Below are 136,986 nucleotides of genomic sequence, written 5' to 3'. Positions count from 1 at the left end.
GGGCCCCAGGGACCCATTCCTAGCCTGTCTGGTTGTCACCGGCACCTGGAGTGGGCCCCGGGGACTCGTTCCCGGCCTGTTTGGTTGTCACCGGCTGGCCCCACGGCTGCGTTTCCACAGCAGGGACGCGGCCCTGAGTTCCTCGAGGGGAGCCGTCTCTGGGCGGCCCTGCCCGCCAGGAGAGTTTAAACACAGGGAACCAGCTAACCCCTGACCCCGTGGCATTGCTGGCGGGGCGCTGGGCTTGGAGTGAGGATGGGAAGAGGAGGGAGAAGCATTTTAGGGCCGTTTGCCCTTTTTATAAACATTTCATTCTATCCTTGTGACGGTCCTAAGACTGCCGAACAACTTCTCCAGGGTTACCCGGCCAGGAAGTAGCTGAGTCTGGCTTTGGGCTCATCAGCCACTTTGATTGGGGGACCTGGCTTCAAATCTTACCTCGATGTGATCTCCCCATAGCAACAGCATCCACTCCCTGGGGTTGTGACAACAGAGGTATCCCAGATTCTCAGAAATGGCCCCATAGTCCTCCTTGTCTCCGGGCTCAGTGGAAGGTCTCATAAAAGGGAACTAGCCCTCACCTTCTATTGTCCAGTGACAGGCCCAGAGTCGCACAGCTGGCCAGTGTCTGAGGCTGCATTTAAATTCGGGTCCTTCTGACCCCAGGGTGGGGGCTCCAGCTGAGCCATCTCACTGCCTCAAATCTTGGCTTTCAGGTAGCTAAGTATTTTTTAATTGTGAGGCAATTGGGGTTAGGTGACTTGCCCAGGGACACAAACTAGGAAGTGTTAAGTGTCTGAGACCAGATTTGAACTCGGGTCCTCCTGACTCCAGGGCAGGTGTACTCTCCACTGAGCCACTCAGCTGTGCCCCCAGTACTCAGGAATAGACTCCTGGGGTGCTTACCATGAGCTTTTAAAGGCGGTGCCCCTAAGCCTCAGGCCTTGAGCCTGTTGGGCTCATTCAGAGAGGGATTCTCTTCCTGGCTTAGCATGTTACCTGGATTTAGTGTAAACCATCTTGTCATTTCTCCAAATCGGTGGTGAAGATTTGGACCAAGCAGAAAGTCGGAGAACACTCCGGGAGGGTCCTCCTAGTGCTGTGCTGATAGGGATGGGTACTAGAGCAGTCATTTCTTCGCTGTAAGAAACTCCTTCTGTTCTGCGGGGTGGCAACCCTCCCTCCCTCGTGGAGAGTTTCTTAGGGTCTTAGGGTCTTAAGAGATTAAATCAACAGTCACCAAACATTTATTAAGCACCTACTGTATATATACCAGGCTCTGCCCTCTAGGAGTGGGGGAGAACACAAATTAGTAGATTGCAGTAAACAAATTGTAGGCAGGATAACTTGGAGATAATTACCCGAGGGAAGAGGCTCTCTCTCAGTGGGGTCAGGTTAAGAGATATTCCCCCCAACATAGACTGGGTTTTCCTAGCTTGGTGGCCACTGGGTCTTAATGCCCCTCCAGTAAGGGGTCCCTTCCTTAGAGCAGAAAAAGACTTCCTATAGCCCTGAGCGCTGAGGGGAGGAGACCATCCCACGGCCTTGGGGAGGGCCTTCGCTTAACGGCTCAGTCACCGGCCACAAAGGGAAGTGAGTCGGACCTGGCAGGACCTGCTCCCCTTGAAGCCAAGACTGCGGGAGCCATGGCCGCTTCCTCTTTGGGTTGGCTTTTTCTTGCAAGTTCTAGGAATCCTCCTTCTCTGAATTCCCCGAGGCCTGGAGCCCCCAGGGCCAAACCCAGCAGAAGCACCTGGGAGAAAGCCAGGCTGGCGTTTCCTCCGTAATGCTGTCAGAAAGTTCGGGGCCTGCTCTTAGTTCATACTGGGGCTTCTCGGTTTCCTCTGAAATTGTCAGCTCCTCCCTTTCCCGTTGGGGAAGGGAAACAAGCATTTATTAATCACCTGCTGTCTGCAAAAACTCTTTACATATATTAATTCATCGAATGCAACAACCCTGTAAAATCCCCATTTTATGGTTTAACGCTGGGGAAAACCGAGGTGAAGTTACCTCCCCAGGATCACACTGCCGGTAAACGGCCCAGGCAGGATTTGAGCGGCTCCTGCCGACTGCCGGCCCACTGCACCCCCTAGCTGCCGGCTCTGGCATGACTTATGTCACTTGGTTCAGCCGCAGCCCCTCGGGTTCCTGTTTTTTGGCCGCTGTGAGAAGAGGGGTCACAGGCGCTTTTGTGTCTCCTGCCTTTAGCCCTGCCACGGGGGGCCCAGCCTTGCGGCAGCTGTGAGAAGTTGTATTTTGCATGCATGATGTTGCCTCTTCCCTTAGGACGGTGCAAGTCCTGGGGGACGCCGGGTGGTGTGCCTCTCCCCCCCCCCCCGCCTGGGAGGCTTGCTAACCGGGTTCCACCCTGAGATTTTGGGGGTGGCGAGGGGTGAGAAACAGGCTTTTATCAAGTGCCTTCTGGGTACGGGGGCGGCAGGCCGGGGATTGCAGACCGGAGGCCTTTTGGGGGACCTGGTCCAGCGCCCCTCGTGCCCAGAGAGGGCGGGAGGAGGGCCGCGGGGGCCCCGCTCCGTGGTCAGACTCCTTCCCGCTCCTTTTCCCGGCCGGCCGGGCCCAACCTCCCCTGGAGGTGGGATTGTGGGTCAGGGCGGTGGCTGCCTGACGCCTCTGTCTCTTCTCCTCCCAGACCAGGCCCCGCAGATCCCCACGCCGGTTCCAGTGATCCGCCTCCCCCGGGGCCCGGACGGCACCAGCCGCGGTTTCAGCGCCGCCCGGGGCCGCGACAGGACCGGGTCCGCCGTGGAAGTGGCCGAGCAGGAGGCCCGGGCGGCGCTGCGCGAACGCTACCTGCGCAGCGTGCTGGCCATGGTGGGGCGGCCCGTGCACTTCACCCTGCACGAGCGCGTCCACGTGGACGCCCACTTCGGGGCCACCGACCTGGACGTGGCCAACTTCCACGTGTCCCAGCTGCAGACGCCCCTCGGGGTGCAGGGCGAGGCCCTGCTGCGCTGCGCCGACATCATCTCCTACTCCTTCCAGCTGTGAGCCCCTCCTTCGGCAGGCCCCCTCGGAGGACGCGCGCAGACCGGGGAGACGGGCGACCCAGGCTGAGGTGCGGGAGGGCAGCGGGGCTGGGGAGGACTGGGGGGAGGGGGATGGGAGGGGGCCGGGCCCAGGTGCGGGGAGGGCAGTGGGGCTGGGGGGAGGGGGATAGGAGGGGGCCGGGCCCAGGTGCGAGGAAAGAGGGGACTGGGGGAGGGGGATGGGCCCAGGTGCAGGGAGGGCAGCGGGGCTGGGGGGGAGGGGGATGGGCCCAGGTGCGGGAGGCAGGGCTGGGGGAGGGGGATAGGAGGGGCCGGCCCAGGTGCGAGGAAAGAGGGACTGGGGGAGGGGATGGGCCCAGGTGCGGGAGGGCAGTGGGGCTGGGGGAGGGGGATGGGCCCAGGTGCGGGGAGGGCAGCGGGGCTAAGGGGGAGGGGGAAGGAGGCGGGGGATAGAAGGCCGGGCCCAGGTGCCAGGAGCGGGGGCTGGGGGAGTGGGCGGGGCTGAGGTGCGGGGTGGGGGGAGGGGGTCCGGGCTCAGGGGCGGGGAGGGCAGCATCCCGGAGGCTGAGAAGGGCCAGGGCTCTTTGTCTCCCCAGCTGGTGCGAGAAGGAGACCTCGACCCGACTGAGCCTTACGCAGAATGAGCTGGGAGCCACCTCCTTTTTCGGCCACAACTCCCCGGAGTCCTGGGCCCCGCTGAGGGTCATTTGGGGAGGGGTGCGTCAATAAAACTTTCCCTAGCCACTGGTGGACATTGCCTAATTCTTGCAGGTCACCACGGATCTCGGATTCCCGGGACTACTCTCTCCCCAGAATGGGAAGGCAGCAGCCGCATTCGTTCAATAAACATTTATTAAGCGCCTACTATGTGCCAAGCACTGTGCCGGTGCTAGAAGGGAAGAAATCGGGGCGGCCTTCCTGGAGGAAGGGGTGGGAGGACAATGACAGCCGCTGAGTCTGGGGAGGCCACCCCCCGGGAGAGGGCACCCCCTAGGGGAGGCGGAGGGGGGCGGGGAGAGGGCGAGCGAGCTACGGCTGTCCGGAAGCAGAGCTAGGAATGCCCGTCGGCAGTCGCACATTCCTCCCGGCTTCCCTGCTTCCTTCTCCCAAGTGCTCGCGGCGGCCTCGGTTCCAGGAGCTAAGAACGGCTGCCCTCGGGACTCAAGATACTTTGCAAGTCTTTTATCTTGAGTTGGGCGGGGCGTCCCCGGCGAAAGTGCTGCAGCGAAAGCGGTGTCAGCCGTGGGGCCCGGAAGCTCCCCCGTGACCGACCCGTTCGCTTCCCGGCCTTTTGCCCAATTGCACGGCTCCCCTTCTCTCCATTGTTCCCCTATCGTTCCCGTCCAGCACAAAGGTCCCTAGCCCCTCCCGTCCCGCGGCGTTTTCCATCGCGGTCGGCCGCCCGCTCCACGATCGCAACGAAAGGCCGCCCCGACGGCGACGCTTGCTCAGGGCCGGGGAGAGGGTCGCTGCTTCGGCCAACCCCCTCCCCCCGCTCCGGCCGCCAGCTCTCCCGATGTCGCACATTCGATTCGAATTTCCCTTTTCCCTTCCAAGCCCCTTTCACTCCTGCATCTAACGCTCCCAAGCTTCTTTCTTCTCCGTGAATTTTTTTTTTTTTAAAGGCAATGGCTAACTTGTTCCTTCGGTTTACGGGAACGAAAGTGCGAATGCGGAGAAAAGGGGCTGGAGGCGTGGGAGGAGTCTGGCAGCGGCCGTCTCTCTGCCTGTTGGGTTTCGCACATTCGTAGTTTAATTTTTTCCATTTCCTACATTTCATTTCATTCGATTCGCGAAAAATGAGGCATTCGCAGCCTTCTGCCTCTTTAAGACTTTGTTTTGAAGGTCCCTTTTGCTTTAATCTTAAAGCAGCACCCAAGCTACTCAACGACAAATGGCTCTCATACGCGTCAGCGACAGGGGCGTGGGTTGGATTGGCTACGTCGTTTCGGCAAGCCCTCCTCTCCTTGGCCGTCTTCTTGTCTGCATGTGCACATTCGCTGCAGAGCCTATTTTTCTCCCTATTTATATTTTATCTTTATATTCCTTGAGTTTTAATCACTCCGATTTTTTTGGGGGGGGGAAGGGATGTTTATCGCGAAAGTGCGCCAGCTGATGCGGCGCTCACGCAAGAGCGAGAGAACAAGCCAAGTGCGTGGGTGGGGCTAGAATGAGACGGGGGTGTGTCTGCTGTGCCGGAGGCGTGTCTTCGTGGCGCCGGAGCTGGCGCTCTTCGCTTTCTTGTCCTACTCGACACATTCGCCACAGCCACCTCTTCTGTCCCTCTCCAGGCTTCACGCTGCATACTTTTCCCTTTTTGTCCATTCTTCCTGTTTCCCCCACCGCCTTGCGTTTCTCTCTAGCGTCCGCTGCTTTCCGTTTAGCGGAGCGTCCGTGACGAAAGTGCGTCTTCGGATGGCCTCCGCAGGTCTGGCGACAACGTGCGCCGGGGCGGGGACGCGCGCTCGGACTCCCGGGCGACGACGTCGACGTCAACGTCAAACGAGGAGGAGGCGGCGGCGACGGGGGCGGCGGCGGGAGGCGGCGGAGGCGACGGAGACGACGTCGTGGTGGCCGCTCGCGCTCGGGCTCCGCGTCGGGCTCGCCGTTGGACTCGGGGAGGCCGGGGACCGCGTCGGGCGCTCGGGACGCGTGAGGCGCCGGGGCCGGGGCCATGGGCCGGCGGGGGCTGGGCCCGGGGCCCCGCTGAGCGCGAGCCGAGCCCGTGCTGGCCATGGCGGGCGTGCCCCCGGCTGCTGAGGCCGCCGGCGCCGCGCTGGGCCCGGCCCAGCAGGAGGCGCCGGCCCCGGCTCCGGAGCAGGCCCCGGCCGGCGCTGGGGACGCCGCCGCCGCCGGGCTCAAGGCCGCCGCCAAACGCGTCACCTTCCCCTCGGACGAGGACATCGTGTCCGGAGCCGTGGAGCCCAAGGACCCCTGGAGACACGGTACTTGCGGCCGGGGCCCAGCCCGGGGGCGCGGAGAGGGGCGCGGAGAGGGGCGCGGAGAGGGGCGCGGTGGGCAAGCCGGAGCAGGGGCTTTGCTGTAGTGGAGGCTCGTTCTGGGGACGCCTTGGAGGAGGCCCTGGCGGAGCTTCTGGTAAAAGCGGTCGGGGGAGCGTTTTGGGGAGGAGAAGGTTGGTCCTGGAAGGCCCCCGGGGGCGGGAGAAGGTGGGACTGCGTTTCACAGCCCCGAGGGGCTGGAAGCTGCGAAAGGTGATCTTGTGGGGAGGGAGGGGATCCTTGGGAACAGCTGGGAGAGAAAGTGGGGCTTTGTTCCTGGAGCTCTGGGGGGCGGGGGGCTGGGAAGCCCCCAAGCACCGCCTTCTGGAACCCTGGGAGGCTGGGGAAGGAGAATGGCCTGGGGGGGATCTTAAGGGAAAGGATTATGGGGGCGGGGCCGGGTCATCGGTGCAGATGGGTCCTCCCCCTGCCGGTGAGCCTCTGGGACTGGCCTTGGGTCAGGCCACAGGTGACTCCCCTCTCCGCCCCCAGAGGGAAAGGGGGGGGGGCGCTTGGAACGGCCCCAGGAAGGGAACAGCAAACTTTCATCCAGAAGTTGGGTGGGGGTGGGGGAGCGCGGAGAATAAATACAGTTCCGGACAGAGCTGGGCGCTGGGGCTGACCGGGCTGTAAGGGGCAGGCAGGAGGGGCTCCTGCAAGCGTAGCAGCCTGAGGTGGTTTGGCTGAAGGTGTGTCACCTGAGCCGGGCTGATGGAGGCCCCGGTCGGAGAGGGGGTTCAGGCAGCCAGGGGCTGTGCTAAGTGCCCAGGACCCCGAGAAAGGCTCCCCCGCCCCCCCGGAGCTCACATTCTGGCCAGAGAGCAGCGGACAGCTGGCTAGTCGGAGATGCTTAGGAAATCCTGAGCGGAGGAAGGCTGTCTGTGGAAGTCGGGGAGGTCACCCCATGGGCGGCCAACGGGGGTCCTCACTTTGGCTGACACCCCGAGGAAGCCCCTAAAGGTCCGTAGCTGCAAGAGGAGGTGCTTGGCTGGCATTTGATAGACACATGTTGACTGGCTGTAGATCCTAAGAGTGTTTTTTTTACTTGCAAGGTGCTAGAAACAAAGGAGGGGAGGCCAGACTCCAGCAAACTCCAGGAAAGAATGAGCAAGAGGGGAGGACCATGTGATCACAGCACATGACCCCATGGGGCTGAGACACAGAGGATTTCCCCCCCCCCCCCCCTTGGTCTTGCCAGGGTCCTCCAGGGCAAGGAGGGATCCCAGAGATGAGCTTGGAAACTGGGGGGAGGGCGGGGGTCCGATTGTGCCTGCTGAGGAAGTTCTCATGTCCAGACTCTGGTGGGGGTGCCCCAGAGGCCAGCCAGCTGAGCGGTGAGGGGGTAGGGGGGGCTTCTTGAAGCAGTTGTTTTGATGGAAACCAGCGCCATGGTTTGTCCAAAAAAAAAAAAAAAAAATACACAATCTGAGAACAAATCAGCGTGGCTGAGCTGGGCAGGCCATGGGCTTTCTCTGCAGGCTCTCCCCATCCCCCCTCCACCACCGTGCACTAGAGGCAGAGATTCCCTGAGGGCTCTCCCAGGGCTGGGGGTGGGAGCCCTAGGCCTCTCCTGCTGTGCCCCTTGCATCCAGGACCCTTTTCCCATGGGGGGGCTTTTCCTGATTCCCTCCTCCCTTTCAAACCACCTTGGATTTAGCGGGTGTGCATAGGAGGATGTATAACACACACATACATGTGAATCTGAGAATGTTTTGACCCAGGATCCCAAGGGATCATTCCTGTATTTTGGCTTTGTATCCCTGCGCCGGGAGCTTCGTAAGGCTGGTTGTTTGACCCCTGCACAAGGGCCAGCCTGGGATCTCTTCCTCTTGGCCCCAGGTGTCTGGCCGCGCAGCCTTTCAGACTCCTCTCCCTTGTGTGCTGACGGCCTTGTCTGGCTCTGTGCCTGGACGACTGGGTTGCTAAGCCCCCTCATGTGACTGCTCACATCCTTCTCCTTTTGGTCTGAAGACACATGAGTCATGTTTGACAGTCTGTTCCCCTTCAGGGAACCTCCTGCCCCCTCAGCAACACATGCTTTTCTTGACCTGAGGGAAAAATAGACTGTCCCTTCATGGGAACACGCAGGGGTTATGGCAGGAGAGGCACTGGCAGGATCTGAATTCCACTTGGCTCCCTGGGTGCTGACCTCAGGCTAGCTCCCTGCCCTGGGGTATTGGGGCCCAGGCCTACTTTCCTGTGTGGTTCCCTGGGACAGGGTGCTTCTAGAATCACGGAACCTTAAAGTTGAAAGGAGTCAGTAAGTCACAGACTGTTGGGCCGACAAGATCCTTGGAACGCGGCCGGTGCTGCATGTGCCCCCTCAGTCCGCCTTTCACTCTGTGGGCAGGAAGCTGAGACAGAGAGGAACTGACTGACCAAGGTCTTTTGGCGTTTAACAGTAGAATCAAGATTGGCACCTGGCCCTCAAGATGGAGTGTTGTGGAGGCTAAGGGAACCAATGTCTCTGTGGAACAGGTGTTGTCTGAAGGTGAAGGAGCGGGAGCATGAGTTGGTGGTAACCTGACTCTCTCTCTGGGCCAGCCTTTGGCTCTTTCCCCGCCAAGAAGTTTAATGGGGCGATAGTCCCACTGGTTAAGGACTGAGGCTGGGTCTGCAGCCCTGAGGCCCCTTTCCCACCTAGGACATTCATTCAACAAGCTTTTTAGAAGGGGCCCCAAGCTTCTGTCTTAGGGCTTGGGGCAAGTCAGGGCTGAAATACAGTCTGAACTCTGCCCTCAGAGGGGATTTGCAGGATATGGTGGGGGGGAGTAGACTCCTAAAATAAATGAAGTTTTGGGGAGTTAGGATGTCAGAAGTCTATAATGAAGCCCAAAGTGGGAGACAAGGAATGGCTTGGGAAGGATGCAAACTTTATCAAATATTTTGAAAATTCAGTCTAATACACATCCTGTTTGAAACAACTAGAAAAGCAGGGGTCTTGCTGAATTCTCCTGCAGTAGACAGACTGTAGACCAGTATTCCTCATATAGGTTGATTTTAATTTTAACTATTTTTGCTTTTAAATTTTAACTATTAACCAGAAGCCTCCAGCAATACATCACAAAGATCATGTGTTGTGCCATACCAGACTTGGGCCAGGAATACAAGTCTGATCAGTACAATTGACCACATCAACAGCAAGAAGTATACAAAAAAGTCATGGGTGCCCTTAGTGGCTGCTAGATGGTACAGTGGGTCATGCGGGGCCAGGAGTCAGGAAGCCCCAAGTTCAAATCCAGCCACAGACACTTTGGGCAAAGACTTAACCATTTTTACTTCAGTTTCCTCAACTGTAAAATAAGAATAATCAACAGTATCTACCTCTCAGGATTGTTGTGAGTTAATGCTCCTCCCCCACTTTGCCCCTTTATCCCTTTTACTATTCAGTGTTGTGTTAGAAATGCTACCCCAAAGCAATAAGACAAGAAAAAAGGAAATTAGCAAAGGTAAAGAAGAGATCAAATTATCACCTTTTGCAGATGACACAACAGTTTACTTAGAGAACCAATTAAATTAATTAAAATTAAATTAAAATTTAATTAAATTAAAAGAATTAATTAAAAAACCTAATTAGAAGAATTAACTATTTGAGCAAAATTGCAAGATATAAAATAAATCTACCCAAATCACCAGCATTTCCTCATATCACGAACAAAAGCCAGAATGAAGAGACTTCCATTTTAAATAACTTCAGACAGTATGAAGTGCTTGGAAATCTAACATAAAATTAGTCTTATCCAAATGAAAACAGATCTAAACAGTGGAGAAATACTAATTGCTCATGTATAGGCTAAGGCATATAATAAGAATGACAATTGTTGTTAAGTCATTTCAGTTGTGCCCAACTTCCTGACCTCATCTGGGGTTTTCTTGGCAAAGATACTGGAGTGGTTGGCCATTTCTCTCCAGCTTATTTTACCAAGGAGAAACTGAATTAAGGGAGTTAAGCGATTGCCCAAGGTCGCTTAACTACTAAGTGTCTGAAGCAGAATTTGAACTCGGGAAGAATCTTCCTAATGCAGGCTGGGTACTCATACCACCTGGCTGCCCAAAGTGACATGCTACCTAAATTAATGTAGTTATTCAGTGCCATAGCAAAATATGTGCATATACAAAAAAACTGTAGTTTTGTAGAGATATATAAATATATGTGTTTGTGTATACATATGTAAACCACATAGAAATATATCAAACTATAGAGTTATTTTACTTCATAAAAAAAGGAGAAACAAAAGTGAGAGGCAAAGGCCTGGCAGTCAGCACCAGATCTCAAACTTTACTAAACTACTACAGAGTCGGAGTCATCGAAATCCTTTGGTAGATGGTGAGAAATGGAGAGGTTGGACATTGGAACGGATTAGATACACAACCTGCAGAAGCAGCGAGCTCCCTAACTATTTAAGAAATGCAAATAGATAGGAGGTTTGTCATTGTTAGACAAAATGACAAAGAGATTTGTCATTGTTTGACAAAAACTGCTGGGAAAACTGGAAACTAGTCTGGCAGAAAGTAGGTATAGACCAGCATCTTACACTGTATCCCGAGAGAAGCCCCACATAGGGACGCTTCCTGTTGCCACAGCGACTGGAGCAGCTCACATTTTGCCACTAGTGCTTTCATGTACCTGGATATAACCTAGACATAAAGACTGATGTCATGAGCAAATTAGTGGAGCATGAAAGAAATTACCTCTACCGTCAAGGGGGTGGGAGGTGCTAAGAGTTCATGGCCAAACGAGATAGAGATTTTCAAGAGGTAAAAATAGATCATGAAATTAAAAGGTTTTTGCACAAAGTCCAAGAAGTTGAATTAGAAGAAGGAAACTTAAGATGTGGTGGTGGGAGAATCTTTGCAGCATTATTTTCTGTTAAAAGTGGCATTTCTATGCTACTTAAGCTGATTCCAACTTGTCAGAATAAGAAATTCCCAATTGTGAAACGCCAAGGGATATAGTTTTCAGAGGAAGATGGAGGGAAAGGAAGGGAATAGTAATTTACAGAGCACCTTACAACAACTCTGGGAAGGAGCTGCTTTTATTGTTCTCAGTTTGCAGCTGAGGAAACAGATGCAAACAGAAGTTAGATTAAGTGACTTACCCAACATCACACAACTAGGAAGTGCGGGGCTAGACTTGAACTCAGGTCTTCCTGGCTCTGGGCCAAGTATTCTATCTACTGTAGCATCTCTTAGACAGAAATCCAAGTTATTAATAGGCAGATGGGGGGCTCTAAATCATTAATTATTAGAGAAATGCAAACTAAAAGAACTCTGAGATTGATTGGCAGTGGACAGAGGGTATTGGAAGAGATGTGGACAAGGGGGTACATCAGTGCCCTCTTGGAAGAGCTGGGACTTAATCCAGCTGTTGTGGAAAAAGCAGTTTGGAGCTGGGCCCCAGGAGCTATTCAACTGCATGCTCCTTGACCCAGCAGTGCTGCTGCTAAGTCTATACCCCCAAAGAGAGGAAAGAAATAGGGAAGAGACCGGTATGTGTAAGAGTATTTGGGGCATCACCTTTCATAGTGGCAGAGAGTTAGAAACTTAGGAAGAAGGGATGTCCGTCAGTCGGGTAGTGGCTGCACAAATTGGGCTGTGTGCAAGGGATGGAATAATACTGTTGTAAGGAATGATGAGGGGGGCAGTTTTATAGAGACGTGTGTGAACGATGCATAGAGAAGTAAGGAGAGCAATTTATAGAATTGCAGCAGTGCCGTAAAGACAAACAACTTGGAAAGATTTAGTACTGAGCCACATGGGGAGCCTCCACAATTTCAGAGGACTCGTTGAAGTGCACTGACTGCCCCCTCCTGCAGTACTAACTGAGCCATGCCCCCCCCCCCTTTTTTTTTTTTAACGTGGCTAATGTTAGGAATTTGTTTTGTTTGATTAAACATTTTTGATGGGTTTTGCTTTTTCTTGCCTTCTCGGTGGGTGGGAAAGGGAGGATAGAAGAATAGAATTTAGACCCAAAAATGAAATTGAATTTAAAAGCTAACTTAAAGAAATAAAACGAGAAGACTAGATCAGATGACTTAAGGACCCTTTCAACTTTAAATCCTGTGATTGAGCTGTGAGTCTAAGAAGGCGTATCAAGGATGGTTTCTGGGAGGAGATGGCAGAATCAGAACAGTCCCCTGGAGGACAGGCAAAATGGCAGCATGTCAAGGTCCAGAGAATGTATTAGAAATGGAGGGAAAGAGCAGAGACAAGGGCAAATAGAGACGCCTGGGCCAGTGAGCATTTGTTCATCACCTACTGGGTACTAAGAAGTACAGAGAGGCCAGAGTCAGGCCCTGCCTTGGGGGAGCTCCTGGTGTAATGGGGGAGGCAACAGGCAAATAACCATGTCTAAACAAGCTCTAGATGAGATGAATTGGGGGGAGGCCCTGGAATCAAGGGGGACTGGCTAGAATTCCTCTGGCAGGGCTGGTTTTGGTTGTTACCAGAAGGAAGCCAGGAGCACAGAGGAGGGGGAGGCAGGGCAGGGAGGCTGATAGTGGGAAGAAGGCTGGACTCAGTCCTCAGCCTGTGAGGGTCCTTAAAATGGGTTAGGCAGCCCATGCTTCAGAGGTGAACCTGTCAGCAGGGAGATAATGCTGGTCCTTACAGCTGCTTTTTTGACCTCCTGACTGTTCTGCCTTCCTGAATTGTCACTGGCACCTTCTCAGTCCCGGCAGGACCCTTTATGGAGCATCTCTTTGCTCTGGGCTCCTGAATCAGCTGACTCCAGCCCGTGTCACTACTCCTAGAACCTTAGAGTTGGGAGAGTGCCTAAAGAATACAGAAGGTGCTGCCCCAGCTGGAAGTGCCTTCCGAGACGGAGCCCATGTTTGGTAGAGTAGGAAGCCGCGGTTCTGGGAACAGACCTGCTTGGGGCCTCTACAACCATGGTTTCCCCTGCACTCTGCCTCTGGCCAGCCCACCTGCCCAACAACAAGCAGGTGCTGCTGAGCGCCCTTTGCCCGTCTGATTGTGGTGAGGACCGGGCTGGGTCTGTGATGGTCAGAGTTCTGAGACGGGCTGCTGGAGGCCCCTAGGAGGGCCTACTTCCTTGGCAACCTGGCACAGCGCCACTGGAGCTGAAGGGCAGGGGAGGCTTCTGGCTGCAGTCCAACAAACCCTGGTTTTAAAGAGGTGGGGAGAGCCCTCCCCAGGACCCCCAAGGCAGGGCTAGTATGGAGCTCTCCCAGGTGACACAGCTGTGCAGTGTTTTGTTAGAACCTGTTGGGGATTGGGGGGCCAGGCCCTGCCTGGGATAGAAAGAGAAAACAGCATGTACTTAGGCAGAAGACAAGGAGGATTAAGATGAGCCAGCCGCTGTGCAGATGGGGGAAGGCCCCCCTCTCACACGCACACCCTCCCCAACTTCTCCAGACAGGTCTTGGAAAGTAGCCGAGTTTCCTGAAAAGTAGGAATGAGGAGGACGGCCCCAGCCTAGGGAGCAGCTCCCCAAGTGCAGGGAGGAGCGAGATGGAGCCTGGAGTCAAGGAATGGTCAATGAGCAGGAAATAACGACTGAAAGTAGAGATTCAAACCGTCTTGGGAAGGGCTTTAAATGGTGGGAAGAAAAGTATTTATGAAGTGCCTACTGTGTTCTAGGCCTTGGGCTCTAGGTACTTGAGCCCACAACTCTGTGAGATGTGTCACAGTTTTGCAGTTGAGGAAACTGAGGCAGACAGAAGTTAAGCCACTCAGGTTTGCAGAGAAGGCTGACTCCAGGCCCCCTACCATGAGCGGCCTTGTGCTGCCATTGAAGGGCCGCTGCTGGACACTTGCCCCCAGCTCTGACATGAAGCCATCCCTTCCTGGCTGTCTTCCACTGTGTCTGTGATCTAAGTCCTCATGGACCTTAGGCCTGTCTCCGCTGCCCATTCCCACTCGTGTGGCCCCAGAAGAGTCACATATTCAAGTTTGCACGAGTTTAAGCTTTTGAACATCCAGGCCCTTGCCCCCCATTGCCCTCTGCTAGTGCCCAGGGTAGATGGCGCTCTCTCCCCTTTTCATCAAGGTCCCTCTGGCAGAGCGCTGGGTCCCGTGCCTGTGTTCTGGGCCCCCCATGACTGCAGAGCTGGGGTGCCAGGAGCCTGCTCTACCCAGAGGGCTTCGGAACTGAGAGCAGTGTGTGACTAGCACCTGTCTGCCATTGAGGGAGGATGGCGGGGGTTGGACAAAACCTGAGGGGAAGTGACTTGGGAAGAGGTGAGATGGAGAGAGAATGGGGGGATAAGAGCCAAGCGGAAGACCCGTTGGGGAGGGCAGCCCCTCGTCCCTGGTGTTCCAGGAGTTGTGGGGCTTCTTTGGAGCCTTCTCTGTTGATCGTGTGACCTTGTCCTCCCCGGCACCAAACACAAACTCCTCGGGGTGGTGCTCAAAGCCCTGGCTCTCCCTGGTGTCTGAGCCCACCCAGCACATGGGATCAAGTGACTCTGGGGGTCTTTGGGCCCAGAGTGCCCCCCTCCTCCCAGCCCACCTTCCACAACTACACCCCCTGAGTTCTCCTCGCCCGGGGCCTTCCCTTCTCTGGTGATATCTTCCCCCCTCTATCTCTGGGGGCCAGGGCAGTTTTCACAGGTGCTTAACAAGACGGGTCGCCTGCCTGACTCCTCGGCCTCATCAGGGTCCTCCCAGTCCTGCCATTCTTACGTCTTTATTCTCGAGTCCGTAAGGAGTGGACGTTGTGGGGACTGAGCCACAGTCTCCAGGGGTCCCATTGCTGTGGGCAGACAGTTTCCTGACTGGGCCCAGTTTTTTCTAGCTGCCAACCTGGCACAGCTGCTGCTAGGTGCCAGCTGGGCCTGGGCTGCTGTTTCCGGGGACTTGGGTAAACAAATGCACGCCCTGTGGTGGCTGCTTTGTCCAACTCCTTCCTTAGACTGACTCTGGTTGGCTTTCTCGGCCGCTCGGGGTTTCTGGGTGGAATGGCCGGAGTCGGTCCTGAAGGTCTGAGCTGGAAGAGGTATGAGCCGCAGAGAGCCCAGAGCCAGCTAGCACCGAGACCAGGGCTCCTGGCTCTGTTCAGAGCCCTGGCTTTGGGGGCTGGGACCTAGGATGGAGTTTCACTCCTAAATATGGAAGATCTTGGCTGTCTTTCTCCCATTCAGTTTTCTCACTTGAGTAAAACAAAAGCCACACCCCAGATTCTCATGGCTTTTTAGGCCTTGAAGGGGTGGTCCATGGGGGGGGCAGGAGGCCCCTGCCCCGAACTCTCTCCCCCTCCTCTCCCACTCTCCCAGGGCTCCTCACTTCTCTGGGAGCTGGAGGCGTGGCTGCACATGTACAGATTCCCTAGCAGTTGGCAATATGCTGTATTTTTGGGTCAAATGTTGGGTTCAGACCCCAGCCATGCTGCTTCCCACCTGGGTGACCTTTGGTTTCTGAAGATAAGACTTGGTTCTTGTTGGTCTTGGTCTCTTCCACTCCCCCTCCTCCCCAGGGGTTTGAGTCCTGGCACTCGGCTCCTTCTGACCTGCCTGCGCTCTTCAGCAGGTTCCCGGGTGGGCGAGTGCTGCCCAAGGAGCCTTTGGCCAAATTCTGGCGCGTCCACCCTGTGACTTTGAGCTTTGGCTTCTGGGCCTCTTGGCCTCGTCTGCACAAAACATTGACTCCCTGCGCTTGGGAGGATTGTGAGAAGCAAATGCTTCATTGTGGGCAGAGGGCCTCGTGGCAGCTCAGGGGAGGCCAGACTTGGGCTTGAGGGGAGCCTGCCCGGCCCTTTGTGAGTCTGAGCTTCCTGTTTGAAGGCGGCCCTCTCAGCTCTCAATGGATGGTCCTACAAGCTGAACGAGGGCCCTGGTTATCGTTATTGTCAGGAACGTTGTTAGCAACCCCACTGTAGCTGGCTCAGGAGAATTATGGCCGTTGTGTGTCCTTCCTTCTCCAAGAGGGCCGTGAGCTCAGGGAGCTGATGCCAGGACGTGCAGATGAGTTGGATTGTGCCAGGTCACCGGCCTCCCTTTCCCCTCCAGAGCCATCCGGGTCAAGGGATCAGAGAGAGACCAGGATGCTGGGGTCTGGAGTAGAGAGAGACCTGGGCCTACTGAAGCTCAGGGCCACAAGTCTCAGTTTGACAGAAGCAGCCCCATTCAGTGCTTAAAGCCAGGGAGGAAATGAGGCAGGGGAAAAAAAATCAGCCTGGGAGGGCAACAGTCTAGATTTTTGGCCTGGGACCTATCGCGGGCCCATCCATCAGAGCCAGAGGCCTGGGTGAGTCTCCAAAGATAAAGTGGGGGGGAATCCCTTTTGTGACAGGGAAGGAGAGAGCAGGGTTGTCTGGCGGCCGGCTCTAGTGGGTGACCAGTGGGGCGCCTCCTCCTGCTGCTCACCCAGATGGTGGTTTGTCCTTTCTCTAAGAAGACCCTGACGGCAGGGGGCTTAAGTGCTGAGGGGCTTGGCGCAGTCAGCTTAGAAAGGCCCAGGGTCCCCTCTGCATCGGGGGCATCTGGATCTGGCCTCTGGACCCAGATGGCCCTGTGGGGAGGGACCTGGCACAGCCCTGCCTCCCTCCAACTCACCAGCATATCCAGGCGGCACCTCCTGTTGTCATGGTCTTCTCTAGTAACGAAGGACAAACAACCAGCTCGGTGAGTAGGACGAGGAGCTGCCCCCCCCCGGCAACCCAGCTGGAAAAGGCCACTTGGGGAGCCCAGCTTCCCCTCCCCTCCCTTCCCATTGTTCCATAAGGTATCATGAAGGTGTGATACCCTTACCAGCAGATGCTCTGGCCACTAATTGAGTGTTGCCTCAGTCAAACTGAGACTGGCTCCAGAGCCCATCTGGAGCCATCTCCAGTCGTCCTGATCCATATCTCGCCGCTTGACCCAGATGGCTCCAGAGCAGAGAGCCAGGCTAGTGCCTGCACAGGCTCGCCCCCTTAGGTCCAGTTCGCTTGCATGCTCTTGGAAGAGCGCTAGCCCTGTGGGCAAAAGGCCTGGATCTGCAGGCTCAAATCCAGGCAAATAAATCTGGGCATATCAGCTGAAATCATCTGTGTAACGCCTCTCTGACTTGTTAAGGACTAAAGAAATCCTAGGCAGGTCTTCTGTGCAGTAGGAAGGGCGGGCTCAGGCCTCTGCTTTCTCCCAGGTTGGGATGTCTGAGCAAGGACCTCCCACCTGTGGATGCCCTCCGTGACTGGCTCGCTCAGGGAGCGGCCGCCTGCCTGGAGCTGTCTGCTCATGGGCACTGTGTGGCCTATCTGCCCCCTTCATATCTTCTCATCAGCCCTGCTTAAGGGACCTGCTGGCCTAGAGAAATGGCAGGCAGCCTTTCTGCATCTAGAGGGGCTCGCCTCCAGTACCAGCATTTGTTTTCCAGCCCTGGACCAGGCACCCGGGAAACAACAGTGCACAAAATAATAGCCCTGCCTGCCAGTCCCTTAGATGTAAGTCATTTTAAAGTCAACACAAAAGAAATAGTGGGGCAACTGGGATGAGCAACTGGGAGACTGGGTGGGGGTTTGTCAGGTCTGGGATTTTGTTGTTGTAAGCAAAAGCTCATTGGAAATAGACGCTGTGTTTCTTGGGACTACACCCACCCTTGGGAGAAGAAAGGACATCCAAGAAAGGGTCTGACTTTTGCTGACTGGGGGGAGATGGGAGAAGGCCGAGCAGCTGTTCTCAGGCTGTCCATGTTTGCTCCACAAGAGGAGGGACCTTTATAGATGGGAATGAGAAACCCACAGAGAGTAGGCACCTGGGGACCGAGGGGGCCAGTCCTGGGAGTGAGGAGATGGTCACGGACAGTGGAGGAGGCACCGGGAGCTGGAAGATGGGCAGGTGGCCCACAGACTCCAAGCCAGCGAGCAGGACTTCCGTTGTTGGGAAAGTTCTAGATCTCTCAGCTTGGCACACGTCTGGAATGGGAAACGGGAGCACAAAGAGCCAACGTGGCCGCTTCTAGAACCGGTCGGGCAAGGCTGATTTCTCTTCCTTCTCTGACTGTCACACTAAGCCGGGAGATAGCTTCGGAATGGTTTTCCCCAAGCTTTTGGTTAAATACCTCATGTGAATTGGGTGTGGAAAGACAGGGATTCCCCCAGTCTGGGTGGCTTTTTCCAAGAGCAGTTGTGTTAGTAGGGCATTGGGTCCCGTGGAGGGCCCCAGGGATCTGCTTTTTAATTCTCATCAGAGGGTTGGCTAACATGGCGCATTTATTAATTTGGAGATGATGCCACACGGGGAGGGATAGCTGACATGCTGGCTGACAGAGCCGGGATCCAGAAGGACCCCGACCGGCTCTCAAGGATTGGGCAAATGCTTATGAGGTAATACCAGGGATGATTAAAGTCCTGCTCTTCAGGACACAGTATAGGGTAGGGGAGGAGATGGGCCTTATTTGTTCTCAAGATCTGGGGGGCTTAGTGGGATGTGGAGCTGCATGTAAGATAGCAGGCAGTGTGCAAGAAGGCACCGCCCTCTGCCCTGTGCCCTGGCCATCTAACCCTGTGCAGTGCTGTGCCCAGTCTGGCCTCCAGGGTTCAAGAAAGTTGAGGGTGTGCTGGTGAGGCGTCAGCCCTCTAGGGAGTCGGGTATCAGAAGGGCTGAGAGCCTTCTGAGAATTTCAGCATCTCAACGTAGGATGGGATGTTGCACTGAATAAAGCGGGGGGGCACAAGGGTCACATTTACCCTGCTTTCTTTGCAAAGTATTGGGTCTAGCTCTTGGGGAACAGCTGATTAGATGGTATAGCAGATGGTGATGACTCTTCTTAAATGTCATCTCCACTGATAAGATCATCAAGGTTTGGTGTGAATCATCTCAGCCCCAGGAATACAAAGATAAAAGCTGAGCCAGCCTTCATGGAGTCATCCCTTCCCCCGTCTAATAGGGCAGACAACCTGTGAGTGACCAAGTGCCTCCTGGAAACGCTCAGACCAGTTGAAGGAAGTCTCAGGAGAGGCAACATGTCATCATCTTAAATACCGAGGATAGGTCAGATTTCTACCAGCAATGCTGAGTGTTTGCGACATGAGGATAACTATAAGCAGGAGTATTTAATAACAAGAACAACAAAAATCACATTTTGTCAATAGACAGAAAAATTTTGACCAGATATAATACTCATTCCAGTTTAAAAATACTGGAAGCCATAGGAATAAATGGATCTTTCTTCAGTATGATAAGTTGTATCCAAGTAAAGCCAAGACCCAGGCTTATCTGTGATGGAATAAGGTAGAGGCTTTTCCCCCAAGATCAGGAATAAAGCAAGAATGTCCATTATCACCATTCAGTAAAGTACTACAAGTGCTAATGGTAGCAGTGAAACAAGAAAAAGAAGTTGAGGGAGTCAACATAGACCAAGAGGAAATGAAATAATTGATCTAATGGTTTGCTTAGGGAAATGATCTAAAAATAACTGAAACCATTAACATCAACAAAATTGCAGCACATATAAAATAAACCCACATAAAGCCCAGTATTTCTTAAAATTATAAAACCCGGCAGGTAGCCATAAAAGGATAAATTCCATTTAAAATCAAAATATTAAATATTTGGGAGTTTGCTTGCCACAACACACTTGAGAGCAATGTAAATATAACTAAAAATACCTTGCCCAAATAAAGACTGGTCTCAGTACTTGGAAAAACATTAATTGCTCACAGGTAGCTTAGGTCAATATGATAGAAATTACATTACTGCCTAAACCAGTACCATTCTAATCTAACCATCAAAAAATTACTTCATAGAGCTAGAGGGAAAAAAATCATCCAGAGGATTAAGTGGTCACAAATATGAAGGGAAATAAAAATAATAAAAATAATCCATTAGTAAACATTGAGCACTTAAGCAGGTACAAGCAATAGTCCTCAAAGTGATTTGGTTAAGAAATAGGCTCCTCAGCGCACCAGATTAGGTATATGTGTGTAGAAGTGAACAAGCTTAGCAGCCTCATGTTTGGGGAACCCAAAGATCCTAGTTATTGGGGTACAAAGTCACTAGTATTTAACAAAAACTGGGAAAACTGGATTTTGTCCTGGCAGAAACTAAGCAACATCTCATGCTATACCAAGATAAGCTCCAAATGGAGACTTATAGACATAGGGTAGCATCATGAATTAAAGAATATCGTACTTCCTCAGTTGACAAATGGTCAAAGAATATAAATAGTCCATTTCCAGAGGAAGACATGGCCACATTTGGAAATACGCTCCCAAATCACAAATGAGAAGAATGCAAGCTAAAATGACACTTCACACTCAGGATTGGCTAAATGGACAAAAATTGAAAATAAATGCTTGAGGGGCTGTGAAGAGACCTGGCTAGCGCAGAAAGCCATTTGGAACTGTGCTCCCAAAGTCATTAAATTGTATAGCCTTTGATCCAATTGTACCATTGCTAGGTCTATAGCCTTAATAATAATAGTAACTAGCATTTAATTATTTACCTCCTTATAAATAGGTCAGTTGATTCTCAACAACCTTGTTTTATCCCCATGTTACAGGTGAGGAAACTATGGTAAGCAGAGGTGAGAGACTTTGTCCAAGATCACAAGAGTAGTATCTGAAGTTAGATCAGAATTCGGGCCTTCCTGCCTTTGGGCCCAGGACCACTTTACTGTCCAAGGCGAAAGAAGCTATATTTATAATAATATGTATATTAGTCTTGTGTTGGCAAGGATTTAAACTGAGGGAGTTGCTCATCATTTAGTGAATTGCTTAAAAAACAGAAGAAAATAATTTTGAAATATTTTGATTGACACATTCCTAAGGATTCATGATGAAAATTACATGTACCTCCTGAGTCAGGTGGGTGGTACAGATTGACACTCAAAAAAATGACTTGAGCAACAATTTGTTTTGCTTGATTATACATGTTTGAAAGAGAGGTTTTGTTTTCCTTTCTCAAGAGACAAGAATGGTGACTAGAGAGAGGTCATTTTTATTGCTTAAAATTTTTTAAATTAAAAAAGGAGGAATTTGGAAGAGGTCACAGGAAAAATAAGAACTTCTGTTTTTGACATGTTGATTTTGAAATGCTGAAGGGATGTGTGGTTCAAGAAGTCCAAAAGACATTGGATGACTGAAAACTAGCTCTGGAGAAAATGAGACTGGAATGGAGAAGTCATCAGCCTGTAGAGGATTGTCTGAGGGGAGCTGAGATCAGTAAACAATATAAAAAAAAAGTGGGTCCATTACAGAGCCTGGGTAGGGGGAGACCTCTGGCTAGTGAAGATGACATACCCAAAGAATAGCCAAGGAACCTGAGAAAGAACCAGAAAAAACTAATCCACATTGTCAGATGCTTCAGAGGCTGGGAAAGCTCAGGTTGGAGGAAAGGCCGGTCAGTTGGACAGAGAAATGGTTTCAGCTGAGCTGTGATGTCAGCACTTGATTGCAGTGGGTTTGAATTCAGTGAGAGCTACAGCAGCCAGGTACTCAACATAACCATCTTACACGGGCATGTTGGTAGGTAGATGGAAAGGCACTGAATCTATGCCAAAGGGTCCCGGTGTTAGGGAGGAGGATTGAAGGATCGGGTCAATCTCCTGGAGCGGCAAGGAGGCAGATCAAGATGGCTGTCTAAATCAGAACTGGGTGGTATATTTAGAGTGTGAGTCCCAAATAAGGGGAGATCTCTGAATGAAAGCCTAATGGGAGAGTCTAGAGGTGGCAGTGGAGAGCAGGGAGGATTCCAGCTTCCCTCGGTAGGTAGGGGTGGGAGGTATGTAAGAAGGCTGTGAAGAGAAGGAACTTCAGAGAGCCAAAATAAAAATATAAAAATGAGAGTCCCTGCCCTCTAGGGACTTCTCTTTTAGTAGTGAAAGACAATGAAATCTCATGGAGGCGTAACCTAGAAAGGAGTGTGGTTGCAGATGGTTCTCTTCATCATAGTTTATTGAAATTGGCCTGAATTACCTCATTTTTTTTTTTTTAATAATAATAACTTTTTATTGAAAAAACCCATGCCAGGGTAATTTTTTTTTTTTTTTTTACAACATTATCCCTTGCACTGATTTCTGTTCCGATTTTTCCCCTCTCTCCCTCCACCCCCTCCCCTAGATGGCAAGCAGTCCTCTATATGTTGAATATGTCTAAGTATATTCTTGATACAATATATATGTGCAGAACCAAACAGTTCTCTTGTTGCACAGGGAGAAATTGGATTCAGAAGGTAAAAATAACCCGGGAAGAGAAACAAAACTGCAAACAGTTTACATTCATTTCCCAGTGTTCTATCTTTGGGTGTAGCTGCTTCTGTCCATCATTGATCAATTGAAACTGAATTGGGTCTCTTTGTCAAAGAAATCCACTTCTATCAGAATACATCTTCATACAGTATCGTTATTGAAGTATATAATGATCTCCTGGTTCTGCTCATTTAACTCAGCATCAGTTCATGTAAGTCTCTCCAGGCCACTCTGTATTCCTCCTGCTGGTCATTTCTTACCGAACAATAATATTCCATAACATTCATATACCACAATTTACCCAACCATTTTCCAATTGATGGGCATCCATTCATTTTCCAGTTTCTAACCACTCCAAACAGGGCTGCCACAAACATTTTGGCACATACAGGTCCCTTTCCCTTCTTTGGTATCTCCTTGGGGTATAAACCCAGTAGTAGCACTGCTGGGTCAAACGTTATGCACAGTTTGATAACTTTTGAGGCATAATTCCAGATTACTCTCCAGAATGGTTGGATTCGTTCACAACTCCAACAATGCATCAGTGTCCCAGTCTTCCCGCATCCCCTCCAACATTCGTCGTTATTTTTTCCTGTCGTCTTAGCCAATCTAACAGATGAGTAGTGGTATCTCAGAGTTGTCTTAATTTGCATTTCTCTGATTAATAGTGATTTGGAACACTCTTTCATGTGAGTGGAATTACCTCATTGTTGAAAAGAGTCATGTCCATCAGGATTGATCGTTGTATAATCTTGTTGCCATGTGTAATGATCTCCTGGTTCTGCTCACTTGACTTAGCATCAATTCACATAAATCTCTCCAGGCCTTTCTTAAATCATACTAATGGTTTCTTATAGAACAATAATATTCCATAATTCATTCAGGCATTCTCCAATTGATGTGCATCCATTCAGTTCCCAGTTTCTTGCCACTTCAAAAAGGGCTGCTGCAAACATTTTTGCCCATGTGAGTCCTTTCCCCCTTTTTTATGATCTCTGGGATATGGATTTTGTGTGCATTAAAGGGTGCACACAGTTTGATAGCCTTTGGGCATGGTTCCAGATTGCTCTCTAGAATGGTTGGATCAGTTCCACCAACAATGTATTAGTGTTCCAGTTCTCCCACATCCTCTCCAACACTTTTTATCTTTTCCTGTCATCTTAGCCAATTTGAGAGGTGTGTAGTGGTACCTCAGAATTGTCTTAATTTGCATTTCTTTAAACAGTAGTAATTTAGAGTATTTTTTTCATATGACTGGAAATGACTTTAGTTTCATCTGAAAATTATTCATATCCTTTGGCCATTTATCATTTGGAGATGGCTTGAATTCTTATAAATTTGAGTTAGTTCTCTCTATATTTTAGAAATGAAACCTTTATCAGAACCCTTAGATGTAAAAAAATATTTCCCAGTTTCCTGCTTCCCTTCTAATCTTGGCCACCTGTTGGAGGAGGTACTTGGCGTTACTTTGTTGCATCAGATACCTTTTTGTTACCCATAGACAAGAAACAGTGGGATCTTGTATGCTCTGCATCTTTTCACCACACAGATGGCTGTAAGGATGTCGTCTGCTATAGAGAATTGTTGGTTTGGGAGCATTTTCATGAAAGTGAGTGTGCCCTAGACTTTTCTCATAAGGAGGTTACACTAAGGAGAACATAATATCCTATTGTCCATCAGTAATAATACTGGGGATCCTTTTTCTTTCTCTTAGTATCTTTTGTTGGAGATATCTTGGAAACCTTCCTCTTTGTCCCTTTAAAATTTTTTTGCTTCCAGAGTGACTTTTTTTTCTCTCGTTCAGGCCCAGACTATTGCCGTACTCACTACTTTGTCTTAGATGCCATTTCTCCTTTTAAAAACGGATGGGTAAAGTTACTGCCATCCATTGCTTCCAACAGAAGCCCTTGGTAGTCTGTTCCATTTTGGTTCTATTTGTTGTCCTTCCAGGATGCTCTGGCAGTGACCTGGTTTAGTTGGCATCTCAACGTGTTTTTCTGGCTCATTTTTCTCCCTTCTGCTTTCTGCTGTTTTATGAGATCATAACATTCATCTTCTGTCAGTCTCAGCTGAAGTTTTTTGCGCTTGGGTTTCTGCTCTAAATTGGGCGTTGATTTCCGTTTATGACCCACGAGTAAGTGTTGGCCGGGGGAGTGCTGCTCCTCACGCTAATGCTTGGTTCACAGCCATGAAAATTGTCCTGACAATCATAAAAAAATGGTTTTATGGTCTCTTCTCATTGTGATCTTCTAATCTGTTGCTGAGGTCAGCTTTTCCTCCCTTATATCCACTCCTCCCCTCCTATAGCTCTTCCTCCTGTTCCATCAGCTCCTTTTCCATTCCCCTTGAGGATGTTGTAAACTACAAAGGCAGCTTCTCTGTTTTGGTCTGAATTGAGGGCTGGGATTGTGAGGAGCAGGGAACGGTCCCCCACCCCCATGGAGAGAGCTCCAGGGCAGATCTAGCCAACCCTAAGCCCTTTCTCTCTCCTCTTTGGCTCACTTTGACCCTGTTGCAATTGCTGGCTGGATGAAAATGAGCTCTTGAGATCCTGGGGACTCTCCATCATTACCTGCTTAGCCTATGGGCTGGCAAAAGCCTTTTTTTTTTTTTTTTTTTTTTTTAAACCAATGGGGGCTGATTGAGTTGGCCTGATCTAAGTGAGGAACTAGGTGGCCTGATAAGTACCTCGAACAATAGACATCAAAAGCCCTGGGGGAGCTCACAGTCCCATGGGAGAACGAGACAGGCAAACCAGTGTGTACAAGCATCAAATTCCACTGAACAAGCTATAGACAGGATAAATAAAAAATAAATGAGAGAGACGGCTGCGAGACTGGGAAGATGAGGTTACGTTTTCCCTATGGTATTAGGGAAGGTAAGGGGGGGGGGGGGAGAGGGGAAAGATGATGAATTTGGTTTTAGACATGCTGGGTTTAAGATGCCTCCTGCATCTGTGTGAAAGGCATCTAGAGGTGTTGCACTGGATGTCAGCAGAGAGGCTAGGGAAGGAAAGAGAGAAGGGAAGGGAGAGCCTGTAATTAAATCCCTGGGAGCCAATGAGGTCACCAGGTGAAGAGGTAGAGAAGGAGAAGGAGAAGAAGAAGAAAAGGGGCTGGACACCCAAGGTCAGAGAGGGAGGAGATGTGGAGGATGTGGAAGAGCAGACTGAGAAAGGGGATGAGAACAAGGGGAGAGAGGATTGTCCCAAAAACTTAGAGAGAAAAAAGAACATTGAGGAGGAGAGAGGGACCAAGAGTGTCTGGGGCTGCAGAGAAATCTAGGAGTAAAGACCCGTGGGTTCGGCAGCTAAGAGATCCCTGATCCAAGGAGCCAGACTGTAAGGACTCAAGAGGCAGCAAGGAGGGCAGGTTGTGATTAGTTGATGCTTTTAGGGGGGCCCAGCTCTGGGGTGTGATGAGTCTCGGGTCTCTCCAAGTCATCCCGATTTCAGACAAAGCCACTTTTATTTTTGATTTGTTCTGTGCCAGCTATATCCAACACCTTTTCCAAATCATTTTCTGAAGTGGGAGCGAGGTGGTGCCGTGTATAGGATACTAGGTTTGGCCCCAGAAATGTGTGAGTTCAAATCCAGCTTCAGACACTAGCTGTGTTACCCCGGGTAAGTCTATGTTCACCTCAGTTTTCTCATCTGTAAAATAACCTCCCAGAGTTGTGGAAGATAAATCAGATATTGTCAAGTGCTTTGCAGACCTTCCATTCCTGTCTAAACGCTAGCTCTATTTATCTTGATGATTCCTGAGTGGTCTGTAGGAGGTTTCTATTTTCCAGCCTCTTGGAGGGCTCCTCCTTCCCCAGAGTCAACTAGGCTCAGGGCCAAAGTTGATTTGGTTGGGGAGGGTCAAAGGGCGTCTCTTGTCCCTTCCCCTCCAGCTGCTGGAACAGAGATGACAAGGGATATTCCTGTTGGTCTTTTTCCCTTGTTGCCATTATGGGCTCTGTAAGGGGGATGGTGATGTCCCATGACATGTATCCGAACACTGGCCCTGGAGGAGCCAGAGTATCTGGGTTCGGACCCGTCATCCCCTCGTGTAGGCTTCTTCCTGTCTCTAGACCTCCTGGAGCTCTTTGAGGCAATGTTCCCAAGTTCTTTCAGGGCTTATCCGTGTTCTCTAGGTTTTTGGTCCCCTCACGGTTTAGCCCAGACAGGCCGGACCTCAGCACTGGGTAGTGACAATTGTTGACCAGAACAAAGGCAGCTCCTCTGCAGTGTGGCCAGAACAAACACCTGCAGTGTTTGTAGGTGATGTTCCATTGGCCAGCAGCCAGCCCTGCCCCGTGGGGCACCGGGAGGTCTCCTGAGCCCCGTTGGCCAGGAGCTGGCGATACAGCGCCTGTCGCACAGGAGGTGTCTGTCGCACAGGAGACGCCTCTCCTGCCTCCTCCTCTCTTCCTCCTCTTGCCAGGGACACCTTTCCTTTAATCTTTTTCTTATCACCGCAGCTAGCATTTCTGATACAATATTGAATAGTAATGGTGATGGTGGGCAACCTTGTTTTACTCCTGATCTTGCTGGGAAAGGTTCCAATTTATCCCTATTACATATGATGTTTACTGATGGTTTTAAATAGATGCTCCTGACAGTTTTAAGGAAAAGTCCCTTTATTCCTGTATTTTAATAGAAATGGGTGTGGATTTTGTCACTGCTTTTTCTGCATCTATTGAGATGATCATGTGGTTTTTGTTAATTGGATTATTGATACAATCAGTCATGCTAATAGTTTGCCTAATATTGCATCAGCAGGGATACCTTTCTAAGCCCATACGGGCATTCTTTAATCTGACCCCTGCTTCTTGAAGACTCGGTGGCTTTCCCCATCCCTGCTATCCCTTCTAGTAAGATTAAACATGAGCTTAATTTGGCCTTCAAGGCTTCCACATTCGGGCATGGCCCGATTTTTCCAGGTTACTTCCCTTCCAAGCTGAATTGCTCACGTTCCTGAGCATTCAGGGATTGCTTTCTTCCCCTGCTCCTTGGTCTCTGCTGGTTCTGGGCCGCTTACCCTTCAAGGCTGCCTCTGGGACATTTGTCTCTTAGAACCTGGGGCTCCTTCCATGCTCGGTGTTTGGGTCTTGATGATACTTATTTTTGGGCAGGTCTTGATTCTCTATCCTAAGTATCCTGAGAGGAAGGACCGCGTTTCACCTCTTCCCCCTGGGTCCAAGTACAGGGTGTTGCTTATAACAGATGTCTTACCATGTTTTTGCGGGCTTAAGAGCCTTTTCCCCACTCCTCCCTCTCGTCCAACCCCGTTTTGACCAGACTTTCCCAGTGTGCAGGGCCGAGGGGGTCTTTGTGCTCCCCAGGCTGTCCCATCTGAGGCACTCTGGCTTAAGAGAAAGAATGGTGGGCCGGCGGGCAGAAGGCCAAGAGGCAGTGCCACCCTCTGGTCCTGACCACACCCCCAGAGCCTCTGTCTCTGGATTTAGGGGGGCTGGAGAGGTAAAGTCCGAAGGTCACGGATGGAGATGGAAGGGGCTTGGCGAGGACGGTGCTCACCCAGTTTGGGTGCAACATTCAGACCCAGCTCTGCTCGCAGCCAAGCTAGCATCGGTAGATCGCGCTTAGAATCGGTCCAGTCCAGCACCCTGGTGTGGTGGGTGGGGGAGCCTGAGCCCCTTCCTGATCTGTGCGTCAGTATAGACAGCAGAAGCACACACACACATACACAGGAGGTGGGTCAAGAAGAGAGGGCCTGGTCAGTGTGGGCCCGGGGCCGGAGATGGGAGCTGTCTGAGGGACAGAGCAAGCCAGGTGGGACGGCAGGGAGGAAAAGCCCCAAAGGACTTGGCAACAGTCTTGGCTTTCTGGGTAGTTCCATTGCATACTGCCCCTTCTCTTGCTCCCTCCATTGTCCTTTGCCCTTCCTGCCAAGGATCCAGATCATGGTCTTAGAACTGGGAGAGACCTTCAGGGCCATCTAGTTCTTCCTGCTCTCTTGGACAGGCCTCCTACAATGTTAGAGGCACACGAGAAATGGTGGGGTCCCCCACGTGGAAAGCTAGGAGCGACCTCGAGACTGGCATGCCTAACGCCGCTGCCTGATTGGTTGGGCCTGGGTCACCCTCACTTGCCATCCCTAGTCCAGTTCACCAGCCTTGTGCTGCTTTACCCCCCTGAGAGGGCTTGGCAGCCCATGGTCACACAGCCAGCAGGAATCAGATCTGGGGTGTGCATTCTCATCCCCTGCATCCAGTCCACCCCCTCATTTTGTCAGTGAGAAAACCAAAGCCTTCCAAACCCCATGGCTCAGGTCTGGTGACTGCCCACCCCTGCTTGTGTGCCCCACTGGTGGCTGGCAGGAGGCAGCTCTGCCATGTGAGCCTCTGTCAGGAGCCTCCCCTAACAAGGGGCCTGGAGGCTGAGCATGAAAGGAAGAATAAACTTGAGAGAGGGCCCTCCAGCAAGCCAGGGTCATGGGCAGGAGCCCTTTCCACCCTGTCTTTGTGGACTTTGTGGGACTGGGTTCTCTGTCCCCTTGCAGAGACAGAATGTGTATTTCATAAGGAATTGCAATAACCTTGTGCCCAAACTTCTAAAACGTCAGGTGCGAGCGGCCTGGAACTGGCACGGGGACAGAGTGGGGAGTGGGGGATCCTGCAGACGGCTACCGAGGAGTCTGGAGGGAGGCGGGCAGCGGAGCATCTGAGCTTCAGAGCCCTTGAGCCCTTGGAGTTAGCCGTAACTCGATGCCCCAGCTCTCGTTACCCCAGTGCAGACATTAGTCATGCAAGGGCGGTTTCAGGTGTACTTGGGAGCCCCAGTGCAGGGTCAGCTTCCCGGTATTTTGGTGTGGGGCCTTTGTGACCCCCCCCCCCCCAAGGTGAAGGGGGGAGGGGGCCTGGTTGGTACCACACACATCCCTTCCCCACCCCCCCCCCCCCCCCCCAATAATCCAGTCTCTTAGCACTCTGGGAGAGAGATAGAGTAGGGAGGACCCTTCAGGCTTAGATGGAGTTGCCCCTACCCCACCCAACCACCCACATATTCTGCCGTCCAAGAAACTTTCTTCCCTTCCCCGAGTGACCTGGGGGAGCTCCTGAGGCAGGAGCAATGCACCCTGGCTCACTCTGCCCTCCCTACTGTGCGCTCAGACTCCACTCACAGCCCAGGGACCAGCTCCAAGCAGACAATGAGGTTCTTCCCCTCGGTCCTCCAGTATGGCAGGAGGTTTAGGGACCTAGTCTCTCTTCTTATTCTGTGGTATAGAGGAAAGAATCCTGCAGGATTGGCAGGGGCCGGGCTTTGAACGCCAGCATTTCCCCTGTCACCTCTTGGCCTCATCTGGACCTTGGGGTACTCCTGCTCCCTCCTGCTGACCCCCCAGTTAGTGAGGATCAAGTAAGGTTAGAGCCTGTGGAAAGGCTGGCCCTTCTGGGGGCCTTTCCTTGGCCTGGCATCTGCCCTGAACCCCTCAGATATCTGGGCATCTCCAGGGTTCGGTGAAGGCAGCCGTGCTGTCCCTCCCCAAGCTCTGGGGCTGAGCAGACAGCCACCTCCTTCCAGCCCTGGTCTTGTGCCTGGGGCAGTGCCAGCATGGCACTACCAGGCAGCTGATTCCCAGGCCAGCTTTGTAAGAGCATGGAAAGGTCCCATTTCCTGCCCAAGTCACTGGTTTGGTGACTAACGCCCACTGTGTGCCCTGTGCTGTGTCCTTCATGGGGAGGGGAGGGGAGCGGGGAGAGATGGGGGGCCCTGACCCTGGGAAGGCAAAGCAAGCTGTGGGAGCCAGCCTTGTGGGCTAGCCTCGGAGGGCAGAGGCAGGAGCTTGGCCTCTCAGCTCAGGTCTTGTTGTGGGGGAGTTTGCACCGTATCCCTGTGTCTTCCCTGCCTCAGCTGCATTTGCATGCCCACCGCCCGATCTAGGAATCAAGAGGTTTTCATGCCTAAGAGTATTTCTTGAGTTGCAGCTGTTAACAGTCTCTGGTTGCATTTTCCACAAGAATCTAATCACTGCATGACCTTGAGCAAGTCTCTTCCCCAGTTGCTGAACTTGCGTTTCTTCCTTTATGACCGAGATAAGACCATAGAAGGCCCCTTTGGTTTTTGAGGGGCTTGGCCTCTCGGGGATCCCCTACGCCACTTCACTGAGAGCAAAGGGCAGCCTGCACCAGGGTCGGGAGGGCCCTAGAAGGAGGCGTGGGCTGTCCCCCAGGCTGGCCCCACTCACCTGCCTGGCCTTGCACTAGCTTGGAAGAGTGGAGCTGACAGCGGGAGAAGACCAAGCTGCCCCTTTTCTGCCCCTTTTCCCCCTACCGGTACCTCCCTCTCTCCTCCTGACTCGTCTGTCTCCTTTCTCAGCCCAGAACGTGACAGTGGAGGAAATCATTGGCGCTTACCAGCAAGCCTGCCACAAACTCAACTGCAAGCAGATCCCCAAGCTCGTCAAGCAGATCCAGGTACCTGGGACTGGAGGAAGTGGGGAGGGGGTCTCGCCCACGCTGGGTCTGCCTCAGTTCCCTCCTCCTCTGTTGATACTGGCTTGAAACTAGAATTTGAAAGGTTCTAAGGCAGACCCTGTTTTCCAAGGCCCCTCCTAGCTCTGACCTCCCTATTCCAAGGCCCCCCCTCCCCAGTCCTGCCCTCATGCCTTAGGGCTCCCAGGCCCAGTTATAGCCCCCTGCTCCCCACACTGCTCTCTCCGGGTCTCCAGGGGAGCCCGACGGTCAGTCTCCCAGAGCCCGTCTAGCTGAGGCCGGAGCTCCTGGATCCGGGGGCCTGTGGGGCACCGGCATCCTCAGCGCTGCCTTTACTCTTTGCAGGAATTTACTGACTTGGCACACCGGATCGACTGCCTTGATCTGAAAGGTTGGTGTCTAGAGCTTGCCTGTGTCTCCTGGGGCGGGGCGGGGAGGGAGGCGGGGGAGGGCTGGACCCCCAGCCTCGCTCTGCCCTTTGCTCCCTTGGACACCGGGTATGTCGCTGGTGGCCCGTCTGTGAAAAAGGAGGGGCCGTGCTTGGTGGTCTCAGGTTCCTGCCAGCCCCAGATACTGTTGTCATGAGTGGCGAGGGCCGTTGGAGAACCCGTGGGCCAGGACTAGGGTGGCCATCCAGAGCTCCAGAGAGGGCCAGTTAGACCACACAGTGGTTCACACCAGGGAGAGCAGCGGCCAGATGGCCAGAGCAGGAGGTCAAGGGGAAAGAGCAGAAAGCCAGAAGAAGGGAAGTCATGCCTTGGGAGGCAAGGGCTGGTCTGAGATATGGGGGCCACTGGCTGATGAGGCTTCGAGGGGCGGGGTGTCCACCTTCAGTGTCCTGCTTGTTGTAATCTCTCAGAGAGTGGGGTGGGGTCTGTGTCAGAACTAGGAAGTGAATAAGTCTCCAGCTAGAATCCCTGCCAAGTTTTTTGTTTTTTTTTTTTTTTTGGCTGATGAAATTGGAGTTCAGTGACTTGCCTAGGGTCACACAGCCAGGAAGTGTTAAGTGTCTCAGACCAGATTTAAACTCAGGTCCTCCTAACTTCAAGGCCGGTGCTCTCTCCACTGCACCCCCTAGCTGCCCCTCCTTGCCAACTTTTTGAAGATCTTATAATAGTTCCTTGAAACTGTTCTGCCTCAGGGAGGCCTGCCATGGGGAGGGCCAGAGCCCCCCAAGCCCCTTGAATAACAAAATCTGGGCACCCCAGGTGAGGCTGGGGGAGTGCAGCGATAGATAGGGCCCTGCCTCCTTATGGCTTTATTCCAGGAGAGAAGCTGGATTACAAGGCCTGTGAGGCCCTGGAAGAAATCTTCAAACGGTTGCAGTTCAAGGTGGTGGACTTGGAGCAGACAAGCCTGGATGAGGATGTGAGTGGGGCCCCTGAGCCCAAGCGAGCTGCCGGGCACTGGCCGGGGGATTGGCAAATGAAGCTCCATTTCTGGGGGACTCGCATCTGCCCTGGGTGGGGAGGACAGCCAGGGACTTGGGGCTTCCTGACTAGGCCTGCCACGGCTGCATGGGGTCACCTGGCGGTGCCAGGAAGATTATTCCTCCTCCTCTTTCCCTTAGGGGGCTTCTGCACTGTTCGACATGATAGAATACTATGAGTCGGCCACCCATCTCAACATCTCCTTCAATAAGCACATCGGCACAAGGGGCTGGCAGGCTGCTGCTCACATGATGCGGAAGGTCAGTGTCCACCTCCAGGCCTTGGAGGTCAGGGTGGTTCTGAGCCCCCTCTGAGGTCTTCCTCCATACCCCTTCTGCGTCTCGTGTCTAAGAGCAGTGCCCCCTCCCTGCCAGCATCACAGCGCATTCAGTCTCCCTTCAGCTCCTTGAGTGCAGTTCTATTGGCAAAATCCCCCACAGCTCAGAGAGCCCACCACATGCCGAGGGGCACACGTGCCCTAGGGTATTGGGCCGAGTGCCCCTGCAGCCTTGGGCAGAGCATTTGGGTGTGGGTCCAAAGTAGTCAGGAGGCTCTGGAGACCCACCACGTGAAAGCTTGACTGAGGGCTTTGCTTGGTGCGTTCCCATGGGTGGAGATTTAGGGGCACTACGGAGGCCACAGGAGACTCAGGTGGGATGCTGGAGCTCTAGACTCTAACCTGGTGCTCTTTGGGTCCCGCTAGACAAACTGCCTGCAGTACCTGGATGCCCACAACACCCCCCTGCTGGACCACTCGGCCCCCTTTGTGGCTCGGGCGCTGCGTATAAGCAGCAGCCTCACGGTGCTGCACCTGGAGAACGCTAGCTTGTCCGGGCGACCCCTTGTGCTTCTTGGTGAGTGGCGCCTGGCAAGGGCCCGGAGAGGCTTCGGGGCAGCACCTGAGCCTCCTGGGACTCGTGGGAAGAACGCACTGCAGGGGCGAGACCCTATCCAAGTCTTGGCACGGCTTCTGCTCCGGCCCAGCAGGCTGGGTGGCTTGGGGCAGTCCCCTTCTGGGGCTTCAGGCCTCGCTCTGTAAATGATGCTTGGACTGGTAGTTCTTGGCCCTTTCGGACTTTGGCAGTCGGGGGTTTTGGGGTTCTTAAAGTCTGTGACTCCTCTCAGAATTGGTGACAGAAGGCTCAGCCCTTCCCTGGGTTTTTAATAGGGTGATAATTAACGGTTTAGTGGCTTCCATGTTCCCAGTGATGACCCTGGTGATTGTGAAATCCCAAGAGCAGGGCAGCAGGGGGAGCTGTGGGCTAGAGCAGAGAGAACTGAGGTGGGGAGAGAGGAATGGGCAAGGGCTGGGGGCTCATGGTCTTGGGCGTGCCCCTGGCAGCCACCGCCCTCAAGATGAATATGAACCTTCGGGAGCTGTACCTTGCCGACAACAAACTGAATGGGCTTCAGGACTCAGCCCAGCTCGGGAACCTTCTCAAGTTCAACTGCTCCATCCAGATCCTGGACCTTCGGAACAACCACATTCTGGACTCAGGTAGAGGCAGGGCAGCTGCCTCCCCTTGGGGATGGGAGATGGAGCCAAGCAAGAGGGGGGTTCGCTTCTTCCTGGCCAGAAGTTATCCAAGAGTAACACCACTGTCACTAGTCACTAGTGGTCCAGAGACCATGGCCATGTCTGTGTTTGCCGCAGACTCTGCAGCGAGAGGTCCCAGGACTGAGCGAGCTCCTCAGCCTTCGCTTCGCCGGAGCCGGGCCTGGGCTTGTTTCTCGGACGAGGCCTTTCCCTTTTCCCTTCCGAGTTCTGTCCTTTCAGACTAGAAATAGGGAGCTTGGGAAGCAGGAGGGAGAGAAGCTGAGCAGGACCCAGAGCAGCCTCTGGCTTGTTCCCCCAGGTCTGGCCTACATCTGTGAGGGCCTGAAGGAGCAGAGGAAGGGGCTGGCCACCCTCGTCCTTTGGAACAATCAGCTGACACACACTGGCATGGCGTTCCTGGGCATGACACTGGTGAGTGACAGGCGAAGACCCTGGGAAGGACCCGAGAAGGCGGGATGGCCCCCCCATGTTACAGAGAGAGAGAGAGCTCAGGCAGTCACAGTCAGGAAGTGAGGTCCTTCCATCTCCATCCAACACAGGACAGGGGAAATGCTCTGTGTGTGTGTGTGTGTGTGTGTGTGTATACACATGTGTGTGTGGAGGGCATGTGCATGAATGTTATGGGAGGAAGGTCATGGAGCACTTGACCTTGGGCTTGGTCGGCTCCCTGTGCCAGGGCCCCAGACCCCTTGGGTCCCAAGATCCCCCATTATAGTCAGTAAATCAGAGCTGGAAGAGCCCTGCGGACATTGTAGGGGCTTGGGCCCACTAGTGACCGGATGCCAGCCGGAGCGGTCCTTCGCCCACGGGGATTGGCCGCTGATTTCCTGTGGCTGTGTCCTGCCTCCTGGGGGGCCACCCCTGGGCCTTCTCACCAGGCAGGACCCTGGCTGCTCTCTGGCCCACATTCTGTCTCCCCAATTTCTCTTGTCCATAGCCCCACACTCAGAGCCTGGAAACTCTGAATCTGGGCCATAACCCTATTGGAAATGAGGGTGTCCGGAACCTCAAAAATGGGCTGATCGGAAACCGCAGTGTCCTGCGCCTGGGACTGGCCTCCACAAAGCTGACATGCGAGGGTGAGGGGCTGGGCGGGGGGGTGGGGGTGGAGGGAAGGGCAGTCTGAGACTGAGCCAGAGATGGGGGGGAAGAGGGAGATGGGAAAGCCACGAGCCTAGCTGTGGAGGCCCAGCCTTGGGAGGAGTCCGAAGAAGTCTTTGGGCTTGGGCTGGGGGGATGGTGAAAGGAGCAGATGGAGAGAGAGTAGGCTTCCGAGGGCAGGACAGAGTGACCTTGGCTCGGGGGCCTCTTCTCACGGGGGACCCTGGCTGGGTTTGGTCTCCCCAGGAGCCGTGGCAGTAGCAGAATTCATTGCCGAGAGCCCTCGCCTGCTCCGGCTGGACCTTCGGGAGAACGAAATCAAGACTGGGGGGCTGATGGCCCTGTCCTTGGCCCTCAAGGTCAACCAGTCGCTGCTGCGTCTTGATTTGGACCGGGAGCCCAAGAAGGAGGCAGTGAGTGGGGTCCCCTACAACCCAGAGAGAGGCGGGCTCGGGGCGGGTCTGGGGCATCCTGGGGGTGCAGGGCTTGGCTTCGACCCTCCCTCCAGCAGGCCCGTCTGCCCCACTGGCAGGTAAAAAGCTTTATCGAGACCCAGAAAGCCCTGCTGGCGGAGATCCAGAATGGGTGCAAGCGCAACTTTGTCCTGGCCCGGGAGGAGGAGGAGAAGGAACAGCAGCTGCAGCTCTCGGCCTCCATGCCCGAGATCACGGTCACCGAGGCCGCCCAGGAGGAGGAGGTCACGGTGCTGGGAGAGCCAGCCGACGAGGCCCAGGAGAACGGGCACTTGGGAGAGGCCAGGCCCGAGGCTCCCAGGCCGGCCGAGGACTCGGACTCTGACACCGAGGAGGAGGAGGAGGATGAGGACGATGGGGGCCAAGAGCACGAGGCAACACGGAGCCCCGAGGTTCAGCTTTCTACCATTGCTGGGAACTCCCTGAGCTCCAGGGCTAGGACCCCTCCGGGCAGCCCGGCCCCCTCAGCCCCAGAGGCTCCTCTGGAGAGTCCCAGCGGGCCCAGGCCAGAGCTGCCAGGCGCCGAGAAACGCATCTCGGTGTCCAGCCCTGGCCGAGGACACAAGGTATTCGTGGTGACTCGGGTAGAAAGCCCCCCCGAAAAGGCGGGCGAGGCCCTGGCCCTGCAGACTGAGGCCCCGACCAACAGGTCAGGGGCCGGCCTTGGCCCTCCGGACCTACCACTGCCCAATGGGCTGAAGCCAGAGTTTGCTCATGCACTGCCCGATTCCCCTGCCGGCCACGGAGGACCAGAGGGCAAGGGTGGCGGCTGTGGCCTAGAACATGGTGAGCGTGGGCCCTGGGCCACGGGGGCAACTTCTCCCCATCTTGACCCTACCGGCGTCCTCTCCTCCACCCCTCCCCCGCTTAGATGGCTCCCAGCTCAGACCCCTGGGAGTCATGGGCAGCTGTCCAGCAGGGAGCCTCCCGTCTGGCAGATGAAGACCCGAGGCGCCTCGGTCAGTGTCAGAGCGTGAGGGGGCCCTGGGGCAGTCTGGACACAAGCCTACACTGGGCTCCCTCGAGCACAGGGTCCTGACTCTCACCTCTTGTCACTCACTGCTTCTGAGCTTGCTGCGCCAGGGCATCCCCAGCGTGGTCCCTGTGCCTGGGGCCTGTGGGAGCCCTCACTTCTGGCATCAAGCTCCTGGGGCGACCCTGGCCCTTCCTTTCCTGAGGAACCTGGGGGTTGGTGGGGCTCGGCCTCCACTTGGCGCTCTCATGGGGTTGGGGGCAAAAGCCTTGGCATCCATTGGAGAGCCTTGGGCCCCTGTAGCTCCAGTGGCTGGCGGGGAATCCCCGGCCTCCTGTGAGGGATGGGAAGTGGGGCAAGTGTGAGGCTTGGGCAAGGGCAAACCCCTCCCTGCTCACGTTTCCAAAGGCTTCTGGGCCGGGGGTGCCAGCAGCCCACAAAGGGGCAGGTCTGGCTCAGGATGGTTCATCGCCCTGGAACGTTGGGCAGCATCCTGCTGGGGTTCCAGTCCATCGTCCTGGGACACTGGGGTCACTCATGACATTCCCTCTGCTCCTCTCTGAACCCTAGAACTGAGCTGCTCCAAGAACGAGAAGGAGCTGGAAGAGTTGCTTCTGGAAGCCAGCCAGGAGTCAGGACAGGAGACACTGTGACGCCTGAGGTGAGGGGCAGGGGAGAGGCCCAGGGGGCTGGGGGTTAGAAGAAACTGGGTCCGAGGGGCTCATCCCTTCTCTTCTCCCCCCAAGATCTTTCTCTGGTCAGGCTTCGAGGACCTGAGACCCCGCCCTGTGCCCGGGATCCAGACGCCCTCCATTCGGGCTCTCCAGGATGGGGGCCCGTCCTGGGCCAGCGGCCCCCAGGGCTGGGGGAAGCAGGCGCCTGAGGAAACACTACGAGGGACCCCTGGGAAGCAGATCCGCCCCCCTTCCTTCCCCGGATCCCCGGATCCCCTCTAAGCACCTCTATTTATTTCCCCCTCCCCTCTCTGAGGAAGGACCAGAGACTGGGACGAGCAGGCCCAGGGGGTGGAAGGAGGTGGGTTCTCTCAGGGAGGCCCGGGGAGGGAGGTGTGCACAACTTGGGTCGGCCCCAGGGGGCAGGGACAGCACACGGTACCGACAAGCGTCAGACCGGGGGAGAGAGAGGCCCTGGGCCAAGGGGCACATGGAGCCGGAGAGGGGCCCGAGGGGCTGACGAGGAGAGCTCTCTTTACTCAAGTGCAATAAATTTATCAGGGAGCTCGGAGGTGTCCAGGTGGCGCCCGGGGGTCGGAGGGGTTCCCTGGCAGCGGCGGGGAGCCCGCTTCTTGGCATTCCGCCTGGAGATAGGCCTCAGAGAGAGGAATCGGGGTGGGGGCAGGGCAGACCCCAGTGGGGCCCCTCCTCTCCCTGTGGCACACATCTCTGGTCAGACTTTTTTCTATTAAACGCCTCCGCCAGCATGGGGAGCCCTGAGTCCTTCTTTTCTCTGGTGACCCAGGAGGTCAAATGGAAATGCTGTTTAGAAAGGGCACATTTCCCATCTGTGAGCGTAGGCCCTGTGGGAAGAGAAGCGGCCACCAGGTGCCACGTGATGGGGCGATGGGGATGGCCCCACCAGGCTCCCTGCACTGCAGTGGGGTTAGAGCGGGACGTTCACACCTGGGCCTGGGGGGGGGACTGGCCCCCAAGGGCACCCTTGTGTTCATCTGAAGGGGGGAGCCTGAGCTTAGATTGTGCAGAACATCTGGGGTTTAGGAGGCTGTCCCAGGGGCACCCTGACCATCCCCTAGGGTGGAATGAGATGGAGGCCTCTCCAAAGTTCCCAAGTGACTTGACTTGGGGCTGGGTGCGTGTTTCCCTGTTCCCGGGCAGTGGGATGGGATGTCACGGCCCTCCCCCATTTGGATCCCTGAGTGCCCCCACCCCTTGTGAACCCAAAGAAGAACTGGTTGGGCAGGTAGGCCCCAGGGCTGGGAGGGAGTGGGCGAAAGTGTCTTTCCCTCCCCCCATCGTAGTTCCCTCTTCCTGGGACGGGCATCCTTCAGAAATGCCAGTTTACCCTGGAGTGGGGGTCCCCCCTGGTGGGGCCTGCCCACTGTGCGCCTCACGGGTCGGGCCTGGCCCCCCCTCACCGAGACATCATTGCCCACAAAGGAGGGGGGTTTCCAGGGTCTCCCACAATGCGCCACACACACAATCCACGCACACACAAACTGCTGGGAGAACCACTCCGAGGCCCGAGTTCAACACCTGCTTCACTGGGGAGCTGGAAAGTGGGGGCCCCGTGCCCAGCCGCACTCACGGGGCGGTTCTGCAGGACGGCCCTCTCCCACTGCCAGCCAGGCCCCACCGCGCCACCACCATCTCACGGCCCAGGAACAAGCGGGATGGGACTCTGTCCTGCCCAGGTCACCCCCAGCTTCAGGAGACGGGCGCCTGCCTTGCCACCCCGGGGGGAAGGGCCAGTCCCGGGGGGGAGGAAGGTTCTTTGGGTGGGAGCCGGAGCCCCTTGGGGTCCCGCCCACATGGAAGGGGCCCGGTCCCGGTGGGGGAGGAAGGCTTTTGGGTGGGGAGCCGGAGCCCCAGGGGGCCCCACATGGAAGGGCCTTCCCGGGGGAGAGGAAGGCTTTGGGTGGGGAGCCAGAGCCTGGGGCCGCCCCAACATGGAAGGGGCTGGTCCCGGTGGGAGGGAAGGCTTCTTGGGGGGAGCCCGGGGTCCGCCTGGGGGTCGGGGGCGCGGATGCTGCGGAGAGCCCCGGCGCGGGCGGGGGATGGAGGGTCCAGATTGGACGGGGTGCAGAGGCAGACTCTGGGCCTTGCCACGGGAAGGGGAAGCCCACGCCCGGGCCGGGCAAAGAGCTCGGGGGTCCCCTGGCCCAGGTCCACCACGGCCCAGGGCCTTGGCGCGGTGGAGCTCGCGGGTTGTTGTCCGGAAGATGCCCCAGGAGGGGAGAGCTTGGGGTCCCGGGCCCTCCACCTGCTGGCGGGCCGGGGCACTGCAGGGCCCAGCTCAGGCGGCAGGGCACTGATTGGCCAGGGACCACCCAGGCCCGCCTGGCGGGCGTGGCCCAGAGCCCCTCGCCGCTGGGCCTGGTTCCATGCAGCAGCCTCACGGTGATAAATTTGGACGGGCGCCGCAATTGGAGACCCGTTGTTGGGAATTCTAGAGACAGTCGCCTGCCGCAGGCAGAAGAGGGCCCCTGGATGCGGGCCGGCCCGGCCTCGATGCCCCTTGCTCCTGCCCCCGCCGCCCACGCAGCAGCTCAGCCCGGCCGCGGGGCCCCCTCTGGTTGCCCCGCAGCTGCCGGGCTGGATGGCCCGGTAGAGCAGGCCGCCCCGCCCTGCACGGCGCCCTCCAGGAAGCGCAGGTTTGGTGCGGCCTTCCCATGATGGGCAAAGAAGGGCAGCGGACGGGTTGGTTGAGGAAGAGGTAGGCCGGTTGGTTTGGCCACCCCTTCATGGAGCTGGCGTTTCTCCAGGCAGGAGGCCGGGATGTGGGGGTCCAACCACAGGGAAGATGGGCGCCCGGGCGCCGGAGAGCAGCGGTTTGGGTATCGAGACCCCACCACGCGGGCTTCAGAGGAGCAGGTGTCGAGGGCCCTGACCCCAGGGACCACCGCCCGGGCAGCCGCCGGGCTGGAAGATTCCAGGAAGCGCAGGTAAGTTGGTGAGCAGCTCCACCTCTCCTTTTCTTGACCTCGACATGAAGGCCCAGTTGGCTCCCCGAACTCTCGGGCGGGCCACCACCGCCGATTTTCTTTGCGCTTGGCTCACAAACACGGTTTGCCCACCGAGAGGCGCCATGGCAGGCCCGAGGCTCGAAGGGCAGGTGGCGGGCGCCCAAACCTTGAGCAGGCTGCCGGGGTTTCCTTCCCTGCCGGGCCGGGCCGCTGATGGAGAGGTAGAGGCCCACGCCCAGCGCCAGCGCCGCCCAGCGCCCAGCAGCACCAGGGAGACGGGGCCGCAGTGCCACTCGCGCTGGCAGCAGTCGGGACCGGCCGGGCTTGTTGCCCACCAAACAGTGGAGGCGGAAGGGCAAGGAGGCCTCGGGAGCCCCCACAGCGCGTCACCAGCCCGCCCCACAGCTTGTCGGGCCCTGCAAGGCCAGGCGAAAGGACAAACAGGAACTGCACGCCCCTTCCGGGGGCAGGTGCAGCCCGGATGACAGGGCTGGAAACCAGGTACCAGAGCAGCCTCGGGAAGCCCCAACTGCCCTGCTGGGGCCCCAGCGCACTTGCTGTGCCCCCGCCTCCCGCGCCCCCTTCTTGCATGGGGGCTGGGAGAGGGGGCCGCCAGCCGGGCCTTGGGGCAGGGACCCGACCCGGGGATTTTGCAGAGGGGCACGGCCCGGGGCCGCCGTGTTGGAGCCGAGAGCAGGGACCAACCCCTTTAGAGAGGGCTGGCCGGGGGAGGGTCTGGCCTGCCCAAGGGCAGCCTGAGGGTCAGGGCAGCCCCGGCCCTCCCTCAGAGGACGCCGGGTCATGGTGGACCCGGGGCCAAGGGTCCGCCAATGGGGAGACCCAGGTGACTGGCCCAAAGGGAAGTTAATTCGGAAGGTGGCCCCCCCCGGATTTTATCCCATCAGTGCAGTCGGCAGCCGGTGGCGCCAGAAGCCCACGGTCACGGGCGTGGGCACGGGGACAGCCGCCTTGGACAGGCAGTTGCAAGACACGTCCCATGTCTGCAGGTGAGGTGGGGGTGGGAAGGCTGAGGCCTGCCCCACCCCCACCCTCCTGTCCCCCAACCGCCGCCTCCCAGGGACAGCCCGGAAAGCAGCCGGCTCCCCCCAGAAGCCAGCCACGGACAGGAGAAATGATCCCAGAGGCCGCCCCAGGCCGCCTGCCCCTGGCCAGCTGCAGCCAAGGGAGCAAGAGTTGCTGAGCCGGAAGCCCTAGTCCCCCAGGAGCCCCCGAGGCCGGTCCCCTGCGCCCGGGAGCCAGCACCCGGCCGGACCCCGGCCCTCCCCCTCCCGGGCAGAGGTGGCTCCTCGGACTGGTCCTGGCCCTGAAGGTGGGGAAGGCTCCTTGTGCTTGGGGTGTGGGACCAAGGCCCCCATCTGGCCCCTGAGCCCGAGTTTTCCCAGGAGCCTCGGCCCAGGAGGCCACGGGAGCACAGAAGCCTCCCTGTGGGGAGCATGGGCCAAGGAACCAGCGTTAGGGATCGAACTGCCGGGTATTGGTCGCCAAGGAAAACCTGGGGTGCCTTCCTGGAGAAACCAGATTGGGAGGTGGGGTGAGCGGCCAGGGAGGGCAACCGGGCCAAGGGCCCAGCGAGGCCTGAGAACCCACTGGGGCCGGAGGTCAGAGGGAGAAGAAGAAACGGAGGCGACACCCAAAGTCCCGGAGGACTCGGGGAGTAAGTGCCGGATCTCACCGGGCCTTTGGGCCCAGGAGCAGAGGCCCCGCCAAGGGCCTCCACCTGGGGGGAGAAGAGCCGGGAAAGGGAAGGAGAGTGAGCCGAGCCCCACCTCGGCCGAAGTTCTCGCCCACTGGCCCCCCTTTCCCTCCCTGAGCCCTCCGGGGTTACCACCCGGGGCTGACGGCAGCCCTGGGACCTACGGGCCCGGACGGCGCCCGAAGGAGATGGGGGAAATGGGAGCCTGCCAAGGGGCTGGAGGCTGGGAAGGGCCGGGGGAATTGGTCAGAGAGCTTAGGGGGAGGACTCAAGCCCTGAGCCCAGACCCCATGGGGGGTGAGTGACCTACAGCCCGGGCCAGGGTTCCCAGAGTAGGAGCAGCCCCCGAAGGAACCGGCGGCCCCACGGCCCAGAGCTGGGCCCAGAAACCTGGAGCAGACATGGAGGAGCAGCCGAGATGGGAGGGGACGCTGCCCTGCCCCGAAAACCAAGAGGTTCCCAGCATGGGGAGCGGAGGGGGAAGGGACAGGAGCCAGGAGCCCCTAGAAGGGTCCCCAGGGACAGAAGTACCAGGGAGAAGGAGCCGCCCACAGGCTCCCGAGGGCTGGAAGGGCCGGGCAGGGCTGGGCACCCGGACTTCCGGGACGGGCCGCTCAAGGAGAGGGGGGCAAGACATGGAGGGGGGGGTCCGGGTCCCGGATGGTCCCGCGCTGTCTCGTGGCCTTTGCCCTGGGGCAGCCCCTGGGCACGGTGTTACCCGGTGCCGCCGGCCGGGGCACCTGCTTTGGGGGCATGGGAGGGCCCCCGGGCTGCCTGGGGTTTTGGCAGCCTCCCATTCCTGGGGCTTGAAGGAGGGGTGACCGGCCCGGCATTCCCTGGGTGTGGCTCAGAGCATGGTGGGCAGAGCCCACGGTGGGAGTAAAGGGCCCCCTTCCGGCCGGGTGGTGACGGAACCTTAGAAAGAAGGGAAGACCAGGCGATGACCAGGTTTAAAAGGGAGGACCCGAGGGGGGGCACGAGCCGGCAAGAGAGCCCCTCCAGGGAAGAAGAGAAGGGACCCCCACCCCTCCTGCACAGGGAGGAGGAGAGGGAGGGTCTCCGGAGATGACGGGGAAGGGCCAAGTGGAGGCCGCAGCAGAGGATGAGGACTGAGGCTCCTGCGCCTGAGAAGAGGTGGCCGAACTGGGCTGGAGAGGAGCAGCCTTCTGGGCCTCCGGCCTCTTCCCCCGAAAGAAAAGAGGGTCTGAAGGAGGGATTGGGGTACTGGAGGAAGTCCTGGTGGCAGTGGGTACACGAGGGGTGCCCCACAAAGAAGTCTGAGAGAAGGGGGGGGCAATGAGGGGCAGCTGCCCTCCCCTCACCCCAGCAGAGGAGGTCAGGGGCTCCTGGAGCCCCTTGGTCACATTTCCCTCTCCCAGAAGCCCGGAGAAGATGCTATTCCATCAGGGTCCTCATTGGCTGGTGGTCCGTCACTCCCATCCCTTTCAGCACCTCAAACTGCGGCTTTGACAAACCAATGCCGGGCCAGCGACCCCTGCTGCCATCCCCCCCCCCCGCCAGGCTGACGCCGCCACCCACCTCCTCCCCACCAAATTAAGCTCCCTCTTCTCCCTCAGCCCCGAGTCCCAATGAGTCTGTCTCCCCCTGGGAAGGATCAAGGTGGTCCGGGCCCGGGGGGACACCCTCTACCTTTCCCCTGACAGCTGTCAGGGTCCACAAAGCGATCCAGTCGGAAGCGAGCCTGGCCCACGGAGGGCATCATCCCAGCGGCGCCCACAGCCGCATAGGGCCTGGCCATGGGAAAGTCCAGCGCCCAGTCTGGGGAGGAGAGGGCAGAGGCTCAGGAGGGATGCACTCCCCTCCACTGTGAGGGGTCCCCGAGGACATCGCTTTGGGCACCCCCCCAGCCCCCGTTTTTCTTGTCTGTAGTGAGGAAAGCTGCACTGGTGACCTGAGCCAAGCAAGGGGCCAGTCCTTCCTCTCCAGCTCTCTCAGGTTGGGGGCCTCCAACCTTCTTAAGGTGTCTCCCCCAGGAAAGTTAAAGATGAGGGCAGTTGGGGGAGAGGGATTGCCAGCTAAGGAGGAGGAGGGAGCCCGGAGGAGGAGGCCCGGGAGCTCGGGCCGTGCCGGGCGGGCTGAAGTTCCAGGCAGTGAGTGACGGGCAAGTCTGGGGAGGGAGAGCTCAAGTCGGGGACAGAGAAGTGACAGCTCGAGGAAGAGGGGCAGATTTGGAGGCATAAGTGGGGTTCAGTGCGAAGCAAGCGGGCGGGCAAGGTGGGGGGACCTGCCCCCATTACCTCCTCTCCCTTTCTGCTCCCATTCTCCCTCCTTTCTGCCTCCCTGTCCTGTCCCTATTTCCCCCTTGTTCCCTCTTCCCCCCCGCCCCCGTCCCCCGGTTCTCTCCCCCCTCCCAGCCCCGTGCCCCCTTCCCTCTCCCTTTGTGCCCCGTACCTGGTCGGAGGCAGCTTCAGCAGCGCCCTCGGGTCCCTCCCGGAGCTGGCCGCATCCTGGGCCCCACTGGCCCGAGTGGCTGGGCCCAGAGAAGCCTTAAAGAACCCAGCCCAACCGGTCCTCCCGCCTCCACCTCCGCCCTCACCAGCTAAAGGGATGTTCCCTTTTGCCACCCCTGCCCCAAGCCAAGTCGTGCTGGGCACGCCCACGCATGGGCCCTGACCGGCCGCCTCGGCGTGCTCCTTAGGGGACCCGGGGCTACAGAGCCGGCCCAGGCCTAGGCGAGGGCCGAGGGGGGGAGCAGGGAGGGCGCAGAGCTGCAGGAGGGGGAGAGGGGCGGGGGGAGAAACCCGGGGCTGATTGGGCCCCACGACTGCCCGATGAGACGTGACTTGGGTCCCCCCAGCTGCCTGAGCCTGGCGGAGGGGGCAGCATCCTGGCCCAGGCCGTGGCCTTCACCCCCGCGTCCTCCTTTCCCCTTTGGCTAGGAGCCCTCCCCCCTCCTAGCCAGGCAGCCTCGTTCTGCCCTTCCATGTGTCGTTTCCCCCCACCCCCCGTTTTCCCTTCTGAGTTGTATTTGCCAAGGTGACCGCTGGGCTCCATCCGTGGCACGCTGCCCGCTCCCTTGGCCCTTACCCGTGGGCACTCTGGCCTGTCCCTCCTCCCTGCCCCGCTCTCACTTTCAATGGGTGATGGGGACTGCCCTGGTCAGGGAGGCAACACGGGATGTAGGGGGAGGGCAGGACTCAGTCTCCCCTTTCCTAGGTGAGCTGGAGGGGGAAAGGGGGAAGGGGTGAGTGAACCCCGCTGGACTGGCCTCCTCCTGGGCAGGAGCTTCCCCAAAATGCTGGTCCATTCCCCTTTGATAGCAGCCAGCAAGCTGAGAGTCCTCGTCCTCCCCTGGCACCTGAGACCCCTCACCCAGCCCCTTCCTGCTCCCTGGTTTCTGAAACACCCCCCCCCCAATCAGATTCGGGGAGACAAAAACGGTTGACTCACCAGTCCTCGAGTTCATCCCGCCCTGCTTCCCCCCTTGGCTCCATTCCTGCACCAGGCATATTTCCCAACCTCCACTTGCACCTGGCTTCGATGGTCCCCTCCTTCGGGAAGACTTCCCTAATTGACTGTGCTCCCCCACGCCCACCTCTGTTCCTGCCCAGCAGGGCTAGATAAGCGATACTGGATGTCTCTATCAGCACGGCCGCATTCCTCCCTCAGCCGGGGCGCTCCCCCTCACCTCCCACCCCGGGAGCCTGGCACCGAGTGAGAGAGGAGCAGGGTGGGGCGGCCGGGGGAGCCCAAGACGGGACGCCCTGGAGATCGTCGGGCCCGGGGTGCCCCTGGAAGCCCCACGGGGCCCGGCGCTGGGTACCTGTCTTTGGGGTATCATAGCCCCCACGAGAGGCAAGCCCTTTTTTTCATGTTGGCACCTGGTGCTTGGCCCAGAGCAAGGGGCTCCTCGGAGCTGGTTCTGGGGCTGGGAAGGCCGGCAGGATCAGGTCCCACTGCTGGGGCAGACCGAGATGTTGCCACGGCACCAACATGTTAGGGACATCCAGGGTCTTGACTCCCATGTTAGCAGAGGGTGTTCTCGGCCCCAGGCCCTCCTGGCTAGATCAGCCGGCACCATGGGCTAAGGCAGGGCAAACTCTTCCTCACTCATGCCCACCTCCGGGGGACAGTGACGGACTGAGGGCCTCCCCCTGCCCACAGTGCAGCACCTGCCGGCCCCCCAGCCGGGCGACTTTGGGCCCAGCCCCCTTCCACCAGAGCCAGCTTTCTTGTTTGTAAATAGAGAGCTCAGCTCCTTTCTACTCTAAATTCTGTTAATGAGACTCCGAATCCAACCGTGAGGGTGAACCCCAGTGGTGACACTGGGCAAATGACTGAACCCCACTGGGCCCTGGCTCCCTTGGCCAGACAGGACAGCCTCCGGGGAGGTCCCGCACTGGGCACTTAGGCCTGGTGGGCACTGAACTTGGGTTGGGGTGATCTGAACCGGCCTGATCCAGGATGGGGGGGATGATGGGACCCAAGTTCCCACCCCAGGCCCTGCGCCCTTCTGTGAGCTGATTTCCTCGGGGACTAAGCTGGGGTACGGCCTCCATTATTTACCTCCCAAGAGTGCCAGAAGAACCTGAGTACTCCGGAAGCCTCCCCGCCCCACAGCCTCTGTTCTCCCTCCCTGCAGGCTCAGCCTGCGGGGCAGAAACCCCAGTCCCCTAGCTTGGTGGGTCCCGATTGCCAGGTGTGGGACGGGGAGGCCCCCTCCCATTGTTCTGGATGCACACCTGTGGCCTCTATTGTGTCTGTGGGCGCGGACCTTTTGTTGTTTGCTCGGCTGGGTACCCATTGTCAGTGGGAGCGTGGAGGGGGAAGGATTAGGGCGCTGCCCACACCCAAGGAGCCCTCCCCGCCCAGCCTCCAGCTCTCCCTCCCCAGGCTCTCCCGAGTCTGCTCATTATTGGGCTCCACAAGCGCGTCCTAGAAGCACCGAGTGGGGGGGGCAGAGAAAGGCAGAACTGAGGCTCTTGGGGTACAGGAACAGGCTTTATTAGGGGAGTGACACATACACCACCCCTGCCCCCTTGGGAAGGCAGCCCCCAGGGCTGATGGTGCCTGATCCAGTCTCCCTCATGACCTTCTTAGAACCCTGCAGAATGACCCTGGCTGGGGGTCCTCCCACCCCCGGGCCCCTGCAGGGTTCCCACCACACGGGGAGCAGGATTCGTTCTGGGCCCCCACTGCAGGAAAGGCACAGAAGGGGGGATGTCCACAAGCCGGGGACCGGGACGGTTGGAGGTTGTAGACCATACTGCGCCAGCACAATGAGGGGAGAGTCCTGGAGGGAAAAGTGCCGGTGCCTCAGGGTCTTCCGGCACTGGGAGGCCCAGCCCGGGGAAGGAGCCCAGGTCTGGGAGGCACAAGAAGCAAAGGCATGGGGCTGGAGCTCTGCGGCCCTCTGGGAAGAAAACATCTAAAAATTCGAGCTGCCACAACAGCCTGGGTGGTGGGTTCCCGACGACCTGGTCAAGGACTGTAGAAGGGACACAGACTGCCCCCCCCAATACAAGCCCACCCGGACCCCAAGATGCCAAACTCCTCAAAGCTGAGTGGCCCAGGAGGAGCCATCCAAGGCCCCGAGGCAGCCACTTCCCTCCAGAAGCTCCCTTTTCCCATCTGTGTCCTGGGCACGGACACGCTGCCTCACCCACTCCTTCGCTTGTGGTCAGTCTGTATTAAGCACTCTCCCTGAGCAACAAGGGGACCCCGTCCTCCCGCTGGCCCTGATCCCAGCTCCCAAGGGCCTGAGCCGGGCCAGCCTCTGCAGAAGGGCCAGTGCTGGGACCTGGGGCCCCTCAAGCCTTCTGGATCACCACCTGGAACTTGCCTAGAACAAGGAAGGGCAGCTGTTAAGGAGGGGGAACACACTAGTGGGCTACGGCTGGGCCCAAATGGCCGAACCCCCTGTGCCTGAGACTCTCTGGGTCCCCGTCCTCACGCCCCAAGGACAGGGCTGGGCCCAATGGCTCCCACTGCACCAGTTGTGCAGGGGCCCTGGCCATGGGGGTGACCTGGGCCAAAGTCACGCTCACCCTTCTGGGAGGTGGAGAAAGCCAAAGGCTGCCCCAGTATGGCCCGGCTGAGACCAGGAAGGTAGGCACCCGGCCCGCCACGGGCCGCTGACTTGCCCTCCTATCTCCCTGCCCTGACCCTTGGGGACTCACAGGCAGGCAGGGAGGTCACGCTGGCTGTGACAGAGCTCTCGATGCCCAGGGAGCTGAGGGTCCCCCGGAGAAGACCACAGGTGAAGGCAAGAAACTGGAGGAGAAAGACAGGGCTCAGCGGCATCCTGGAGCCCAGGACAAAGGGGGCTAGTCCCTGAACCCTGATGGGGCCTGCCTGGGAGGAGGGCCAAGCACCCCCCAAGGCTCGGGCACTCAGAGTCGAAGCTGTGTGTGGAGGGGCTGGGGGAGACCTCCCCAGGACCCCAGGAGCAGAGAAGGGAGGCTGGTCACCTGTTCTCCCAGTACCTTGGGGGCTTCCTCCAGATATTGCTGGCCCCAGGCCATCTGGGTCAGGAAGGGGAAGTTGTTGTCCTGCAGGATGTAAGTGCCCTAGAAGGGAGGAGTGCCCGTGAGGGGGGGCCTCTGCCTGCCCTCCCTGCCCAACCCTGCCCTTGAAGGCAGCTCCTGAGGCTCCCTCGAAGACAAAGAAGCTGGGCCAGACTCGGCCCCTCGCTCCCTTGGGGCCTCCAGCTAGCCGCCCAGCCTCAGTGTCCTGGCTCGGCCAGCGAGCAGCAGCGGAGACCTTTGGTGCCGAGTGTGACTTCCTGGGCCGCCTGGCCGGAGGCAGGCCCAAGGGAATATTCTCCTCCAGCGAGAAGGAGGGGAGCGCCGAGTGGCGGGTGTCCCGGCTCCTCCTGGCCCACCCTGCGCCCTTCATCTCCCAGAACATACCATTTTCAGCCACTGCCGCCCCCAGCTGCCCTTGGGTGACTGCCTCGACCCCAGTGTGCACACGGACACAGACAGACATGGAAACAGACAGATATGGACATGGACACAGAGACATGGACATGGAAACAGACACACAGAAACATATGCACACCCCCCCCCCCCCCCAGCAATAACCAGGTTTCCTGAGGGCTGCCCTCGAGAGCCCCCAGGCAGGGCAGAGGCAGGTGGGCGGGGGTGACCCTTCCTCTCCTGTGGCGTCCGGCTGTGCCACCCCCACTGACTGCCAACACAAACTGACCAGACGGCTGCAAGCCTCGGGCCTGCTGGCATCAGCCACTGTGTGACCAGGGCCCCCTCCCAGTGCTGAGGGAACATGCCTAAGAGGCCCCCATCTTTTAAGGGGTGTTCCTGGTCCACAGAGGCTGCTGCTAAGTGCCCCACCTCGGGCTCTCTAGGGAAAACACACACGGCACTGAGGCTCCCACTGCTCCGTCCCCAGTTTCTGTCCCTTTCCTGACAGAACAGGAGCTCTGGCCGATCTCGGGTGGTCCCAGCAGGGGCCTGGCTCTGACCCCAGGATGCTTGGGGTGCCCTCCGGTATGAACTAACTCCTGCAGGCCAGGAGCGGTGGCGGGGCCTGTCTGGAGGCAGGGCAGGGGGGGCCTGAAGCCGTGATCTCGGTTTTGGAAGGGATTACTATCCTGATTTTACAAATGAGACACTGGGAGAGGAAGGAGAGAGGAAACACTAGTATTTATTAAGCCCCTACTGTGTGCCAGACCAAGCTCTTTGCAAATATCTCATTGAGCCTCACAACCACCTTGGGAGGTAGAGGCTATGGTTCCCATTGTACAGATGGGAAGGGCCTTGCCCCAAGTGTGGGAGGCCGAGTGTGGCCTCCATTCTTCCTGACTGAGCTAGCACTCTCTGCACCGGGCCCCCAAGGGAAGGGAAGCCAAGACTCTTGGGACTGGGGAGGAAGGGAGGCCGGGCCACGTGGCAGGGCTTCTCCATCACCCACCTGGTGGTTGGTCCTGAGGTTGTCCGTCTGCTTCCCGAACACAGCCCCCCAGAGGTCCCTGCAGAGGAACTTGATGGTGTCCAGCTCCTCTCGGAAGGCCAGGGCCCCTTGGGGCAGCCTGGGAGAAACATGGGCTCTGACCCTGGGCTGCAGAGGGCTGGACAGCCGGGGGAGCTGGAGAGCGAATGGAAGGAGGGAGGCCAGGGCCCAAGGTTCGAGAATGGGGGCAAGACCTACCACCCACACCCCTGCTGGCTCCCAGTACCCCAGGGAGTGACCAGGGACCACCTGGGGGCCTCCCCCTGGAGAAGGTCTTGAGCCCTCCAAGTCCCCCAGGGGCCACAGCCCTGGCTCTCACCTCTCGGCCAGGCCCTGGCCCACGCGGAAGCCCATGCCCTCCAGGACCGTCAAGCCTGCCCTCAGCCCCTAGGAGAGGAGGGGGAAGGGGACTTAGGGCCACCAATTCCAGGCACTTCCCTTCCCTCCACAAAGGAGAAATCAGAGACAAGTGACTGAGCAGGAAAGGGAAGGGCTCGGAGCTGGAAGAGCCTGCAGGCACCTTTAATTCCACCCCCTCAAAGTGCCAGAGAGGCCAGGTAGGTGGCCGAGGTCACACAGCAAGCCAGAGAAGCCCAGACTGGAAGCCAGGGTCTGCCCATAAGCCCCAGCCTCAGGGCCCCCAAAGGTCTACCAGGAAGCCATAGAGGACGATGGGGCTCCTGGCCCCTCCTCAGCAGGGACCCTGATATCCTTCTACCTGAACCCCTCAGTAGGAGCCCATGGCAGGCCTGGGCCAAGGGCTGTGGAGGAGCATGTGGCTCAGACCATCAAGGCAAAGCTCCTTGAAAAGCTGGTGATCCTCCAGAACCAGGGGTACTTAGGGGAGTCCTGGGAACTGACAGGAAGTGGAAGGAGCCTGGGGGAGGCCCCTCCTGCCCCTTTCTTGCTTCTGGGCCTGGGATCGGGTGTCCTCACCTAGGGCTCCCCCTTAGCAGCAAAGAATGGGTGTTATGGGCCAGAACTTGAAACACGGTGCTAAGTCGCTAGAATTGATAGAGACAATGCTTAGGTACTTAATTTACACATTAGAGTTCACACATCAGAGTTCACACCTTTAACAGAGTTCATACCTTTAAGAGCGCATATATAAGAACAAGCCCACTAGAGACATCGGGAGATTCACAAGTTTGGATTCGGAGGGAGGATGAGAGGCTGAAGCTGGCAGAGGCAGAGGCAAAAGCAAAGGACTAGCGGCAAGAGCCCTAGGAACCAAGGAGAGAGAGGCCTCTAAGAAAACTAACTGGGCTATTTTGGAAGAGACAATAAAGGACTGGATTTTAACTCTTGGCTGCATTTGAGGTGGTTATTACATTGAACTGAAACGAAGGCTGCCTCCAGAAGCTCTCCAAGAAATGTGCTTCCAGAGAACATTATATTTTAAAGAAGAACATTACATTTTGGCGCCTGAACATGGGACCACGAGCCTTCATCTGTGATGCAGAAATTAGGGCGAGTACAAGAAGGAAACTTTGTTAAAGAGCTAAAATAGTATTTCAGCTAAAATGAGACAGATGTTTAGAAAACAGCCTTCTGCTTCTCTTCAAGGAAAATGTGTAGAGAACACTGTCAGACTTATGAAAAGCCAAGGTTTGATTGTAACTTGGGAGCAGATCACTGAACTTTTAGAAACTGTACAGTACACATGTCCTTGGTTCTCTATGGAAAAAGAATTGGATCCAGATGAGTGGAAATTAGGAGAGCAATTATGTAAATACTACAATGATAATGAACCTGACTCAATTTCCAAAGACACACTTAATACATATAATTTAATAGAACTGGCTTTAGGAAATTACATAAGTTATAAGAATATGGAAAAAGAAGAGCAGGAGGGGGCGGTGCCAACTAAACTAGGTGAAAAGAATGAAGAATCAGATAAGAATTCACAGCAGGAGAAATTAGATCATTCCCAATCCCCTGACCTACTTCCCTCAATTAACTCTTCATGGGTGGAGGAAGAAGAAGAAAGGGGAGAGGCAGTGACACAAACAGAACTACCTATTAAGGAGCCTGTGACAAGATTAGAAAAGGCATTGGTTAAGGCAAAAAATGAAGGACAGGATGTATCTGATTTTATAAATGCATACCCTGTGATTGAAGAGATTGAGTCCAGGTCAAAAAAGGAGACGATACACTTCTTTTAATTTGGAAAAAAGTAAGGATTTGAAAAAAGGTTGCACTTTTTATGCAGCTACATCATCTTATGTTAAAATGTTAATAGATAATTTGTTTTATGAAATCTTAACCCGAGTGATTGGAAATCCATAGCAAGGAGATGTTTAGAACTTGGACAAAACTTGTTGTGGCTTTCAGAGTATCATGAATTATGTAGGATTCAAGCCAGACGCAATAGGCAAACAGGAGTTAATGTACAAGTCACTTTTGACCAACTAGCAGGTGAAGGTCAGTATGGAGAGAATTCAGAACAGATTAATTATCCCATAACAGTGTACCAGCACATTTCTAAGGCTGCAATAAAAGCTTGGGGTTCTCTCCTCGGACAGAAAGATGGAAGTAAAGCCTTCACAAAACTAGAGCAAGGTCCCAATGAACCTTTTGCTGATTTTGTGGGATGTTTGCAAACAGCTGTCACAAGAACCATTGGAGAAAATGCAGCTACAGAAATAATGACCAGACATCTGGCTAAGGAAAATGCCAATGAGGTTTGCAAAAGAAAGCTAACCAGGCTATATGGGGACTAGACTAAGATGCCCCTTTAGAGATCATAAGGCGCTGTGCCACAGTGGGCACAAATACTAATTATGCCCAGACTATGATGAACATGGGAAGACAGGGTCCCTCTTGGCACGGGACTTCTAGAGAAACTCATTGATGCTTTCAGTGTGGAAAAGTTGGACGTTTGAGAGCCCATTGTAGATATGGAGATAGAATGAGAAGGCAGGGTGAGAGAAAACCCAGAACCCCATGTCCAAAATGCAACCCAGCCTTCCACTGGGCCTCGGAATATAGATTGACCCAGGGAAATGAGAGGCAGGGCCCAGCTCCTAGATATCATATAAAAGACAGATGGGGCATGATAGCAGATGAGGTTATACCCAGAGAGTCTTTAGAAGGCCAGGACTCTAATGTGATAAATCAGCCTAAAACTAATCACATGGCAGAAAGGGATTACATGATCAACCAACAGAAAAGCAATCAGATAGCAGATAGAGATTACAATTGGGGAGAATACAGGCCTTTTAACCCAACAGGGCAGTGTCCAGTGCATACAGCTCCAATGTAATTGCCAGATGATGATGAGAAATCCCAAAAGTGGTAAATAGAAAGGAATTAGATAGGTTAACTGCCTGGGAGAGAGGGTTTGCTTGTATTCCTACAGACAGAGAAGGAAACAGATGGAGAAGGAAACAAATGGGTGGCAACGAGCACTTGGAGAGACAGAAAAAGAGAAAAACCTCAAAATAAAGATCTAAGAAACATCTGACACTGAAGGAGCACGGCTGATGAGACTGTTGCAGGACTTGAAAACCATCAGGAATCATTGGATTCCCTAACACAAGATGAGACTATTGCAGGACTTTAAAACTTGCAGGAATTATTGGATTCCTGGCACATGAACTAATGGACAATAGATTCCTTTTGGACTATTTCTAGGACTTATGGACATGTATAATTCCTCATGTTGATTCATGTTATTTGTTACATCACTACTAGCCTGTGTTGTTACTATGTGCTTATGTAATTATGTGTAATACCTCTCATATTGATGAATTTATGTATTCCTGTTTTAAGAGTAAACCTCTTCAGAAACCCGCTAATCTGATTTGATTTCCCATTTCCTTTGGTGCTTTCATCTCCCTTCCTGAGAAGTCAGGGAGAGCATGATCACCTTCTTTTTATGGTGTTTTCACTCCTTTTTTTTAACAGTCAGGGAAGATGTGATCACCTTTTTTGGGGTTCTCATCTCCTTGAGAAGTCAGGGAGGTCATAACTCCCTATGTTCTAAATCAAAAGAAAGCGGGAGATATTATGGACCAGAATTTGAAACAAGGTGCTAAGTCACTGGAAAATGATAGAAACAATGCTTATGAACTTGGTTCATACCTTTGGAATTCACACTTTTAAGAGAGCATATATAAGGACAAGCCCACTAGAGACTTCAGGAAATTCACAAGTTCGGATTCAGAGGGAGGATGAGAGGTTGAAGCTGGCAGAGACAAAGGACTAGTGGCAAGAGCTCTCAGAACCAAGAAGAGAGAGGCCTCTAAGAAAGCTAACTGGGCTATTCTGGAAGAGACAATAAAGAACTGGACTTTAACAGTTGGCTGCATTTGAGATGATTATTACTCTGAACTGAAATGAAGGCTGCCTCCAGAAGCTCCCCAAGAAATCTGCTCCCAGAGAACATTATTTTTAAGAACATTACAGATGGGGACAGGAAATAAGGGCAGGTGAAACAGGTGGGTCAGGCCGGAAGCAGAGGAGACACATCCATCAGACTGCACCCCTCCCATGGGTGGGTGTGCCCTGGCTCTCTGGGCTGGCCCAAACAAACCCTGGGCACCCCTCCCTTCCCTGAAGGAGCTTCCCTGAGAGGGAAGAGCAGGAGCCAGAACGTTCCCAGGGGCCTTCCAGCTCCCCCAGGCCCCATCTGGGCACCCCATGTGGTTCATGCTTCCACCTTTGCCTCAGGCACTGAGGATGAGGTGGCCCTTCTCTCGGCAATACCCACCCCCCCATCCCCCTCCATTTCCTTCTGCAGGCCCTGGAGCCCCTTCCCTACTGCCTACCAACCGTCTCCATCTCCACCATCCTTAGGCACCTTAGCTGATCTGTCTTCCCTTCCCTAGCCAGCCCTTACAAACCTGCAAGCCTACTATGTGCCGGGGCTGGTGATGGAAGCTGCCAAAATGGACACCTTCTCCCCCTGGAGAAGTTCCAGCAAGTCTTGCTCCCTTGCAGTCTGGTTTCCAATACCCTGCCTCAGCCCTGAGTCTTTGCCACCCTGTACTCAGTGGAGCCTCTGCCCTCCTAGGAGCCTTGTTTCCCAAATCTCTCTGGCTTTACCAAGTCCCAATTGCCCACAAACGGGCCAACCCAAACTGGCCATCCTCTGGGTCCCCCAAAACCTCCTTTTGTCCTGTCCAGGGCACCATCTTTTATATTTTCACTCTACCCCATTCACAACCTGGGAAGCCTTCCTCTCCTCCTCCTCCTCCTCCTCACCTGCCCTGGATGGGTGGGTTCTGCACCCCTCCTCCACACAGCCTAACATCAGATCCTAAGCACAAGGTTGATTGAGTCACAACCTGCCTCTCCTCTTGTGAATGAGCATCTCTTGCTCATCCCTCCTCGCTTCCCCCTTTCCCCAAAATGACTTTGAATTCCTGTATCTGCGCTGTATGGGCGTGGGGAAGCACAGAAAGATCCGGCTACTCTGGGACCCAAGCTGGGCGCTGATCCAGGGAAAGACCCCAGAGCCTCCCCTACCAAAGGCAGAGCCCCGGGGAGCTGCCCCACAATAACAAAATGCCTGAGCATCCTGCAAGCACCCCGAGTCACGGCTTCCCCAGCAAGGGGCCAGCCGCCGGTCTCCCTGCACAGCCTTCTGGCTGGCCCTTCCCACGAGAAGTCCGAGTCTTTGGGGTATGTAAAGATAGCACAGGCGGATATTCTCTGATGCATCACTTGAGGTCGCGAGCCTTTCTGGGCCCCTGCCTCCAGGCCAAGTGTTCCCACAAAATTTTAGTTGCCGGCCCTGAAACGCGATCATGTGTGAGGGCCGTTGCCACTCACCTGGACCCTAGTGCACGCGTGGGGGAGGGGCCTGCCCTCTCGTCCTCCAGCTCGTTTCACAGGTGAGGAAACTGAGGCAGGCTCACCCAGGCCGTCCTAGCTCCGGCCCCATACTCCACCCACTGCCCAACATAGCTGCCACCTTGTCTGCCCGGGGCGGCCCAGGAAAAGGTGAGCACTCTGTGGGCCGGGGACGCGTGTCTCTAAGCACAGGTGCCTGGGGCTTCCACTCAGGCGTGCAGCGTGATGGACTGGAAGACAGAGAACCAGGCATGCTGGGAAAAGGTGGGGGGAGGAACAGGGAGAAGAGTGGAGGATATGGTTGGGGGGGAGGTCTGGAAAGGGGAGAAGGGAAAGAGAAAGGAAGAGGGGAAAAGGGAAGGGGAAAGGAAGAGGGGAGAAGGGAAGGGGAAAGAAAGAGGGGAAAAGGGAAGGGGAAAGGAAGAGGGGAGAAGGGAAGGGGAAAGAAAGAGGGGAAAAGGGAAGGGGAAAGGAAGAGGGGAGAAGGGAAGGGGAAAGGAAGAAGGGAGAAGGGAAGGGGAAAGGAAGGGAAAGAAGAGGGAAGGGAAAGGAAGAGGGGAGAAGGGAAGGGGAAAGGAAGAGGGGAGAAGGGAAGGGGAAAGGAAGAGGGGAGAAGGGAAGGGGAAAGGAAGAGGGGAAGGGGAAAGGAAGAAGGGCAGTGTAAGAAGAGGGAGAAGTGGGAAGGAAGAAGGAAAGGAAGGGAGAGTATGGAAAAGGGAAGGGAAAGGAAGAGGGTGCGGGAAAGGGAAAGAAGAGAAGGGCGGGGAAAGAAAGAGGGAAAAGGGAAGTGGGAAAAGGAAGAGGGAAGGAAGGCAGCAGAGGGAGAAGGGTATGTGGAAAAGAGGAGAAGGAAGGGAAGGAAGAAGGGAAAAGGAAGGTGGAAAGGAAGAGGGAAAGTGGGGGAAAGGGGAAAAGGGAAGGGGAAAGGAAGAGGGGAAGGGAAAGGAAGAGGGGAGAAGGGAGGGAAAGAAGAGGGAGAAGGAAGGGAGCAAAGGGAGAAGAAGGAAAGAAGAGGGAGAAGGGAAGGGGAAAGGAAGAAGGGAAAAGGGAAGGGGAAAGGAAGAGGGGAGAAGGAAGGGGAAGGAAGAAGGGAAAAGGGTGTGTTGTTAGAAGGAAAGGAAGGGAAGGAAGAGGGAGAGAAGGAAGGAAAGAGGGAGAAGGAGGGAAGAGGGCAAGGAAGGAAAGAGGAAGAAGAAGAGGGAAGGAAGGAAAAGGAAGAGGAGAAGGGGAAGAAGGAGAGAAGGGGTGGCAGAGGAAGGGTAAGTAGGAGGGAAAAGGGAAGGAAAGAAGAGGAGAAGGAAGGAAAGAAAGAGGGGAAAGTGGAAGGGAAAGGGAGAAGGAAAGAGGAAAGGAAGAAGGGTGAAGGAAGCAAGAGGGGAGTCTGAAGGGCGATTGAGCGCAGAGGGCCCTCCCGGCCTCACCTCGTCTCCCGAGCCCCGGCCCGCGCCGTACGCGGCCGCCACCACCTGCGTGTGAAGCAGCTGGAACAGAGTTTCATCCGCCATCGCCGGCATTTCCGCCCTCAGCTGTCACTGCGTACTCCCCACGCCCGTTCCTCGGGCCCCGCCCTCTGCGCCGCAGCCATTGGCTCAATATCGAGCCACGTGACGCCAGCCTCTTTCGCTATAGGTCCGGAGCCTTTCCAATACTTCTATTGGCTCACGGTTATTTCCAAGGGAATCGCGGCCTCTTCTTCCCCTCAATGCTCATAGGCCGAGCGGCTCCACTGCCGCTCGTGGTCACGTGTGCCCGGACGGAAGCCTGCCTCCGGTTGTAGCCCTGCATTATCGTCTCCCCGGCCCTTCGTTGCCACCGGAGTGCCGGCATGTGACCTGAACGGGCCACCCGACCTGTTTCAGGCCGCGGCCCGGCGCCTTGCCCACCCGCCCCATGCACCAGTCTCTCACTTCCACCCTGACGTCGCGAGGAAGGTTATTGATTCTGCCTGCAGTGCCCTGCCTCTGCCATGCTGCTGCCAGCGATGGACTTTCCTGGACCCTCGCCGTTAGCGCGCCCACCTTGCCTGCCTCAGCCTGGGTGTGGAGGAACGAGTTCTCTGCCTGCAGGCTGCCTCCCGTCCCCAACAATTCTGGATTCTCCCACATCCCAGCCTTCCTCCGATTTTCCTGTCTCTGACCTCCCCTCCCAGCATGCCTGGGTCCTGCCTTCCCTGTACGCCTCCAGTCAGATGCCCCTCCACATTTTCCCAGCTGTACGCCCCTCCCTGGATTTCCCTTCCCTGACTCTCTAAATTCTCCCATGTGACCTCCCTCCTGACTCCCCTTGAACTTCCCTCATGACTCCTTCCTCCCGATTTTCCTCATCCCTGATTCTCCTCCTGACGTGCAACTCCTGAGATGCCCTCCCTGATTCTCCTGCAAATCCTGCCTCATAATGCTGTCCCCTGATTTTTCCAGCTATGAAGCGCTCCTTTGTGGGTTTTCCCTTTCCTGATTAACTTCCCTTATTTCCGCCAGCTGTGACTCCCTCTTTCTTCTTCTCCCCCTGCTGAGGCGCTGCCCCTTCCAGCAATTTCGCCCATTTTCCCTCCCTGATTTTCTCCCTCAGCGGATGCCTCCTGTTTTCCCTTCTGACCTCCCTGATTTTCCTTCAGTGACGCCTCCTACTTTCCTTCATTCTCCTACTTCCCCTTTAAGACGCCTCCTGGTAATCCCCCCACTCCCATCATCCCTGCCCTCCCTATGATGCCCTCTCTGCTTCTCTTTAGTCAGCATTCTGATCTCCTTCTGACATCCCCTATGCCCTCTGCCCTATTCCTCCTATGATGCTTTCTTTCCGCACTGTTCCCCCCAGTTTTTCTCCAGCCCCACCTCCCCGCTGCTCTAATGATCCCTTAACACAGCAATCTCTTTCCGTTAGAAGCCACCTTATGGAACTCCCTCCTCCAGGAATGATGCAGTCCTTTCCCTCTCCACCTTGCAGTCCCCCTCCTGGTCAGTTTTCGAAGTAACCTGACCACCACCACCTCCACCCAACTCCCAAGCCTCTACAAAGTTTTAACTCCCTTTCCCTTCCCCTTATTCCTCCCGTGTCTTGTCCCCTCCCTGTCTTTCCCCCTTTTGGTTGCTGGATCTGATGGCCTCTTCCCAGGAGGGATCCCCGCCCCCCTTCAGGACCCTCCTTCCACTTTTACAGCTTGAACCTGGTCCTTGCTAGTGACTTCCAGCCCTCCCTGCTAGAGACCATCCCGCGCCCTCCCCCCAGCCCACCCCCGGTCTCTTCCCCAGCGGGGTCCCTGCCCTATCTGCTTCTCTTCTCTCTCCCGCTTCCTCCTCCCACCATTGCCCGGGTCTCGGTCTCCGAGTAAAACGCTCTCTCCCCCACAGTTCCCGGGCCGCAGAAGCCATGGCTTCGCAGACTGGCCGAGGGTTGCGAGGTCGGCGACAGGAGACGGTGGTACTGGAGGCGCTGAGACGGACTGGGCGCTGCTGCCAGAGTAGAGACAGCGGCTCCTGGCCCGCTAGCCGGGCCACCGGCTGTGCTGTGGCCGGGAGGCACCCGAGACTGACTCCGAGGAGGAGCCGGCCACCCTGGTGGCTCAGGGCGATCTGCCTCCGCTCGTGGTGGTTCGCGAACCAGAGTGGGCGGAAGAAGAGGCCCTTCGCGCGTCTTATGCTCCCCGCCCGCCTGGCTCCCGCCAAGGCAGCACCGCTGGCGTGAGAGCCAGGGCCTCGCCTGGGCCACAGCGAGCCGGCCATGGGCTCACTGCGAGCCGGGCTCGACGTACGCTTATAGCCTGCTTAGCCGCAGAGCTGCAGTCAGGCTTGGCAGCATCCGCCTGGCCCGGAGCGACCTGTGTGCCTTGGCCGAGCGCCTGGACATTGTGGCCAGCTGCCGCCTGCTGCCTGACATCCGGGCCCCGGCTGAGCCGGGCCCCAGCCCCCAGGCTTAGCGGAGCCGAGGCCTCACCTGCCCCCTAGCCCCAGGGTGGCCAGGCCTCTTATTTTGGGATGGGATCCCAGGGGTGGTGGGCCTCACTGGCTGAGGAGGCGGGCGCTGAGGGATGTCTCACCCTCCATACTCTCACAGCACTGAGTCCAGATCCCAGACCTCCCAGCAATGAAATGACACCATGTCTGTCCCAGTCAGTCACTGAGGTCAACCACCTGCCTCCTGACCATGAACCCAGGCAGGCTGCCTGTTGGCTGGGCTGGGCCCTGACGTTCAGAGCTGGCTCGGCTGGATCTCTAGGTAGGAAACAAGGGCCCTGGGCAGGTGTGTGGGAGAGGGGGGAGGGAGGGAAGGGACAAGGGCTCTGGGGAGAGGCCCAGTGCCTTAGGAAAGTCTGGGGGACTCCAGAGCCCGGATTCAAAATCCAGTCTGGTTTCTGATCGCTATGGAGGCCCCTCCCCCCCTCCACTTTTCTCACTTTTAAATGAGCATTGGGTTGCCCTAGGGCTGGCCTTGAACTGGATTCCGCTGGGAAGTGGCTAACCCTAAGGAAGCCATTGAATCTTTCTGGGCCTCAAGGCCAGCTTTTTCAATTTGTTTTTGTTTTGGGGAATGAAGTTGGACCAAATGATTTCCAGCATCCTCAGGAGCTTTATCTCACATGGGCCGATCTGTGCATGGCAAATGCGGGTGCTCACCCGCGGCCCTACGTCCGTGGGCCCCTTTTCTGGTCGAGTCCCACAGTATACACAATTGTAAGTCCCTTCCAGTTCCTGAGCCTTGGAGGTTGACCTGAAATGGAGGAGGCAGAGAATGAAGGTTCTCTCCCTGCCCCTTCCTGGGATTTCCCATTTGTGCGCCCCGAGGCTTTCTCTCCTCAGGGGACCCAGAGACCTCTCATCTCAGCTCTTGTCTTCCCCAGTGGTGCAACTGGTCTACAAATGGAATCGCAGGGAGCCACGCCTACGAGGTGTGGGGATCTCACCATCGGAGTCTGTTCTTATGCACCTGCCCTATTGCATTCAATACAATTCTGGTGGGTGCTTCCCTCTGTGTGCTCCAGTCCAGGGGCCATGGCTCGTTGGTGGAGTTCTAGAAATTTACACAGTCACCAGCGTGTGCATACAATACATTTTCTATATAGACTCAACAGGTGACTTGATGATGATACATAGGACAGACAGAGGGGTGAGGGTGGGTAATGGGAGATGACATATATTCCGTATTGGTCCTTTTGGGTTTTATTTCCCCATGTCCCTGTCTCGCTCACCCGCTTAGGACTACGGGTCCTGAGCTCTGGAGTGCCCTGTGGGTCCATGCCTAGCTCCCCATTCTTACCCCAGCCGGCCTCCCAGAGGCTCAATATTGTACTGGTCAGCCGAGACCTGAGCAAGCTGCGTCAGGAGGCAGAGGACATTACAGGAGGGGGGCGGCTTCCATGAGCTCCTCCAGGTCCATTAATGGCTCAGCCTCAAAAGGCCCTGGGCCTTGAAGAGCTGGGGTGATCCTGACCCATCCAGGCCCATGTTTTCTCTGGGTCCTTCTGATGAGGTTTAGATTTGGGGAAGGCAAATGAAATTAGGGTTTCTGGTGGTCAGGGAGTTAAATGAGATCAAGTGGCAGGTTCGGGGTTCAGGGAATCAAATGGAGGGGTTTGTCTCCCCTGGAACCCCTTGGGATTCGGTGCAAGCATAGGTTCTCTGTAAAGGAATTTACAGACTGGAAAAGCTAGATTGATAAAAGAGGTTTATTATGTATCAGGCGTAAGGTTAAATGTTCACAAGGGTAGAGAAAACAGAAAGAGGTCTGCAGTAGCTCCTAGTGCCAGGCCAGCTCCAAACAAGAGCGGGCCTTAGTCATTCTTTCTAAGAGTTTCTTTGGGCTGATAAAAGCTCGTGGGTGAGTCCCAGGCTAGCCTTGCTGGATTTCAGCTTCCAGTTGGAATTTGAATTAACTGTGTTTCAAGACCGAGCCAACCCCACCCAGATAACCCGATGAAGTTGTTTGTCCTGGGATGTCCTCCTTCGCTGGAGGCAGAGCTAAGATTTTCCTTATGATTTTCAGCTAGTCTCATTCCCCCCGCCAAATCATCAAAACTTAAACGTCAAGGGAAAAGGACTTGGGATAGTCCCTTTATTGAGGCAGATTTTCCTAAGGATTTTCATAGGGTTCCAACCTCTCCTCCTCATGCGATAACATAGAGGGGATGAAGCTTCCCTTCTGAATTTCGAGTGCCTCAAGAGATCATGGTAAGGAACAGACATCTTAGACTACTTAGAGGCTTGGAGACTTATGAGGTGCCATTGAGAGCACTGAGGGTTTTAGATGATCGGCATTCTAGGTACCTCCCACTCCCTCTCCCCTTCTCAGGGGGACCTGGAATCGCTCCCCATCCCCTAGCTCTGATACCATCCTGTTTTTGTTTTTTGTTTTTTTTTTTCAGTTAACAATGTTGGTATGCTTACCCAACACGTCCTCCAGAAGGTACTGAATGTGGAGAACGCAGGCAAGGTAGAGGAAGCCCTCCTTCTTCACTCCCTCTTTCCATTTCTCTTCTTTTCCCTTATTCTTGCCTTCTTTATCTTGCTATCTTTATCTTTATCTTGCCCATTTCCCATCATCCACTCTTCCAACCCTTCTACCAAAACCAATCAGGGTGGACACTGATCTGCTTTTGCTTCTGTGGCCAGGACGATAACCAATGTGGCAAAAACGAGGCCTTCCAAATCCTGAGGGATTGGGTTCAGTTTACTATCAGTTACTTTTAAAATGTGGGTTTGTTTTCCTTGGGCCTTGGGCCAAGATTAGGGGGAGGGGATTATTTGAGTGCTTGGAGAAAATTTCATAAAGGAGATTGGGGGGGAGGGACGGGGGAGAGGGAGCCTTGAAAGATGAGAAAGAACTTTACATCTGGCCAAAATCCAAGCATGAATCCATAGCCAGGCTGCTCCCCGGGGGAAGTGAGAGCCACTGAGGCCTGTGGAAAATAAGTTGCCTTCTGTCTTCCCAGACATTCTCAGACTTGATGAACTGCAACATGCTGTCAATGGTCCAGGTGAGACTGGGGCAGAAAAGAGACAGGGAGCATCTTTAGCAGGGGATGGGAGTGGGGGGAGGAAGGATGAGGAGGGTTTCGGGGACACATGCTTTCTGGGAATGGACTAAGGGTGGCTCGATTCCTCTCTTCCTTCCCAGATGACCCGGATCATCCTGCCACAGATGGCCGCCAGGTAGGGGCTCAGCCATCCCCTTCTCCCCGGCTCTAGGTCCCACCTTCCCATCTATACAAAGGGAGGATCCAAGTCTCCACTCCCTCCCATTCCTTTGCCCTTGAATCACCCACAGTCCTCTTCTCTAACTCCGCAGGGGCCGGGGAGTGATCATTAACATATCCTCCGAGGCGGGCAAACAACCTGTTCCATTCTTTGCTTTATACTCGGCCACCAAGGTAAATGGGTCCCCCATTTGAACCAGACCTGGTGCACTTGTAAGGAACCGGGAACAAGAAAGAGGGTCAGGCATTGAGATGGCCTGAATGGGGTCAGATATGGAGCCCAGAGACATGACAGGGCCCACTCTGCCTCCAGTTCCTGCAAAGTCCTTGAGCATGCAGCTCTCTCCCTTATCCTTCTACTGGTTATAAAATGAGAGAGGACTAATGATCCCCATGATTCCTTTCTGAGAGCTGTGACCTTTACCCCATTCACTCACTGTCCCTGTAAGTTCAGTAATCTCTTACCGGGAGGCTCCATCAAACGATCCCGCCGAGCAGGGCCCCAGGAGCCTCTGGGAGATGGCAGTGGAAGCTGAGATCATTTCTCTTTCAACCCTGATAACGCTGGCCACATGAGGAAGGACACCGGCGTTTATTAGAAATTATTAATGTCTCGCTGGGCTCCGTGCTCAGCTCTGGGGATAGGAGTAGAAGTAAAACAATCAGTCTTGAGCTAGGTTTGGGGCTGGGGGAGAATGGTCATTTTGAAATCAAGAAAGACCTGATCAAGGCCAGGAGGGGCATAAAGGCCGTCCAGTCCAGGGACCTCCACGAAATGGAGGCTCCAGCTAGAAGTAGCCAGTGAGAGAAGGGTGACCACTCTTGCAGGGGAATACTCCCTGGCCAGCGGGCCAGATGGTGGGAAGGATGCTCCAGGGTGAGGAGCCCCCAGGGGCTGGCAGCAAGAAGAGACAAGACTTTGAAGTCCAGGAGGTTAAGGCAGGAACAGAGGGGAGCGAGATATTCCAGAAGTGTGTGAATTAGGTGAAGGAACTGGGTGCTTCCTAGAGTGGGGAGTGGGACACACTAAGTGTCTTCCAGCATGTGAAAATGTGATGCGTAGAGGAGCCATTCATTCTGCTTGGGCACAGAGGGCGCTTTACAGTTTACTTGCTAGATAAGAAGAAGCTATTAAGAAGTTTTTTGAGCAGAGGATTGATGTAGACCCGTCTACCTATAATCAAAATGATCCTCACTGAGGTTTGAAGGACAGAGAGAAAGAAAGGACTTGGGAGGACCTGTAAGGAGGCTATTCTGGTGGACTAAACAGGGGGTCATGAGACCTTGGACCAATGCCGGGAATATGGATCCCCCCCCAAGACCAAGACTGGATACTAGCAGAGGGGAAAGGTCAGGAACACAGATAATCCGAAAGCTCCAATGAGAGGAGAATGGCTGGAGAGTGGTACTGGGGTCGGAAAGAAGGCTGGTTAAAGGAAGGGGCAGCACTTTTTTCATCCTGAGTCCTCTGGAATCATCTTGGATCATCGAATTGATCCAAGTAGCCAAGTCCTTCCCAGCCGATCATCATTCCAATACTTCTGTCACTGCACAACGATCTCCTAGTTTTTCCTTACTTCAGTTTGCGTCAGTTCATGTGGGTCTTTTAATGTTTTTCTGGAACATCTTTCTAAATACATCTTAGGGCACAGTGGTTAGCCGTTATATGATTATATATATGATATATTTATAATATATGATACATGATATGTAATATATATGATTATATGCCACAACTTGTTTAGCCATTTATCGATTGATGGACTTCCCTTCAATTTCCAGTTTGTTTTTACCAGCACAAAAGGAGCTGCTATAAATATTTTTGTACCTATAGGTCCTTTTGTTCCTTTGATGTCTCTGGGATACCGACCTAGTAGTGATACTGCTGGCTCAAAGGCAGTATCTGGGGCATAGTTCCAGATTGTTGGACCATTGGCAGCTAGGTGGGGCAGTAGATAGAGCACCAACCCTGACTGAAGTCAGGAGGACCTGAGTTCAAATCTGACCTCAGACACTTAACACTTCCTGGCTATGTGACCCTGGGCAAGTCACTTAACCCTAATTGCCTCAGCAAGGAAAAAAAATGGTTGGACCGCTTCATTTCTCCACTAGCAATTCATGAATGTCCATATTTTCCCTCATATCTTCCAGCATTTGCTATTTCTTTTAGGTATGAGGTCATACATCAAAATTGTTTTAATTTGCCTTTTTCCTGTAGTTTTTTATTTGACTGTGACTATAGTAAAAAAAATTTTTAATAACTTTTTTCTTTCAAGACTTTTTTTTCCTTATGACTATATATAGCTTTGGTTTTTTTCTTCTGAGAGCTGTGTTCATATCTCTTGACGATCAATCTGGATTTTATTTTATTTTATTTTGGATTTTATTTTTTTGACTATCAATCTGGAAATGGCTCTTATTTTTATACAATTGACTCAGTTCTATACTTAGGATATATTTGAGAAGTGAGGGCTTTAATACAGAAGCTTGCTTTAAAATTTTTGACATTATTTCATTGTCTATGGTATCTTTCAACAAAATGTAATTTTCCTGATTGGGCCACTGGGTGGTACAGTGGGTAGTGCGCCACACCTGGAGTCAGGATTACTTCTCTTCGTGAGTTCTGGCCTCAGACATTTATGAGCTATGTGACTCTGGCCAAGTCATTTAACCCTGTTTGCCTCAGTTTCTCATCTGTAAAATGAGTCAGAGAAGGAACTGGCAAACTACTCTATATCTTTGCAAAGAAAACCCAAAGGGGTCATAAAGAGTTGGAGTTTTCTGAGTAAAAAGAGGTTTCTCTGATTCTCATTCTCTCTGTGTGTCTCTGTCTCTTTGTTTCTCTCTGTCTCTCTCTTTCTCCCCTATAAAAGCTCTTCCTTGAAAGCCTTTTTATATGAGAAAATTTCCCCCATTCTGCCTCTCTATTCTTCTTCCTCCATTACATCCCTCTTTTTTTTTTTTTTTTTTAACCTCTGCACCTTTTTTCTGCCTAATAATGATAAAGTTCTTAGGCATTACATAATCCTTTTCCCATGTAGAAAAATAAACAGTTTTACTTTATTGAGTCTCTTCTGATTACTAGTTCATGTTTACCTTTTTGCACTTCTCTTGAGTCTTCTGTTTGAAGGTTAAATTTTCTCTTCAGTTCTAGTCAGGAATGCTGGGAAGTCTTCTATTTCATTAAATATCCATTTTCCACTGAAGGATTATGCTCAGTATTACTGAGTGTGTGATTTTTGATTATAATCCTCGATCTTTTGCCCTCTGGAACATGATATTTCTTTTTTCTTTTTCTTTTTTTTTTATTAAAGCTTTTTCTTTTCAAAATATATGCATGGATAATTTTTCAACGCTGAACCTTACAAAACCTTGTGTTCCAAATTTTCCCCTCCCTCCCCCCATCCCCTTCCCTAGATGGCAGATAATCCAATATATGTTACACATGTTAAAATATATGTTAAATCCAATATATGTATACATATTTCTACAATTATCTTGCTGCACAAGAAAAATCAGCTCCAAAAGGAAAAAAATTAGAAAAAAATGCAAATGCAAGCAAACAACAAAAAGATTGAAAATGCTATGTTGTGATCCACTCTCAGTGTAAGATATTTCCAAGCCTTTCACTCCTTTAATATGGAAACTCTAAATCTTGTGTAATTCTGACTATAGTTCTACTTTATTTGAATTTTTTCCCTTTATATTCCTACTTATAATATTTTCATTTTTGACCTGGGAGCTCTGGAATTTGGCCACAATTTTCCTGAAAGTTTTCATCTTGGGATCTCTTTCAGGAATTGATCGGTGGATTGTTTTAATTTCTACGTTACCTTCTGCAACTGAGATATTGAAGCAGTCTTCCTTTATAATTCATTGAGATATGATGTCTAGACTCTTTTCTGATCTTGGCATTAAGGTAGTCCAATAATTCTTTTTTTAAAGTATATTTATTTATTTTTAATACACATTGCTTTATGAATCATGTTGGGAGAGAAAAATCAGAGAAAAAGAGAAAAGCGATGTGAGAGATATTAAAAAAAAAAAAAACAGAAAAAAGAAGTGAACATAGCATGTGCTGATTTACATTGACTCCCTAGCTCTTTTTCTGGATGCAGATGGTGTTTTCTATAAAGTCTGTTGGGATTGCTTTGGCTCACTGAACCACTGAGGAGAACCAAGTCTTTCATAGTTGATCATCACACAATCTTACTGTTATTGTGTACGATGTATTTCTGCTTCTGCTTGTTTCACTCAATATCAGTTCATGTAAATCTTTCCAGGCCTTTCTAAAATCAGCTTGTTCATCACTTTTTATAGAGCAATAATATTCCACTACCTTCATGTACCACAGCTTGTTCAGCCATTCCCCATTGACGGGCAGCCACTCCTTTTCCAATTTTTTGCCACCACAAAAAGAGCTGCTGCAAGCATGTTTGCACATGTGGGTCCTTTCCCCCCCCCCTTTATGATCTCTTTGAGTTACAGACCCAGTAATGACACTGCTGGGTCAAAGGGGAGGCACAGTTTGACAGCCCTTTGGACATGGTTCCCAATTGCTCTCCAGAATGGTTGGATCTTCTCACAACTCCAACAGTGCATTGGTGTCCAGTTTCCCCACATCCTCTCCAACATTTATCATTATCTTTTCCTATCATCTAGTCCCATAATTCTTAAGTTATCTCTTCTTGGCTTAATTTCCCAGATCACTTGTTTGTTTGTTTGTTTGTTTTTTTAATGAGAAATTTATCACTTTTTTTCTATCTTTTCATTCTTTTGACTTTATTTAATTCCTTCTTGAAGTCTCATGGAGTCATTAGCTTTCACTTGTCCAATTCGAATTTTAAGGAATTCCTTTATTCAGTGAGCTTTTGTGCCTCCTTTTCCATTTGGCCAGTTCTGTTTTTTAAGATGTTATTTTCTTCAGTATTTTTTGTGCCTCTTCCCCAAGCTGTTAACTCTTTTTTCATAATTTTCTTTCAACATTTACATTTCTTTTTCCAATATTTCCTTTACTATTTATATCTCTTTCCTTCAATCTTTTGGGAAGTCTTGTTGGAGTGTATGTATTCAGTTATGTCCAACTCTTTATGACCTCATTTGGCATTTTTCTGACGGAGATACCGGAATGGTTTGCCATTTCTTTCTCCAGCTCATTTTGCAATTGGAAAACCGGGGAAAACAGGGAGAAGTGTCTAAAGTCACAGAAGTGATTTTATGATACCGGAAACATTTGCCATTTCTTTCTCCGGCTCATTTTGCAATTGGAAAACCGGGGAAAATAGGGAGAAGTGTCTGAAGTCACAGAAGTGGCTTTATGACACCGGAAAGGTTTGTCATTTCTTTCTCCAGCTCATTTTGCAGTTGAAAAACTGAGGAAAACAGGGAGAGTCACCTAAGTAGTACATATCTGAGATCAGAGTTAAACTCGGGGAGATGGATATTCCTGACTCCAGGTCCAGGGCTCTCTGTACTACCTGCCTGATTGTTGGACTTGGATCCAATTAGCATTTTTCTTTTAAGCTTCTTTTTGTGGCTGTTTCACATTGTTGGCTTCTAAGTTTATGTCTTGATCTTCCCTGACAGTGTGGCAGCTTTTTGTGGATAAGGGTTTGTTTGTTTTTTGGGGGGTGGGGGGGTTGTTTTGGGTGTTGTGTGAAATTTTTCCAGCCTATTTCTTGACTTTGAACTTTAAAGTGGAGCTCTGCTTTCCTAGGAGTGGGGAGCTGTCCCGAGCTTTTTCAGTGCTCTGTTTTCAGAGCTGGTTCTGGGAGTCTGTAAATTGTGGGTGTTTCCAAGGTGGTGTGATCTGGGGAGAGGTGTGCTTACTGCTATCCGGATCTGCCCTCTGGCCTTGGAACGGGAAGGGTTCCTGCTCTCTTACAGTCACCAAGGCTAGTGTTCCTCTGGAACCATGCCCAGGTCCCCTGCTGCCCTGTGGGCACGAGTACTGCCTTTCCCTTTGCCTCCATGCTGAGATCCCTGCTTCCTTGTGCCTGATTGCTGGAACTGCTCCCCAGAACCATGACAATTGCCCAGTGCCAGGAAGAAGTCCCCTGTCAGTTGTTTCTGACCAGTTGTCTGAACCCCTGCAACTGGTGCTGCTGTCAGCTGCCTCCTGGGCCCCCCACTGGAGTCCCTGCCATCCACCCTGAGGTTTCAGACCCTTCCTGATGACCCCTAAGTTGTCATAGGGAAAATGTCTCCCCGTGACCTCTTGTTGGCTCGCTGCTCCAAAATTTGAGTTGAGGCGTTCTTGGGAAATTGTTGGGCAGGAGATGTGGGGAGAGTTCAGCTGGTCCCTCCTAGGTCTGACACGCTACGTGTGGGGTCCTCTGTGGCTGACATCCTCCTTCCTAGTCCCTGCAGTTCCTCCATCCTCTGCTTCAAAGTCCCCCCAGTCTCTGTCACTCCCAGTCCGAAGGCCCTTCCCGGCTCTGCCGTTCTCCTTTCTGAGCCCTGGCCAGACCCCAGAGACCCCCACTCTAGCACGGTCTTGAGCCGGAGGCTCCAGAAGCCTAGAAGCCTCCTCACTGTCACCCAGGGAAGGGAAACAGGTCCTGGCAGGGGAGAAAATCCAAGTGCGTTGTTGTGCTTTTCCCAGGGCTCTGAGCTGCAGGGAATTCCGAATAAGTGATTGAAGAGAAGGTAAAGATGCAGCGGAAGGGAGGAGTGTTCCCGGAGCACCAGCAGGGCTGTGACAAGGACGGGTCTGACCAAAATCAACTGAGCTCCTATTGGGCGGGTCCACAGGGCCGGCTCTGATCCAAGGGATTCAGCAGATCCAAGAGTGGCTATATATATAGTGGGAAAGAGACCCATGGGAACCAGATGGCAGCTTGATTGAGACCACTAGGGGGCATCCCAGTGCACAAAGCACTGGAGCCCAGAGCCTCACTGTTTGCCTCAATATCCTCATCTGGAAAATGGGGATAATAAGAGTGCTCCCTCCAAAGGTTATTGTGAGGATCAAATAAGATGATAATTGTAAAGCACTTAATGAAGAGCCTAGAACATAGTGAGTCAGAAGAGCTTGACTGAGGCAGACAGAGGCAATGTGTGAGCCGGGAAGTCTGGGAGGCTGTATTTGAAGACAGGTCCTCCTGCTTCCGGGTCTGGTGTCCTCTCCAAGCAAACGCCTCCCCCCATAATAATAGTAGCTGGCAGAGCCCGATCCAAAGGAGTTTTGGCAGGCCGGAGCCTGGGCGGAGGCAGAGGGGAGGTCTAATAAGCTGAAACTGCGTGGAGATGGATGTCGCCTTTTGTTAGGTGCAGAATACGGTTGGTTGGGTCGACAGTAGCTTATCTGAAAAAGTTCTGGAGGTTTCAGTGATTGCAAGTGCAGTGTCTGTATTATTGTGACCTGGCAGCCAAAAAGCAAGTTAGGTCTCGGGTTCCGGGAAGAAGGCCGTGACACGTTCTCGGAACAAACTGTTGCTCAGTAGCATTATTCTTCTCTGGCAGGACCACGTCAAGACTCTTGCAGTCTCTTCTGAACACTCTCCTTTTAAAAACAATTAATGGCATTTTATTTTTCCAAATACGTGCAAAGATAGTTTTCTCAACATTCACCTTTGCAAAACCTTGTTGAATGTTCCCTATGCTTTGGGAAGAAAACCGGCAGTCTGGAAAACATCCGGGAATGTGACAGACCTTCCAGGATGTACCATAGGAGACCTGTTTACAAAAGTAGGAGAGCATCTTCGCAGTCCCCAGATGCTAGGGTCCCCACACCAAAAAAGCCCAATCTTTGCCTTGTGTCGATTTTGATGAAGCTTATTTAGGAATATGGGCACTAGGTGGCGCCATAGTGTATAGAGCGCTAGGTCTAGATAAGGGAAAAGTCATTTTTTTTGAGTATAAATCTGAGTTCAGATATTTACAGTGTGACCTTGAGCATATCACCTATGTAAAATGGGCTGGAGAAGGCATGGCAGATTGCTCTGGTCTCTTTGCAAGAAAGAAAGGAAGGAAGAAAGGAAGGAAAAGGGAAAGAGAGAGAAGGAAAAGGGAAAGAGAGAGAAGGAAGGAAAAGGGAAAGAGAGAGAAGGAAAAGGGAAAGAGAGAGAAGGAAGGAAGGAAGGAAAGAAAGAAAGAAAGGGAGAGACAGAGAGAAAGAAAGAAAGAAAGAGAAAGAGAGAAAGAAAGGAAGAAAGGAAGGAAGGGAGAGAGAGAGAGAAAGAAAGAAAGAAAGAAAGGAAAGAAAGGAAGGGAGAGAGAGAGAGAAGGAAAGAAAGAAAGAGAAAGAGAGAAAGAAAGGAAGAAAGGAAGGAAGGGAGAGAGAGAGAGAAAGAAAGAAAGAAAGAAAGAAAGGAAAGAAAGGAAGGGAGAGAGAGAGAGAAGGAAAGAAAGAAAGAAAGAAACATTCCTAAATGAGATCACTAAGAATCTGACAGGACTGAAAAATGAGTCAACAATAAACATTTAGGGAGAGATTTTCTCTCCAGATAGAATGTAAACCCCTGGTGCCTATGTGAGCAATAGTGATAATGGAGTGTTTACCATTTCCTTCTCCAGCTCATTTTACAGATGGGAAAACTGAGGCAAACAGAATGAAGCAACTTGCTTAGGGTTACACAGCTAGTACATCTGAACTCAGGAAGATAAATTTTCGCCACTCCAGGTCTGGTGCTCTGTGCATTATGGTGCCCCCTAGTGGCCCCAGATAAAGGCTCTTTGGGACTTTGCATCCTTCACACCTATGTCTTCCACAGGGAAGGGGAACCCAAAATTCACCGCAGCAAAGTGTTTTAGAAGTCCATCTTTTCCAGAAGAAACTGAGTCCCAGAGAAATGATTTGCCCACACTCAGTCGGCTGTTAAATGGCCGTCCTGAGATGTGAACGCAATTCCTCTGCCTCTAAATCCAGCACACTTTCCATTTTGTTTCTCCAAATCTCATAGCAGAGTCTGAGGAAGACAGTCAGCACTTAATAAATGTATGGGACACAGCATGTAGGCACTTAATAAATGCTTGTGAGTCGGTTGGTTTTTCTCTGTCCGAAGAAGAGTCGTGCTGTCTCTGAGGTTCTTAATGCCTCTTAAGGGGAGTCGGAGTCAGAGCTGAGGGGAAGCTCTGGGCAGGGAAGGCTTCTAGAAGTCAGGGTGGAGGAGGGGCTGTGGATCCAGAAACACTGTGGAAGAGCTCAGAGAGGGCAGCGAGCCCTGGGGGTCAGGGTGGTCAGGAAGGGCTTCCTGGAAGGGAGAAATCTGACCAGACTTTGAATGACACAGGAAATTGTCAGGGTCAGTGGAAAAATTCCTCTATTGTTTTGGGAACCGCAGGGCGGCTAGGTGGCGCTATAGCGTGTAGAGTCAGGAAGACTCTTCATGAGTTCAAATCTGGCCTCGGACACCAGCTGTGTGACCCTGACCAGGTCACTTCACCCTGTTTGCCTCAGTTTCCTCATCTGTAAAATGAGCCGAAGAAGGAAATGTCCAAGTATCTTTGTCATTTTGTGACCAAGTTTTGTTGTTCAGTCATGTCCGATTCTTTGTGCCCAAGGAGGAAGAATTCGATGTGACTTAAATGAGTGAACCCCAAGGAGAGGCCAGTCTTACTACAGTGTGGCTGGAACATCCACGAGCCGGAGAGAGTGCCGATGGGGGCCAGGAAGACCTTGAATCTGGCTCAATACAAACTCCCCTCCTTTAGCCTGCACCTTCCTTCCCCAGCATTATTGCACACAAGCATAGTAGGATCACAAATGGAGAACTAGAAGAGCCCCTAGAGGCCATCCCCTTATTTTACAGATGAGGAAACTGAGGCTTGGGGAGCTTAAGTGACTTATCCATGGTCACACAAGTGGTAAATCTCAGAAATAAAATTTGAGAGCAGCCCGGAGCCAGCCTTCTTCCCACCGCATGCTGTATTTTCCCATCTGTACGATGCGTGCTAGAGCCCGATCGGCTTTCTTGCTGCATCCCGTATAGAACATCGTACGCCCCACTCCCCCACTCCCTCTCCCTACTCATCCCACTTCTAAGAATGTCCAGCTTCCTCCAGATACCACTGTCTACATCAGGGCCTTCCCGATCTTTCACCCTGTCCCACGCGCTAGGGTTTCCCTTATCAGTTTTGTGCTCTTCGATAAATAATAGTAACTAGCACGTACAGAACACTCCAAGGTTTGCAGTGTGCTTTACAAGGATCCCATTCGACCCTCATAAACCACCTTGGGAGGAGCTGCTATCATGATGTCCATTTTACAGATGTGGAGCTTGAGGCAGAGACGGAGGTTCAGTGACTTGTTTAGGGTCACACAGCTAGGGCATGTGTAAAGCAGAATTTGCACTCGGATCTTCTTGAAGCCAGATCCAGCACTGGCCATCGTGCTCCTAGCTGCCTATGTATGTTTCTCGGGATGGCGTGGACGTCCCTCTGAGGGCAGGGGTTGCTTTTTTAAATTTAATTTTATTTTCTCTCCAGTGTCCAGAGGATCTCCTGCATATGGCAGGCGATAAAATGCTTCCTGGCTGTTCGATTGGTTACTAGAACCATCAGATTTATCCCAGAAAAGAAGAGGCTTCTGATGGGAACTCGCCCCCAGGATTTGGAAGGATGTTATGTAGAGCCCTGTTAAGGAGAGCTGCCCAGAGTGGAGCGGGCTGCCTAGGGAGGGAGTGAGCTCCCCGTCCTTGGAGCTCTTCCGGCAAAAGATAGAGGGCTACGGCTCAGTGAGAGAGCTGCATTCTGGGTCCCTTCTGATGCTAAAACGCCTCCCTCTCCCTCCTAGGCCTTCATGAATAGCTTCTCTCAGGCTATAGCCGTGGAATACCAGTCCTCCGGAGTCATTGTGCAGGTACGGTGTGGGGGTGAGCGGGAGGGCTTTTGTGATGGTTAGGGCGGGAAGGGATGGATGACGGGAAGGTCTCTGAGATGGGGAAGGGCTTGGGATGGGGCCACAGGGGCCAAGGCCAATGGGGTCAGTGAGAGGCTGGGTCAGGGACCGGGAGGGTGGGGGCAAAGATGGCCAAGCAGGTAAAGGGGGGAGCCTTGGGGAGGTGGCGAGAGCGAGTTCTGACCCTTCTGTGCAATCATCGCTTTCTTCCTGCAGACCGTCACCCCTCTGATCGTTTCCAGCAACATGAGCCAGATGCCCCCCATCAAATTCTTGGTGAAGTCTTCAGATGACTTTGTCAGAGAAGCCTTGGACACCGTGGGAGTCTCTAACTTCACCACTGGGTGTTTCCTACACTGTGTCCAAGTGAGTGACTGGGGCACCCAACATGTTGAATGAAGGGGGACATGTCCAGACTGACTCCTAGCTGGAGGGGTTGGGGAAGGGAAGGAAGGATGGAAGGATGGAAGGAAGGAAAGAAGGAAGGATGGAAGGAAGGATGGAAGGAAGGAAGGAAGGATGGAAGGAAGGATGGAAGGAAGGAAGGAAGGAAGGGAAGAAGGGAAGAAGGAAGGAAGGAAGGAAGGAAGGAAGGAAGGAAGGAAGGAAGGAAGGGAGGGAGGAAGGAAACATTCATTAAGCCCTTCTTACCTGCCAGATGTGGCTAATAAATCCTTTACAAAGATCTCATTTAATCCTCCTAACAATCCCTGAGAAGGTAGGTGCCATTATTTTACAGTTGAGGAAACTGAGGCAGAAAGACATTCAGGGACTTGATTTAAACTCAGACTCCAGGCCCAGAACTCTAGCCACTGTCACCTGTTTCCACACACCTGGATAGAAGTTGGGCCTGAGGGAGGGGGAGGGAGAATATTTTTGAGCAAAAGCAATGGGCTCCAGGGAAGATTGGGGGGCATGAATGAAGTCAGGGGCCTGCCCCAGGTGCGGGATCATGAAAGAACATTGGAGTGGGATTCAAAAGACCTGGGGTTGATTAAACCCTTGCCTCTCCATTCACTGGGCCCATCATCAGCCATTTTGTCCGAGGTGTGTCTGGTACTATGGAAAGAACACTGGATTAGGAAATCCCAGTCCCGGGTGTGAGATCTTGAGCAAGGTGCTGAATATCTCTGAGACTCAGGTTCCTCATTTGTAAAATGAAGGGGATGACTCATGGGCTCTAAAGTGGTGATTCTGAGACCTAAGACTCCAGAATTGTTTTTTTTTTTTTCCCCCTTGAGGCAGTTGGATCAGTTAAGGGACTTGCCTAGGGTCACACAGCTGGGAAGTGTTGAGTCTAGGACCAGATTTTAACTCAGGTCCTCCTGATTTCAGGGCTGGTGCTCTATCCACTGCGCCACCTAGCTACCCCCAGAATTGTTTTTTAACTTGTGAAATGAGGGTGGCTTTTGCCAGGTGATCTCTGTAGTCACTTATAACTCTGAGTCCTCCTTTTGGGGAGGATGGGCTCCTGGATCTGGATTTCTTAGCGGGTAGGGAACTTCCGGTGAGGGCTCTCTTCTCCCCAAACAAATCTAGGGTTGTTGCATTGCCCGGGTCACCGAGTGGGCCCCACATCCCGTCAGTATCCATGCTGGCCCCTTGGCCTCTTAGCTCTTCCACCACATTGTTTCTGGGGTGCTCAGATGTTCTGAGAAAGTCATCAGAGCAAACCCCCACCCCCATCTGACACGGAGACTTCAGACTTCAGGGGTCACTGAAAGAAGTGACCCCTCCCCACCAGACTTACAGTAGGCACATTAGAACCCTTTCTCGGGTGCCAGTTGTTATTAGGCAAAACAGTGGGGACTCACTTACCCAGAGCCTTTTGTCCAATGCTCCAATCTCCAAGAGCTTAGTTTTGGGGGGGGGCCTCAGTTTTAAAGCCCAGAATGCTCGAAACTTGATTATCAGGAACACAGCCAGCTCTACGAACTCCAATGATGTAGGATGCAGTTAGCTAGAACTCACTATAAGTAACTGTAATCGATAATCGAGAGTTCAGATATCTAGAACATAAAGGCTCCGTCGGCTCTCAAGAACTCAGTCCTTCAGAATTGGGGGCACTAGGATTTAGTTATTTGGCAAGCTGTTCTGTAGAACTACCTGATGAGATCCCCAAAAGAAACACCGGTATGAATGGCACAAAATGTGTGTGTGTGTGTGTGTGCAAGCTTCTGCACTCCCTCTGAGGAGAACCCGTCAAGGATTTATCGGAACCTATTGACTCTTGTTCAACACAAAATTGTAACGATGCTGGGGCTGTGATTCTCTAAATCCAGAGGAGAGTCGAATCGGCAAATTAGAGAAGCGCAGACGATCCACTGAAAGGGGATGGACTTGGCGTGCAGATCCACACAGAAGGTTTAGGATGTGGCCAGTGGGGGAATTTGCTCACACTTCTCCCAGAGCCTTTTCTCTCTCTTTCTCAAGAGGGGGAGAGGAGTGGGAAGGAGAGGGAATAAATAGATTTAATTTACTTTTTTAAAAGCTTAGAAAGGACCCATGGAAGCAAAAGACAACAGACAAGACTGAGTCTTAGAAAGCCAAGTTCTTATAAATTAGGATGTTAGACAAATGGGCTCGGGAGAAATGGTATGGATGTCTTTTTTTTTTTTTTTTAGTCAATCAGGGTTAAGTGACTTGCCCAGGGTCATAGAACCAGTAAAGGTCTGAGACCAGATTTGAAATCGGGTTCTCCTTATTCCATGTTCTGTGCTGTATCCACAGCAGTACATAATGCTCTAGTGAGCCATTTTAGAAAGCTCACCAAGTTTTTTGTTTCTGTTTCTTTAAAAGAAAATGAATGTTTTTATGTTTATACATATTGGATTTGATATATATTTTAACGTTTAATATATATTGGATTGCTTGTCATCTAGGGGAGGGGATGGAGGGAAGAGAAAATCTACAACACAAGGCTATGCAAGGGTTAATGTCAAATTATCCGTGCATATGTTTTGAAAAAAAAAAAGCTTTATAAAAAAAGAAAAAAAAAAAAAAGAAAATGACTTTTTGATCCTTTTAGGAAGCTCCTTTAGCAAGGATCCTTTTGATCCTTGCTGGCAAGGATTCGCATGACCACTTTGAGACCAGTTGCCTCATTTTACAGAACAGGAAGCTGAGGTCCCACAAAAGGGCACAGGTTGGAAAATTCACAGTGAGGCAGCGGTGTGTCAGAAAAAGAGCTGAGGGTATTAGTGGACACAAACTCCACATGAGTCAGCCATACGATGGGGTACCCAAAAAAGTGTAAAATGGGGCACAGCTTCCTAGTTGTAGTCCTCTATATTTCATCGGTTCACCTGGATTTAGTTCTGGGCACCGTGGTTTAAGAAGGATCTCAATGTACCATCGAAGGTCCAGTAGTGGGCAGCCAGGATGGTGAGGGGCTTGGTAGCCACGTTATACGATCAGGTGTCTTTAATCTGGGAAGACACAAGGCGGACGCGGAGGCTGTAGGAGAGGGATTCGTCATGTTCGTTGGGCTCAGACGGCAGGACTGGGAAGAAAGCATGGGAAGGGGAAGGGGAAAAGGAGGCTACGGAATGACCAATTTGGGCTTGAGCTCCAGGCGCGCTTCCTGATGAGAGCTGTCCCAAAGGTCAAGGTTCTGCCTCGAGAAGCGAGATCTTCCAGGCGACGCTTTGAGTTTTGTAAAGATTCTGTTCCTATCTGGGCCGTCTGAAATGACCTCTGAGGTCATTGCCCCATGATTGAGGGGAAGCCTTGACTCCTTCCCCTTCCCAGGGCTGCCGGCCCAGTCCCAGGGTGCTCCAGCACCGATGCGATTCTAGTTGTCCAATGCCTCCTGCCTGCCAAGCCTTGAAGTGAATAGTCTGTGCTCAGGAGCGCTCCAGCTAACGCCAAAATGTTACGAACCGTGGGGACATAATTTATACAATGTTAGAGCATCCGAGAGCTCGCCTCCCAGATGCGATACAGTTGTTCTTTTAGAAACAGCAGGAAGATTAGGACACAAAGTAACAGTCCCTAACTCACATGCCCAGAAATCCGAGGGGCAGCAAAGTGGCGCTGCAGTGGGTGGGAGTCAGAAAAGTCCGCTCTTCTGAGTGCAAATTCAGCCTCAGTCCCTTACTGGCTGTGGGGCCCCGGGCAAGTCACTTAGCCCTGTTTGCCTCAGTTTCCTCATCTGCAAAATGAGCTGGAGAAGGAAACAGCAAAGTATGTTTGCCAAGAGAAGCCCAAAGGGGTCACAAAGAGTTGGACGTGACTGAAAACGACTTAACAAGAACAAATGAGTGATTATACTTTACTACTTTTCACATCAGAAGGGAGAGGAAGGGGAGGAAGCATTTCTATAGCAACTACTATACACCTGGCGCTGTGCTAAGCCCTTTACAGATATCTCATTTTACTTTCATGACAACCTTGAGAAATAAGTGCTATTATTGTTATCCCCATTTTATAGTTAGGTTTTGAAACTCAGGCCGATTGAGAGTGGGTCACATGGCTGGGAAGTGAGACTTTCTGACTCCAGGCTCAGCACTCTATCCACTACATTACCAGCTGCCTCATCCTCAGCTTTCTCTGCTCCCCAAGACCTCATCCTCTGATTGACCGGCTCTTTCTAGAACTTCCATTTTGAGGAGAAAATCCAGACAACTGTTGTTTTCAGGCCTCTTTTCAGCTGCATTGTAGACCCATTTGCATAGAACTTCCCCTATCTTTTCCCTTTCCCCCTTTGAACTTCTTTATAGGTATATTCTTCCCTTTTAGAATGGAAACTTCTTGAGGGCAGGAACCGTCTTTGTTCTACTTGTATTTCTACTTCCAGTACTTGACCACAATACCTGGCAGTTAGTAAGATCTTAATAAATACTTATTGACTGACTAGCAGTATACTATATAGCATGCATATGGAAGATTCTTAGAATATCAGAGCCAGGAAGACTCTTAGAATAGGAGATGTCAGAGCTGGGAGGACCCAAAGAATAGAAACTATTAGAACTAGAAGGAACCTTAGAACAGAGAACGTAAGAGTTGGGACTTTGGATATGGAATGCCACAGGTCTTAGAAGTGGGGATTTCAGAGCTGGGAAGGGCCTTAGTATATGAAATGTCAGAGTTGGGAGAGCTCTTAGGACAGGGGATGTCAGGGCTGGGAGAGCTCTTAGAACAGGGGATGTCAGGGCTGGGAGGGCTCTTAGAACAGGGGATGTCAGGGCTGGGAGGGCTCTTAGAACAGGGGATGTCAGAGCTGGGAGGACCCAACAAATAGAAACTAATAGAATTAGAAGGGACGTTGGAACTTTGAATATGGAATGCCACAGTCCTTAGAAGTGGGATATCAGAGCTGGGAGAGCTCTTAAGACAGGGAATGTCAGAACTGGAGGGGGCTTAGAGATCATTTAGTCTAGACTGACAAACTCCTGACCTGAAAAATTCCAAAGTGCTGCCCAAACCAGATTAAAATACAATTGGGAAATGCTTACCAAAGTAAATAAAACTTAATTCATAGCTAATGTTCATCCGTGATCTCCTAAATCAGCAATTATCCGCGAAACTCTTTCTCAGGGACTTGTCTGAGGAGGTCCCAAGAGGGAAAGCGTGGTGGGCCCCCGTGCCCGGGGCCTGAGTCCAGGCCAGATCCAGGTCTGGGAGCCGGCCTGAGGCCAGGGGTGCCTCCTGACCCCTCTGCTCCCTCTTTTTTTCAGAGCTTGCTGTTGAGTCCACTGTTGTCCAAAATCAAGTGCACCTCCCAGATTATGGCATTCTTCTCACCTTTCGAACAATTTAGAAGAAGCTGAAGCTGTGGGAAGCTGTCAGGTGGAATCGGAGGCCCTTTGTTGGAGGAGGGAAATGTGACTAGTGCTTCTGGGAAGAGGAGACAAACAGAGGGGTCTCCTCTCATTGGCTCATCCCTTTGCTCTGCTTCCTAGAGTCCCTTCTAAGAGCAGCCTCAGCTCAAGAAGCAACTGTTGTAATTTGCCATAATAAATGACTTTCTCTCCATCTTATCAACCGTTGGATGGCTAAGCCCACTCATCCCCATCCGGGTCTCATCCGGGTCCGTGGTCCAAATGGGAATCCTGGGTCTGAAGTCACCTCCACCCCTCGTTGTTCCCAGGTTTGTTGCACAGAGCCTAGCAGAAGCTGCCCAACCTTTCTTCCCCGCCGGAGTCCTTGCTGTGGAAGGGGCCAGAGAGGGCAGGAGGGAAGGGGAAACCCAGGGGGCCTTCTTGTCTCCTACCTCCTGTCCCTCCTCACAAATTCGGGGCTGGGCGAGGGCAATACCATTTACCAACCTCGGGAGCTCTGGTTCTAGGCTTGATGTCAACTCTTTCTCTCCTTTTCTCTGTTACCCTGGGCAACTGACTTCCATTGTGGGGATTCCCAGCCCTGACATCCCCATTTCTAAGGACCGTGGCGGGCCATATTCAAAGTCCCTCCCAACATCCTCGGGTCTAAGGTCCCTTCCAGCTCTCATAGTCTCTATTCTCGGCTCCCTCCCAGCTCACATCCCAAGAATCTTCCTTGTACGTGCTATATATTATATACTGCCAGCCGGTCAACAAGCACGAGGTGGGAGGTGATAGATTGTGATGATCTCCTTGCCAGCCCCTGGGACCAGCCCCTTTATAGTTCTCTAACCCTAGTTCTGACATTCTGGGTCTTGGGTTCAAGCTGGGACCTTGCCCCCACTTTGGACTCCCTCTCATTTTGCCAGTGGCGATCGGAGAGGAGAACACATTTGCCCAGAGTTGCTCACCAAGCCCACCCAGGGAGGGGCAGGGCCCCAAACCTTAGGTCTCAAGGCTGGCTCCCTTAGAACAAGCAGAACCCTCCCGCCTGCACCCACCCGGGGCAGATCACAGCTCCCTCCTCCTGTATTCCACCCCTGCCACTGCCCACCGCCTCTTCTCCTCTTCATCTCCCCCAGACAGCCTTCACCTCCCCCTCACTATTTCCAATACCTCGGGCTGGAAGCTGGGAGGGGTGGCTCCCAGAGGGCAGAATTTAGCCCTCACCCTTGGCTGCCTTTAGCTATCTCCCCTCCCCCTCCCCTTGAGGAAGAAAAACAAGGAAACAAATCAAATTCCTGTCTCCGTCCCGGGGCCTCTGGAGACTCAGGAGGGAGTCACCGAATCCCAGAGTGTCAGGGCAGGAAGGGACCTCAAAGGTCATCTTGGCCAAGATCCTCTTGACAGATGGGGAAACCGAGGCCAAGGGAAGGGGTGTGAAGTGGCCTAGGGTCTCAGGCAGGCAGAGGAGGGGCAGGGCCCAAGCTCCCACTCGTAGCTCCTGGGCCAAGGATTTTTTCCACTTAACTAGAGGCTGGGAAGAAAAGGTTGGAGAATGTCTTGCCCCCCCTTCCCCCAACCCTCTGCCTGGCAGGGATGGGTCCAGGAAAGCTTCTTGAAAGCAGTCGGTGGGGCAGCCCAGCTATGGTATTTTGTAGGATGCCTCTTTTTACGGGGCCATGGGAAGAGCACCGAGTTCACCACCTTTGCGATCTTGGACAACTCCCTGTTCTTCTTAGGACGTGTTTTCCTTATCTGTAAAAGGGGGAGATTGGACTAGCCCTTTCCAGCTCGTCCAGTAAGTCTAGATAGCTGAAATCTTTGGGGGAGGGAGGGAGAAGAGTACGAGGGGAACCCCCTTCCTTCCTCTTCTCAGTCTGTTCCCTTCTTTTGACATAGGAAGCAGATGAAATGCCCTCGGGAAGGAGAGTCACATGAAGGGGACCTAAAGCAGAGGGGTAGCTGGGCCTGGGGCCACGTTCCCCCCCCCCCAGACTGGGAATCCTCAGAAGGGAAGGCCACACCTCTCTCTTGCAGGGGGTCCTAACCATCTTGGGGTTCTGGTTCAGCTCAATGTGGGAGAGATGACCTGCTGGGGCCCTCCCCTCTTCCCATCCACCCCTGTCTCCCAACACAGGACTCGGGCTCTGTTGCTTGTTAAATAGAAACATATTTATTTTATAATCATACATTCTTTATTACACAAGGAAACGCCCCAAGAAGAAGTTGAGAGGGAAGAGATGGAGACTGGGTCGAGCATAGCCAGCCTCCATTATTCTGGGGGACCCACCCTGGCTCCCAGCTCTGTCCCTGGCTTGCTGTGTGACCTCACTCATGAGCTCTAGTTCTGCCATCTATAAATGGGGGAAAGAAATGAAATGATGTGTCTTCCCACCATGAGGGGCTATCATTTAACGTAGAGCCTGGCACACAGTAGGTGCTTAATACATGTTTATTTACTGATTATTGACCCATCTTCTAACTCTCTTTTCAACCTTAACTCTATTTGCAGGTCTTCCCAGCACTGACATTCTCTGTTTTAAGCTTCTTCCTTATTCTGAAAATCAATGTTATAAAGGTTCTTCTGTTCTGGTGATCTGTGTTCTAAAGGTTCTCCCAATTCTTGTGATCTATGTTCTAAAAGTTCTAGTTCTTTTGATCTGTGTTCTAAAGGTTCTTCCAGTTCTTGTGATCTATGTTCTAAAAGTTCTCCCAGTTCTGATGATCTGTGTTTTAAAGGTTCTCCCAGTTCTAATGGTTTGTCTTCTAAAGGTTCTCCCAGCCCTGATGGTCTACGTTCTAAAGGCCCTTCCAACTCTGATATTCCATGTTCCCAGGGTCCTGCTAGTTATGCCATTCTGTGCTGAGGACTCTCCCGGCTCTGACATCCCATGCTGTTCCCAGGGACAGAATCCTTCTTTCTCGGCAGCAGATGTTGGGGGAAAGGGAGAAGACACAAGCTTCCAGGCTGGGACAGCAGCATCACAGGGCAGGTTCTAGGAGCCCCAGGCGCACTCAGGGTTGGGCACGAGACCGGGCAGGGGGCCGAGGGCGGGACCTGGGCAGGCAGGCAAGATCGGGCCTGGTGAGTCGGGCCAGGGGTAGTCGGCCAAGTGGGAGGGGGAGGCCCAGACAGAAAGGCGGCCGAGGGACGGGGATGTCGGCAAAAAAAGCTCGGTCCCGGGGAGGGGCAGGAGCCCCTTCCCCGCTCTGCTCCAGGTCCCTGGCCACAGCCAGTATTTCGTGCCGAGCAGCTGCACTCCGGAGACCCCGTACATCTAAGAGGGCGGCCACGTGCTTTCTCCTGGGGAGAGACGAGAGGATATCATTGGGGTCTTAGAACCCTAATCATTCAACTCAGGGCCAGAACCATCATTCTATCCAGATATGAGGCTCAGAACCTCCCAAAGTCAGTCTAGTACCCAGAAACCCATACCCAGAACCATCATTCTTTCCCCAAGTCTTTGGAGAGGAGTGTCAAACTCTCAAGATTAATTCTCACCTTGATCCCAGAGCCCAATCCCCCAAGCAGATCTAGAACCATCACTCTCCCCAAGTGCTGGGATGTGGGGCCCATCAAATTCTATGGTCTCCCCCCCGCCCCCCGCCCAGACAGCTATTGAAACCTCCAATTCAGAGCCAGAAACTTCAGCACTCCCCCAGCACCACTCTGGGAACTTTACCTCTATATAACCTGCTCTAGAATCAACCTCCCTCTCAACCAAGTCAGTATCAGAACCTTCCTCTCTAGAGCCCAGAACCCAGACCTACAACCCACGGGGCTCTGACACACACCTAGAACAAGTCCCTCCAATAAATCTCAAGAACGCCAAGTCTCAGGCCATTCACCACAGAGACAGGCGTGTGAGCGTGTGTGTGAGCGTGTGAGAGAAGTGGCAATCACCCCTGCTTCGTGAGGCTCCCTCAGGTTTAAGCCTGTGTCCCCGGGTTCCCATTATGCTCCGGGGAAGTGGGGGGGGGGGTAGTGGCCCGGCTGCCCGCCTGCCCTGTGGCCCTTCCCACCTCCTCTTCCTCTCCCTCCTCTTCTCCCCACCCTCCACCTCCGGGCCCTTCCTGTGGCCTCCTGTTTGTCTCCCCAATGCCCACTGCAGTGGCGGGTGTGAGCGGGAGGGGCCGGGGCAGGAAACGGCCATCAGACACGCTCACTCCACCCCCGGGGGCAGGAAACGAGGGAAAGCTGAGCCAAAACCCCAGAAGGCCACGGCAGTCAGCCCGGAGCTGGCCCGGGCCCAGGGCACCTTGGACAGGAAGTGAAGTGAGGTGGAAAGAGGCCGGACTCGGGAGGCAGGGCTGGGGTTCAAATCCCGGCGCCGCCCCAACGGCCCCAACGGCCCAGAACCCCCTTCGTCACTTTGTTGGCGCTCGGGGACCCGAGGTCTCCCCCGCCTTCTCTCACCTGATATCGGGGTAGTCTCGAACCAGGACCCCGACCTCCACCTGGATGCTGGGCGTGTCCTCCAGCTGCAGAACTTCAGCCAGATGTGGTACCACAGCATCCAGCCACGAGGCCTGGGACTCCTGAGGGCATGGAAGCAGCGTGAGCCCCCCATCCTTCCCTTCTCTTGCACAGGATTTAAGGGATTATTCCCTACATTTAATCCCAGGTGAATGGCCATGGTCAAAGCCACTTGTTCTCACTGAGCCCGTCTCCTCATCTGGAAAATGGGGATGGGGCAGCTCCCTCAGGGCCCTTTGGGAAGGACCAACGAGAGGATGTGTACGAGCACTTTGGAGGGCTGTGGAAATGGCACATTTCTACAGGAAGGGGGACTGGATGGATGAGGAGTCTAAGATGCTCCGATTGCCAGACTCCGGCCGATCCAGCCCTCAGTATTACAATTGGAAGCATCCTTCTGGATCAGCCTCCCAGGGGTAACTCCGCCAAGCAGTCCTCCAGCCTTGCTGGGAAGAGCCCCCAGGTGGGGGGACCCACCACCTCCCAGGCAGCCATCCCACTGGGTTCTAAGATTCTGGCATTTTAAGAACCCATGGCACTAAGAATCTAAGATTCGAAAGAATGGAATATTCCCCGGAGGAGCCAAGAACTTGCTTTCTAAGGTTCCAAAGTACTGAGAATCTAGGATTTAAAGGTTCCTTGGGTCCAGATTTCCCTCCCTCTGATCCTTCCCCCTCCCTTCCTGCACCTTCCCCGCCTCCCTTTCCCCATCACTCACCAGACGCCTAAAGAGCCTCTGGAGCTGGGCAGCCTCATCCCTCAGCCTCCCGGCCACTCGGCTCCTGGAGCGGGCAGACCGGCATCGCAGGCGCCCCCGAAGCAAGGGTCGGACGTACTCCACCAGGGCCCTTCGGTGCAGCTCCCCCACCAGGGCCTAGGCACATCGGAGTGAGCGGAGGGGAGACACGGGCATGGGGGCAGCAGGGGAGAGAGATTTGATGTATAGAAGCAAGGAAAAAGATGGGGGGATGATGGAGGGATGAGGGGGAGAGAGATGGGAAGGATCAATGGATTTAGAGGGAAAGAGCTGAGGAGTTTCGGGGGCAAAGGGAAAGGGACAAATGAAAATAGGAAGAGAGAGAGAAGGCGACAGATTGGGGAATACAGAAGTGGGAGAGAGATACGAGAGAGGAGGAGAATATTTAGGAGACAGAAAAAAGTACAAGAGGAAATATAAGTCATAGAAGTAAGAAAGAGAGAAAGAGGCAAGCAGAGACTGAGAGGAAGAAGAGAAAGGAAGCAGAAAAATGAAGAGAGGGAAGGAGACAAGAGAGACAGAGACACAGACACACAGAGACAGAGAGAAAGGAAGCAAAGGAAGGAGGAAGAGAAAACAGGAGAGAAAGGAGACAAAGAAATGAGGAGAGAGAGGAAGATAGACATACACAGAGATACACAAGAGACACACAGGGAGAGAGAAACAGAGGAAGAGGAGGAAGGAGGAAGACAAAGGTACAGATAGAGACAGAGATGGATGGGGGAAGATATGAGGAAAGACAGATAGGGGAGAGATGGGGGCACAGAGCCCCTATTTGAGAGGAAGAGGAAAAGAGGGGGGACAGAGGCACCAGGGGAAGGGGGACTCCCTTGTCCCCTTTGGTTTTCGGCCCTCCCTCCGTGACCACTCGGGAGCCCTTCCCTTCCTCCCATCTGTACCTGGTAGGGCTGATCATGCATTCTTCTGAGGGCCAAGGCCTGAGCTCCCAGGGTCCCCACAATGCCGTCCAGCGCCTCGGAGCTGGTCAGCCACTTCCGGCGCATCAGTTTGGAGAAGTGGGGCTGGAGGGGTGGAGAGAAAGGAGAGCAGAAGGTCAGAGTTCATCCCCCTTCATCCCCACCTGCTCACTGAGTCCATGAGTGGAAAGCCAATAATTCTGCCTCCTTCCAATCTTACTATGGGATCCCCATAGCCTCCCTGCCCCCCCAGGTCATATGCAATCCCCCCCAGACCAGCAGACCCCCTCTAGCCACATCTTCCACCCTGCTGAGTGCTCCGAGATGTCGCCGCCAACAGTCAGTGGCCCCTGTGGGGCTCAGCTCAGACCCGGATCCTGCTCCGTCCCCAGCCCTCACCCCCTGCTGGGCCATCTGGGTAAATCTGTCTCCTCCTCTGCAGGCCCTTTCTTTCCTCTCTGCCTTTGCTTAGTCCTGTCCCCAGTCGGATCTTGGCCCAATCCTGGGCCTGACCCTTGTCACGACTCACGATCTCCCCCTTTTCTGGTCACTTTGGGGGGTCAGAGGCTTCCCGGGACTGACCTGCAGCTCTTGAAAGAGCAGGTCAGCCAGGACTCGGTGGCAGAGGCGGGTGACCCGGTCAAGAGCGCTGGCAGCCGCCTCCCGAGCAGGCTCGCTCTCCGAGGGCCCCACCCGGGCCAGTCGCTCAGCCAGGGCCCTGTGGGGGGAGAAGCCGGGGCTCGTCACTAGCTGACTCGGGACCCCTGAGGCTCCCTCCGCACCCTGGGCGGGCGGGTGGGGAGAGCGTCTCTCCCAATTTGGAGGAGTGGTCTCTGTCTTAGTGGTGGGAGGGGGTCTGGCTCGGTCTCTGAGAGAAGTCTCACTGTGTCTCTGTCTGAGAGAGGTTTCTCTCTGTCTCTCAGGGAGGCGGGGGGATGTCTCTGTCTCTTGGAGGAATCTCTCTGCCTCTTGTGCGTCTGGGGGCTCACGCTGTCCCTGGAGAGTCTCAGAAGGGGGGGGGGTCTCTCGCTAAAATCTGGGCCCTGAGGATGGTGTTTCTGTGTCTCAGGGAAGGATTTTTCTTGGGGTCCCTTTCCACGCCTCCTCAAGAAGCATGGAGGGGGTGACCCTTTCTGGGAGAGCTGGGATTGGGGAGAACACCTGGGATAAGGACTGACCCCCCCCAACAGAAAAATGGGCCAAGTCCCCTTGGGGAGAGGGGACACGTTAGCTCCTGAGGAGCCCTTCTCCCTGTCCTCTCTAGGGTCTGGCTTACCGAAGCGGGGGGCCACAGTTCACCAAGGTGATCGTCCGACTGATATAACTGTCAGAAGGCAGCTCTCGGACACTCGGGTTCTCGTGGAACCGCTCCACCCGCTGCTGGAAGCTGGAAGTTCAAGAAAGGGAAGGAGGAGCTCGGCTCAGGTTTCTCCTTAGCAACCCACCCTCCTTTTGGAGCAGGTTCTTAACTCACCTCCTCCAGGAAGCCCTCAGGGTTTCGCGCCCTTCAGTTTTATCACTTTCTCACCTCATCACTTTCTCACCTCCCACTCGCTTCTCCACCCCGTGGCAATCGAGTTTCCATCTTCACCACCTGACTGAAACTGCCCTCTTCCAGGGCTCCGGAGATTTCTCTGTTGCCAAATCCAACGGCCTTTTCTTGCTCTCCCTCCTTTGGCCCTAGTCCGTCACCCTCTCCCCTGCAGGTTTTCCGGATGCCCTTCCCCCTCCTGGTTCTCCTTTCACCTGCTAAGAATTCGGCTGGTCCTCCTGCTTCCCCCTGCCCTCCTCCTCTGGCTAGGTGACCCACTATTCTGTCCGGGGCTCTCTCCTCGCTCAGCGTGTATTGTCACCAGATAATAACATAGAAACAAACTTTTATAAATATGTAATTAATAATTAAAAATTAATAATAAAATAATAAAATTTATAAATATTTAAATAAATATATTAAATTGTAAGTAAATATATAAATTAATTAATTTAATTTAACATAAATAATTAATACATATATCATATTAATAGTAATAAATAGATATAAACATAAAATAAAAGTTCAGTGATCATTCCACATCCCAGGTGACTCCCATATTTAGACCTCATTTGTCTCCCAAGCTCCAGACCCACCTCCCACTGTCTGCTGGCTATTTCCATGTGGATGTCCCATGCCAGAACCCAACTAGACCCCATAACCTTTCCCCTCAAATCGCCCCTGGTTCTATAATCCGTGCCTCCATCTTTCCAGTTCCCCAGGACTCATGGCACTCTCATCGTTCACATGAGCTCCGCTCCGCCATAGCCAATCAGTTCCCAAGTCTCGTCGATCCGTTATATCCTCAATATCGCTCCCCTTCTCTCTAGCCACGAGTCTCATTCAAACTCTCAACACTTCGTGCTATTCTGTCGCAATGGCCTCCTATTCGGTCTCCCTGCTCCCAAGATCCCCCCTTAACAATCCACTCTCCTCACACCTGCCAGTGATATTCTAAAGCACGGTTCCAAACAAGTCACTCTGCAGCTACTCAAGAGTCTCCCGTGGCTCCCTATGACTTTGAGTCAAATACAAGTCCCTCTACTTGATATCTGAGATGCGAGCCTAATTTTGCCATTTAATTTCGCATCTCTCTCTCATGCGCTGTTCCAGACTAACTGGAGTCCCTGTAGTTCCCATTCTCTCTCTCTGGCTCGTGCCTTTACGCTGTCTCATGCCTGCAATACGCTCCCTCTTCACTTTCTTGGGTCAGTTCGGATGCTCCCTCCCTTTGGGGACCTTCCCTGCTTTTCCACCTTCTCCAAATTCGCTAGGTTTCCCTCCTTCCTGCAATCCCTTGGAAATTGTTGGATCATCCATTTACACTCTGTCCTCCCAAGTAGAAGGGAAACTCCTCGTGAGAAAGGCCTTCCCCCCCCCTTTTTGGTCCTTTGTAACCCCAGAGCCTGGCACAGGACCCGATGCCTTCTGCGGGAAGGTTCTGCCTCAGTCCTGGCTCCACCCCATCCCTCTGAGACCACCTGCCATCGACTTCACTTGCACGCACAGAATTATGGGCTGATGTCCCTAAATTTGAATAGAAGCTCCTTGAGGACAAGGACCGTGTTTGGGCCTCTGTATCCCCAGCCACTGGCACAGTGCCTGGCACAGTCACGTGGCTGACTGAAGTAGTAAGAGCTTAATCGATGCTGGATTGAACTGAAACAGACCAAGTGGCCAAAAAGGGGTACTCCGGGGGAAGGTAATTTGTTAAATCTGCCCTCAAGGAACCTGATTTGGGGAGAAACTATACTGACACTTCGGTCAATCCCTCCACAAGCATTTTTCTTTCTTTCCTTTTTTCAAGGCACCCCCCCAAAAAAAACACCCCCCAAATTTTGGGGCATTTGTACTCAGGTCCTCTTGACTCCAGGGCCAGTGATCTATGCACTGTGCCATCTAGATGACCCTCACAAACACTTCTCAAACACTGTAATATATTACTAGGTGCTGATGCTACAGAAAGAAACAAACCCAGCCTCTACTCTTAATTTTGCAGAGGGAAACAAAATATATCCGGAAAAGCACACGGGCTCTGAGCACCACAGAAGACTTAGAAAACCTTTTTCTCACCATAGCCCTCAGAAGCAGCTTGTACCAGTCTTATTAGACCCATTTTACAGAAGAGAAGATTGAAGCTCAGAGAGACACACAAGTAGTAAATAGAGATTGGAGCCAGCCTTATTTTAACCTTTGTTATCTTGCATAGTTTCCTTCCTTTCTTCCTTCCTTCCTTCCTTCCTTCCTTCCTTCCTTCCTTCCTTCCTTCCTTCCTTCCTTCCTTCCTTCTTTCCTTCCTTCTTCCTTTCTTTTCCTCCTGCTTTCTTTCTCTTTCTTTCTTTTCTTCATTCCTTCCTTCCTTTGGTCCTTCCTTCCTTTCCCTTTCCTTTTCTTTCTTTCTTTTCTTTCTTAATTCTTTCTTTCTTTCTTTATTTTCTTTCTTAATTCTTTCTTTTCTTCCTTCCTTCCTTCTTTTCTTTTCTTCCTTCCTTCCTTCCTTTGTTCCTTCTTTCCTTTCCTTTCCTTTCTTTCTTTCTTTTTCTTTCTTTTCTTTTCTTCATTCCTTCCTTTCCCTTTCCTTTCCTTTTCTTTCTTTCCTTTCTTCTTCCTCTAATCTGTTCTGAAGATAAAGAGCCTCTTTTTCCCACCCTTGCTCAGAACCATGGGTCACCATCCCCACCCAGCCTGTACCTCTGCAGGAATTCAGCCAGTCCTCCTAGGCAGCAGTGTGCCATCCGCTCCCCAAACTCGTGGCTGATGCGAGGGGCCTGATCTGTGTGCTCTTCCAGCAGCTGTGGGGCAGAGATGGAGAAGTGAGAGGAAGTGAGAGGAAGTGAGAGTCCCTTTTCTCCAACCCCCACCTTAGGCTCCTTCCCTCCCCTAAACTCAAAGCATCTTAACATTTTCAAATTTTAAATCTCTAAATTTGAAGAATTTTGTATTTGTAGAATTTTAAATCTTCACATTATAGAATTTTAGAGTGCTAGGATTACAAAATCTTCGACTATACGATTATTTCATTTTAAATTGTAAAATTTAACTAATGTTAAATTAAATTATACTATAAAATGCAGCTAATATTTATGTAGTGCCTTTACGGTTTACAAAGTGTATTCATATGTTATCATATTTGATTCTCGCAACAACCTAGGGATGTAGGTACAATTATGATTATGATTATTTTTAAACAATGAAGATTAAGTTACTTGCTCAGGATTATATAACTAGTAAGTGTCTGAAGCCACATTTAAACTTGGGTCCTGCTGACCCCAGAGTTGGTTCTCTATCCACTGCATCACCTAGTTGCCGGAAATTATTGTTATCCCCATTTTACATATGAGGAAACTGAGGCAGACAGCAATGAGGTCACTTGTGCTGGGTCACAAAGCTAGCAGTAAATGTCAGATTGGGTCTTCTCATCTCTGGTCCCTCTAGCAGCCTAAACACTGTACCACCTTGGCTGCCTCATGTTTATTCGAAATAAGTTTTATTTTATATTGTTTTGTTACATACTATTTTTAAAATATTAAAAAATTTAAATATAAGTGTGTCATTTAGATTCTCAGAATTGTGTCATTTTAGAATCATGAATTCCTAAGTTTCAGTCACAGAAAACTTCAGTCTTGGAATTACAGAATCTTGGGCGTCTCTCACTGAGCAGCTTTGAGCTCATTGAGTAGCTTTGAGCTCATTAAGCAGCTCATTGAGTCGGAGAATGTGGCTCCAAGGAATCAGGGAGCTTATGGCTTCTTAGAGTCATTTGCTAACCTTAGAATTAGGGTCTCAAAAAGGTAGAAAGGATCTCCCCCCCTTCCCCCAGTCTCATCTCTTCCGCTTTCTTTATTCCCTAGTGAGAGGAAACGCTGACACTCTCCTCCCCAGAACCCCCTCACACACCTTACACACACACACACACACACACACACACACACACACGTGCCTCTCATACACCTCACAACCTAACATTCACATCCCACACACCGTTCATGCACACACACATCTCACACAATACCTCTCACAGGCCTTACACACACATGAAACACACCTTACACATACACACATCTCACACATATACCTGCCTTTCACACACACCTTACACAATGCATCTCACACCACTCACACACATCACACACTCATACTCACATTCTCACACATCTTACACAATACATTTCACACCCTTTTCACACATCCCTCATATACACATTACATACACATCTGACATACATTTCTCTCTCTATGTCTCTCTGTCTTTCTCTTTTTCTCTCTCCCTCTTCCTCTCTGTGCCTCTGTTTCTTTCTTTCTCTGTCTCTGTCTCTCTCTCTCTCCATCTTTCTGTCTTTCTGTTTCTCTCTTCTCTGCCTCTCTGCCTCTCTGCCTCTCTCTCTGTCTCTCTCTCTCTCTGTGTCTCTCTGTCTCTCTCTCTATCTATCTCTCTGTCTCTGTCTCTCTCTGTCTCTGTCTCTGTCTGTCTCGTCTCTGTCTGTCTCTCTGTCTCTGTCTGTTTCTCTCCATCTTTCTGTTTTTCTGTTTCTCCCTCTCCTCTCTGCCTCTCTCTCTCTCTCTCTCTCTCTCTCTCTCTCTCTCTCTCTCTCTCTCTCTCTCTCACACACACACACACACACACACACACACACTTACACACATACCTCACAAACATCTTGAGCCAGGCTGCTGGGCTGCTCATCAGCCCCGATCCATTGCTCTTCCTCTTCCTGCAGGGTCTGGAGGAGAGCAGCTCGAGTCTGAGCCTGGGAAAACAGAAGAGGGCATGATTTGATCCCTAGAGGGAAAGTGCAGGGAAGTGATGGTGGGCAAAGGGGGGAGGGGGAGGGAGGAGCATTGCTCTCCTCCCCACAATTCCCTTCACTCCCAGAGACTCCCTGTGCCACATCTCGCAGAACCTGACACAGACTCCTCGACTTAGAAGAATTTTCGAAGGTTGGAATCTACTTTAGACGGACTCGTGCGATCCAAGACCTCTAGGAAATCACACAAGAGCTGGCCCAGTTGGAAGGGACTTCGGGGGTCACTAGGGCCAGCCTTCCTCACACGTGAGTGAAGGAGAATCCCCTTTCCAATATCCTGGACAAAGGAGGCGCCTGGGCATGAGTCGAGGCCTTCCAGTGGAGGGGAGCTCTTCCCCTCTGGAGGCAGCCCATGATTCCCCTTTGGAATAACTCTGATTCCCAGGAACTTTCCTGGGATGGCCATCAAGCCGAAACCTGCTTCTTTAAAGCTGCAGCTCCCCACTCTTGCCCCCACTCTCCCTACCCGACAGCTCCCGTGTCTTGAGTCTTGGCCAGTCCAAGTCCAAACTGATCCTCACAGGCCTTGAGATCCTGACTTATTTAGCATCTTCCTTCCCCACAGAATTCCCTAGACCTGCCTACTTAGGAGCCCTCCCAAGAGAGGAGAAAGGCTGGCCCGCTGCGCCCTGTTCTGGGCTGGACAGGACCTGGGATTTCTTTCACATAGGGAGTTCGTGAAGAACCCCCATTCAGGTCCACATGTTCTGGGCCCCTTCCGGACTCGGAGAGCCTCCTTCACCAAGGAGCGTAGTTATGAATCTCATAGTCATGGATGGATGGATAGATTGGTGTGAATGGGTGGCTAGACAGACAGAAATAGAAAGATAAATGAATAGATGGATGGATGGATAAATAGATATTAGATAAATAGATCAAGGTGGATGGACAGAGTCAGACAGATGAACAACACTCCGTCTCCCTGACTCTCCCTAACCTGGTTTTGCCCAATCTGTGCGAGCCCCTTCACGACCAAGACTTCCCTTCCTGGGCGTGCACAAATCATCCCTTTCTCGCTAAGTACTAGGATTTTGCAAGGGTCACCTGTAATCCGAGAGGAGGTTCTACCTAGACAGAGCCCCAGATTAATCCTGGAGACATCAATAATGAGCAAGACTTCCTACAGCCTTGCTGGCTCGTGTCCCCAAACAGAATTTCTTCTAGAAAAATCAGGACCTGTTTCCCATCAGCTCTGAGGGACATTAACTTCCAACTCCATCAAGAAAACATTGTAAATATATGCTCTTCGGGGCAGTAATTATAGGGCAAAATATGTAGCATATACTTACAATATATAGCCTATATATAGCATATATTTATAATATATGGCCTCTTTGGCCAATAATAAGAAAGAGTGGATCATTTTCAGGTTAGTGATATTTCTATATTTCCCACAATACTTCCACGAGAGCATGTAACTACCCAGCTCAAGAACCATTAGCAACTCCCTACTGCCTAAGTCACAGGGGTCCTCAAACTTTTTAAATAGGGGGCCAGTTCCCTGTCCCTCAGACTGTTGGAGGGCCGGACTATGTGAAAACAAGCTTTGTTTTGTGGGCCTTTAAATAAAGAAACTTCATAGCCCTGGGTGAGGGGGATAAACATCCCCAGCTGCCACATCTGGCCTGAGGGCCGTAGTTTGAGGACCCTGAGATACTAGACAGATAGACAAATAGAAACAGACAGCCAGATAGAAAAATGAATAGATAGATGGATAGATGAACATATAGATTATTATCTATATAAATAGATAGAGGTGGATGGACAGAGTCAGACAGACGAATTGAAAGAAAGGTGTGGATTGATGGATAGATTGGTGTAAATGGGTGAATAGACAGACAGATAAATGTAAACAGACAGACAATAGCTAGTTACTATGCCTGGGACAGTATGGAATTGAAAGTCCTATGGCTGAACTTTAGCTACCTTTCCACCCTTATTTCTCGTGATTCCTCTTTGTGCCCTCTACCTTCCAGCCAGAGCGGACTCCTAGGGTTTCCCTGAAATTAGCATCCCAGTATGCTTTGCATGACTGCCCATGGAAAAATCTTTATCAAATTGCTAGTTTTCTCAAGGAAAAGGGAGGGAGAGAATTTAGAACTCAAATTTTTTAAAAAAACTGCATTGTAATTGTAAAAAATTGTAATAAAATTATAACTGAAAAAAATACATAAAAAGTTTTGACTTGTAAAAAGAAATGAGGATTCCACCTCCGTGCTTTATTCTGCCTGACTGTCCCTCATGCTTGGGAGGTCCACATAGCTCGACTCTGCCCTTGGATCAAGTCGGGTACCGGGACCCTCCTTCCGACCTCGTGGTTGTTGGGGCACTCTGCTTGCTCACATGATTGGGGGAGAAGGCAGAGAAGCGCAAATGGCCTCTTCTACTCCCTTCACACCCACTTCTGGCCCAGATGCAGCGGCTAAGTCCCGTTTCCAGCCTCTCTCCAATGACTCCCTCATGGGACCGAGGGTCAGACGCTTCCGGCCTGTCAGGGCTGTGTCCAGCCTTAGACACTTAACCCTGTCCTGATGCTCCCTCCAGGCGGGAACTACTTCCCTTGGGGCTCTGTCTGTATCCACCCTGAGCTTCAGTTCTCTATGAGCATTTTTTTTTGTCCCCACCAGTCCAAAGATCATTTTTAGAGCCATGGAATCTTTGAGTCATGGAACTGGGGAAGCACAGACTTGTCTAGGGCAAGGGACCTTGTAAACCTCTGATGAGCCACTCGGACCCCTCCCTCTTCCTCCCGGCTCACCTTGACGTCAGTCACACATTCGTCCTCCAGGCTCCGAATGGTTTCAGCGGGAAGCAGGGGGCCCAGTTGTCCATTCTCCAGGGCCACTATGTTCACCAGGCCCAGGATCTCCCTAAGAGCAGACAAGGGAGCAGGTAGTGAGGCAGAGGAAGGGAAGAAGTGGAGAAGAATGAGAAAAAGGTCCCAGGAAACCCCTTCCCCCGGAGCCATCTCCCGCCCTCACTTCCAGAAGCTAAAGCCCCTCTCTCCAGCTGCCACTGGGAACTCTAGCAGCAAAGGCAGAGCCCTCAGCGTAGCCTTTGGCACCTTCATCCAAGAAGTGAAGCAGGTGAGAGGTGAGGAGTTTGGGAAGGTTGCCCCAGGTGCCAGATTGAGGAATATGGTCTTACTCAAAGGACTGTGGGGAATCATGGGAAGTTCTTTTTTTCCCTCCATTCATGTAATATATGAATATGAGATATATTATAATTTATATTACATTAATATATAATAGAATATTTAACACAGCAAGATATATAATATGTAATGATGTGATATTCTATATAACAACATGTGTCAGTAGAATAAAATAAATAGAATAAGAAATAATTCCGTATGTGAGAATGGTCATGGGAAGTTCTTAAGTGAGTGCAGAGACTTAAGGAACGTCAGAGCTGGGGGCGCCCTCAGAACACACAAAGCTGAAGCAAGAAGGGGCCTTAGAACCCAGAAGCTGGAAGGGGCTTTGAAATGTAGGGAGAAAGAAGGTCAAAGGGGATCGAAACACCACTTAGGCCAACTCTGCTAGTTTGCAAAGGGAAACTGAGGCTCGGAGGAGAGAGAGAGTGACTGATTTTTCCATCCTTTGCCCCCACCCAAGCCCTTGCCCTTCAGGGTCTCACCTCGGATAGACTTGGTTGTGCCAGTACAGGAGAGCATAGCGGTCAGCCAGAGGTAGCCAGTGGTAGGTGGCCTTCCTCAGCCAGTCAGACAGGGCTCCATGGTAACCCCGCAGGTAGACACCGAAGGCTCCCAGGCTGGCTGGGTAAGCAGGTGCCAGGCGGGTCCGAACAGCCCCCATGTCCTCCAGGAGCCTAGACCTCAGGGCCTCCAGCCTCCCGGCCATGGCTTCGGCCTCCGCCCCGGCAGCCGCCTCTAGCCGCTCCCCAGCCACCTGGCCCACAGCTTCCGCCCAGTGCGCTCGGAACCTCCGGGCTGCCCCCGGTCCCCGGCGCCCATCAGCCTCCTCTTCCTGGGCGAGGACCTGACCCAGCTGGGTCAGGGGGGCCCCTCCGGTCCCTCCAGCGGCTCCGGGGTCTGCCAGCGTCTCCCTGACCAGGGCCCAGAGCTCTCGCTGCAAAGCTTCATAGAGCAGGGTCACGTCTCGGGCCCGGCGGCCCTCGGGGAGGCCCCGGCCTCCCCCCAGGCTGCCAGGGCCGGCCCCCGATGTCACCAGCTTCTCCTCGGCCTCTAACTCCAGGATGTGTTCGTCTGCCCGCGCCAGTTCTCGCTTCTGGATCAAGCTCAGGATCTCTAGGACTATGGGAGCAAATACCATGAGGAGTGAGGGGTCAAGAGATGGGAAGGACGGAGAGACAGAGACAGAGGTGGAGAGTGAAAAGGGGGGTGGGGGTGGTGGTAAGGAAAACAGGAGAGAGAAAGAAAAAGAGCCCGAAGAAGAAAAAGAAAGAGACACAGAGACAGACCGAGAGAAAGACAGAGACAGGGAGAGAGAAAGAGTCAGAGACAGAGAAAGAGACAGAAAAACAGAGACAGACAGAGACACAGAGACAGACCGAGAGAAAGACAGAGACAGGGAGAGAGAAAGAGGCAGAGACAGAGAAAGAGACAGAAAAACAGAGACAGACAGAGACACAGAGACAGACCGAGAGAAAGACAGAGACAGGGAGAGAGAAAGAGGCAGAGACAGAGAAAGAGACAGAAAAACAGAGACAGACAGAGACACAGAGACAGACCGAGAGAAAGACAGAGACAGGGAGAGAGAAAGAGGCAGAGACAGAGAAAGAGACAGAAAAACAGAGACAGACAGAGACACAGAGACAGACCGAGAGAAAGACAGAGACAGGGAGAGAGAAAGAGGCAGAGACAGAGAAAGAGACAGAAAAACAGACACAGACACAGAGACAGAGAGACAGAGACAGAAGTGGAGAATGAAAATGGGGGTGGTAGAAAAAACAGGAGAGAGAAAGCAAAAGAGCCCGAAGAAGAGAAAGAAAAGCGGGAGAGACAGACAGAGACACAGAGACAGACCGAGAGAAAGACAGAGACAGGGAGAGAGAAAGAGGCAGAGACAGAGAAAGACAGAAAAACAGAGACAGACATAGGCACAGAGACAAAGAGAAAGAGATAGAGGTGGAGAGTGAAAAGGGAGGGGGGGTGGTAGAGAAAACAGGAGAGAGAAAGAGACAGAAAGAAAGACTGAGAAAAACCCAGAGACAGGGAAAGACAGAAACAGACAGAAACACAGAGAGACAGACAGAGAAGAGAGAGAGAATAAGAGAAAAATAAGAAAATGGGCTGGATAGAGGTGGGATGAGGGGATTGAGGCTGTCGGGAGCAAGAGGCAGGGAAAAACTTGGGGAAATGTCTGGGTTGTGGTAGATGAGTCACGATTCCCCACGGTGGGTACGGCCGGGTTGGGGTACAGAGGGTCAGAGGTAGCGTGTGGGGTAGGGATAGAGGTCAGCGAGGGACAGTTAGGAAAGGCCCACAGGGGCGGATGAAAGGTCCCCAGGGGCCCAGGGGCTCCCCTTGACCCTCCCCCTCCTCTGTTTCCTACTCGCAGGGAAGCAATTTCCTGTCCAGTGGCTATTTCTGCCCATCCGTTTCCAGAAGGCGGGGAGGGGAGGTGGGTTCCCCAGCTCCCAGCACTCTCCTCCCCTCTCGCTCCTTGCCCCCTCCCTTGGGGCTCAAGGCTAGGACCTGGGGCGCCCGAGCACCGCCCCGTCTCCCACAAGGGCCTTTCTGACAGAGAAGAAGCATTTTGGGGGCTCTCCTAAGAAGCTGGGGGGTCCGGAAGCAAAGGGAGGGGGTCTTTGGGGATAAGGGGGCATCAAGGATAAGGAGCTCCGGACCAGGGGTCCGTGCTGGGGGGAGGATCAACATGGAGATCAGGTGGACGTGGGGGGGATGGGAGTGATGGTTACAATTGGGGTTGGGATCATGCTGAGGATCCAGGACAGCCTTGGGGACTACTGGCCACATTAGGACGAGCGTCGGGGGCTGGGATGGGGATTAAGGCTGACTTGGCCATTGGGTTCAGGATGAGCCCGAGGCTGAGGCCGGAGGTGGAGATCAAGTCTGGGATGAGGGACGGTGTTGGGCTTGGGGTCCGGCCCGAGACTGGGACCAGCAGAGCAGAATGGGGTGAAAACAGAAGTGGGGCTTGAAGCTCCAGGGTCATTGTGGGGGGGAGTCTACTGAACCATGGGTACCTGATTTAAAACTGGGAAGCCCTTCAGGACCCCCCCAGTCCATTCCTCTGGATTACCAGATAGGAGAATGGGGGCCCAGCAAGGAGAAATGATTTGGCCGAGGTCACGGAGATCATCGTTCCCTCATGTGTGACTCGCCGTGACCCCATTTGGGGTTTTCTCGGCAGTTCCCGGAGGGGGTTGCCCTTTCCTTCTCTCGTTTTACAGATGAGGAAACTGAGGCACCAGGGTGACCTAGCTGGGTTTAGCTGCCCACAGATCAGAGGATCAGGGGTTGGAGCACATGGGTTAGGGGGGGTTAGGGTCAGAACTGGGGTCGGAGGTGAGGCTCCGACTTAAGAGTTAGGGTCAGGCCTGGGAGCTGGGTGAGTGGAGGCCTCCCTTGGGCCTGGGCCCCTGAGTTGGGGCCAGAGCTGAACTTGCCAGCGGGATCGAGATCAGGGTTAGAGAGAGTCTGGGCCCGAACCGTGGCCACCTCACACTGCTTTCACCCCTCCCCACTCACCAGACAGCGGCTCCTTCGCCTTGGGTGGCGCCGGGGCCGGGGGTGCTGTCCCCACGGCCGGCTCCCCTGAGGGCAGCAGCCTTTCTGCCAGGGACCCCCGGCGGGGCTTGGGCCCTCGTCCCAGCCTCAAGAAGGCCAGCCTCCGGGCCGCCTCGCCTGCAGCCTCGGCGTCCCCTGTTCCACCCTGTCGGGCCCCGTTGAGTCTGGCCAAGAGACCGAAATCGGCCGAGCTCCGCCGGACCCCCGGGCCCAGCACCCGGCCCAAGAAGGAGCGGGACTCCCCATCTCCAGGGCTGCCCACCCGTCGGCCCCCTCCCCTGCCCAGCCTGAAGGGTGACAGGCCCACCAGCTTCTCCAGGGTGGCCCGGCGGTGGCACGAGGCCCCATTAGGCAGGGTAGGGGCTGACTCCCCACGGAAGGCATCCAGGTCCCCCTTCTCCTCATCCTCCGCCCCTGAGGACGACTCAAAGGGGTTCCTGGAAGGCGTCAGGGGCAGGGTGTTGGCCCGAGTCCCCTTCGGGTCTGGTATCCGAAGGCTCTTCAGGATAGGCATCGTGGGGCGGGACCTAAAATTAGAATCATCGAAATCATTGAATCTTAGGCTTCAAACTTAGACTCGACACACTCCCTACCCCCCCCCCCCCCCAATCGAGGTTAAGTGACTTGCCCAGGGTCACACAGCCAGGCAGTGTGAAGGATCTGAGCTAGATTTGAACTCAGGTCTCCTGACTTCAGGGCCGGGGCTCTATTCACTGCACCACTAGCTGCCCCTTGATGCACTTTCCAAAATCTAGATTCTCTTAGAATTCTAGCACATTCTAATTAGAGACTCGTGCCTTCGGGTGCATCAGATCTTAGAATTCTGGGTCCTCAAATTTCAGACTCGTGGAAGCTCAGAATTACAGTCATTTACCCTTAAACTAAGAAAATCTTGCAATCTTAACCTTATATTCTTTCAGGGTTCTTAGAAAACCCGAGTTCTCCAATCATAGACCCATTGAATTCTAGATCTAGAGAATCGCAGACTTGTAGTGTCAGCATCTTGATCTGAACCTAAGCAGCTGGGTGCTGTAGTGAATAGAACACTAGGCAGGAAGACCTGAATTAAAACCAGCCTCAGACACTTATTGGCCGTGTGACCCTGTTCGAGTCATTTCAGCATGTCTGCCTTGGTTTCCTCAACTGTAATCATGATAATATTTATTCCCAGCACTGTTGCGTGGATCCTGTTTGATCCACACAGGATAATATCTGTGGAGGGCTTAGCCCAATGTCTGGCACCAGGTTGGTGCTGTATATGTTATTATTTATCCTCTTTTTATACAATATAAAAATATATTTATTTTACCTCCTAGACAATTAAATTACTTTAATTTAAATTAATTAATTATTAATAAATTAATTTAATTTAAATTAAATTAGGGATTCTTGAATCTTAGACTTGTAGACGATGAGACCCTTGGATTCCTGGGATTTAGAACTCTCAGGATTCTAGGCTCTGAATGCTAGAACCCTCGAGTCGTAGAATCCCAGGCTTGTAGACTGTCAGGATCATGCCTTAGGCTCCCACAGTATTCTAGAACCTAAGAAGTCTGGCCCCCTTGGGAACCTTTCTCCATTTCTTTGATCTCTCCTACTCGCTGCCTAGGAGAGGATAAAGTGTTGCTCACAAAAGGATGCGACTCCTAAGATTTTTGCTAGAACCTCGACCTACCTCACGTCTTTTTTTGGGTGGGGTTGTGGAGTTGACCCCAAACTAGCCCCACCCCGGCCCCCTGCACTTTTTGTAGCTCTGGGAGAAGGCTCTCCTAGAGGTCAAAGGAGAAACCGGTCTACCCAATCCCCATCCCCTCCTGCAGCTTCTTCGAGATGTTTCCCTCAGCCTTCAAAGCCTCACTCAAGTGCTGCCTCCTTTAAACAGCTCATCCTGAATCAGTGACTCACAGAATCTCAGAATCGGAAGGGATTTCCGCACTACCCTGAAGCCTCTTAAGAGGAGAGACTGTTTTTGCTTCTTTGTCTTCCCAGTACTTAACATTAGGTATACAGTAAACATTTAATAAGTGCTTGTTGATGGACCAGTGACCGGAAGGGTCAACTACTCTAATCTGTCCCTAAATAAGAATCTTTTCTCCAATATACTTAGCGAGAGGACATCCAACTTCTGATACCCCCCCAGGTTAGGAAGACCCCCCCCCATCTCCTTGGGTAGCCCCAAGTTCTAATCATCCAAAAGCTTAAATGCGCCTCGGCAATTTCTCTGCTTTGCTCCTCAGGTATTGGGGTAGTGGAGGAGCAGAACAAGGTTCTCCTCTCCCTCCCAGAACAGCTCTTCAGTTACTTAAGCGGGGAAGGGGGTTCCCCAAAGACTTCTCCTCTACTTGCCCAGTTCCTTCATTGGATCCCCATGGGATTTGCTCTCAAGACCCTTCAGGTTGCCTCTCCAGCTCGTTAGCGTCCTTTCTAGACTATTGTACCAGAACCGAGCACTATTTTTCCTTAACTGTGACCGACTCTATGGGTTTGCAGTACACACTCGCCCACCCCGTCTTCTTCCGACTACCACAGAGCCACCCTTCCTCTCCCCTCACGTACCACCCTCACTCGCTTAAGATCTGGTCCCATGTCTATGGGGCAGGATCGGTGGGCCCAGGAGAAAGCCCATCCGCCCTCATCTTGGATTTAGGAGGTTGAGTTTTGGAACCTAAGTCTAAGACATGACGTTCATCCCTTCTCATTTCCCTGCCTGAGTTCCAGCCCGGTGTGATCTAGTTTGATCTAGTTCTTGGGAATCCCATTCGCCTTGTCCCATTGTGGCGATCCCTCTAAATTCTATCTTCCGCCCATGTGATGAGCAAGCCATTATCCAAGTCGCTGAGAAAACGGTCAACAGCGCAGGCGCCAGTGCAAATCCTTGCTCCCCTTCTCTAACCCACGTAGGATATTTCGTGTCTACTCCTCGGGCGTGATCGTTCGATGAGTTCCGAAACTCCTTGACGGTACCTCAATCTAGACACACCTTTCCATTTCGGAGTCCACAGGCAGATCCTGGGAGACTTGTTCAATTTCTTTGATATAATCTAAATTATACCCGCAGCCTTCCCTGACTGACCAGTCTAGTAACCCTATCAAAGAAGAAAAGAAGGTTAAGCTGGTGTGACTTGTTTTCGAGGGAGCCCTGGTGGCCCTTGGTGATCAGGGATTCCTTTTGGAGACATTCCCCAATCTATCTGATAATACATTCTGGAATTTCCCCAGGCTTTCAAGTTAAACTCATTGGATTATGGTTCTCTTTTCCTTGTTCCTTCTCTAATCCCGTGGTCTCTTGCTGCCTTCTCCCTTCCTGGGGTGAACACATTAGCCGATTTTTTTAGTGGTCTAGAACAAAGTCTATGTGGGTCGTCAGAGCAATCACGTAGCCTCTTACTATCTCCCTACTTAGCTTGATTATTGGTTCCCCATTATCCGTTTTTGTTTATATTAATTATTAATGAGGCATTTGGGGTTAAGTGACTTGCCCAGGTTCCCACAGCTAGGAAGTGTTACGTGTCTGAGATCAGATCTAAACTCAGGTCCTCCTGCTCCAGGGCTGGTGCTCTCTCTGCTGCACCCACCTAACTGCCCCATTACCCATTTTTGTTGTCTTCAGTTTAAAAAAAAAAAAAAAACATTCTCTTGGCTGAGAAGACTACAGCAAGGTAAGTTGAGACAATGGGACTCCCCATTCTTTGGTTCTTTTCTTCTACCGCCTCCACAGCTTTTTAAACTCCTTTTTGTTATTTTTTTGGGCTAGCTTCTGATTATATGGAGTTGAGGGGCTGGGGGTTCTCCCCCCACCAACACAAAGGGGATTCTCTCCCTTCTCTGAGCCCTCACAGCTTGACACTACCCTTCCCTCTTAGCCTCGCTTCCTATCCTGTCGGGTTGGGGGTCATCTGTGGCTGGACATGAGTCTTTCATTCAATCTCCTCTAAACACAGACCAGGTTACATGTGGGTATGGGATAGGACGCCAATCCCGGAGTGAAGAAGATTTTTCTTGAGTTCAAATCTCCCCTGGGACACTTACTAGCTGGGGTGATCCTGGGCAAGTCTGTTTTCCTTGGTTCCTCATCTGCAAAAATGGAACTGGAAGAGGAAATGGCAAACTACTCTAGTATCCCTGCCAAGAAAACCCCAAATGGGGTCATGAAGAGTCATGACTGAAAAACAACAGCTCCCTCCCTGAGGTCAGAGACTCTGGCCTTATCCTTAATCCCCGGTGTCTGTTGAATCACAGAGAACAGAGAAGTGCATGCTGGTAAGGCTGCTTCTCCCTCTCCACTTATTACTCACCCTTCCTTTCCACTCAGATACCACCATCACACCCTTAAGATTTGGCCCTATTGGGTCAGGATCTGTGGCCCCAGGAGAAAGATCACTATCAGGTAGATCTTAATCAAGGTACAAACTTTCTCCTCCCCCCCCGCCCCGAGGCAATTGGGATTAAGGAACGTGCCCAGGGTCTCACAGCTATGAAGTGTTACTATCCAAAGCTACTATCTGAGGCCAAACAGTGCTCTATCCATTGTGCCATCTGACCGCCCCAAGCCACAGACTTCCTGGCCCTCAGGATTCTCATCTCCTAAATGGAGACTAGCCAGCTCTGGGTCCCTTCCAGCTCCGGGGAATGAATTAAAAACAAGTTAGACACAGAGGTCTCATGGGAAAGCTGCAGGAAGGGTCCTTGGAGAGTGGCTATATTCAGTTGGCGGTTCATGTATGCTCTTTGGCGTATAGGTGCAGCGTTAGCATTTACACTGACCCCTGTCTGGCTTCCCAGGGCAGGGAATGGGGTAAGGAGCAAGGACACCAATACACAAGACAAACTGATCTCTCTGGCCCTGAGGGACATGGAGGATTACTGATCGTAGAGGGCGAAAAGCTGGAATCAAATTCTCTTTCCATCACTTCCTAGCTAAGGGGGGAAAGAGGAAGAGGAGGAGAAATAAGCAAAGGAAAAGGAGGAAGGAAAGGAGGAGGTAGAGGAGAAAGAGGAGGACTTCTTCTATAGCAGGACTTATAGACTTTGGGTGTGTTAGCTTTTTTGACTGCCCATTGATTCAGCTAGAGTCCCTTCCTCTTTCTGAACCTCAGTTTCCTTTCTAAAAGAGAGACTCACGGTCACATCTATTAGCATCAGAAGTCCAACCACAATCTCCAGGATAACGACCCTTTTACTCCCCGCTTCAGGCACTCTGGCCAAACTGGCTCCTTATATCTCATCTCCCACCTCCTAGCTTTTGCACAGGCTGGACCCCACATCTGGAATGCCTTTTTTTTTTTTTTAAACTGTCCCTTTTTAGACCCTCCCATTCTCTTCCCAGGCGCAGCCCCCTCCTGCAAGAAGCCTTTCCCGATTAGCCCAGTTTTTGTGCTCTTCCCCAACTACTTCTATTTATTCATCCACCATTTTTGTATGTATTCATAGATATTCGGCTCCATTTGTCATCCCACCTCCCAATCAACTAAAACGCGAGCTCCTGGAAGGCAGGGCCTGTTATAATCGTGTCTCTGAACACCCAGCCCCTAACAGAGCGCCTGGAACATAGTAGGCAACAATAAGTCATCATTGGTTTGGATCTAAAACCTTAATGATAGAGGAATTAGAACGAGTTATTTCTCGACCTGAAGAGCCATAGTGTGTAAAGAGAAACAACATGGAACAGGATCAGAAAGAGCTTCTCCCTTGGGCCGAGGACGGGGTCCCCAGGTTGTCCTTTGGGATCTCAGCTAGTTGGATTTTCAGGGATCGCCTGGCAAGCCACCGGGGCTGGCAATAATCTGAGTTTAGGGATGCTTAGAAAACCATAACCCCAAGCCCTTAAATTCAAGTTTAAAAAAAAAAAAAGTCCAGATTTAGTCAAACAGGGAGAGATAACAGTTGTTTATACACGAAGGTACATAATTGTGTCAGAGTGTTTGTTTCTTTAAGTCCTCGATCTAAATTATACAGTTTGGATCTCCCCACCATGAGATGGCACAGTGCCAAAGAAAGGGCGTCAGTTTGAAGTCCCAGCCCTGCCACTTCCTAGCTGTGAAACCCTGGGCTGGGAAATTCCCCTTTCTGAACCCCAGATTTTCTTCCTTTGTGAAATGGGCTCAGCAAGATTTGTATTCTTTGAGGAGAAATCCATTTGGTGATGAGGGAACTGTATAGAAATACAAGCTGTATACTATGCGTTCATGTTACCTTTTTTTTTGTTTACACATGTGGGAATTGAGTCTCTAAGGTTAAATTACTTGTTTAAGGTCATAACTAGTCAGTAGTGAGATGGGATTTGAACTCGGTCTTTCTGATTATACACCCACTATCCACCACGTTACTATTTCCATTCTCCCCCCACAACGCTCCTCCTCCCCTTCCTAAATTATCTAGATTTTCTGCTTTCCTACCTCTTACCTCTCCCAACCCTAGTTTCCCTGATGTTCCCATCACTAGATAGATTAGGGAGTCAGGGACTCTGCTGCTTGTTGCCTCTGTAGCCTGGGGTAAAGCTTCTGGACCTCAGTTTTCTCATCTGTAAAATGACATTATCTCTAAGATTCCTTCTAGCTCCATAAAGAGACCAACACTTTCTCTGTCTCCCTGGGAATTGCTGTGATTATAGGGAACTATAAGTTTTGATGAACAAAAAAGACACTGCTAGTTCCCCTTTCCTGCAAATAATGGAGCACCCTCTGAAGTGGTCACATTATTGAAATCCACATCGCCTATTTCCATTGGGATGTAATAGATTTCTCTATTTTACATAAATATATCTTTGACGAATGCAAACTCCAACCCACGACACTATTTCAGGGTGTTTCCTTATAGCTGTCCAGGATTAGAGAATCATAGAGAAAGAAAAACATCATGTCAGGCCCTGTGCTGAGAGTGATCTTGGATTCAGAGCTAAGAGTCTTCACATCCATTCTCTCATTTTAACAGATGAGGAAACTGAGGCCCAGTGAGGGGCAGTGAGGTAATCTTGCTAAATGGCAGATCTGAGACTCAATCCCTGATCTGATTCCAGTGAAAGAGTGAATTAAGAGCCTATTGGGTACCTTAGGGCACGAATAAACAAAGGCAAAAGTGAAAGTCTGCCCTCCAGAAGCTTATGTTCATCCAGGGACAACAAGAGTTTCTCAGAGAAGTGTAAACAGGATATGGGCAAAATAAATACTCGGGTTTCTCTGAGATTAACTAATTCCTAGTTAGCTCTATTTGCATTTACATTGTCTTGTTGATGAGCTATTAAGATAAAAGTTTAAAGAGATAAAACCTCAATTTTGACTCCAACTTCAATTAACTTGTATCCCAGAAGCCTTCCTCAATTCCTTCTAAAGCCTTCCCTCTGTGAATTATTTCCATAGCTTGCTTTGGATATATTTTTGTCTCTCTCACTATTTTATAAGCTCTTAGAAGAGACTGAATTTAGACTTTTTTTTTTTATCTTAGAGCTAAACATAGTGCCTGGAACATAATAAATGTTTATTAATTATTATTACCTATCTTCCCCCTTACCCCTCCCCTCCTGCTTAAGCTTTAAGAAAAAGCTGGGCTCAAGGAGCCCACAGACAACATGCAAACATCTTCACCTGGAATATTCGCTCTGGAAAACACAGACTCAAATCCAGATTCCAAATCTGGAAAGCTGAGACTCTTGATTCCTAGTCCATGGCCCTTGTGCCCTTCCCCTCATAATCTAGTCATTGTATTTTTATACAAAATAGCAGCTGACGTGTGTTTGGGTCCTTTCGGATCTCCAAAGCTCTTTACAAATATTATCTCATGTGATCCTGACATCAGTCCTCAGAGGTAGGTGCTCTTGTTATCCCCATTTTACAGATTGGGAAACTGAGGTCAAGATTAAGCGACTTGCTCAGGGTCACACAACTTTAGTTCCCGCCTAAGGCAAGATTCGAACTCAGGTCTTGTTCACTCCAGGTCTAACCATGGCACCTGCTGGTCACAAACATGAGAGCTGTGTGCAAACTCCCATTATCTTAATTATTAATACCAGATGAAAGCCTATCTATTGGCATAGAGCTTGATGGATAATAGGGAATTGATAAATGTCTGTTGCCTGACTTTACTGTTCTCCCGTTTTAGAGTGAGGTTTACCAGATCTGACCATGAACCTAATGAGAGCAAGAGAAAACTCAGTCATAATTCCAATGGGGAAAAAAAAAATCACAGAACCACTGAATGTGAGAGTTGGAAGAAGGGGGGATCTTTAGTCCATCTGGTACAACCCATATACAAAAAGAAATCTCTAATAGACTCAACTCAGCAAGAGTCATCTATCTGCTACCTCTCCAAGCAGCTCATTGCATTTGGGGACAGCTTCAACTGTTAGGAAAAATTTTCCCCCAACATCCAGCCTCAGTCGGCATTTTCCCGCCTTTCGCCCAAAGCTGGCGAATCCCGAGTCTGGGGCCAAACGGATCTAATCCATCCATCAGAGGATAGCTCTTAAAGAGTTCTCAGCACCCAGCCTCGCCCCTTCCCATGAATTAAAACACCCAGAACAAGTGCTGTCTGACCATCCCTTCCCCATCTCATATACGAGAAATTGATTGTTTATACCCAAGCACGGGGCTTTACATTTACGCGGTTGGATGTTATCTGAAAAACTTCAGCCCCAAGCTCCAGGAACCTGTCCACATTCTTTTGGATCCTGTTTGTCACCTTTCCCTCTCGGCTTCGGGCAAGTTGGATGAGTTTATTATCAATCCCTTGATCTAAGGCAATGACAGAAATGGGGACTAGCCCAGAGGCAAGCGTGGATCCTTGGGGACCTCTGGCCACATTGACGTGGAACTTGTTAACTCTTCTTTGGGTTCAGACACCCAAGTTCTTTGGAGGTTTTACATCTAAAGGGATCCCTAAAATCACTACCCTGGTTCTTAGTTTTCAGTTTTCATCCCAGGCATTTGATCCCCACTTTTCTTCTTTGCACCCACATGCGATTTCACGGGGAAGCGCCACTCCCTTCTTCCCCGAGACCCATCTCTTCCTCTCTCTAACCCTGAAGGGACGGGGAAGCAGGTGAGCTTTGGCTCACTCATTCTGGTGGGGACCAGACCAAGAACTCCCCTATAGTCCCCTAATCCCGGGGATGTCTTTCATCCTTGGAGAGAGGATGACAACCTCTACCTAACCTGGAAATCCATCATCCCTCCCCAAGTTCCTCCAGCAAAATCAGCGAATGTAAGAGCTGAGAAAATCATGAGAACAGAGAGAGCTGGGGGGGCTCTTAGAAAGGGAATGTCAGAGCCGGGAGGGGCTTTGGCACATAGACTATTAGAGGTGGTGGGATCCTTAGATCATGGAATATCAGAGCTTAGAACCCAGGTGGTCAGGGCCAGGTGGGGCCTTAGAGCAGGGAATGAGAGAGGTGCTAGGGGCCTTAGAACATGGAATGCCTGAGCTAGGAAGGTCCTTGGAATATGCAACATCGGGGCTCATCCCGAGACACCATTTAATACGGTCCCTTCACTTTATAGATTGAGCCCCAGAAAGGGAGCCCCTCACCGAGCCCCAGTTTTCTCATCTATTAAAATGAGGGAGTGGATCTAATGACTCCCGTATATAAGGTCACACCATAAGGGAAGGGTGGAATACAAAGGAAAATCAGGTCCCCTTGAATCCTCATTGCCCCAACAGGACTAATACCTGTTCCCAAGCTCCCGTCCCACCTACCACCAGACCTATTTTTCTGGATCCAGAATCTCCTCCGAGCTCTGACATCTCAGCCCTCCCCACCTCGTCTTCAGACAATCCCCCCCTTCCTCCCCTTCCCCTTCCCCCTCGCCCCCTCCTCCCAGCCCGGCGCCCACTGCTCCAGGTCTCAGCCTGACTCACTTCCCAGACGCCTCTCTTGCCCCCTCCTGCAGGATGTGTCTGCCAGAGCTTTCTTCTTCCCCAGAGTCTGCCCCTCCCCCTTTGCCCTTCTCCTTCCCCGCCTCTTGCACCTCACTTTAGTAATTATCCTCTGAGCTGCGCTCTCCCCCACCTGGATTCTGACCAGTTCCCGTATTCCCAAAGAGCTGCCTCTGCCCTACAGCCCATCGTTCACTCTTCCCCAACACTGCGCCTCCCCTACATCTGTTCTCCCCCCCCCTCCAGGCCCCCTCTCATCCCTCAGGTCTTCACCTTCCCATCCCATCCATCCGTCATGTCTCATGTCTAGGCTCCCGTCCCTTCTCTCAATGTTCCTCCATCTCCCCATTTCTCCAATCCCTCCCCTCCTGCGACCCCCTTATTCTCTGGGTGTAACTGAAGGGGCTCAGCCCCCCAAAGTAGGCTTGATTTTCAGTCTTACTGACCTTCGGGAAGAATATTAACCCTGGGACTCAGTTTTACCATCCGCATGACGATGCAATGGGTTAGATGGTCCCAAAGGTCCATTCTAGCTCCGAGGGTCTAGGATTCTAGGCTCGTTCTCTCCTCAGATCTCCCCCACTCTGCTTCCCATGATATCTTCTTCCTGCCCTTATTGCCTCTCCCCAGGCCTCTCTGAGTCCCATATTGCCCTGCACTGACAGGAAGACTCAGTGCCTGCCTCCTTCCTAACCTCGGGCTTTCTCGAGCTATTGGATAGCAAAGACCCCCACTCCCCGTACCCCTCCTGTCTCCTGCCAACCCTTTCCTCCCCCAGGAGCTGGGGCCGGGGAACCCGGGGTCCCTCGGGGAAGGCCCTCACCTGAGTCCCTCTGACCGCCGGTCCCGGCCTCTGTCTGGACGCTCTAAGTGGGCACTGCTGGCTAAGTGGAGTGGAGCCCCACCGGGGTGGGGGGGGCGGATCTGGGTCAATTTCCTGTCAGGAAACCCCTCCCTCTCTGGGGCCAGGGGGGCCGGGAGGGACTCATTATCTGTCTGCCCTCCAAGGCTGAGCTGTGATTAGAACCTGGCTCCTCCCTGCCTGAGATCTGGGCTGGGGCTGGCTCAAGCAGATTCCCCCCCCCCCCAAAAAAAAAAAAAACAAACTCTTGCTAGTGCCCCCCCCCCCTCCAGGGTCTCTTCCAGTCACATCCCTTTCCCTCCAGCCCGCGGACACTTCCCCCGTCTCTGCTGTGAGACAGCTCAGGCTTTGGCGGGCAGAGTCCTGACGCCTGAATCTGGCCCGACTCTCTCTCTAAGTGACCTGGGACAAAACCCATCTTCTCTTCGGGTGCAAGGAGAGAACGGGACTCCGCTGGCCTGTTTTAAACATTCCCTCTGGCCTGGGGAGTCCTGGGAATTATAAATCTATGAGCCCCAAGCTGAAAACACCCCAAACACTGAGATTTCCAAAGGCAGAGGATTCTGAGCGAGAAGGGATCTTAGAAGCAATCCAAGAGACAGTCCCCTCATTCTACTGATGGGGAAACTGAGTCTACCGAGGTGAGGCGGTTTCCCTAACATCTCTCGCTCCAGATTCAGCCTTCCATCAGTGGGAGCCTGAGGTGAGAAGCCTCAGTTTCCTTCCTCACAAAATCTGTCTATAAATCTGAAAACCCAGGAAGCTAATCTGCTGAACTCATTTTGCAAATTGGAAGTTTGCCCAAACTTCACTGATCAATATTAAAATATGAAAAATCTACTATTTCTAAGTCATTCTGTTCCTCTCTGTGGCAGGGAGGAGGGGAATGGGGGCTGGGGGTTGGGATGAGAGATGAGAAAGGGGACAGAGGGGGGATGAGGACAAGGACAAACTGAGATGCTTTGTGGGAAGAGATTGGTTCTTCTCTGGCTCCAGCCCGAGCCTGTGGGAAGCTGAGACTGGGAGAGAGCGGTGCCGCATGGGTTAAAGTGCCAATGATTCAGGAGGCCAGAGGTCACAGTCCCGATCCGGAGACAATGGCCTGGAGGAGGAGGTGTCTTAGAGCCCGTGGCCCCCTCCCCTTTCCTCAGTGTTTTCCTGATGCACTGGCCTGAGAAATGCAATCTAGACGCAGCTATGCTCCTGACACCCTGAGATGAAGGACTTCCACTTCCCTCCCAGAGCCTTAGTTTCCCCTTCTGTAAAAGAAGTGACCTGGACTAGATAGTTCTTGGGCTCTTTCCCTGTTCTAAGGCCCCTCCTACCTCTGACGCTCCTTATTCTAAGCCCCCACCCCATCCTGACATTCCCTGTTCTAAGAACTTTTTTTGTCTCTAACACCCCTTGTTCTAAGAGCCTTCCCAGCTCCCAGCTCTGACATTCCCTGTTCTAGAGCCCCCCAGCTCTCATATTCCATGTTCTAGGCCCCCCAGCTCTGACATTCCCTATTCTAAGCTCCCCCAGTTCCAACATTTCCTGTTCTAGGGCCCCCCAGCTCTGACATTCCCTGTTTTTAGGGTCTCCCCAGCTCTGACATTCCCTATTCTAAGCCCCCCCAGCTCTCATATTCCCTGTTCTAGGCCCCTCCAAATTCTGACACCCCAAATGCAAAGGGTTTTCCTGCCCCTGATCTGCTACGGTTCTCTCATCTGGGGAACCCTTCCCTCTATGTTCTGAGTTTGACTCCGCTCTTCCCGGCTTTAAGAACCTTTCAAGGCCCCCCCACCCCCCCAGCCGTGCACTTTGGAGGCTCCGGAGACAAAGCCCTCTCCTAACTGGGAGTCATGTGTAACCAGGGCCTGGCGTGGGGGGAGTAAAGGGAGTTCATAGCAGGGGAAGGCGAGAGGGTGTCGCCTGGGGGGGGAGGGGGCGCTCCCGGTTCTCTCATCTTTCTGCTGCCCTCTAGCGGCCATGGCGAGAATCCTGGTCCCAGCAGCCAGAGGTAGGCTGTCTCCCCAGGATCCTGGAAGCCCCGGCCCACCCACCTCCCTTCTGTCTCCTCCAAGCTGCCATTGAGTAACTCGGGGAGCCCCGGAGCGCTCCAGCAGCTTCTGCTTCCCGGCCCGTGGAGCCCGGGCCCACGCCACCTCCCACCCCGAGGTGTGCTCCCCCCGGCCGCTCCCATTCAGCTTTTCCTTATAAACGGGGCAGGCGGCAGGAGCTGGGCCTCAGGGGGCTCTGCCAGCTCCGGCCCCTCCTCCGGGCTCCCCTGCTCTGCCAGGAGGGAGCGGGACGGGCTGGTCTCCAAGGTTCTGAGTCAAAGGCCCAGAAATCTCACTTCCCTTTTCTGGACTTCCCTTTCCCCATCGCAAATATGGGGCAGAGGATAAACTGGGCCTGGGCCCGGGCCCAGGGTGTGGGGACCCTGCCCCTCCGCTGGGCCCCACCCACTCCCCACACCCAGCTGGAGAGGCCCCCCAAAGTCCCAGCCTGGGCCAGCTCCCCATCAGCCTCACGCAGCTGCGCCGGCCACCCACCGGCCTCCCTCCGGCCTCCCTCAGACCTCCCTCCCATCAGTCTCCCTCCAGCCTCCCTCTGGCCTCCCACCGGCCTCCCTCCGGCCTCTCATCAGCCTCCCACCGGCCTCCCTCCGGCCTCTCATCAGCCTCCCACCGGCCTCCCTCCGGCCTCCCATCAGCCTCCCTCAGGCCACCCTCCGGCCTCCATTCCTCTCTCTGACCCTGTCTCTGTGTCTCTTCTGGTTTCTGGGTGAAACTTTCTGCCTCCAGCCGAGTGTGTGTTTGGGGCCCAGGGGCCTGGCTGCTCTCGGGCCTTTGGCAGAGGAGGAAGGGGACTTGGGGGGCTCTGCGTCGGTGGGGGTGTCCGTGTGTGAGCATGTTTATGCGTGTCTGTGTGCGTGTGTCCACATATATGGCTGGGCCCACAGACGTGTCCGTGTGCATGTGTGTGAGCCCGTGCCCCGCATGTGTTGTGTGCGTGAGTCCCGTGTGCACTGCGTGTGTCTGGGGCATGTCTGTGAGCCTGGGCCGCGGTATTGCACACGCACGTGCCGGGTGTGCGCTCTGTGTGCACATGTGTCCCTGTGCTGCCGGCGTGTGCCTGCGTGAGCCTCTGCGTGTGCGCGCGTGTCGGTGGGGCCTTTGGCGGGGGCCTCCCTCCGGCCTTTACCCCTCCCTCAGCCTCCCCCGGGCTCTCCGCGCCGGCCGCCGCTCCCTCTCTGTCTGCTGCCTCCTCGCTCCTCTGGGCGCGCGGGGCTGCCAGGGGCCTGCGAGCCCCGACACATCCTCCCTCCGCCCGGCCTGTAGTGCCCAGAGGGGCCCCCGCCCTCCCAGGCCGGCCGGGGCCGAGTCGAACAAGGCGCGCCCTCCCGCTCCCTCTTCTCTTCCTCTTCCTCCTCCTCCTTCTCTTCCTCTTCTTCCTCCTCCTCCTCCTCCTCCTCTTCCTCTTCCTTTTCCTAGTTCTCTTCCCTCTCCCCACTCCCCTTCCGCGTGGGGGAGCCTGCGCCTTTAAGGGCGGGCGGGGGGCGGGGGCTCGGGCTCCCCTCCCCCTCCCCGCCCCCTCCCCCTCCCCCTCCCTGACGTCTCTTCCTCCCGGGCCCCTCCGCCGCCGCCGCCGCCCGGGCCGGCTCCGCGCCCCCCGGCCCCCCCCAGCCCCGGCCCCCCTCCCCCCATGGAGCCCGGGCTCTTTTGGAGCCGGGGCCACTAGGACCCTCGGGTGCCCTTCCCCAGCCCCGGCCCTCAGTCCCCCAGCCCGGGGCCGGCTCCCGGAGCTGGGGGGCCGCCCTTACCGGGACCCCGGCGACCGGGGCCCCCCAGCCTTTGTGTGGGTGGGAGCGGCCGACGGTCCGGGGGGGCAGGGCCAGGGCCGGGGCCGGGGGGGGTCTCCCCCCCCGGACCCTGCAGGAGAAGATGTCTTCACGGACTGCGCTGGCTCCGGGCAACGACCGGAATCCCGACTCGGTGAGTCTGCCCCGCTTGCCTGGGCGCTGGCCGGCCCCGGCCTTCTCCTCCCCGTCCGCCGGAGCTCCGGGCTCCCCGGACCTGCCGGGCCTCCCGACCCCGCTTCTTCCAGGCAGCCCCCCACCTGCCGGGTCTCCCCCCCCACACACACAACCCCTCAGCTTTCAGCACTCATCCCCTGGACCAGGGAGCGCCCCCTCCTCCAGGTAGCCTCCCACCCTTCAGTCCTCCCTGTACCGTGGGCCTGGGAGGGCCCCCTCTTCCAGGGAGCCCTCCCCAGCCCTTCCAGGCCTCCTGCTCCCCGCGGCCCAGACCCCCGGCCCCCCCACCCCACTGGGGCAGTCCCTGCTGCTCAGCCTGGTAGGCCTGTAGCTGCCTTCCCGGCAACCCTGGGCTGCTCAGGCTGCTCTCGGGCCCTGCAAGCTGAACCTCCCCCACCCACCAGGCCCCCCGGCCGGGGCTTCAGGCCTGCACCACCTCAGGGCAGCCCCCATCTTCCCGGCCCCATCCTCGGCCCCGGAGCCGGCGATTGTGACCCCCCACTATGGAAGCCTCCTGGCCAATGAGAGCTGGGATTTTCTTCCCCCCACCCCCAGCTTCCAGCCACTGCCCTCTCCTCCGGACACCCTTGGGAAGGCTCCTGGCCCGGCTCCAGAAGACCCCATCTTCTCTCGGTGGGGCTGGTCGCAGCTCGGGGGGGCTGCTGGTCCCCTTGCTCCGGCTCAGAGGTCCCCCCGTCCCTGTCTGGAAGCACCCCGGCCCCTGCCCATTTTCTAGGCCTCCGGCTCCTTTCAGGGCCAACCGGGCTCCTTTTCTCCTTCCTTTCAAGGCCAGCCTGAGTCCTTCTCTCCCCAGGAAGCCCCCCAGATTTCATGCTCTCCTTCTCCCCCCACCCCAAGCTCCAAGGCCAACCTGGCCTCCGGGAACCTTTCTTCTACCTTCCCTTCCCCCAGAGGCCTGCTTTATCCCAGCCTGAAGCCCCTTCTCCCAGGCAGAACCCCCTCCCCCATCTCTAGGCCTCTTCCCTTGGTCCTGAGCACCAGGGCACTCCCATTTCTCAGGCTTCTTCCCGGGTGCCCAGAGACACCGCCTCCTGCTTAGGCAGCACCCCGTCTCCAGCTCTCTCCTCACTCTGAGAGCCAGTGTTCCTTCCCAGAAAGCCTTATTTTCCAGGCCCTGGCCCCTGCCTCTTAGAAACTGTCTTGTTCTGCTCCGACTAGCCCCCAGTCCTGTATCTCCCAGGGCCCAATCCACGGTTCTCCCCACTGCGGACTGCTGGGACCCCTTTCTTAGCCCTCCGCCTTTTAGGCCTTCCCTAGTTCTGAGGTCCCAGTGGTAGCCTCCCCATACCTCAGTCCCTTTCCCTTCTTTTCTTCCTCCCTTCCTCCCTCCCTCCTTTCCTTTCCTTCCTTCCTTCCTTCCCTCCCTCCTTTTCTCCCACCTTCCCTGCTTCCTTCCTCCCTCTCAAGGTCAGCCTTTAGCCCTTTTTCCTCCCCTAAGAAGCCTCCCATCTTTTAGGGCAATTCTTCCCAAGACTCTAGTGTCTCTCCCCCCTGCCCCACCTCCTTCCATTTGAGACTTCCCCAGGGAAGCTCTCCACTTCCAGACCCCTGTCTGCTCAGAGGCCCAGCTGATCCCCTCCCCTAGAAAGCTCCCCAAACCCTTCAGAGAGAGGACATCCAGTTTCCCCTGGAGACCTCAGAGCATATGGGCCTCTTCTTCCCCCCCTTTCTCTGGGCTCATCCAAGGGCCCTGTCTTCCAGGCCTTAATTCCTCTACTCCTCTAAGGCAGCCCAGAGCTTTCCCATAAGGCCTTTCCCTGGAGCTGTAACCTCTGCTTTTTCTCCCCTTTGCCCCCTGTTCCATTTCCCAGGTCTCTCCTGCCTGGGAAGGCCCAAGGAGCCTGTGTGCTTTAGAGGTATTTTCTGTGTGTCTCCATCTTCCCCTTCCAGAATCGGGAGTTTTTTCCATTCCGAGAATCATCAGGGCTGCCTTCTGCTCACCTTTGCCCCCCAACCCCCATAGTAGCAGTCTGGCCCTCCCCATCCCGCTCTCTGTCTCTCTCTGGTCGCCGTAATCCCAAGGAGTCATACGTCTGTGTTCCTATAATTCTCCCGCTAAAGGTGACCTGTCCCCAGGGGGCTTTGATGGTCCTGGTTCCCCCTCCCTACCAAAGAATGCCCCTCCCTAAGATCCAGCTGCCCCCCACTTCACCTCAGTTCCCTAGCAACAGGCGCTTCCTACCTGGGGTGCCAGCCCAGGCAGAGGGAGCTAGACCAGATGGTGCTGAAGGCCAGTTTTAGCTACCACCCCCGGGTTGGAGGTGGAGGGGGACACTGTGTCTGGCCCCTGCCCCTTTAATTTTTTGCCCCCGTGCCCACCTGAATGCTGCCCTGGTGCTCCCAACATGGAGCACGGAACTGCCGCTGGCACCGTTTTGAGAAAGATCTCAAAGCACTTGGTTCCAGGGGGGGGGGTTGTTTTGAGCTGAAGGAGACCCTAGAGATCCCCTAGTCCCGTCCCTTCATTTTTACAGTAGAGGGCATTGGGACCCAGAGACAGGGACCGAGTGGCCCAAGATCACCCAGAGACTCAATCTTCTTGACTCCCGGCCCAGGGCTCCACTTTGCCATTGCTCTACATCTCTCGGGGCGTATCAAAGTACTCTCCTTCGGGATCTCCGAGTGCCCTGTATCTATTCCCTAGAGAAGAGACGGGGGCCGGGGCTTATTCTGTGTCAGGGCCGAAGGCGGGTCTGAGGGCCCGCAACGTCCTCGGATCAGTTGGCCCCGTTTGGGCTGAGACGAGGCTTTGGGATGAGGTCGCCTCCCCCCCCCAACAAACCAACAAAACCCTCGAGAAGCGGGGTTAGCTGCACGAGGGTCTGAATGGCGAAGTGCAGTGTGTGTCTCAGGAGAGGCTGGGGCCTGTTCTCCATCTTTTCTTGACCGAAGGGGAGAGAAGGATTCTTGGGACCTGAAATAGAGAGGCGAGGGACCCGTGGTCCGGAGTGGGGAGAACTTGGGGGAAGGGATGGCTTTTTTGGAGGCTGGAAGGTTTGGGACAAGGGGAAGATTGAAAAAAAATGGGGGATGAATTCTAGGAACAGAAGAGAGGGGGGAGCGGAGGGCTAAGCGGGGAAAGAACGTTGGCCACAGCGCCAAAGGAATCTTGGGGTTGAGGGGAGTGAATGTTGGGGGTCAGAATGTGGTATAGAATAAGAGTAATGGAATCTTAGGAGAAGAAATTTTAAGGGACAGACTCTTGGAGATGGAACGCTGGGAATACAATGGAACCCGGGTGTTGGGGGCTAACTGATGGCCATTCTGGTGTGAGGAACCACCTCTGGAGGAACTGGGACAAACTGTGGGTGGGGGTGGGCCCCAAATCACCCATGACCTCCTCGCCCTTGTTTTTCCCTTTTGGGGACAGACTCTGACCCATGTGGGGAGGAGCTGTGGAGGGACTGGAGGAAGGTACTTGGACTTGTCTAGATCGATGGCGATGGGCCTAGGATCGGGGAGGGAGGGAGGCCTTTGAGAAAAGTGGGAAACAAGCAATAGGGAGTCGGGCTGACTAACCCCCACTGGCTCCCCCTGGGCAAGTGTCTTCCTCTGTCTGCCTCAGTTTTCCCTTCTGTCCAATGAAGGAGTTGATCGCAGGAATTTTTCAGGGCCTTTCTAGTTGTAGCCTCAGGAGGTGTCAGACACACAGGACAGACTCCCAAAGGTGAAATGCGGAGGTCCACCTTCCCCGGCACCAGAGTCACAAAGAGAGGCCGGGACCAGGGACAAGGGAGAGGAGGAGGAGATGGAGGTCCTTGAAGGGCGGAGGGTGGGGGTGGGGGTGGCACTCCGGCTTTCTGCTCCTCTGGCCCCCTCCCCCCCCCCTGCGGATGCCCTAGGCCAGGGGGCTGAGTCATGGGCCCAAACCGGCTCTCCTACCTGGGTGGGGGTGGGGGGCGGAGATGGGCGGGCCCGGGCAGGTGAGTCGCTGACGGCCCCGTCCCCCGCAGCATGGCACCCTGAGCAGCGGCAGGTCCTCGGACAAGGGGCCCTCCTGGTCGAGTCGCTCCCTGGGCGCCCGTTGCCGGAACTCCATCGCCTCGTGCCCGGAGGAGCAGCCCCATGTCGGCAACTACCGGCTCCTGCGGACCATTGGGAAGGGGAACTTCGCCAAGGTCAAGCTGGCCCGGCACATCCTCACGGGGCGAGAGGTAGGCAGGGGCAGCGCCCGCCGGGCACCCGGGCTCGTCGGGGGGTTGGGGCTGACACCCGCCTTTGGATCCTGACGGGGAATCGTCAGTGACTTATTTAGAATCCCTGAGCCTCAGTTTCCCTCTGTAGAAAGTACCCTGATGGGTCCTACTTGGAGTGGCCTGAGCTCTCAGTGACGGAACCAATATAAAATGCTCTGCTATGCAAACGTTTTGGTTTTTGTTTTTTTTTAACTATTGGGGCAGCTAAATGTGCAGGGGAGTCAGGGGGACCTGAGTGCAAATGTGTCCTCAGACACTTAACACTTTCCAGCTGTGATTTGGGGCAGGTCACTTAATTCCCATTGTCTCAAAGTGTGTATGTGGGGCTCAGCGTGTGTGAATGTGTGAGTGTGTGTATGAGTGTGAGTGTGTATAGCCTCTAAAGGTCTTTCCAGCTTAGAATTTGTGATTTTAAGGGGATCTTGATCCTTGCCTCCCTTCCCCCAGAGGTCTCGGGTCCCATGGGCCCTGCTCTCTCAGGGTGGCTGGGAGGGGGCCGCAAGGGGAGCAGGGGCCTTGGTCTCACGGTCTGCCCTTGCAGGTCGCCATCAAGATCATCGACAAAACCCAGCTCAACCCCAGCAGCTTGCAGAAGGTGAGTTAGAGTCCCCTCCCCCTCAGGGACCCTGCGGACACCCGCTTTTTACCCAGGGCTGGCAAGTGGAGACCCTGTCCCCAGCGCTTCTGGCCTCCCGGCCTGCCGGACACCCACTGTCCCGGGGCCTGTCGGGAGGGGGGGAGCCGCCCTTCCGGAGCCTGAGGTTGTCCCAGGACTTTCCCCATTTGCCTCCAAACTGCCGCAGGGCCCGGATTCAAGTTTTGCCCCCCCTGTGACCCTGTGGGCAGTCACTTCACCCCACTTTCCACTGAAGGTGCTGGGGAGGTTGGCTAAGAACTCTGGGGAGATTTGTGTTTTAAGCTCCTTTTCCTCCCTTTTGCAGCTCTTCCGAGAGGTCCGAATCATGAAAGGCTTAAATCACCCCAATATCGGTGAGGCTCTGCCCGGGGTTGGATGGGAAGCTGCAGGGGGGCAGGGGAGAGGGGGACATAAGGGCCAGGAGCCACTGACGCTGACTCGGAGGCTTGGGGAGTCTGGGGGGGGCAGCTCCAATGCTAAGGGCTAGGAGCCACTGACGCCAACTTGGGGCTTGGGGGGCTCTTGGGGGGCTCATTGCAGTGAAGCTGTTCGAGGTCATTGAGACGGAGAAAACCCTGTACCTGGTCATGGAGTACGCCAGTGCTGGTGAGACACAGTCCCACCCCCACTCCTTGTCCCGCCACCCCCTGCACCCCCTGCTCTTCCTTCTCCATCGTCGTCTCCTCGGTGTTCCATCCCCAGCGCCCCCTCCTGGTGACCCGCCCCTCCTTGGTCCAGCTCTCCCCCATGCTTCTCTCCCCCCATCTTTCCCCCCTCCCCACCTGTACACACCCCTGTGTCTCCCTGACCCTGTCCCTGCCCCCCTCAGGGGAGGTGTTTGACTACCTCGTGTCCCATGGCCGCATGAAGGAGAAAGAGGCAAGAGCCAAGTTTCGGCAGGTGAGGGAGAGGGCGGGGTGAGGGGGCGAGGGTCTGGGGGCCGGGTGGGGGCGGGGCTGCCCCTCTTCGGCCCTGAGGGTGTGGGCTGGGGGAGCCTCCTGGGCTGAGGCCCCCTCGTTTTTCTCCCCTCCCCTGCGGTTTCCTCTGCTAGATCGTGTCTGCTGTACATTACTGTCACCAGAAAAACATCGTACACCGGGACCTGAAGGTGAGCCGGCCTGGAGCCCCCTTCCTGCCATCCCCTGGTGTCCCTGACTTCTGTAGCCTTCCTACTACCCCCGGCCTCCTGTTTCCTCCCATACCCTCAATCCACTGTGCCATGTGATCCCGACATGTGCCATCGGTGACCTCTGACCCCCACCTCATATATGCTTCCACCGTGACCTCTACGCTCCCCTCATACAGGCCAAGGGAGCAAAAACCTACCAAGGGTCTTAGGGCAACCGAACTGGGGGTGGGGCTGTGGGGGAGGGGAGGCTCGAGATAGAAAGACAGAGACAGAGAGAGGAAGGGGAAAGGAGGGAGGGGGGAAGTGACAGAGATAGAGATAGAAAGGAAAGAGACAGACAAAGAAATAGATATAGAAAGAAGGGAGAGAGACAGATGAAGAGAAAAACAGAGACAAAGGGACAGAGAAAGGATGGGAGAGGGAGGGAGGGAGAGAAAAGGAGGAAAGGGAGAAAGAAAGATAGAGTTTGGGATCTGACTCCGCTCTGACTTTGTGAGCCTAATAATAGGGCTCTAAGCACTGTGATCTCTGTTAAATGACAGTACTGGGGGTATGGGGGGGGCTTTAAAGGCAAAGCTGTGCTCAGTGGGGGGGGTTGCACCTTGGGGATATGAGAGAGGGTTGCAAAGGTGACAGAGAGAGCGAATCCATTTATGGGGGTTTTCTGAGTGCCGGGCAAAGATAGGGATAGAGGACAGGGAGTCACTTGAGATCTTATGGTTCGCTTTTCACTGTGTCTGACTTTCCATGGCCCCATTTGGCACTTTCTTGGCAGAGATACCGAAGGGATTTGCCATTTTACAGATAAGGAAACTGAGGCAAACAGGGTGACGTGATTTGCCAGCTAGTAAGTGTCTGAGGCCGCATTTGAACTCACGAAGAAGAGTCGTTCTGACTGCAGGCCTCTGGCGCCCTATGCAGTAGGGTGCCCCCAGCGGCCCTCCGGGTTCTTGAGCTAGAGAAATAGCATGATATGACCTGGACCTTGGAGATGTGCTTGGGAATAAACAAGAGACTGAAGACCTGGGGCCAGGCTAGGAGATTACTGAGTCGTTTTTGTTTGTTTGCTTTTTGAGGCAATGGGGTTTTAGGGACTTGCCTAAGGTCACACAGCCAGTAAGTGTCTGAGGTCTGATTTGAACTCAGATTCTCCTGACTCTGGGACTGGTTCTCTATTCACTAGTTGTCTCCCTTTTTATTTTATTTTGTTTATTTGCTTCCTTGTTTATTTATTTTTTTACTCTTAACCTAATCTTAGTCATGCTTGCTTCGGGACGGGGAATAGATCATTCAGTTAAAAAACACAGTAAAAACAAAATATATCTTAACTATAATAGATCTTTTAACATCCTAATGATGAGCATCCTAAAATTAAGGCTGCGGGGACAAGGCTGAGGGGACAAGGCCTTGGCAGAGCTTGCAGCAGTGAGAAAAGGCCCCCTGGAGAACAGAGTGGCCTCTGGGAACAGAATGGCCTCTGGGAACACAGTCCCAGGCCCAGCCTGGCTAAAGTAGTTACTTTGTTCCTGGGAATTAAGTGAGAGCTACAAAGTTACCCAAAGTCTTAGACACAATGAATGTTCTCCAGCCCCTCCCTCTGGGGCTTCTTAGCAACATGTATCAGCTTTGTGTCCTTGGCTCAGTCCCTTTCCTCTGGCTTCGGTTTCCTCCTCTGGACCTTCTCGGCCCAGAGAGATACGGGTCTTCACAGAAGGGAAGAGATTGTCCCCCAGTGAAAGGTTCTGAATTAACCCAGAGAGCTGCAAGGGACCTTAGGACTACCTCCTGTTCCTTACCCTTCTGCTTGACAAGGGTAGGAAACTGAGGCACCAAAAGAGATGGGAAGGATCTGGCCTAAAGTCACACAGTGAGCCAGAGGTGGGGCTAGAACTAGAAATCTGGCTAAGGGCAGGATTCGTTCTACCTCACACCAGGCCTAGCCTAGGTCTAAGCTCTAGGTCTGGTAATGGTTGCTGAATGATCTTGGACAAGTCCTTGTTCCAGTGAAGTTTGGGCCGGGTGCTCACAGAGACCCTCGCAGCTTTGACCTTCCCTGTCCCCAAGGCCTTCCCAGCTGGGTTATTTCCTGTTCTGAGGCCTTCTGACCTTCCCTGCTGACCCACAGGCCTGACCCGGACCCCTGTCCTCTCCCTTCCCGCAGGCAGAGAACCTGCTCCTGGACGCAGAGGCCAACATCAAAATCGCCGACTTTGGCTTCAGTAATGAGTTCACGCTGGGCTCCAAGCTGGACACGTTCTGCGGCAGCCCCCCCTACGCGGCCCCCGAGCTCTTCCAGGGCAAGAAGTACGACGGGCCCGAGGTGGACATCTGGAGCCTCGGGGTCATCCTCTACACGCTGGTCAGCGGCTCCCTGCCCTTTGATGGCCATAACCTTAAGGCAGGTGTTGGGCTGGGCCTGCGGATTGGAAGGAGAGGAGGGAGAAGGAAGAAAGGAGAAAGGGGAAATGGAAGGAGGGAGAGAGGAAGGAAAGTGAAAAGAGGGAAGGAGGGAAGGAAGGAAGTAAAGAAGCAAGAAAAAGAAAAGAGAGAAAGGAAAGAGGAAGGGAAAATGAAAGGAAGGAAGGAAAGAAAAAGAAAGCAAAAAAGGAGGGAGGGAGAGGGAGGAGAAAAAACAAAAGCAAAAGAAGGGAGGAAGGGAAAGAGGGCAAGAGGAAGAGAGGGAAGGAGGAAGGCACAAAGAGAAAAAGGAAGAGAGGGAGGGGGAGGGGAAATGGAAGAAGGGAAGGAGGCAGGGAAGGAGGGGAGAAGGGTGGGAAGGAGGAAGCTCACTCCCCTCCCAGAGCTGCTATAGCTCCCTTTCCTGCCCCCACAGGAGCTTCGGGAGCGGGTCCTGAGGGGCAAGTACCGGGTCCCCTTCTATATGTCCACAGACTGTGAGAGCATCCTCCGCAGGTTTCTGGTACTGAACCCAGCCAAGCGGTGCACCCTTGAGGTGAGAGCCTCGGCCTGGGTCTGGCTCCCCTCTGTGCCTCTGTTCCACCCCCGCTGCCTGCCTCTTTCCCTCCTGTCTCCCTTCCCACCTTGACTACCCCAACTCCTCATTTCCCTCCCCAAACGCTGCCTTCATTAGTAGAGTGGGGGCGCACCCCAGAACTCCCTGCCCCCCCCCCGATTGGCAGTTTCCTCGGGATGACAATAATTAGCTAACGAGCCGTGGGGATGATTACAGGGTGCCGGGTACCCAGACAGTGCGGAGGAGGGAGGGAGGGAGGGAGAGACAGGCCGGGAGCCCGGAGGCAGGCGGAGAGCATTTGAATGGGGGAGATGCCCATTTGTGGCAGGGAAAAGAGGGGACCCCGGACCCGTCCTTCCTCAGCCAGTTCCCCAGGTCACCGGCCTGCCCGTTTCTTTGCCCCCGCAGCAAATCATGAAGGACAAGTGGATCAACATTGGCTACGAAGGAGAAGAGCTGAAGCCGTACACGGAGCCCGAGGAGGACTTTGGGGATCCCAAGCGTATTGGTGAGGGTGGCAGTGGGGCCGGGGCCAGGGGGCTCATCCATCTTAGAACCTGGGACTCAGGCAATAGACCGTTAGGTCTTCGAATTGTACCAGGTCAGATCTGGATAGGCCCTTAACACGTGGAGCGTTAGGGCTCAGAGGAGCCTTAGAGCAGAGAACGTCACATGCGGGAGCAGCCTTAGGAACTGGAATGTCAGATCTGGGAGGGGACTTAGAACAGGGAATGTCAGACCTGGGAGCAGCCTTAGAACATGGAATCGCAGAGCTGGCAGAGGTGGAGGGATCTCAGAACATGGAATGTCAGAAGTGGGAGTAGGCTTGGAATATAGAATGTCAGAACTGGGAGGGATTGGGGGGGGTGTCTTAGAACATGGAATGCCAGATTTGGGAGGGAACTTAGAATGGAGAGCTGGGAAGGGCCTTAGAACCAGAAATATCAGAGCTGGGAGGGGCCTTAGAACCAGAAATATCAGAGCTGGGAGGGGGCTTAGAACAGGGAATGTGAGAGCTGGGAGGGGGCTTAGAACAGGGGATGTAAGAGCTGGGAGCAGCCTTAGAACATGGAATCGCAGAGCTGGCAGAGGTGGAGGGATCTCAGAACATGGAATGTCAGAAGTGGGAGTAGGCTTGGAATATAGAATGTCAGAACTGGGAGGGATGGGGGGGGGTGTCTTAGAACGTGGAATGCCAGATTTGGGAGGGAACTTAGAATGGAGAGCTGGGAAGGGCCTTAGAACCAGAAATATCAGAGCTGGGAGGGGGCTTAGAACAGGGAATGTGAGAGCTGGGAGGGGGCTTAGAACAGGGAATGTGAGAGCTGGGAGGGGGCTTAGAACAGGGGATGTGAGAGCATCAAAGGGAGAGGAAGAGATTCATTAGAGGTGCTATGGCGAGCTGAGGGGAGGCTTGAGACTTGGCGCCCGAGGCTCCGTGACTGGCCTCTCAGCTCTGCAGTTGGGAGGAGGTCCCGGGGGCTGGACAGCCAAGTTGAGTCCTTCTCCTTCTCTTCCAGAGGTGATGGTGAGCATGGGCTATACTCGGGAAGAGATCAAAGAGGCCTTGACGAGCCAGAAGTACAACGAGGTCACAGCCACCTACCTCCTGCTGGGCAGGAAGAGTGAGGTCTGTGGGATCCCAGGGGCTCCAGCAGCTTAATGGCCCGGGGTGGGAATACCAAGGAGGTGGAGCACATTACTGAGGGGGAAGGGGTTCCCCGGGGAGGGGGGCGCAAACACGGCTCACTTTCATTAATCAGCATTTATTAAGCACCTACTATATATGAGGTATATATAATAGAACCAGGCACTGCTTAAGTCCTGGAGATGCAAAGACCACAAGAAAGAGTCCCTGCCCCCAGGAGATACACAGTGTGGGTTTGGCAGACATGAGTCCCAGCCTCACGAGGTAAGTAAGGAAGTAGCATTTGACTGAGACTCTTTTCCCTTGTCCCCCAGGAGGGTGGGGACAGGGGCGCCCCTGGGCTGGCTCTTGCTCGAGTTCGACCACCCAGTGAGGCAGCCAATGGCCCCAGCAAAAGCTCCAGTTCCAGCCAGAACAAAAGCCAGAGGAGTTCTTCGTCGACCTATCACCGGCAGCGCCGGCATAGCGACTTCTGTGAGTGACCTTCCCCTTGCCGTGACCTGAGCCTTTCCTGGGGCCACCCCTGCCCCCACCCTTCCCATCCTGGGTCATGAGGCAGACTTTTCTCTTATTCATAGGGAGGAATGGTCTGACTATGCAATGGTAGGGACGGTCCCACTGTGCGATGGCAGGAATGGTCCCACTGTGTGATGGCAGGAATGGTCCCATTGTGTGATAGCAGGAATGGCCCCATTGTGCGATGGCAGTAATGGTCCCACTGCGCGATAGTAGGAATGGTCCCACTGTGTGATGGCAGGAATACACCCCATGGTGTGATGGTAGGAATGGCCCTACTGTGTGATGATGGGAACCTAGGACCCAGAGGCATCAAGCCTGAAATTCTCTTGATGCTGCTCACAGGTAGCTGGGTGACCTTAGAAAAATTTTAAGAAGAGTTAATATCTTTCATTTTTAAAAACTCCACTGTGTGTGTGTGTGTGTGTGTGTGTGTGTGTGTGTGTGCATTCCATCTATGAAAAAGAATAAAAAAGCAATAGGAAAAAAGTCACCAAAAGAGAACTAACCAATTGAGCCCATGGTATATGCCAAATTGCACTCAAAGCTCCTCACCTCTTCAAAGAAGGAATTATAACTTCTTTTTTTTTGCTGAGGCAGTTGGGGTTAAGTGACTTGCCAAGGGTCACACAGCTAGGAAGTGCTAAGTGTATGAGGCCAGATTTGAACTCAGATCCTCCTACTTCAGGGGTAGGGCTTTATCCATTGCACCACCAAGCTGCCCCGGAATTACAATTTCTTCCATCTCTGAGGTTGACATCCTGACTCTAACGACCCAGCATTCACTTTCCAGGTTTGGAGATTTGCTTTTTCACCGTCTTTTGTCCAGTTACAGTATTGCAACATTATCGTAAACAACATCATATGTAGTTTGTCTGGTTCTTATCACTTTGCATCAGCTTATTTAAATCTTCCAGGTTTCTCTAGATTCCTTACCTCGGTCATTTCTTTCGGCACAGTAATATTTCATGAGATTCAGGTACAATCGTTTGTCCGGCCGTTCCCCAACCAGTGGGCTTCCATTGGGCTTCCAATTCTATGCTACCGCAAAAAGTGGTTGTCAATACTTTGGTGTGTGAGGGGTCTTTGTCTTTCTTTCTGTCACTGCTGTCCCTTGGGGTGTGTGACCAGCAGAAACGCCTCTAGGTCAAAAGGTCTGGACTTTTTAGTCACTTCCTTAGCATAGCTGCAAATTGCTTACCAGGATGATGAAACCAGTTCACCACTCTACCGATATTGTATTGATGTGCCCGTTTTCCCACAACCCCTCCAACACTGACCTTTCCCGTCTTTCATTATCTTTGCCAGTTTGTTGGGGTGGAGGGGAAACCTCAAAGTTGTCTCGCTCTTCACTTCTTTTGTTATTAGTGATTTGGATATTCTTTCATATGCTTGGGGATGGATTATTTCTTTTGATGTCATAATAGTAAAGGATTTAGCACTTTGTCTAGCATTTAGCAGATGTCACATATATTAGCTATTATTATTTTTAAAACTGTTCATATCATTTGATCACTTATCAACAGGGAATGGTTTTTGTTTTGTGTTTGTTTTAGTTACATATAGATCTGGGGGTTCTGGTCCTAATCTGAGAGATTTGATGAAAAGTCTCCCAATTGACAGCTTTTCTTCATATTCGAGTTGTATTAGTTTTTCTTGCAAAAATGTTTGTTATTGTTGTTCAACCATTTCACTAATTTGGAATTCTATGTGACCCCATCTGGGGTTTTCTTGGGAGAGAGTGGTTTAAACATGTCCTTTTTTAGCTCATTTTGCAGATGACAAAACTGAGTAAGTGACTTGCCCTGGTCACACAGCTGATAAGTGTCTGAAGCCAGATTTCAATTGAGGCCTTCCTCACTCCACTGCACTATCTAAATGTCCTGCAAAACCTTTTTAATCTCTCAAAAGCAAATTATCTGTTTTCTCTTTTATCATTACTAATAGTCCATGTTTAGTTTTAGTTAATAATTCTTCCCCTAGACTTAGGAGGCAGATCTCAAACTATCTATCTATTTATCCACACACATATACATAAGTATATAGTATACTATATACCAGTGGTTCTCAAAGTATGGTCTAGAGAATCCTGGGGATCTCTGAAATCCTTTTAGAGGGTCTACAAATTCAAAAATAGTTTTTATTTCCAATACGGTAAATGTCTATAAATATAACCCAGATAAACAAAAACGCTTTGGAGAGATTCTCAATCATTTTTAATAGGATGAAGATACTGGAAACAAAAGTTTGAGAACCACTGCAATATACTATACTATATATATACTACATACTATATATAGAATATACTATACATAGTATATACTATACAATATATAGTATACTATATGCTCTATATAGTATATACTGTACTATAAACTATACTGTATACAGTTTATAGTACAGTATATACTATAATATAAAGTTGTCAAAACAATTTGGTAGTGAATAAGAAAGAGGGGTTGATCAGTGAAACAGATTAGATACACAAAGTACAGAAGCAAATGAACACAATAACTTACTGCCTCATATAACCAAAGAGCACAGCTACTAGGGCTGGGACTCATTATTTGACAAAATCTGTTGGGAAAACTGGGAAGTAGTTTGGCAGAAACAAAGTTTAGATCAGCCTCTCATACAATAATCCCAAGATAAGTTCAAATGAATACATAATTTAGATATAAAGAGTGACATAACCGAGCAAATTAGTGGAGTATGGGAGAAAGTATCTGTCCGATCTATGGGTAGGGAAAGAGTTCATAAATAAACAAGAGATAAATTCAGTGTTGATTATGTAAAATTTAAGTTTTTACACGTGTAAAACTAATGAAGTTAAAATGAGAAAAGAAGTCAATCAGTTGGGGGAGAATCTTTGCTAGTTTCTCTGATATTAATTTCTAAGTTATATAGAAAATTGATTCAAATTTATAAGAACAAGAGTCATTCCCTAACTGATAAAAAGTCAAAGGATATGAATAGGCAGTTTTCAGAAAAAGAAACCAAGCTATCAGTAATCATATGGGGAAAAAAAAAAAAACACTCAAAGTCTCTTATAATTAGAAATATGTAAAATAAATACCTCTGAGGTTCTACCTCATACCCATCAGATTGGCAAAGTCAACAAAAAAGGAAATGCCAAAGGCTGATGGGGCTGTTGGAGAATAGCCATATTAATGCATTGTTGATGGAATCGTGAACTGGGAAGCAATTTGGAACTATGCTGAATCAGTCAATAAGCTTGATTATGTGCCTACAGTGTGCCAGGCCACTTGCTAAGTGCTAGGGATACAGGAGAGATAAAAGATAGTCCCTGCCCTTGAGAAGTTTACAATTGAACGAAGACAAGATGCGCACAATTTCATATAAACAAGTTATGAACAAGATAAATAGGAAATAATCAACAGAGGACAGACTAGAATTCAGAAAAATTTGGGGGGCAGCTAGGTGGCACAGTGGATAGAGCCCTGAAATCAGGAGGACCTGAGTTCAAATCTGGAATCAGACACTTAACACTTCCTAGCTGTGTGACCCTGGGCAAGTCACTTAAACCCAATCGCCTGAGCAAAAGGAAAAAAAAAATGGAAAGGTTTACTATATAAGGTGGGATATTAATTAGGACTTGAAGGAAGCCAAGAGTCAAAGATGAGAAAGGAGAAACTTCCGTGTGGGGGGGAGGGCAGTCAGTAAAAATGTCCAGAGTTGGGAGATAGAAAGTCCTGTTTGTCGGGTGTCACCGGATTGACTGGTAGGAAAATGTTGGAAACTGGGAAGGGTCTGGAGAGTGGAGTGAAGGGGGCACTAGGTTACATATAAGGAGTGTCAAATAGAGCATTTCGCATTTTTGTTATTCAACACTATTTTCTTTTTCCAATTACTTGTAAAGATACTTTTCACCATTCATTTTGGTAAGATTTTGATCTATTTTTTCCTCCCTCTCTTGCCTCCCCCTCCCCAAGAGAGCAAGAGATCTGATCTAGATTTTGTGCGTACAATAATTTAAAACTTATTTCTATATTAGTCATGTTGTGAAAGAAAAATCAGAACAAAAGGGAAAAACCAAGAGAGAGAACAAGCCAGCAAACAAAGGTGAAAATAGCTGCTTCCATCTGCGTCCAGTCTCCTAGCTCTCTCTCGGGATGTGGATGGCGCTTTCCATCTCCCGTCTGTGGGAGCTGCCCTGGATCACTGCTTGCTGAGAAGAGCCGAATCTGCCATAGCTGCTCATCACCCAGTCTTCTTGTTCCCAGCCCTCCATTCTCCGGTTCTGCTCAGTTCCCTCAGCATCAGTTCCTCTAAGTCTCTCCAGGCCTTTCTGAAATCCTCCTGCTGGTTGGTTCTCATTGATCAGTAATGTTCCATGGCTCTCGTACGAGGCCGTTCCCAGTCTAATGGGCGTTCGCTCGGTTCCTCATTCCCCAATAGCACAAGAGCTTGCATTTGGTCCCCGGGGTGATAGGGAACCCTGAGCTCCGGGGTGAGTGTCTGTGAGTGGGACCGTTCCTAACGGTCCCTTCTTTCGTGCGGGAGACAAAGAATCGGAAACCGAGGGGATGCCCGTGATTCGGGGGACGTGACACAGGAAATAAAGGTTTCCGAAAAGCCCGAGAAGAATTCTGTGAACTGACGCACAGGGAGCGGAGCCGGAGGACGCTGACGCGACATCACGCAGACCCACAGCTCTGAGACTGCTCGGCCCAGAGAGTGCAGCTGTGCAGGGAGAGAGGGAGCCCGCCTCCGGCCCCCAGCCGGCGCCCGGGACGGACCGAGACATGTTTCTGGGACGCGGCCAGTGGGGGAATCTGCTTTGCTTGACTGTACATGTTTGTAACCGGCGGTTGTTTGTCTCACTTTCTCAGCTGGGAAGGGCGGGAGAGAATGAGGAGCTGGAGAGAAAATCTGATTTAAGAAAAAGGAATTCTCCCCTACAGCATGGTGGAAGGCGCTTTATCCGGGTTTTTTGAGCGTTAAGACTCGGGCCTGGGCTGGAATCTGGACGGGCTCCGACTGGGGGCTCACCATTCTCCTCTTCCTTGCCAGGTGGCCCCTCCCCAGCCCCCCTGCACCCCAAACGCAGTCCCACGAGTACGGGGGAGACGGAGCTGAAAGAGGAGCGGCTGCCAAGCCGCAAGACCAGCTGCAGCACGGCGGGGGGCGGGAGTCGGGGCCTGCCCCCGGCCAGCCCCATGGTCAGCAGCGCCCACAACCCCAACAAAGCCGAGATCCCCGAGCGGCGTAAAGACGGCTCGGGCACACCTGTGAGTAGGGGCAGAGGAGGCTCGGGGGAGGCCGCTCCCTTCCGTCTGTCTCTGATTGTCCCCTGAGCCCCAGGCTGGGCAGCGGAGGCTCTGGCCCTTAACCTCCAGCAAGCACCCGTCTTTCTTTGCCTTTCTGAGTCTCAGTTTTCCCCATCTGTAAAATGGGGCTGATACTAACTCAGATGCCCTACTGTTCTCTGAGGATCTATGGAGGTAAAGCCCTTTCCAGTTGCTTCCCAGCTGTGTGGGAAGTGATTTCCCCTCTCTGAACCTCAGTTTTCTCCTTTGTCAAAGAGGGATAATTCTTGTCCAGCCCTTTTACTTTGATTGGAGAGACTCGAGCAGCGTCACCCAGAGCAGAATTCAGACCTGGCTGCTCCTTCTGGGCCCTTAAAGGGTGACAGGGTGGGAGGAGGACATGGCAGCCAGGAAGTCACCCCCCCATCTGACCCCCACCCTCTTTATCAGAATAACCTTCCCCCGAGTGTGATGACTCGTCGGAACACGTATGTGTGCACGGAGCGTCCCGGGGCGGAGCGGCCCTCCCTGCTGCCCAACGGGAAGGAGAACAGGTACCAGGCAGGGCGCCCTGAGGGAGCATAGGGCAAAGGCTGGGCCAGTCGCTGGGTCCTTGCCCGGCAACGGCGCCGGGGCATCCCAGGCAACCCCTCAGCCATTCAACAGTCCTCTGGCATAGGGGCTTCTGCTGAGGGGTCATCTCATCTATTTTCCTCAAGGGGATGGTAGAATGTGAGCTGTCAGGGCTGGGAGGGGCTTAGAACAAGGGGTATCAGGGCTGGGAAGTGCCTTAAAGACCATCCATTCCAACATCCCCTACCCTCAACAAGTGCCCACCATTTTGCTCAGAGGGCCCCGGTCCTTCCCAGAAGTCCTAGCACCTGGAGCTTTTGGGTTCAGTGGGCCCGGGCTCATTTGATCCAGGCTTTCAGGGGAACAGGGCCCTTCCAAAGATCCCTTCGACTCGGGGCAGTCTCGGTGCCGGGCTGACGGCCGCCTCTGTCTCCTCCAGCTCGGGCCCTCCTCGGGTTCCCCCAGCTTCCCCCTCGAGCCACAGCTTGGCACCCCCCGGGGGCGAGAGAAGCCGCCTGGCCCGGGGCTCCACCATCCGCAGCACCTTCCACGGCGGGCAGGTGCGGGACCGGCGGGCAGGGGCGGGAAGCGGGGTCCAGAACGGGCCGCCCGCGTCCCCCACCTTGGCCCACGAGGCCACGCCGCTGCCCACCGGGCGACCGCGACCCACCGCCAACCTCTTCAGCAAGCTCACCTCCAAACTGACCCGCAGGTACGGGCCCGGGCCCGGGGAGGGGGCCCCGGGGGGCGGGGGCCGGGTGCGCCCGTCGGGCTGCTAACCTCTGCCTCTCCACGCTCTCCTTCTCTCCAACCAAAACAACTGTTTCTCCCCCCTCTTCTGTCTCCTCTCTCCGTCCGCTACTCGCTCGGTCCCGCTGCAGGGTCACCCTCGACCCCTCTAAACGGCAGAACTCTAACCGCTGTGTGTCTGGGGCGTCTCTGCCCCAGGGATCCAAGATCAGTAAGTGGGGCCCGGCCCGTTCTCTGTCTCTGTGCCCTCGCCTGCGGCCCAGCTCTCCTGTCTCACCCGTGCCCGCGCCAATGGCTTTCCCCCTCCCGCCTGGCCCCCCTTGTCTGCTGGCCGCCTGTCCCTCTCTGGCCAGGGGAGCGTGAGCGTCTCTGCTTTCTCCTTCTGGGAGCTTTTGTGTTACTCTGCCTCCCCTGTCTTTCTCTCTGCATGTCTCTGTTTCTCTCTCTTATCTCTCTCTTAGGGTCTCTCTCTCTCTTGTTTCTCCTGGGATTTTTTTTGTCTCTGTCTCTCTCCCTTTCCCTGTCTCTCTGCCCCTGGGGTTTCTTTGTCTCTCTATCTCTGTCTCTCCCTTGCTCTCTCTCGGGACCTCTCCATTTCTTTCTGTCTCTGGCTCCTTGGGATCTCTCTCTCTTCCTTTCCTCCACCACACACAACACACACACACACACACACACACACACACACACACACACACACACACACGCTCTTTCTCTCTCACCCAAAGAGCATACGAGGATAATGAAGGTCCTTATTAATGGCCCGTACTGAACTCCTCTAAGATTTGCAAAGTCCTTATTTGACCTTATCTGAGTCTCACAGCAGCCCTGGGAGGTCGGTGCTGTTATTTTGCTCATTTTACAGTTGAGGAAACTGAGGCAGACAAGTTCGATAATTTGTCCAAGGTCACACAGCTAGTGATGGCATCAGGATTTGAACTTCCAGGTCCCGGGCTCAGTGCTGTCTCCCCCACCCCCAACAGTTGCTCCGTGACACAAGAATCTCTTAAAGAAAATGAGGATGTTTAGTGGGAAGACTGGGAGTCTGTCCGGATGGGGGAGAATGGGGGGGAGCAAGGGGAGGGGGCGTGGGAGCCGTCCCGAGCTTTGGAGGGGCTGTCATTTGGAAGAGGGGCCGGCCTGGTTCTGCCGGGCCACACTGGACAGAACAGGAGTCATGGCGGACGGTTACCGGCTTGAGCTCAGGTGATCCTTCCCCATCCTTGGGGTTGTCCCAGGATGGAATGGTCTATCCTGAGAGGTGGCGGGGGTGTAGAACTCTGGGCCTGAAGTCAGGAAGATGAGGTCAAACCCAGTCTCCTGCACGTTCTACCTGTGTGACCCTGCACAAGTCACTTCCCCCTTCTGCCTCAGTTTCCTCATCTGCAAAATGAGCTGGAGCAGGAAAAGGCTTTAGTATCTCTGCCAAGAAAACCCCCCAGTGGAGTCACAGAGAGTGGGACACAGTTGAAAACAACTGACCAACAGCAGCGACCTTGAAGGGGGATGGCTTCCCCTTTGCCCTGAGGGCTGCCATTTGTCAGGGAAGTTGCCCCCACCCCTCCACCCCCAGCTGCCCCTTCCCACCCCGTTCTCTCTCACATTTGGTGCTGTCTCTCGCTATCTCTCACTTCTCTGTCTCTGTCACTGTCTCTGACAGTCTCACCCTTTAGCCCCTCCTCCCTTGGTCTGTTCACTGGTCTGAGTCCAGGGGGCCCTTGACTTCCGATTGTTTGCCAGACCCCCCCCTCCCCCGCCCTGCCTCTCCCTCCCAATCCTGTCTCTCTTCTCTCCAGTAAGCTGGCCGAATACAGCTAACATGGGGTGGGGGCGGGGGCCAGGAGGGCCGGGGCCTCGACCCCAGCTTTCGTCCTGGGAGCTAAGCAGCCAGGAAGCTGGGGGGGGGGCAGAAGCCGGGAACCCTTCTTCCTGTTCCCCCCCCTCCCCAAGGAAGGGCTCTAGCAAGAGATCGGGGCCAGCTGGGGACGGGGCCCAAGTCTAAGGCTGGCTGCCATTCTGTGTGACTCTGCCCCCTCCCCTTCATCAGGGTCGCAGACCAACCTGAGAGAATCGGGGGACCTGAGGTCACAGGGTAAGTGTCCCCCCTTCCCTGCTCCCCCCACTCCCCCTCCCCCCCGTTCTTCCTGGGGACCCCCGTGTGGGTCCTGCCAGTCTCGGGTCCTAGAGTCAGCTCAGGCTGTTCCCAGAGGTTCTAAGAGCCTCTGCCCTGGGCTTCCTTCTTTCTCTCTGGGATCGGGACTGTGTTTCTTCCTTTTACCATCTCACTTTTCCCTTTCACTTCACTTTCTCCTCTGCTTACCCACTTCCTCTTTCCCCTCAATCCCTCTTCCCACGACCTCCCACTTCTTCCCCTTCATTCTCTCCTCCCACTTTCCCCCTCACTCTGCCCCCCTGTGACCTCCCATGTGTTCCCCTCCCTTCCCCCCCATGACCTCCCATGTTTTCCCCTCCCCCTTCCCTCCCATGATCCCCCCTGCCTCCCAGCGTCCCCTCACACTCCCCCTGTCTGCTTGGTCTCCCGCAGTAGCCATCTACCTTGGGATCAAGAGGAAGCCACCCCCCGGCTGCTCCGATTCCCCTGGAGTGTGAAGCTGACGAGCTCGCGCCCACCGGAGGCCCTGATGGCGGCCCTTCGCCAGGCCACGGCGGCCGCCCGCTGCCGCTGCCGCCAGCCCCAGCCCTTCCTGCTGGCCTGCCTGCACGGTGGGGCCGGCGGGCCCGAGCCCCTGTCCCACTTCGAGGTGGAGGTGTGTCAGCTGCCTCGGCCCGGCCTCCGGGGCGTCCTCTTCCGCAGGGTGGCGGGCACTGCCCTGGCCTTCCGCACGCTGGTCACCCGCATCTCCAATGACCTGGAGCTCTGAGACTGGCAGAAGCCCCCTCCGCCAGAGACTTTGAGGGGGCCGGGGGAGGGGAGCCCCCACTCCCCGCCGAAGAGCTCGGCTCCCCTTTGTCCTTCTTCCACTCCACCGATGCTGGGATTGGGGAGGGGGGAGGAGCGTTGGAGAGGCGGCCACCATAGTTACTCTAGTCTTTTCGAGCTGGAAAAAGCCTTAGAGACCATTAAGTTCAACCCTTCCCATTTTACAGAAGGGGAGACTGAGTTTCAGGGAGGGAAGGGACTTGTACAAGATCAGATAGTTGGGGGGGCTTAGGACCCAGTCTTCCTGCCTCCCTGTTCATTCTCCCACACCAAAGCCCAGACCCACTCCTCCCCCACCCAGCCCTTCTTCCATCTCTACGGAACGAGGCGTCGAAGCGAGAGGCGGGGTCAGGCTGGATAGGCCCTCGCGCTGTCCGGCACCTGCCCCACGCGCGGCCCGGGAGACTGGAACCCTCGGTTCTCCTTCCCGAGTCTCACTCTTCTGACCTTGGACAAGTCAACCTAGGCCTCAGTTTCCCTCTTCTGATGGAGGAGGGAGTTAGACTTGTTTGGTCTCTAGGATATCTCCTAGCTCTTTCCCCAGTTTTTTTGGGGGGGAGGCAGCTGGAGGGAACCTTGTAGAACCTAGATTCCCTGTTCTTCCTAGGACGGGGGGCCAGAGATGTTGCTGGAAAGCCGGGAGGGTGGGGAAGGGAAGGGGGGCGGGTAGAAAGAGGGACAGCAGCGCTCCTGTCTGGCCCCCCCGCCTCCCCCCATTCATCAAGATCTCTCACGAGGCTGAACTTTGGACTGGGTGGCAGGTTGGCTGTGAAGGCCAGGTACAGCGTCCCCGGAGGAGCTTGGCTACAGGGGAAGCGCCCCCCCCCCAGCCTGAGGGCTTTTCCTTCCCTCTCCCTCCCCTGAAACCACCTCAGGTGCCCAAAACTGATTTGGATTGGACTCTCTATGGGGCGAAGTTCTCAAATTCTCCCCCTTCCGTTACCTGGGGTGAGAGGTCTGGGGGGAGATGGAAGAGGGGAGTTGGGAGGACTGGGGCCCTCCCCTCTTTCTTTCCTCCCTTCTCCCTCCCACCCACCAATCAGACCCTTCCCCCTCCTCTTTTCCCTGACACTTTGTACAAATCCTTGTAAATATATCCTCCCTCCTGCCTCCCGACCTCCCCTCACACCTTGTCCGCCAAGGGAGCTGCCTCCAGTTTTTAAGTTATTATGCCCCTGGTCCCCCCGGCCCGGCCCTGGCCCCTGCCGCCTGTTACCAATAAAATTAGGAGATTCCCCCTGCCTAGCTGTATCCTTTCCCCAACACCAGTCTTCTGGGACCTGAAGGTGCTCTCAGAGAAGACCCCGGGGAGAGAAGAACCTCTGTTCCCTGCTCTGGGACTAGATCCCTGGGGCCTGAGTCTCCTCAGCTGAAGAATGGGGGAGTTGGACTCTGTTGTCTCCCAGAGTGAGTCCTGTGAACTCTCGTTCACTAGAACACTAAGAATAGATCCGGGGAAATGGTAGATTGTGTCCATGGCCTGGGAGAAGGAAGAAGCAAAAAACGGACCAAAAAAAACGAACTCAGGTTGTAACCTTGGTCAGAAACGGGAGAGAGAAAAGTTTAGTCTTACATTTAGATGGAAAAAAAAGCGATTGCACAAGCAGAGAGAGGGGCAGCAAGGCTGACAGCAGTGTGTGTGTGTGTGAGAGAGAGAGAGAGAGGGGGGGGCAGAGAAAAAAAAGGAAGGAGAGAGAGAAAAAGAGGGAGACAGAGAGGAAGGAGAGAGACAGAGAAAGAGGAAGGAGAGAGACAGAGAGAGGAAGGAGAGAGACAGAAAGAGAGAGAGATCTGGATGTTCTTAGTAGACCACACCAGAACCCATGAGGAAAGAAACCAGCCTTCCTTTGCCACGTCCCATCCATTTCTGAGGGACTACCTTTTTTGGAAGGTCTTTACTGCGTGCAGAGAAGGAAGGCCAGGCTGCTGAGGGAAGGGAAGCTGTGCTGGAGGACGCTAGGAGTGATAGCAGCTGAGAACCCAATATGGCTGTCACAGGGGAAAGGAGTCAGGCTGGTCTGAGACAGCTGCTGAGCTCCAGGAGCTGGGCCTGGGAGGAATGAGGGGAGGAGTTTGGGGGCAGAAGCTTGCAAGACCAGCTCTCGGCTGTCTGGGGAGGGGATCCCAGCCTGCCCTAGCCAGGGCTTAGACTGTCTGACTCCCAAAGTTCTTTTCATTTCTGAGGTGACTTTCCTGTTGGGTCACTTACTCATTGTGTGATTTCAGGCAAGTCCCCCCCCCACTCCCCCCATTCCCTGGGCCTTGGTTTTTCCCATTTGTACAATGAGGGATGTAAATCCTGGTCTTTTACCGGCCCTTCCCCTCTCCAGCCTTTCAGGTTTGATAGTGGAGGATTGTACTTTTTTTTTAAGCGAGGGCAATGCTAATCTTGCCTGGTCTCCCATGAAGCCCTGAGCCAACACTGGACCCGGACACTCCTTTATTACACTCCCCCAATCCCATCAGGTTCCTTACATCTCTGGAGGCAGGTGACTGCACCCAAATTTCAAAGGCCTCATTTCCCATTTGGCCTCTTTTGATCACTTTCTTGGGTGAGGGCTGGGATAATGGGCAGGTTTGCCCTTATTTCCTCAGGGAGTATGAGAACCTCAAACCCTTCATTTGGCCCCATCCCTTCAGTGAGATCTCATTCCTTCAATTGGCCCCGCTCTTTCCTTTTAATTGGGCCCCCTCTTTCCCTTCAGTGAACCCCAAACTTCCATTCTTAAGCCACATTCCCTTCAATTACCTTCCGCTTAGCTCACTGAGCCCCATTTCCATTTGTCTGCCATCGCCTCCCCCCACTTAGGACTCCATCTCCTTCACTGAATCTCAGTAAACTCCCCTGTGCTTAGTGTCCATCCTCCATCTACCTCTGTGCCCAGTGGCTCTCTCCCCATCACTGACCTGCCCTTCCCAGCCTCACTTCTCCACTGGGGATCCCCCCTTCTATACATCCCGAATACACTCAGGGAGTTTTTTCAGTCTCCCTCGGGCCCTCTGGGCCCCACTGCCCCTTGCTGAGCTTCCTCAGTATCCTCACCAAGGCCTCTGCCCCTTTCCCTGAGGAGCTCATTCTCTCAATGATCGTCTACCTCAGAGCCCCTTATCCATGTCTGGAGCTTTCCTCTCCCTCCCAAGCCCTAATCCCCTTTAATCAGTCTCAGTGCTCATCCCTAAGCACTTAGATCCTTCCCAGCCCTCCCCACTGATACTGCATCCCATCATCCCCTCATCAAATGGATGCAGAGTCAACATTCTCTGGGAGCCGTCAAAAGCTCACCCGACAGACCAGGAAATACAGATCCATAAAGGCCTCAACTGAAGGAGGAGAGGCAGACCACACTGCCAAGAA

General features: G+C 53.4%; 7 protein-coding genes across 14 annotated transcripts in view; 5 read left to right on the top strand and 2 right to left on the bottom strand.

The window, feature by feature from the left end:
• Positions 1-4,161, top strand: part of LOC116422892 (gem-associated protein 7-like) — a 9,308-nt gene extending 5,147 nt beyond the window's left edge. The window contains exons 2-3 of one of the 2 annotated variants that reach the window (XM_031963230.1): positions 2,651-3,076; positions 3,780-4,161. In XM_031963230.1, the coding sequence (XP_031819090.1) occupies positions 2,651-3,009 (359 nt within the window). In that variant the 3' untranslated portion in view covers positions 3,010-3,076; positions 3,780-4,161. Of the gene's footprint in view, positions 1-2,650; positions 3,077-3,604; positions 3,757-3,779 lie in introns of those variants that run through there. The other variant, XM_031963229.1, reaches the window with a different exon arrangement.
• Positions 4,162-5,115: 954 nt separating this feature from the next.
• Positions 5,116-37,540, top strand: LOC116422890 (protein phosphatase 1 regulatory subunit 37-like). The gene is made up of 13 exons (XM_031963220.1): positions 5,116-5,953; positions 30,459-30,556; positions 30,920-30,965; positions 31,842-31,942; positions 32,145-32,264; positions 32,708-32,858; positions 33,347-33,502; positions 33,861-33,973; positions 34,500-34,641; positions 34,910-35,076; positions 35,196-35,922; positions 36,680-36,770; positions 36,856-37,540. Exons 1-12 carry the CDS (start codon positions 5,743-5,745, stop codon positions 36,760-36,762), a joined length of 2,115 nt encoding a protein of 704 aa, XP_031819080.1. The 5' UTR covers positions 5,116-5,742; the 3' UTR covers positions 36,763-36,770; positions 36,856-37,540.
• A 9,110-nt stretch (positions 37,541-46,650) lies between these two features.
• Positions 46,651-56,788, bottom strand: TRAPPC6A (trafficking protein particle complex 6A). 4 transcript variants are annotated; one of them, XM_031963214.1, is made up of 6 exons: positions 56,637-56,787; positions 49,736-49,803; positions 49,378-49,495; positions 47,916-48,014; positions 47,625-47,718; positions 46,651-46,738 (listed from the first exon to the last, which is right to left on the bottom strand). In XM_031963214.1, coding segments are annotated over exons 1-6 (474 nt in total). In that variant the 5' UTR covers positions 56,730-56,787; the 3' UTR covers positions 46,651-46,736. The 4 variants fall into 4 exon arrangements, with proteins under 4 accessions (XP_031819074.1, XP_031819075.1, XP_031819072.1 ...); XM_031963215.1 differs by lacking the exon at positions 46,651-46,738 and adding an exon at positions 47,155-47,287 and having other exon boundaries at positions 49,378-49,435; positions 56,637-56,788; XM_031963212.1 differs by lacking the exon at positions 46,651-46,738 and adding an exon at positions 47,155-47,287 and having other exon boundaries at positions 56,637-56,786.
• Positions 56,789-58,063: 1,275 nt separating this feature from the next.
• On the top strand, positions 58,064-59,144 carry BLOC1S3 (biogenesis of lysosomal organelles complex 1 subunit 3). Its single transcript, XM_031957298.1, is given in 4 exon segments — positions 58,064-58,169; positions 58,563-58,726; positions 58,729-59,001; positions 59,004-59,144. Coding segments are annotated over 3 exon segments (543 nt in total). The 5' UTR covers positions 58,064-58,169; positions 58,563-58,581; the 3' UTR covers positions 59,129-59,144.
• Positions 59,145-61,461: 2,317 nt separating this feature from the next.
• LOC100923950 (very-long-chain 3-oxoacyl-CoA reductase-like) lies at positions 61,462-79,222 on the top strand. Its single transcript, XM_031963211.1, is given in 9 exon segments — positions 61,462-61,468; positions 61,571-61,638; positions 62,138-62,182; positions 62,323-62,357; positions 62,494-62,575; positions 73,137-73,202; positions 73,458-73,584; positions 73,587-73,607; positions 78,920-79,222. Coding segments are annotated over 8 exon segments (513 nt in total). The 5' UTR covers positions 61,462-61,468; positions 61,571-61,584; the 3' UTR covers positions 79,003-79,222.
• A 1,916-nt stretch (positions 79,223-81,138) lies between these two features.
• EXOC3L2 (exocyst complex component 3 like 2) lies at positions 81,139-109,158 on the bottom strand. Its single transcript, XM_031963210.1, has 12 exons — positions 108,920-109,158; positions 98,191-98,756; positions 95,133-95,769; positions 94,252-94,363; positions 91,335-91,436; positions 89,380-89,480; positions 86,434-86,544; positions 85,740-85,875; positions 85,140-85,262; positions 84,202-84,357; positions 83,424-83,545; positions 81,139-82,310 (listed from the first exon to the last, which is right to left on the bottom strand). The coding sequence occupies exons 2-12, from the start codon at positions 98,741-98,743 to the stop codon at positions 82,022-82,024; spliced, it is 2,442 nt and encodes an 813-aa protein (XP_031819070.1). The 5' UTR covers positions 98,744-98,756; positions 108,920-109,158; the 3' UTR covers positions 81,139-82,021.
• A 3,650-nt stretch (positions 109,159-112,808) lies between these two features.
• On the top strand, positions 112,809-134,872 carry MARK4 (microtubule affinity regulating kinase 4). 4 transcript variants are annotated; one of them, XM_031963208.1, is made up of 19 exons: positions 112,809-112,938; positions 114,812-114,856; positions 116,954-117,154; positions 117,738-117,791; positions 118,138-118,186; positions 118,374-118,439; positions 118,663-118,733; positions 118,885-118,941; positions 121,124-121,360; positions 121,796-121,915; positions 122,345-122,444; positions 123,457-123,566; positions 123,899-124,058; positions 129,135-129,352; positions 129,821-129,924; positions 130,383-130,655; positions 130,825-130,904; positions 132,738-132,782; positions 133,236-133,386. In XM_031963208.1, exons 1-19 carry the CDS (start codon positions 112,888-112,890, stop codon positions 133,298-133,300), a joined length of 2,106 nt encoding a protein of 701 aa, XP_031819068.1. In that variant the 5' UTR covers positions 112,809-112,887; the 3' UTR covers positions 133,301-133,386. The 4 variants fall into 4 exon arrangements, with proteins under 4 accessions (XP_031819068.1, XP_031819066.1, XP_031819069.1 ...); XM_031963206.1 differs by lacking the exon at positions 130,825-130,904 and having other exon boundaries at positions 133,236-134,872; XM_031963209.1 differs by lacking the exon at positions 114,812-114,856.
• Positions 134,873-136,986: the final 2,114 nt, after the last annotated feature.

This window comes from Sarcophilus harrisii, chromosome 3 (assembly GCF_902635505.1).
Source record: "Sarcophilus harrisii chromosome 3, mSarHar1.11, whole genome shotgun sequence".
NCBI classification, from domain to species: domain Eukaryota; kingdom Metazoa; phylum Chordata; class Mammalia; order Dasyuromorphia; family Dasyuridae; genus Sarcophilus; species Sarcophilus harrisii.
The sequence above is the reverse complement of the archived record's forward strand: the minus strand, read 5'-3'. Positions and strand labels throughout refer to the sequence as shown.

Excerpts from the sequence above, each read along its gene's own strand:
- LOC116422890 (XM_031963220.1), top strand. The coding sequence starts at position 5,743 with ATGGCGGGCGTGCCCCCGGCTGCTGAGGCCGCCGGCGCCGCGCTGGGC. Across the intron at positions 31,943-32,144 it reads AGACAAGCCTGGATGAGGAT|GGGGCTTCTGCACTGTTCGA; the intron begins GTGAGTGGGGCC and ends TCTTTCCCTTAG. Across the intron at positions 34,642-34,909 it reads CACAAAGCTGACATGCGAGG|GAGCCGTGGCAGTAGCAGAA; the intron begins GTGAGGGGCTGG and ends TGGTCTCCCCAG.
- TRAPPC6A (XM_031963212.1), bottom strand. The coding sequence starts at position 56,729 with ATGCCGGCGATGGCGGATGAAACTCTGTTCCAGCTGCTTCACACGCAG. Across the intron at positions 49,804-56,636 it reads GCCGGGGCTCGGGAGACGAG|GGGCTGAGGGCAGGCTTGAC; the intron begins GTGAGGCCGGGA and ends CTCCTCTCCTAG. Across the intron at positions 49,496-49,735 it reads GGCCAGGGCCTGGCCGAGAG|GCTGCCCCAAGGGGCCCTGG; the intron begins GTGAGAGCCAGG and ends TGTTTCTCCCAG.
- EXOC3L2 (XM_031963210.1), bottom strand. The coding sequence starts at position 98,743 with ATGCCTATCCTGAAGAGCCTTCGGATACCAGACCCGAAGGGGACTCGG. Across the intron at positions 95,770-98,190 it reads GGCGAAGGAGCCGCTGTCTG|TCCTAGAGATCCTGAGCTTG; the intron begins GTGAGTGGGGAG and ends TTGCTCCCATAG. Across the intron at positions 86,545-89,379 it reads CTGGCTGAATTCCTGCAGAG|CTTCCAGCAGCGGGTGGAGC; the intron begins GTACAGGCTGGG and ends TTGAACTTCCAG.
- MARK4 (XM_031963206.1), top strand. The coding sequence starts at position 112,888 with ATGTCTTCACGGACTGCGCTGGCTCCGGGCAACGACCGGAATCCCGAC. Across the intron at positions 118,440-118,662 it reads CATGGAGTACGCCAGTGCTG|GGGAGGTGTTTGACTACCTC; the intron begins GTGAGACACAGT and ends TGCCCCCCTCAG. Across the intron at positions 121,361-121,795 it reads TTGATGGCCATAACCTTAAG|GAGCTTCGGGAGCGGGTCCT; the intron begins GCAGGTGTTGGG and ends CTGCCCCCACAG.